Source organism: Mauremys reevesii, linkage group 11 (genome assembly GCF_016161935.1).
Source record: "Mauremys reevesii isolate NIE-2019 linkage group 11, ASM1616193v1, whole genome shotgun sequence".
Taxonomy (NCBI): domain Eukaryota; kingdom Metazoa; phylum Chordata; order Testudines; family Geoemydidae; genus Mauremys; species Mauremys reevesii.
In genome coordinates this window covers 31,194,114-31,329,156 of record NC_052633.1, presented here as the reverse complement: position 1 = coordinate 31,329,156, position 135,043 = coordinate 31,194,114, and the positions used below count along the sequence as shown (strand labels likewise).

The 135,043-nt window shown below is 39.8% G+C and overlaps 1 long non-coding RNA gene across 1 annotated transcript; it reads left to right on the top strand.

The window, feature by feature from the left end:
* The first annotated feature begins 67,874 nt into the window (after positions 1 to 67,874).
* On the top strand, positions 67,875 to 131,011 carry LOC120374339. The gene is made up of 5 exons (XR_005586016.1): positions 67,875 to 67,942; positions 68,754 to 68,835; positions 69,882 to 69,953; positions 70,555 to 70,933; positions 130,476 to 131,011. It is a non-coding gene; the product is annotated as an uncharacterized LOC120374339 (long non-coding RNA).
* Positions 131,012 to 135,043: the final 4,032 nt, after the last annotated feature.

The following is a 135,043-nucleotide window of genomic DNA, read 5'->3' as shown; positions in this document are numbered from 1 at the left end:
CCCAGCCAGGAGGATGGGGCAAGATTCTTCAGTGGCAGTGCTCCATCCAGGTCTGGAGGGGGACTGCAGCTCCTGCTTTTGGTATTCCCCACATTCTCACTGCTGTAGGATAGGGAGTGTGAATGGCAATGGTCAGTGAAAGAGGAGAGTGTGAGTGCAAGAGAGAAATGATTATGAAAAAGGGCCCAGTTCTCCCTATTCTCCTCGCTCTGAGTTCTCTCATTTATTTGTGTCCTGATTCAACTGCTACTTGTAGTATTATTTTCTTTGTAGGGAGACAGAGCCCTTAATTTTTAAATATTTTAATTTCTGATTTTAAATTGGCATTTTCAAATATACAAAGGAGGAAAAGCAGGGACATCAGTACATATGGACACTCAAAAACCACTAACAATATAATATTACCAGTGGGGTGAGTCCTGGAAGGTACCCAGAGAGGAGAACTTGTGTAGTTCTGTTGTGTAAAGAGGAGAGGCATGTTTTGGGGGTGTCAAATGAGATACATGCATACTGAATTGCTGGAGCTCTGCTCCATGAGGAGGCCCTGAAAGGCAGTAGACAGGGGAAAACTGGGACAGGCCACATTGGAGCCTTTGGAAGCTAAGAAACTGAACACACAAAGGCTGAAGTTCCCTCCTCAGAATGGTTACAGAGCCACTTGTGCATCTGCACAAAGAAGGATGCACTGACTAGTGAGCAACCCAGTTGCTCTGGTTGGGTATCGGCACAAGGATTTTTCCCAAAATGATTGACATGTCTATAATTAGTACACCATGGTCAGATACTGTGGTGACTGGATCCAGTACAAAACCCAAAGATAAATATGAGGTGACAAGTACTTCTTTTGCTGCTTGAAATCTTGCAGCTTCTGTCTAATCTTATCTACTGTAGTTATAGCTAATTTACCTATCGCCTCAGTCCATATGTGTTGAGTATATTAATTGCTAACTTCGTCCCGGGACATGCCCAACTTGTTGTTGCTGGTTTACACACACACAATTTTAAAATATTTTACAGGAAAGATTTGGTGGAAATTGCTGAAGGAAATAACTGCTGTTTTTGAAAACATGTTATGTATTGGTTCAGATTAAATATGGACTGGAAAACAAAAGCAAGTCAAGGGAGATTAATTTGAGACACAGCTCAATTTTGATTTATTACTTTATCTGGAAAAAAAAATTTATCCCAGATCTTCAGCAAAATATCTTGTTTACTGTCTTTGCAGTGATTAATTTCTTTTCCTGTGGCTCCTGCAGTTTTTTTAAGGCTCATTGCTATAACTGATTTCTGCCATAAGGAAGTTGCATATGTACATTCAGCAACAGTTAATACTTCCGATCTAATTCTTTCTATCATATACAACTTAAAGATGGGCCTTAAACAAAATGCTTTGTCCACACAACCCTAAACTATTGGAAGAATCCTCAGCCAGATCTAGATCTGAATTCATATCCGATTTTTAAATTATTTTTGCCAACCTCTGTAATATTTAGAGAGGACAAAGAGAGAAAGGCAAGGTTTCCAGAATGGGTGCTTAAAAATAGGATGCTATATCCCTTTATAGGATCTTAACTAAAAGTCCTGATCCTCTCCTGCACTCTCACTGGCCTCAGTGGATAAATGGTATACTGTAGTGGGGCAGTTGCCACTTTGACAGACCAAGGGTTAATAGCAGCCCTTGGAGCACCTGCGCAGAACCCAGCTAATCAGAGAAGGCTTAGAAGCAGCCAATCAGGGCCAGGCTGGGCCCCATATAAAGGCTGCAAAGCAGAAGAGACTGGGAGTCTCTCCGTGACAAGCAAGGGAGGAGGACTGGCTCCTAGGGATAGCACCTTAGCTAGAGCAGTGCTGGGCAGGCTCAGGGGAGCAGAGGAAAAGCTGCCTGATACCTGCCAGGCTGAGGCCCCTGAAAGAAAGGGCTGAGAATGTGCAAGGGCCAAAGGGAAGTGGTCCAGGAAGCATGAGCAGTAGAGGGCAGGACAGGACATGACTGCTGCCAGAGGGTCCCTGGGCCAGGACTCAGCGTAGTGGGCGGGCCTGGGTTCTCCCCCTTACACTGCACCTGGCTGTGGAAGAGCGTGGCCCGATACAGACTGTGGTTTGCCCCCAAGGCAAGGGGCTAGACTTTGGGCTGCAGTTGGCCACAAGGATAGGTACAGATGGAGGACTGCGGATACCCCCAGAAAGGGAGAGAACTGAGTGGGGCACAGCTGGAGGGCAGTGTCCAGAAGAGGATGCCACAAGCCAGAGAGCAACATGGGTCCCAGACACACAGAAGAGCAGACAATGGGTGAGACATCAGCCAGCAGGAGGCGTACTGAGGCTGGAATGAGCTAATACCTGGACTGACCAGCAGGAGGTGCCACAGTGGTGAGTGTGCAACCCATTACATATACCAATTAAAGAGGAAAAGGGAGACTCTCAAGGGTAGTAGCAGTGTCCTTTTGATAAGATACCGGAGTGGAAGTCAGGAGATCTGATTTCTATTTCTGGTACTTCCACTGACTTCTAGTGTGAGACATTGGGCTTGGACACTTGACCTCTTTGTGCCTCTGCATCTACACAGCAAAAAACCCTGTGGCAGTGAGTCTCAGAGCCTGGATCAACAGACTCAGACTCACAGGGTTCACACTAGGGGGCTAAAAATAGCAGTGTAAATGTTCCAGCTCAGTTGGAGCCCGGGCTCTGAAACCTGGCAAGGGAGGAGAGGCTCAGAGCACTGTCTCCACCCGAATGGCAACATCTACACTGCTATCTTTAGCCCTGCAGCCAAGCCCCACAAGCCCGAGTCAGTTGACCCAGGGTCTGAGATTTGCTACCATGTTTATTTATTTATTCTGCTATGTTGACGTACCCTCCATTTCCTCATCTGTAAAATGGGGGGAGGGGTATCAGTACTTCCTTACTCTTCTAAAATATTTTAAAATCTACAGCTGAAGAGTGCTATATAAAAGCTAGACAGACCGTTGTGACAGTCTGGTGAGGCTTGCAGTGATACAAACAACAAAACTGAGATGGGTAAAGCATACTAGTTTTTTGTTTTTTTTGAATTATGATGCTGTCAAATGCTGCTTTGAAGCTAGCACACTAGATTTAAGAGAAGGAGTTTTGGTCTCTGATGAAGGCAATAGTTTGGTTGATGTTAGCTTGTTAAGAATTATTTAATGCCAGCTGGAGAACAGCCCTAAATGATTTTTTTATATCATTGACTGGAGATCTATAAGAGCTTTCTCTAGCCTGTCTTCAGAGAGCATTTCATAACAGACTTGCTTTTTTAAACTGTGGAATTTTTTGATGTGCAGAGGTTGGTGGTGTTTTTTTGTTGATGTTGCTCTCTGTCCATTTGTGTTTTTCAGCAGCAGCTTTATAAAACTTGTCTCTTGTGTTTATAGATTTTTGAATTGTTTCTGGCCCCCTCCCAAAACAGTGTACTTCAAGGACATTCCAGGGGTATTCTATTTACAAGAATGTCTTTCCCCACCCCTATCCCCAAAATTGTTTAGCTATGTTTGTCGCTAGATGTAAATAGACTGTTCAACAATTAATTTCATTTTTGTGAGAAAGCTTGAAGTCAATAAAAATATACAGAGGTGATAATTTTATCTCTGATTTCAGTGGAATAGAAATATATGCCTCTAATTATAGAATCATACAAGTTAAGGATAGAAATTACCTACTAGTTCTCCTTCCATCCATCTCTCTGCCAATACAGGATTGTTCCCTATTGTATGGTATATTAAAGACAGCTCCCCCCCACCCCGGTCTAGTTTTAAATATCCCAAGTACTTCCAAAGCTCTGGTTGAGGTATATACCACCTCACAATATCAGCGTATCAACAGCACAATGAGAAAGATACCGAAAAAAAAATCTTTGTATGGGTCTTTTTGATATACAGTCTTTTTGTTACCATGGTAATTCTTGTACATTATATAGATGTCATTGGTGAAATACAGATCTTTCTTTGAAGAAAGAAATACTTCGAAGTGTATAATTTGCCAACTATAACTTTTATATATATTTCATGGCCAAATGTATTCTACTCAATAAACATTTTTACTCTTCCTCCCGCCCTCCTCCCAGTTTTCATTTAGTACTGGGACCAGTTTTATACCACTATTGTGCCAATGTCAGTAATTCTTAATGTTACAGTTTGAGAAGAAAAAGTGAAAGGATAGAGTAACCTATTGGGAGAAGGAGCCATAATGGACATATTTTAGTGGCTAAATCCCACATAGAATGTTTTAAAATGCATCTGTATAATGTTTTTATTTCTAATAATGAAGTTCACCTGAGGATTTAAAAAGTGTTATGACCATTAATGAATCAGAGGCATCATCAACCAACAATTATTTATTAGAATTATGTATAGATGTTAGCACCTACAGATCTGGACCTATTGTGCTAAATGCTGTGTAAACATATTACAGACAGTCCTTTCCCTAAACAGCTTACAATGTGTGTAATTGAAAAAAAAAATTAGAAGTAGCTTTAAAAAATAGAAACAATATAACTGTAAAACCACAAAGCTGGCAATTGGACAATAATGTACCTGAAACTACCGTTAATTGACTTTTTTTTTAAAATGCATTTGATTTCAAGTTGATGGGGGAAAAATCATGAATCTGTCACTTTGAAGTAAATGAATTTGAAATATATTCAGTACTAGAAATATCGATTCTGATTTCAGTGCATTAAAACTGAAGTGATGAGAACATCACGGTTTTGTTATGCTCATTAGAAAATCTAGAGAAAGACGGTTACTGGTGGGAATTGTGGATTGATTTAACTATCCTTGAATGTTGAAGATGTGAGTGAGCAGAGTTATGACTAGTTAGTGACACAGGTCAAAGTATGTGGTATGGGATGGGTTAGGAGCACAGCTCTCCCTTCTCAGCTAAAAGAAGGAGATCTTCCCCACTCTTTCCTGATGTGAGGATCAGTATTCTCTCCCAACTCTCCTGCCTCTGTAGCTGGTGCGTTGAGACTTTTTTTTTTCGGGGGGGAGGGGAGAGACTGGTTAAGAGGTTTGGTTTGCTTGAATCGAGAAATTTCTGGAGAGTGGGCAGGGTAACTGATAACATGGCTCCTCTAAATGTGATTTATTTTGTAATGTCCTTATTCTCTTTGAAACATAGCTCCGAGTTGGTCTTCAGCTCTTCATTAGGAACAGTCTGTTTGTTTTCAGCACTGAAAATATGTAAAAACATCAATTGATTATCATGGCACAGAATCAAAATATGATAAAGATGTGAACTTGAGAATGTAGCATAAAATGAGAAAGTATGATTTAAGCACTTTGCCCTAGATATAGTCTTCTAGACAAATTTCAACTCACAGGTCCACTACTCTATGCGAGAAGTGAAGAAAGACAATTAATCCTTTAGGTGTTCCTAAAAGAATTAACACTGATATTAGTGCAAGATGGTTGGCCAAACATGAGTATGACAATAGCTACAAACATCCATACAGGGAAAAATGTGTTTCTACTGAATGTTTTTCTACCCTGAAAAGCAAATAATAAGATGTTGTGTCCAAGTTGCTGAAGTTGTTGCATAAGATTATAGACAAAAATCTGACAAGGACATATGCAGAGTAAAGAAAAAGATGAAAGCTTCTTAAGTAAGCTTCTGCAGTATGAGTATTCCGCATGCTATTTAAACCTCAATGAGAGAGATGTGATCTGTAATGTAGTTGTAATGTAGTTCCACACTGTGGAAGTTTGAAAGTGTTTCTGCAACTGCCATTGATCTCATGCTATGTTGAAATTTTGCACTGAGTATCAACGGTCTTCGATTAAAACATAACATGAATTTTAGTCAACAAGGAGCTCCTCAGGGAGACCATGCAAGTACCTATAGCATGTGTGTGGTATTTTTCCTTTTATAAATCTTGAATGAGTGTTTTCATTACTTTTATGTAGTGGGCTTTTTTTCCTGGGTGTCTTTTTCCCAAATGGGGGAAGTTACAATTTCTTACTGATCAAGATTCTGCCCCTCTTCTTTGGTTAGTCAGGATTTTTTTCTACTTGCTTCCTCCAAGACAGTGAAGCTGTTTTCAAAACTTCCAGGCACCATAATCCAGCTTTACACATCTAAGTACGTGGCATGATTGCCAGACATAGCAGGCACCTATAAATGCCACTGATTGCAGTAGGAGTTGTGGGTGCTCAAGACCTCTGAAAATCAGGGTATTTATATAGGAACCTAAATATGGATTTACTTTCATAATTTTAGGCAACCAAGCTTGGAAATTTTTGCTTGAGTCACTTCCAGTAAATCCTCAATTTGGAAGCCTAGAAAGCTTGTATTTCATAAAAAGAAATACCAAACAGCTCCCAAATGTGTGTTTCAGAGCAAAAGTAAACATTTCAGCCAACTGGGAGATTGGGTGGGTGGAGGCAGCTTCAGGCACGCCTGAAATTGCAGCTTCTCTTCAGCTGTGACCTGAGTAGGTATTTTTTTAGGCAACAATACAGCAAACCAACCTTCATCATTTTCATCCTTTATTACATGCTTAACTTTAAGAATGGCACTTAAGTGTTTTGCTGAATAGTGATGGCCTTAAGTTTAAGAGGACATGCTTAATGCTTTGCTGAATCAGAGCCTAAGTACTGTTGGAAGATGTAGGATATAAAAGTATCAAAATGTCCAGAAAGTTGTAATATGCAGAAATCATATCTATGACAATCTAATGAAAATAAATTATTCTGATTTTTTTCTCAAGAAATAACAGCAGACAGTGGTTTGATCAGCATATTGTGATTGTGTAAGCAGGGGCGGCTCCAGGCCCCAGCACACCAAGTGCTGGTCCCGTGGCTTCGGAGGACCAGCAGATCCTCCGCAGGCAAACTGCTGGAGGCAGCCTGCCTTCCGTGCTTGGGGTGGCAAAATCCCTAGCGCCGCCCCTGTGTGTAAGAAATGTGTTCTATCTCTGTTTGTTTATCAACTTGTCATTTACATTTAGAATAAATGTGTTCATGTTTAATGTCTTTATTGACATTATATGCTATGATGGTGATAGTATACTGAGATTTAATAATAGGTTACATTAAAATATGCTATGATATTGTCATAACATATTTTACCTCTAAATATTGATGTGGCACCATTTTTGTAAATACACACTGCAGTACTTGGTAACATTTTAAACTGCTTAATAGAAAATAGAAAAATTATGAGGAAAAATGGATGATGTAGCTAAAATAAATGTCACCATAAGTTTTAATACCCAAAGATTCAATTTTCTGGTAATTTAGATACCAGTAATCCAGCCAAACCATGGGTCCATGAGTATCAGACATTTGTCGCATTCCTGCTGCGCTAGTTCATCACTTCATGTCAGTTCAGAAGCAGCAGTATCAATTGATGGCAGGCTGTCCCAGTTGAAAAACAAGTATGTATCACTTAAAATTCAAATTCATTTTTTCCATTTTGTTCATTGAGAGAGACTGCTGCATTTCAGAGCTTTAGAAAGGCTTTGATGTCACAGTGAAGGCTGCATATAATTTCATGAGATGTAAGTATGAATTGATTTTTGTGGCGTTTTAGCTGGTTGCTTCATGTTTTTCAGAAAAAAATAAATCACTGTTCTTTTCTCCAATGTTTACTAAATAATGGACTGTGATTCAGAAAATGGACTGCTAAACTACAGATCCTCATTGAGATACCTAATGCGACCACTACAGATGTGTAGTCCAAGATGGATTCACTTGTGCTTAAAACTCATTGTTGGCATCTGCAGAATGACTAAGGCTACAATTATGTCACGGAAGTCATGGAAAACCTCTGACACTTTTGCCCCACTGCTCCCAGCCCCCACCCTGGGGGGGTGACCCCTTGCAGCTGCCTAGCCCCAGCCAGTGGCTGGGGAACCCTGTAGCTACCAGTTGCCTGGGGTGAGGGGATGCACTGCAGTGGTGGAGGACCCGGGAGCCCCAGCAGTAGTGAGTGCTGAACCCATGTACCACTTTTGTCAGGGATATTTTTAGTGAAAGTCAGAGACAGGTCAAGGGCATCTGTGAATTTTTGTTTATTGCCCATAACCAGTCCATGACTTTTACTAAAAAATATGTGACAAAAACTTACCCTTAAGAATGACACACTGAAGAATTCAGATCTCCTTCCTTACCTGTGGTCACTGGGAAAGGACCACTGTGTTGTGTACTGAGCTGTGCCCAGTGTAAGCACGTGGAATGGGCATGGCTAGGTAGTCAATATGGCATCATGGGGGTTCAAATGAATTATTCTGAAATATCCCTCAACTGCAACAGTAGCAAGGAGGTCTGGTTCCATAGTGTCTGAGAGCAGCAGTGGTTAAAAGTACAGAGCACTGTTTATATCAATGACTCTCTGGCTTTGATATTTTGGCCCAGATCCACAAAGAGACTTAAGTGGTGCAATGCTCAACTTTTAGGCACCTAGAAAATAATGATCCACAAAGCCTGAGCTAGATGCTTAGACTCCCTATAAGGCACCTATCTTTCCCCATGCATCGTAGACTATGATCCACAAAAGCCAGTGTGCTAGGTGAGGATTTACCGAAACTGGTTAATGAGAAGGCTGTGGCCTAAGTCCCACCCCTTTCTTGGAGTTAGGTGCCTATCGCTGCTTGTCATTCACAACCAGGAGCTCCTCTCCTGGAGTGAGGTGACTTACATGTCTAAGTCATTTCTTGTGAGAATGAGTGAGGCAGGTATCTCATTTGGGGGAGGGATAGCTCAGTGGTTTGAGCATTGGCCTGCTAAACCCAGGGTTGTGAGTTCAATCCTTGAGGAGGCCACTTAGGGATCTGGGGCAAAAATTGGTCCTGCTAGTGAAGGCAGGGGGTTGGACTTGATGACCTTTCAAGGTCCCTTCCAGTTCTAGGAGATTGGTATATCTCCAATTATTACCTTTATTTGACACAATGGTCAGAGGGGGAGCTAACCTTATAACTTTTAGCCCTGTTGGAGAGGGGGGACAGGATTTGGACACTCTCTGAGTGCTCTAACCACTGAGCTATGGAATAGTCTGATGGAGGTGGGGGAATCCCTCAAACCATCCTGTTGACGCTGTTCCAGTTTGGATAAATTGTCATTGGAGCAGGCACACTGGTCCCTGAGTCTCGCAGCACCCACTTGGGAGGTGGGAGACTCATAGTCATTCTCTCACTCTGGCCCAATGACTCTAATTATAAACTGTGGAACAGCTTCACTTAGGACACTATTTCTCATAGGATGCCAGTCATTGTAATCTCATGACTAAGTTGTTGTTTCTTCCAACCCCTGACTTAAAAAGAGTTGAAATAATACCATCCAATATATTGAAAAAGGGTTGATTGTTGACTTGTAGATTTATTTAATCTTTCCACTTGCAGTACAATACTATATCTCAAATAAAACATGTCAAGTAAGAAGTACATTGCTACTGTTTGGGTACCAGTACCTGAGTGTTGTTTACATGTATGAATTCTGAAGATACCAAATAATAAGACAATATCAGCCTATATACTACCTTCAGCCGTACCATTTTTCACTGTCCTTCTCATCACTCTCCCAGCCATCTGTTTCTTTCCTATGGTGGTTGTGTTCCTCGCTAATTAGTCCTGTGTGTTTGCTGCCTAAATAAACAGTTAAAGACTCAGTTCCTAGGTTCCAGCCATCTGAGAGAAAAGAAAAGAAATACAACATTGCTGATTGGTATTTACACTCATTAGTAAAATGCTTTGTTAGATGCACTGTATGTTTGAACAGACAGAATAATGTAGGGTTTCATATCTGGCTGACTTGGCTCATTCAACTTATCCTTTTTACTTGAGACCTTTTGAATACTATTGTTACCTCTCATTATCATAGTCCTGTCTCTTAAACTTTGTAGTTTTGATAGAGTAATGTTAGCTGTATATAATCTTTCTCTTTTCTCCTTTCAAATTTATCAATGTGCCATTCTTTAAAATGATTTCACTGACACTTTTAGGCTCAGACTTTAATATTAGACCTCTCTCCCTGAATAAGAGCCCACGTTGCAGAACTCAAAACAAGGTAGGTGAGGTAATACCTTTTGTTGGACCAACTTATTTTGGTGAAAGGGACAAGCTTTTGAGTTGGTCTAATAAAAGATATTACCTCACCCACCATGTCTCGCTAATATCTCTGGGACCAACATGGCTAAACACTGAACACAAAGCAATCATTTACTTGAAAAGGAGTTGTGTAGGATTAGACTTCAGTCTGATATGGATTTTATTACAAAAAGGGCAGGCATCCAAGACATGGAGTATCACTTTCAAATTCTCCAAAGAGACTTAAGAGCCAGTCACATTTAGGCACTTAGGAGCCTGTCTCATTGAAAGTCAAATGGAATTATGCTCCTAAGTAACTTAAGGCCAGATTTTTATAGGTATTTAGATGCTCAAAGATGGGTGTCCGTTAGAGTTAGGCACTTAGGTACTACTGAGAATCCAATTAGGCACCAATCTCTATTTTTAGTCTCCTAAATACCTTTAAAAACTGGCCCTTAAGTTTTATTGCAAGTCAGTAGGACTTAAGTACATAATGGCTTGTTTAGAGTAAGCCAGGATGTAAATTTAGAGTACTCATTACTCCACAATAACTCCCTGTGAAGACACTTAGATCTTGTCTACACTACAGGTTACTTTGTTATAACTTGAGTCATTCAGGGGTGTGAATAATCCACACCCTTAAGTGACATAAATTATGCCAACCTAAGTGATAGTATAGACAGTGCTATATCAGTTGGAGAGCTTCTCTTGCTGATATAGCTACCGCCTTTTGAGGAGACAGGAGTTATTAAGCTAATGGGAGAGCTCTCTCCCATTGGCTTAGAGTGTCTCCACCACAAGAGCTACAGCGGTGCACCTGCATCAGTGCAGGTGTGCCTCTAAGTGCTGAAATGTAGATGTAGCCTTACTCTGCACTAGAAGTGCCCTTGAGTAGTTTATCTTAATGCACTTCTAATGCTCAGTAAGAGCATCCACACAGGGAGTTAGTGCGGAGTAACTACTGTTCTTTAAATTCACACCCTAACTTAGAGTAAAGTAACTCCCCATGTAGACAAGCCCTAGGTCACTTTTTGAAAATGGGATTTAGTCTCCTTTTTCACATAGGCACTAAACTGTTCATTTATCACATGGAAGTTGCTGCACCTTCCACAAATAGCCATAGGATCCTGTCCTCTTGGCTGAGAAGCTGCTATATTGGGCCTAACAAGTGACAGAAGTACACTTTCATCCACCGCAGTGCTCTCATGAAATGATAAGGCTTTTAGTAAAATTGCAGGGAGTGAAGGACATAGCCCTCGCATAGTAACATCAAAGATAGAGGCATGGCTCAAATCCTGGCTTCAGTGGAAGCTGAGGAGCCACAGCACTTGTCAGGATTTGCTCCATTCACAACAGCATCAATGTAAACCCTTCACCTTCCCTCACTAGGAGTGAAGCCTTTCACTTTAAAAGGAAATTGCACTGTTGCCAACTATTTTATTCTGAGTCTGATTTTTGTGTGTGATTTTTCTTGCGCCACAGAGCAGACCATTTGAGGACTTACTGTTTTACTTTCAGAAAAGACTGACAAAACCTTGCACTCTTTTTTCTTTTTTTTTTAAAGACTCCCGAGCTACTTTGAATGCTTTGAGAGTATATACTCTCTCTATAAAGAGATACCACTATAGTGGTCAGCAATTGCAACAGCAATACTACTCACAGCATTTTTTCAGACAATCCTCCCTTCCTGTACTGCATTGGGACTAATCCAGAAAGAGTCACAGGTTCTAAAGGAGAAGGTCTTCTGATTCTGGGTTTAACCAGCTCCTCTCCCCTCACCCCTCATCCCTGAGTGCCTAGCAAGCACTCATTTTAACCAATGCAGTGGTAACCTCTCCTTTTCCATCCTCCCATTCAAGGACTGCTGCCCTACTTTCACAGTGTTTGGGACTCCATTACAACAGACAACTGAGTCTGAAAAGGAATGATGTAGGGGGTGGGGAGGACAAATGGGAAGGATCTTATGACTTAACCTGATCTGATAATGCTTATGCCATACAGCCGTCCCCCCATCTCTTTCAGGGACCCCTCTCACAAGACACTGCTCCTTGAGCAGGTTCAGTCTTTACTGGCTTTGGGGGCCACAGAAGAGATTCCCTGAAGCATCAAGGGAGAGATGAGATCTATCCTTGACCTCCATGATCTCAACAAATGCGTCAGATACATGAGATCCTGTACGCTCACCCTAGCAACTTTCCTCCCAGTCTTCATTCACAGTGACTGGTTTGCTGCCCTGGACCTTCAGGATGCTTATTTCCATATCACAATCCTCCCAAACCACAGGAGGTTGCTCAGATTTGTCATGGCTGGCCAGCCCTGCCAGTACACCATGCTGCCTTTCAACTTGATCTCCGCTCCCTGGGTCTTTACCAAGTGTGATGGGGGTAACCACATACCCTCAGGAAGAAAGGAATTCCTAGTCCTCTCTCATGTTCCCTTCACACTATGCTTACTCAATCATCTAGGTCTCATCATGTATTCGACAACCCACCCTCCGTTCCCTCTGCATTGCTTTTACTTCTGAGGGTAAAGGTGAAGGAACAGAGGGGCTCAGTTAAGTGCTGCCCTTATATGGCCAGGGGAGGGTCTATAGTTGCAAAGCGTGAGTGCCATCCTTAGGGGTATTGCTGGACAAAGTTCTCTGGCTTCAATGCGCTTGGGAAGCAAACCCCCATATGGAATACATGTCTGCATCACATCCCAAAGAACAGTTACGAATAGGTAACTGTTTTTTTTCTTAATTTTTGTGACCAGTGCTGGTGGATCTGTGAGTAAGAGAGCTAGATTTTAAAAGTTCAAAATCACTTATGGAAAAGTGGCCAGTTTCTGCTTGTCAGCCTCATGTAAGCATTTGTGCCTCCCATGGCTCTAAGTCATTGCACTGAGGAGAGAGGGTGGGAGAAAGGAAACTGAATGCACATGACAGGTTGTTTATTAGAACACGAACTCAATAACAGATTCAAAATGCTTTGAACTAATGTCTACTCCCAAGTGAACAGAATTTGTTTGATCTAAGAGGCTATATTTTAAAATCTATTCATAACTTCTTTCCTATTATTCTCAATGGCAAAATGTTTCTGTCAAAGACTCCATATAAGGAGTATTTCTTCTAATACTTCAGATTTTAATTTGCATATTGACAATTAAATATACTTTTGCAAACTTCATCTTAAAATTTAAATCTTTCTTTTCATTCTAGCTTACATTGCCCTCCCTTAAAATTGGTATAAAACAATACCATCAGTTTTATTATATTATTAAAAGGTACTTAAATCTTTACATAGCTGTTGTAGGTGCAGAAGTGTAGGAATTTATACTCAGTTGTTCTGCACAAATGTTTTTCCAAACTTGAACATAACTCTTATTTAAAAGATTCTAATTGAAAAAATCTGCTGTCATTTCAGTACTACATAGTCTACTAATATACCTCTTTATAACCACAGTTCTTCCATTCACTTACAATAACTAGCTTTCAGTGACATAACCACCATCACGATTGTAATTAAATATTTATCACAGAGTTGCCTTTTGTCATTTGACTGCAACAATGCAGGCACAGCTATACTTTAAAGACTCAGTAGTAAGCTATATTATGATGGTATATCAGGCAAATGAGTGTTTGATGGGCTGTGCTAATGTGAGCTAAAAATAAATTCCCATCTGTTCACCTTTCAGACTGCATCAAGACATTTCATATTGGTTGCAGAATAACTTAATGGAACACAAATGAAAATATGTTTATTTCCAACTTGCTGCAAAAACTGAAAAAGGCAACTCGTTAATAAAGATGTTCTAACAAGGAATGAATTGTGTGCCTATGGCTCTTCTGGAACACAGTAAGACCATCCATTTAAGCACACAATTGAATACAAGAAGAGGAAAGATATCCACTTAATATATTGGCTCCAAAAATCCTATGTAGCTCAACATTCTGAATGTTGATGCCAAGCATTTGACTTATTGGAACAATTAATGGTGTGGCCCATTATCATCAATTCAGCAGAGTTTATTGTATATTATCTAGTGTAATTCTTTCTTTTTTTACTTTAATTTCTCATAATTTAATCTGTTCTTTTGATATATTTTTCATTTATTGGGAAATTATACAGAATTTCAATGGAGCATACTGCTTCACACCCACTGGGGATTTGGGCCATAGCAATCAAATACTTTGGTAAATCTATTGTTTGTTTTATAGGTTAACTACTGTATGTTGCACAATGACCTGTGTGTGCATTATATAGAAATGTATTTTTATATGTAAAAGTACATATTTGGCTTAGGACCAAATCCTCACCTGGTGTAAACTCTTTTGAAGTCAGTGGAGCTATACTAATTTACACCTAGAATTTTTCAATGGATTGAATCTTATTTCACTTTTTAGCTGCATTAGGCATTTTTTCCCTTTCAGGTTGATTACAAGGATTATGTCACTTTTAAAGATGTTCTTATCGGACTGCGCTGTTGTGCAAGCAATAACCCAAATTACTTCATCTATCATTTTTGGTAAGCATCTCCTATTGACTGTCATTCATGGAAAGCACCACCTCAGCTCTTTCTAATGAGCTGTTACCACAGATGCATTTTTAAAAAAACAGGTCCTCTAAAACCAGGTGTAGCAGCAACATAGTTTATATTCTGCTGTTCATAAATTTCAAGAGCAATTGGTGTCAGCTTGCGAGGTAACTGTGTGACAGATTTAACACCCTGATTAGACCTCAGAGATAGAGAAAATAGTTAAAAGGCAGGATCAGGGAACAAAAAAGCCAATCAGGTTCTCAGGGGAAAAGGAGGAACTTTGATGGAGAAGGAAAAGGCCTTAGGGAAGACAGAGAAATCCCCTCCCGCCTTCTTCCTCACCCATTTAGTAAGGGACTGAAATCAGTGGAGTCTTTAAAAATAAAAAAACACTAAATCTGGCTCACTTCAGAGGTGTGTATATACTATATTACTCACTTCAGTTAATATAGATTGACTTCCCTAAGGACTTTGAAGTGTTATGCCAGCTCTGTAGGTGAAAGCTATTTGTAAAAATCTTATGTGAGGACAAATTAAATATGAATTGTTCATATTCCACTCCAAACTCTAACTTTAGAGGGGATTAAAAATTTGTAACAGACAAACTTCAAGCAAAGATGCCTTTTTGTTGTCAACTAAATTTTGTGGCGGGAGGGGGGGGGAAATCATTTTCAAGGCATTTTTCTGTTTGTTGATGGAGTTCAAAAATTTGTCTGTAAAATATTTGTCCTTCAATACAAATCTTTACTGAATACAAAACTTCTACCAAAAATGGTTTTCAACAATTTTTTCTTAAATTTCAAAAGAAGTGTGTTTTTTAAATTCCCACCAAAAAAATTTGATATTTTGTCACCTTTATTCAGCTCTACTTTCTTATTTGCTGCAGCCAAATTGATAAGAGATCCCTCAAGGAACTTCTGTTCATTATAAGTCTTTCAAACAACCCCAGATAAGGTCATAGTACTGCATTTTGCTGTGCACTTGGCAGTGTCTAAGGCCTGGTCTACACTACGGGGGGGGGGAAGGGGGGTCGAACTAAGGTACGAATAGCGTAGCTGAAGTCGAACTACCTTAGTTCGAATTTCCTACCTGTCCAGACGCCGCGGGATCGAACTCCGCGGCTCCCCCGTCGAATCCACCACCGCCGTTCGTGGTGGTGGAGTTCCGGAGTCGACGGGAGCGCATTCGGAGTTCGAACTATCACGTCTAGATTAGACGCGATAGTTCGAACTCCGAGAAGTTGAACTCTCCGCGTCGACCCGGCGGGTAAGTATGGACCTACCCTAAGAGTATTAATAGATGCATCAGTAGAGGGAGTAGATTTAAGTGACATGCATCCAACGAAGTGGGTATTCACCCACGAAAGCTCATGCTCCAATACGTTTGTTAGTCTATAAGGTGCCACAGAACTCTTTGCCGCTTTTACTGATCCAGACTAACACGGCTACCCCTCTGATAGCTTATCAGTGTATACCACCTGTGGAAATGCATGTAACAATCAAAATACACATGCAAATGGAATCGGAGGTTATGTATTTTACTTCAGCTGCTTTGGTTACCAATTGTACTTTAAATGCTCAAGAAACAGGCATCTCATCTTACATTTCTCAACAGATCTTCAACCATTGTATATTTTGATTTTAAAACATTGATTTATGGTGGTTAATTTTACACATCTCTAATACAATCAAATTCTTCCTTGCCTTGTTTTTTGGAAGGCACAGAGTTTAGATGACAAATTGCACAAGTGTCCTAATAGTGGAAGCTGGCTTTTCAGTGGATTCCTCATACAGTTGTCCTGGTGACTTAAAAGATATTTAAGTTAAGCTACTTATGGAATATTTACACTGCTTTGTCATTTCAGTTGTTGCCACATTTCTAGGAATAATCTATTATTCTGAAGAATTTTTCTGTTTTCATCTCTTAGAAAATAAAATCCTCCACAGTACTTATAGTGATGGAGGATGCAAATTGAAATGTCAACATTTATGAGCCCTCTCTTGCAACCTTTGGATACCCCAAAACTCCCAGTGAAATGAATGGCAGTTTTGGGTGTACAAGAAAGGCAAGATTGGTCCCCAAAAAATAATCCACTGATGCATACTGAAAGATTAACACTGAATATATATATATATATATAGACATCTGATCATTGACAGTCAATTTTATCCTGGTGCAGAGGGCCAACACAAGAATTGTGCATTTAATCTCAATTTGAAAATTTAGATATAGGACAGTAAGGTACTTATAAACATAAGACAAATGCTTATAAACTGATCCACACAGGTGGAAAATATATATCATGGATCAAATCCTGCTCTCACACACAACTCCCACTGAAATCATTCTTGGCCTTTCATTTTTATGTTTTCCATACTCCCTCATGGTATTTGTTTTCTTGAGGGAAAATCTCCGTCCTCTTTCTTAAGCTTAGCCATCTCTAGGAAAGGTTCTATTCACAGATTCGTTCCTCACAAAACAGGAATTAATTTTTTTTGTTTCAAATACAAATCCCAGTGAAGTTCACAAAAAACTCTGCTTCTGTAACTCCCCCCCCCTCAGTAAACTTTTCCATTGGGATCTCTTGCCAATGTATCTCCCAAAGAGAAGCTACCTCAATGTGTGAAATGTGCCGCACATATACAGTTGCCAGCACTGAGTGTTCTAACAAAGATGTGTTCAGTGTTAATGGTAAAAAACACACTATATTCTCCAGTCTTGTGAAGAAAACCACTCTCTAATTTAGGCCTCAAATTCCTGTAACAGATTGTTAGCCATTTGAGATTCGTTAAAGGCTTTCGACACAGATCCAGATTGCTACCAGAAAATGCAGAGCATTTAGAATTTTCGAAAGTGAGCCTGCCAAAATTTAATTACACCCATAAGTAACTCTACCCCTGCTGCACAGACACTATGCCCACTATCCAATACATCAGATAATGACTGAGATACTAAGCACTTTGTGAAAAGCTAACTGGTCATGGTCTCTCCCTTATTCATGCTGAACTTGCTTGCCACTGTGCCATACAGTTTTTATTTGGGATGGGGTTGGTACACTAGGCATCTATGCCCTACTGCTGATACACCAGGCTGTATAAAAAGGCTAATGATTATTTTATTACTATTTTCTCAGGGCAAAGTATCAATTTCTACATGATTACAAACACTTAAAAACCTTAACCATGACTCAGTCTAGGTGCTGAATTTCTTAGACAAATACCTTGGGACTGTTCTAATCAAAGCCTCATAGAAAATGCTGCATGTTGAAAGCAGCAAGGGTGGTGAAGGATTAGTGCCCCCCACAATGTAAATATTGTGGGGATGGATCTGTTTCCATCCCTCCAAAAATGTTTTCTGTCCCTATATTAGCTTAAGGAAACAAGAGTGGGATCCAGCTATGTCCCACTTCTGCATATGCACAGTGGGCAGCAACAAGAGTGGGACCGAGAGAAGGGGCTGGAATGGCCACTGCAGTGCATCAGAGGGAAGCTGCTGGGGAGCAGGTAGGACTCCCTGGACCACACCAGACCAGTCCTGCCTTCCAGCCACCATGGAGACACCATGGAGGAGGAGCAGAAGCACAGGTATTAGCTGCCAGGTTGGAGGAAATGGCACCAGCAACGGGGGGGAGGGGTGTGTGTGTGAACTGGTGCCAACTGCAGGAGAGAGGCACAGGCACTGAAGAGCTGCCAAAGGAACAGCAATAGGAACTACTGGGGCATCCCTTCCTAACCTGGTGATGGCTGCCTGCTCTGAGTCTCAGAGCTTGCAGACACTTAGGTTGGTATAACTTACATTGCGCAGAGGTGTGAATAAGCCAACCCGCAGAGCAATGTTAAGTTACACAGACCAAATTGCCTATCAGCCTGAGAGCTTCTCCTGCCGACAATCACGGAGGTGGTTTTATTATGCTGACAAAAGAGCTCTCTCCCAGCATCATAGAGCGTCTTCACCAGACACACTACAGCAATGCAGTTGCATCTGTACAGCTGCGCTGCTGTAGCACCTCTGGTGTAGACTAGCCCTCAGTAACTCCCCTCCCTCCCCTTCCTGTCTCTCTGCACCCCTATTCAAAAGGAACTTCCACCTCCCTGTGGATGATCCTGAGAGATGTTGGGCATCCATAACTACCACTGAAATCAATGAGTTTGAGGATTCAGGATCAGGCTCTAAATTGGCATAGCAGGTTAGTCTGAGAGCTAGTGGTCAGGCAGTGTCTTCACAGTTCTTTCTGGCCTGATCATTCTAGAGGGGCCGCTAGCCAAGTTGTATGTGTCACGCCTCAATCCCTCCTGAGGTCACTGGTCACTCTAAGTTATAATACTCCCCCACTGGGTAGCTATCCTACCAGGCTATGGACCCTCTGTTTGGGGCGTGGTCACAGTCTCTGGAGTCTGTTTAATCTGTCAGTGGGACAGTGTCCTATTCTGTGCAGTTTCTTGTGAGTATTCCCCAGGGTGCTGGGGGAATAATATGGATCACTGTTTCCAGTGTAGTCTTAGGACTGATGCAGCTGCTCCTCTCACAGCTGATGCAATCTGGTACACTTTGACACTGTCTGGGCTACCAGGGTACTTTTTAAAAAAACCCTCTACCTGAAGCATGCCTAGCAGCTGCTGAAGGACATGGCCTCCCTAGCCTAACACTGCTCTGTGCCTTGCCCTGCTTTAGTGTTGGGTCTGTAAACCTCATCACAATTGAAATAACATGTAATAGCAGGGCTCTGTTTGGCAAGTGCGACCCAATAAAACCCCTATAGACATAATTTTGCAATTCATGGTTTCCATCACGGCCATGAATGTTGTATAATGCATATTATTTGTGTGATATTCTACACACTGATTATTCAGTATGCTCACTGCTAATGGAAATTCCCAGACTACTTATTGCATAATTTTTTGTTTTTCTCCTTCTGCTTTCCTCTCATTACCTGTGTCAACCTTTTTTTAAAAAACTCATGAGATAAGACTATCCAGCATTCACATTCCTGTCATCCTTTGTCCTAAAGATAACTTCCAATAATATATCAAGAATGCTTATCGTATAGAGTGCTGCCTGGTTTTCACAAACTTATGTGAAAGATTTTTCACTTCCAAGTTCAGGAAAGGGATTTACCAGAGATTTACTCCCCCTCCCCCTGCCCCTTAACCTCTAGGTTAGAAAGATAATTTTCCTAATGATTTTTCATTATCTAGTACAATTTTTTCCTTCATTTTACTTTTTGTTGCCTCTTGTTCTTCGCTGTATTTCTTGACCCCCTCAGGTGCCCTAAGCTGAACTTTCCTTGGAAGTACTGATGTTAATTAATGCAGTGGCTCAAATGTATGCAGAATAATACAAATGTTAAGCTATTTTAGTGTCCCAAAGGTCTTGCTTCTGTCAGGCTTTTCCTCTCCATTTGTGTTTGAAGGCATCCTTATCTAAAACATCTTTAATTTTACTTCCTTTTGCTGATGCAACTGGAGTGAAGAAGTAACATAGCAGTATGCAACTTTGAAGGGAGGAACATTCCTTAAAGTTCCTCCCCAGGTAGTACATAAACTATTAAAAACACATCTGGCTAAAAACAGTCACAATAGAAGGACGGTTTTCTCTGGAATGGAACCACATTATTTATTTTGAAATTATTCTAAAATATCTTGTAAGCACTTCTATCTCAGTGCAGACCCTCATAATGGGTGAGCTTTCTTTGTGGGAAAGACTCATGGGCAGCAGGTCCCAGTAAATCAGTGGACATCTTTTAATATCTGAGTAACCTGAACTAGCATCATATGCTTCATGCCTTCCCAGAAGTCCTTTCTTCACTAAATAATACTGCTGCATCAGCCAGACAACATGTTGTGAGCCCCGTGGTGTTATAATGGTAGTGTGCTATAAAAGGTTCAGTGGAAAGTTTAAACTTGTTACACATCCTGCAGGCTGCTTTGCAATGCCACACTTCCTGTTTACTCTAACACATTCTCTCCCATACATGTAATGCCAAATAGACCCCGGTTTTTGGCAGGCAGGATCAAACCTGGGACCTCTGGAGCTTAGTGCATGAGTTAAAGCCAACTGGCTCTTAGCTAAAGATATAGAGTAGAGTCATTAGTCTCTAAGTGGCCTCGGAGACACTAGAGGGGACAGAACACCACACTCAGGAGATGAGTGGGTTAGAGACAGATTAGGAGAATATGGAGTACACATAATTAAGAATTGGCTCTAAAAAGCCATTTGACACAAGAAAATCCTTACTGAGCACTACTCAGCACTACTGCAATGTTTAAAATGGCCAGCATAACTTACATGTGTTGTCAGTTACCAAACATGAGACATAGCCAAAGTAGGACTGTGACAGGGTGTAATAGGTCCAGAAGCCCCCTGCTGGAAGCCTTCTGGCCCTGCCTCACCCTGCCTAGAGTGACTGCAGGGGAGCAGCCAGTCAGGGGTCAAAAGGGCAATATAAAAGGAAGCAGTAGAGGCAGAGCAGTCAGTTGCTGCCTGGAACTTGAAGAGGGAGAACTGGGTGCCTGGCTGTCTGGAATAGCAGCAGGATAGTGGACAGCTCACTGGAGGCAGGACTGAGCCCAGGGAAGGCTGCCAAAGACTGGGTACCTAGTTGGCTGGAAGAGTAGCTGAACTGTGGACAGTCAGTGCAGGCAGGCTGAGCCCAGGGGACTGAGCCCAGAACCTAGACAAACTGGGTGAGGGTACCGTGATAGTCTCTGCAGGTCTTTTTGAAGACTCAGCCTAGGCAAGGGCTGCAGAAAGGACACCAGCTGAGGGTACTGAGATGGCCCCTGTTGGGCTGTCAAAGAAGGCAGTGCTTTTGGAGAGGAAGCCTTGGTGCTACAGCCTCACACCAGGGCCGTGAGCAAGAACTAGACTGTATACACTGGAATGGAGGACAGTGTGCGTGACTCAGCCAGCTGAGTTGCTGAAGGCCAGCTGAACTATTGACCAGGGGGTTCTCACAAGAGGCAGGTGCCACCCCATTGTAAGAACTGAAAGAAAAGCAGGCTCACACCCGACCAGAAAGGGGGTGGTTGTGAGAGATGGGTACCAACTCTGTTACAAGGATAAATAACTGTCATTTTGGTGACAACAAAACAAATGCAAAAAATAAAGACTCTTGTAGAATTTGGCAACATGGTCACTGGCCAGTGAAGAAATGTCACCTGGTTCATATTCATTAGTCACAGAAAGTGGAATCTTAATCAGCTGCTAAAGGTTCTTGAAGATATAACCAAAAACTTTCTCTGACTACTCTTTTTCTCAGTGAAAGCAGATACACTGGAAGAACAAAAACTCAAGTGATTGATAGAGACGGAAAATAACTTTAAATATATGGATGTGCCTAAAGATGCTTTGCTTTACAGTAGATCTCAAGGACTCTTGTCAGGTTACAGGGTTTTTTAAGCTTTTTTTGTATCTTTGACACATGTCAAGGGATCAGAGCCAAGAAATAATTTGTCTCCCTCTGTCACAATTTTATGACACTGCTGCCTGTTGTGTATTTGCTCACTGAGAGATGATGGCAGAGTTGGAGAGTCAGGTTATGTCTACACTGCAGTCACAAGGTGTGATTGCAGCTCACATAGACATACCCAAGCTTTAATATAACATCTTCAGTACATGAGTTAGTGAAGCTGCAGCAGCAAGGGCTTCAGGAGGGTGGGCTGTACAAACCTGTCTAGAACCCTAGGTAATTGTGTGGGCAGCTAGCTTGCCCTGAAGCCCATACTGCCCTGGCTTCACTGCTCCAGTACCTGAGCTAGCTCGATTAAACCTAGCTCAGATATATGTATTCAAGTTGCAGTTACACCCATGACTGCAGCGTAGACATACCCTCAGAATAAAACCAGGCTAGATTACAGTAGCATCAGTACCATGTTCACTCTATTTCTTGTTTTAAGCACATATATTATAATAAAACATGCATCAGTGAAATACTATGGGCTGAACCCTTTCTATCCATAGTTTTATAAACTTGTGGTTACACCGTATGTATATATGTGCCATATATCACACCTTCATTACACATCCAGTCAAATTAAATTTCAAGCTCAAAGCACATTATCTGTAGTTCCTGGGGTTCAAACCTACAATCAAGATGCTAATATGCAGTTACCCAGGGCTAGATAGAATTTCTTCATCTGTGTGTACCTTGCGCTATAAACCAGGTATACATTGCATTTTCCCCTTCCTCTGAAGTATTAGCCATATGTTATTTCTTGAGGCAAAAGACTGGCTGGATAGATCATTGTTCCCATCTGGTGTGGCAAATCCTATTTTTGTCTGTGTATACTAGACCCTAATCCTGTGCTAATTAACACCCTATGTGAATTTAACTTTGACTCTTGATGTGTTACATTATGTATTTTGTGGATTATGATACAGTATTTTAATACATAGTCACCTATTTTTCCTCCAGTCTTGCACCTCATTCAATGCAAGATTGGAAGGTGAGCACCAAATGTGGCAGCTGTTCAACATTTCTTATTAACATCACTGGTCCAGTGGACCCTTGCCTCATTCATTACCCTCCATCCAACTAATGAAGCAGGGGTCTTTGAGAAAATATTAGTCTAACAAAAAAGTCTTTGGAAACTGCATACAAAAAAGCTATTAACATTTGTCTTTTGGAATGTAACATTTCCCTTTGGTGCCAGCTATCCTACTGGATCATCAAAATTAAATAGTGCTTTGGAATTATTTATTCATGGAATTTGATACTGTGCTTTATTTATGATTATGATCACCTAGTCAAGAATAGCTTTTTTTTTAGAATAACGTTTTAGATTCTGAACGTCATAGAAAAATCAAATAAAGATTTGTGCTCACAGATATTACAGGAACATTTCCAAAAATGCCTAAATCTGTACTGACTGAGTTTCTTCTGAATTCTTCTATGAAGGCAAGATTTGCATCACCTCCTTCTTCTGTAATGGCTACATCTGCAGTAGGTGTCAAACCAAGAGGGAGGAGTTAAAAGGGCTGAATCCAGCTCATTTAGGAATTTACCAGCCTCTCCAGATCACTGGCTCTCACTAAGTGAGAGAAGCCTGGTGGGACTCAGGGTGCTGCATAGGACTGCTGGCAGTGACAGCCTCCCTGATGGAAGGTAGGCTTGCAATGGGGAGTATAAGGCTGTTGGGAAGAAGCAGACATAATTTCTGCCCAGGATTCTGTACAGGGATCAGGAAGACTCCTGCTGAGTCTGGGGATGGAGAAAAATGAGCTGCAGCAGAACCAGCTGGCTAGCAGAAAGGGTTGAGTCGTGAGAGGCAGAAAGGGTTGCAGTGAGGAAGAGGCTAAGAGAGCAGAGTTGATAAAACTGAGCCCAGGAAGAATCTGAGGCGAAGGCCTAAGACAGAGCACGGTAGGAAGCGGACAGGGCGTCAGAAAGGGATCTATGCAATCAGACCCTGACTACATATTCAGAGGTCCTTGGTCCAGAACCCACTAGGAAGGGAGAGCCTGGGTTCCCCTATCAGCCCATCCGGGAAATCCCATGACAAGGAGTAAAGACTACTGGAAACACCCTGATGTAAAGACTAGTAAAGACTAGTGAGTCCAGACTTGGACACAGGGTCCAACATGAAGCTTCATGTTGATTTGGTGGACTATTGGTTTAACCCAGAAGGGGTGAGATCTTATGCAACCCAGCCGGAGGGCCAAGTTAGAAGAAGTAGACTGCTGCAGGGCCTGCTACACTACATCCACCCACAAGGGGACACATCAAGCAGTGAATTGCATATTTATACAGCATGAGTTCAGAGGAGCCTTGCTGCTTCTTTAGGCTTCCCCAACTGCTGCTGCTGCAGAACCTATACTGTATCTTGTACTCTGTTCAATCTCTTTTATTCTGCATCTTGTACCATCTGCAAAGTGATTTAGTATACTGTAAATATTAAGTAATCTCTACCAGTATTCCAAGCCATATGTTCTGTGTAATAAGTGAGTCTGTGGTTGATATCATTTGGTACATCACTATGTCCTGCTACTACTGTTTTTGAATCAGTTCCAAATACCATACTATAAAGAAGGCAGGTACACTTCTATCTGTAGGATCAAATTTAGGGCCTTCTCCCAACCCCAGTACACACACATACTGGAGCCAGCCTTTCTATAGATGGCTGAGGCCCCAGCACCTGCTTGTACTCCATTTCCTCAGAGGAAGAGCTAGTCAGCCACTTGACCTGGCTTGATCATTTAACTAAAGGAATTTTTGTTGAATTAGGCTGTCTCCTCAAAACCAAAGTTTTGTGGATGCATCTTGGTTCTGACAGGTTTTTTAAAAAATATTTTTAGGGAAAAAAAGAGTGCACTTTTGTATGTAGGGGAGTTAAGCTGCTGTCCGGAGATGTGGAGACGAAGTTCATATTCAAGGCCCTGCTCTGTCTGATTTTAGAGCACAGTTTTTTATCCCAATATCCTTTTTTTAGGAAGAACAGCGACTTGAACATGAGTTTCTCATTTTTTGACACAATTCCATATTTGCAACAATATTTGTCTTTTTTTTAATGTGGAGTGAAATGAAATTTTGAAATCTTAAAAGTTGCCACAACAGAATTGTCATTTTCTTGTCAGCTCTACTTCTAAGTGTTCTCCCACAGTCTCTACGACATTACTCAGGGTATCACTCCTGGTCTGCTCACATACAGTCTCTAGCATGTAAATTACTTCCAGCTATGCTGCAAGGTTGCTACAGCCAGCCATCCTTGAATTACACTGGAGAGAGACACCAGCAAATTCCCAGCCCCTGACTTTCCCCAAGAAATATGCATCTGGTACTGCCCAGCACTTTCCTGGACAATATAAACTCATATGAAGTCTGTCATTTTATTAATAGAAAATGATATGCACAAATCCTGTTATCGCAAATGGAACCTCCTAAACACTTCAATCCAAACACCCTGGTCTAGATAAAACAAGTTTATTAACTTCAGAAAGATTTTAAGTGATTACAAGTAATCGAGCATAAAATTCAGAATTGGTTACAAGACAATAAAAGTAAATCACAACAACTTACATGTGTCTGAAGTGGATATTCACCCATAAAAGCTCATGCTCCAATACATTTGTTAATCTATAAGGTGCCACAGGACTTTGTTGCTTTTTACACAACTGCTACGTAACTTAACAAGCTAAGTGAATTCAAAGCAAAGGTCTATCTCACCACATGTTTCAACAGTCTTACTGGCTGAATCCTCCCTCAGTCCAAAGGGGTTTCCTTTGTTCTTCAGGTGTTGTGGCTGCTCTGGGTAGAGAGAAAGGAGGAGCAATTTGGGGAATCTCCTCTTTCCTTTTATAGGCCTTTCTCTTCTTTGAGAATCATCTCCAGTTGAGGCTCAAGAGACAGTCTGTGTCACCCCAGCTGTTTCTTTGTCAGGGTGTAGATTCCCGCCCCCCCCATCCTCTTTTCTGCCAAAGAATGGCCTCTTAATCAAGTGATAGTCCATTTGATTTTGTTGACACCTGGCTGAGGCATCTACTAACCTTAATCTTATAACTTTACACACAATGTTGCCTGACAAAGGCATACTTTGTGTGTGAAATTTCATAGTCCTGTAAAAGGGGTGAACATAGGGGTACAGACTATCAGTCTCCAGCCATGTAGACTTGTGTGTAAAGTTACCCTACCCTTGTGAATTTCTTACCTTTTTGTATGAACTGAAGGGATTTACTGGTGTTTTTTTTTTTTAACAAAGGAAAATAATAAGAAATGTACCTTGGGCACTTTAAGAAACCTGTCGTCACACAGCCAAATCAAAATTTATAATACTTAACAAGAAAATATATCTTGATCTTTTCTGTCAAAATAATAAATTATATTTTAATGCAAGATGGAAAGCAAACCTAAATCTTTACCCCTCCCCGCCCTTTACACTACTCATTGTGATGGTCTAGGCTGGCTTAATAAAGGATTTGATTCCAATGAATATTGTGGTAGAACCCTCCCTGTTGGAATAGAAGGACTTTACCTATCTAGCAACTTCTCAAAGATGGAAAGCTCTCAGGTCCAATTATGTTCAAATCAGTTCTGAGCTCAAGTGAAAGTTTGCCCTTGCCTTAGAAGCCCAGCCCCGCGCCCCCCCTCCACTCACTTGGCTTCATTGGAAAGCATGAAATAAGCAGATCAAAAATGACACACACAATGGAAAAAACATCTTTTATCCAAAGAGGATTACTGAGGTGGTGTTGAAGATACGCCAAGTATCAGAATACAAATGTTTGAGAGCATCTGCAGTGTGAAAGATGTATCTCACATCAGATATGTTTATCATTGTTTGGGGCTTTCCAACCTTCTGTTCAGCTAATCTGGTATAGTGATATAGCTGTCAGTTTGGAGAGGAAGATCTACAGGCCCTGTGTGATTCCCCAGTTCCCTCTTCTGTGGGTGGACATTTGCAATGGGTAGATCAGCATCCCACAACTAACTATTTTTGTCTCTGTATTTCTGTCTCGCTCATTCTCAATGCCCTTACTTCCTCCCCCAATTCTGCCTTCCCTCTTCCTACTCTTTTCTCCTTTTTTTCTACAGTTCTATTTAACATAGGTATATAAAATGACTAAACATAATATAATTCCATATGTAATAGCTACTGTAAAATTGGCCTAATTTCCCCCCAAATGATATGAAACTAGCTATTATATATAAAATAAAAATATACAAGATTTAAATGAAAGTATAAAATCTTAAAGTTTAAAATATTTTGGTATATATGAAGATAGGCCATTCTTTGTGTGGACAAATATAGTTTATTTGAAATGTGTGTTTGTTGGATAGTTTATAAGGTACTGCTACAAATACAACTGTTTAGTTTATTGAAGTGAGCTGTGTATGCACTAAAGATAATGGTCCTAGTACAGATTTTTCTTGAAGACGCTCTGTTTTGTTTTGTTTTATAAATGAGTTCCTGACTAACATTTTCCCCAAATTAAGATCTTTGTTTCTAAGCATAATCCGGTAAGCTTCAAGGGGTTTTTAAACATATACTGTGGCAAAAGAATGCCTAGTTAAGATTTAAAAATAGCTATATATTGCAAGTCCTTATCACTTTAACGCTATCAATCAAGGTGGCAAAGATATATTAATAGGACTAAAACAGAAATCTCATAAAAAATGCTTGTGGAAAATATGGTAACTCCATGGAGAAGCATAAATTACTTCGAAAGAGTTCACCTTTCTGCTCCCTTATTCTAGAGAACAAAGTATAAGATTACTTTTAGTTTTTAACAATAAACACTTTAGAGTTTGAGCCAAAGCCTTTCCATTGACTTCAATGAGATTTTGAATCAGACTCTTAATGAGGATACAGACGTATTTAAAGAATTCAGAGTTCAAAATTTGTACTGGTAGACAAACAATTTATTCAAAATAATTGAGAAAATATTTTCCCAAGTATTATAGTGCAGAGGAAGCCATTCTAGTTAGTCTGTCGGTTGCTAACTTACCTACTGCAAAAGTCCATCTCCATTCCAAGCAGCCTTCTGCAATTCTGCATCAGTGACCAACTAGTAAGGAATGGTCATACACAAGAAATCATTGCTTTGCACTTAACGATCTGTCTCATACACAAGGAAACAGGCTCTACTGTCCCAGGTTGTTCCTTGAGCCATGATATAAAATAAACTTTATATTAAAAGGGCTTTTAATCCCCCCTGCTCCCTTTACATGTATATTCCTTTAAACAGTTTTCCTCACCTTACCAGCCATTTTGGCGATCTTAACAACGGTAAAAACCATTTTTGATACATTGCGTGAATTCCTGCTAAGGGTACAAAAGGAGGCAAATACTATTTAATGCTCCTGTACCCATAAACATATACCACCCTGTGTAGTTTTTTTCTTCCTATTTTGAAAATTAAAGCTGGATTCAAAATAGCATATATTTGTTACTGTTTACACAGAAACCTGGAACAGCTAACCCACTTCCATATTTTATGGATAGTATTCCTGCCATTAATAATCACCTGTCATGAACATTGTTTTTCATTGTTGCGGAAAGCATGTTTTTCATTATCTAGATGGCCTCAAAATTATTAACTGTTTTGGCTGTTTTTGAACTGTATTATATTTTTAGCTAAGATTTTTTTTTTCACATAATGGAAGTCAAAGGATTGAAACCAAATTGTTTCTTTGCCTCTCATTAGCTGAGCCTGTCCCAAGTGCTCAGGATGTCCAACAAACTATTTAGTCCAACAAACTAATAGTCCAACAAACTATTTAGACTTACCTTTTCTGAGAGTTGCATTTTTTTTGTACTTTCTCTCCCTCAGCCTGTTGGGGGTGAGTAGAAATGTCTTATTTTCCTAACCTGAAAACTGGGATTTTCCTCAGAACTCCTCATAAGGGCTTATTAGACATGTCTCTGCTTCAAGTCCCTTTTCATCTCTACTATCCCCTCCATTTGCCTACCACGTACAAAAGAAATACTTCAAAGATGGCTGCTATCTCACTTCCTGGCTTCACTAAAAATGTGTGAGCTTAAAATTTCTAGCCATATTGTTTTGTTTTCTCCATGATTCTGCTAATTTTCAAGTGCAAAATAGCCATTACTCCACAATGTCACAGTAAAGTGAAACTGTAGGGGTGCAGAATGACCTGGTGAGAAATTTCTAGCAATATTTTGCAGAAAAACGTTCACTGCTTTCACAGATATAGTGGTAGGTAATGACTTGTTTAGATGTTCCCCCAGAATACCACAGTATGTTATGACCTACTCTAGATTATATGGTCTTTTGGGGGCAGGTACCATCCTTTTGTTCTGTATATGTGCAATGCCCAGCATAATGGGGATCTGATTGATGACTGAGGCTCTTATGCACTACCGCAATACAGATTGGTGTTTTTTTTATTAATCAGTCTCCTTTTTCTATGTCCATATTGTTGCATTGGCACCAGACTACTTTTTATATCAACTGTTAATATGTATGTGCCAAAATTTAACAGTAGAAAAAAATAAACAATTCAGTTTGTCATAAAGTTTGTCAAAGGATCCTAACAAACCTATCAAATCCACTTGAATATCAGTATATACGTAAAAAGAATTTACTGCCTTCAGGAATCTTGTGCAGGGCCAAATATAAATATAAAATATCTGTAGTGGGATCTGTATAAGATTAAAAACTGGCCCTGTGGACATGTGTCTGAAAATATACCTGCAAAAGTACAACACATGGTGCCAAAGAACAATCCTTTAAATATGCCTTATAAATCTACTCTGGTCTGAGACTGTAATGTATAACCTGAGAACAGATGTAAACTACCATATTTAGTATGCAGTGGGAACAAAGCAGGATAAATTGTCTGAACTTGTAAGAATAGTAATACCAGTAAGACTAATAATACCCATAAGAAGCAAATCTACATATACAAATCCATAGGGTCAAAGTCCTCCCTCAGATCCATCATTTCCATTGGAGTGGAAGTTGTCGTCGTGTGCAAAATCTAGGGTACAGTTTGGCGCAATGTCAGCCTTTTTTAAATACTCTTTTAGCTTCAAGAAATTGCTTCTAGTTATGCCATTGCTGATTAGAATACTTTTTAAATTAGAGGTGCACATTTGATAGAACTAAACTGAAGAAAGTTTTGAACAGTCATTGGTGAATATTTCTATCACACATCCTTGAAGCAAGCAAGTCAGTAATTAGATTATACAAGATTAAACATGTCTATAGATTTGGAGGCTAAATGTACAAAGACAGACACATGTAGAGGATACAGAATCTGAGACTGTGATATGTTCATTCAGTACTTCCAAGACTGACTTCCTGAACTGCAGCTACCTGTCCTTTGAATAATAATATATCCACTGCAGTCTGGTCCAGTTTGTGTCTGAAATCATATAGTTGTCTAGAATTCGAACTGTGTATTGTCAGCAAACATTAAAACTTTGTAGCTGGCCATATGCCTTACATAATTCAGGATGCACTTAAAGATTCAAGATGAGAGCTAGTGATGTGTAGTACATTAAAGAATAGAGAATTTTCTTCTCATTAGCAATATTTTGAGAATTATATGAGCAACTTACTTAGTATAATACTTTATGTATTTATTATTCCTTTAATTCCATTTCTTAATCTTTCAGAGCAGGTTCCCATAATGGGTGTTATGTGAGAGGCTGAATAAACAAATCACTGCAAACTGGCCACTGTTTCTGCTTCCATCTCCAGCAGCAATCCTGCCCCATTCCAAAGACTTGCTCTTCAGAATGAGGCCTGAAAGCCCACAAGGCTCTGCCACTGAGCTTACAAGCCCAGTTTATAAGGCTTCACAGCTGGAAGTCTCTGCTAGAGATTGCCTCCCAGGACCACCCCACAACCACTGCATCCTTTAAAGGCATATGTATTCCAAAACACTTGTCAATCTAGTCACTCACCCCACCTCCTAGCTAAAAGCCTGGAGAAACTGGTACACCTGAAAATGAACACATTCAGGCTGTGTTGGAGCGGCAGGATCAACTGAGTTCAAGGGCTTCTCGTTAAGAATGCCTTGTCTCCAGCCTCTTCATGTTTAACTATGAAGGCTGTTACCTTAAGCACTTCAGCTGATCATTGCTGCTGCTGTGTCCCTTGAGGAGAGAAGTGATTTCTGAAGTGAATATTTGAATAAAGAAGATGAATATTTACTTAGATGCCCATAAAGCTGCTCTGACTGAACAATACAAAAGTACTTCACGAATGGAAAAGCACATGGATGGCCCGCTGCAGAGTCTAATAGCTTTTCTGCATAATGAGTGCAGGTAGACTGGAAGAGGTAATGCATAGAGGATTCTGTTTTAAGTGTCATTTGTTATGCCAGTTTTCTGGCAACAGATGTTTGCTGCTTTAGGCACTAATTAAGACTTTACACCTTTGCTGTTTTTATATTTTTTTAAGTATTTCTCAGCACTCTTCTAGGTCCTTAAAAACCATATTCCAAGGGAAAATTAATACCCCTCTAGTGAGTTTAAAAAAAACCCCAAACACAATGAGCCTAATGCCATGATGCCAGCCGGGGCTCCTCTTTCCCTTATGTCTACCACCACTTCACCTCTGGGAGGTGAAATGATATTCACTGAGGACGAAGAGCAATTAAAACCAAAGTTGAGAACCCACCATAGCAGCCCTGTTCTCAGTGTGTGCCAAGGATACTCTCTTTAGGTCAATCTCAGCCCTGAACTTACAGGGAAACAAGACATTTCTTGTGGTAATCATGGTCCCAGTTCTGTGGGGTAAAAGCAGGGGAGAGAGGGGCAAGGGGTATAATGAGAGAAAAGGAGGAAGCAGGAGGAAAAGAGTATTGAGAGAGCGGAAAAGATGAAGAAAAGGAGTGTGATACTCTGTCTATGTAAGATTTAGTGAGGGAAATAGAAACACAGTTTGTACTTACAAGTGACTTATTTCAGGCCTTATTTCCTCAGCACCAGAAGTGAACACCTGATTGTGGGGTAAAAGGAAGCAATCTTCTGGTGGGAATGAGCAGAGGCAAAGGACAGGGATCAGGAAGGGATTTTAGGGTTCAAGAAGTATACCTCCGCAGTCTATTCTGAGTTTTTATTTCCTTCCTCTGACACATCAGGGATGGTTACAGCTTAAGATGGGACATTGGTAGGCAGGGTCAGGGCTCTGAGGTGGTGCCTAGAATTCTGTCTTTCAGGTGCTTTGCTGGCTGGTTCATGCTTACATGCGCTGCGTATAACTGATCACCATATGCGAAGTCGGGGGAATTTTCCCCCAAATCAGATTGGCAGTGCCCTTCAGGGATTTCCACCTTCCTCTGCAGTGTGTGGGTGCAGGTCACTTGCCAGGATTATCTGGGTATATCTTGTTTAATCATTTATCTGCCATTGTGGAGTCCTTGGGCATTGGTGCACCTCCTATTCTCTGCGTGTGAAAATAGTCTAGTCTTTTGTGGGCTGTAATAATTTGGTTTAGTTTGGGTTGTTGGGTTAAAGGGTGGTGGGTGGTGTTGGTGGCCTGTGATATACAAGGTGAGATTAGATGAAATGGTGGCCCCTTCTGGCCTTAAACTCTGATTCTGACAGCAAGTGAATAGGTGAGAGAATACTAAATGGACATGCTTGAAAATATTAGGGATGATAAGAGGATGGGGCAATTAGTTTCGGGGGGGAGGGAAGAAATCCAGCTCTAGAAATAAGGCAGGACTCAAGGCTGGAAACAGTAAATGGAAAAGAAGCTGGAGTTTTAGATATGGATTAGAATATTCAATAACTGGGCTGGGAATAATGCAAACATTTTCAAGCAGTTGTTCATGGTACTGTACTGGATTTAATTCAGAAAGTGAAGTGAGTAATGGGGAATGAGAGCATGGGAGATATTTGGCAGATGAGGGGGAAATGTCTCTGCTCCCCAGCTGTCAAAACTCTCCATTTCAAATATCCCTTATCCCCACCAAATCATCTATTCTGAGTGCAAACACTACCCCATGACAGTTGTTCTGTTGCTCCACTTTGAAAAATTGTGTGTACATGTGGAGGGGAGAGAGAGCAGATGTTCTTCCAGTCAAGCTGCAGAATCAATACCATGTGATATAGGTGACCAATCAAACACAAAAACAGCGAACAGTCAAAGATGCAGTTGAAGTGGTGGTGGTGGTGGGAACAGGCTGAAATACATTCTTATAAAATGTTAGAACAATTCTGGATAATGAATACATGAGAAATTGAAGTCTGAGCAATCTGTGGACAGAAAATGGGCTAAATTTGTCAAAAACATCATTGGCTATTAATAATTTGCCTGGCTTTACCACAAGTGAGGCAACCTCTGATGACAACAAGGGCTGAGCCTCCTACCTTTCAAATGCTTATTGCTAAGCCTTGATAAAAACTTTGCTGCAGAAATCAAGGCTTTTACTGAACAGACAGAAAGAAGGCTATATCCTTTGAGCTTGACATCAAAGGAAAATATTTTACTGTCTCTGTAATACATGAAGGAAGTTGGATTCCCTAAGCTAAACATTAAGCAGAGTATCTCCTTACTTCTATCAGATTAATCTCTCATGCATCAGACTGCCAAATCCAGGTCCTGTATCTCAGGGTCTGTATACCCTGTTTGATAGAGGTACAGAACCTGAACCAGGTCTTGGCTAGGGGTGTGTGCTGGGCTGGGGGTGGGATGCGGATGGGGATGGGGAAGGGAGAGGGGGACAGGGAGACATCTACCTATACCTTTTCTACCATGTGTAGTGGGATAACCTCAGGAAACAAGTGTTAAAGAGCTGGCCGAGGAGCTCCCTGGGACATTAATGTTGATTTTCAATAAGTCTTGTAAACCAGAGAAGTGCCAGGAGAATGGGACAAAGTTAAGGTAATGCCTTTATTTTAAAAGGGTAAACCGTATGACATCTATTCTGGTCAAGATAATGGAGGGACTGATATGGGACTCAGTTAGTATAGAATTGAAGGAAGGTAATTAATGTCAATCTACATGGGTGTATAGGAGATAGATCTTGTCAGACTAACTTGATATCTTTTATTTTTTTTATGAGATTACCAGTTTGGCTGATAAAGCTAATATTGTTGATGTAATAGACTTAAAATTTTGTAAGTCATTTGACTGGATAGCACATAACATTTTGATTACAAAACTATAACAATACAAAATTAACATGGCACACATAAAATGGATGAAAAGTTGGCTAATAGGTCTCAATGTGATTGTAAACAGGGAATCATCATCAAATGGGTGTATTTCTAGTGGGGTCCTGCAGGGATTAGTTTTTGTCCCTACACTGTTTAAAACTTTTATTAATGGCCTGGAAGAAAACATGCAATCACTGATAAAGTTTGCAGATGACACAGTGATTGTGGGAGTGGTGAATAATGAAGAGGACTGACCACTAATACAGAGTGATCTAGATCACTTGGTAAGCTGGGTGCAAGCAAACAATATTTTGTTTTAGTATGGCTAAATGTAAATGTATGCATCTAGGAACAAAATGTACAAGGGTTGTAGCAGATTCTCCATGACTGACAAATGAAAATTGGATGCTTTTCTAAAAGGTTTGCTAGAGGAATTATTTTGGGGAAGTTCTATGGCCTGTGTTATACAGGAGGTTGGACTAGATTATCACTATGGTCCTTCTGGCTTGGAATCTGTGAAAGTTGTTTCCATGCTTAACTACCCTAACTGTTAAAATTTTGCATCTTACTTACGATCTGAATTTGTCTAGCTTCAGTTCCAGCCATTGGCTCTTGCTTTACCTTTATTAAACTGAAGATTCTATTATCAAACTTTTATTCCCCATCTATGTACTTATAAACTGTAATCAAGTCAGTCCTTAACCTTCTCTTTAAGCTAAATAGATTGAGCTCCTCGAGTCTGTTGCTATAAACCATGTTTTCCAATCCTTTAATCATTCTTGTGGGTCTTCTCTGAACCCTTTCCAATTGATCAACATTATTCTTGGTCGGAGGACACCAGAATGGACACAGTATTCCAGCAGTGATCACACCAGTGCCAAATACAGAGGTAAAATAACCTTCCTACTCCTACTTGATAGTCCCCTGTTTATACATCCAAGGCTCACATTAGCCATTTTGATCACAGCATCATACTTGGAGCTCATGTTCGGCTGATTATCCACCATGATCCTCAGTCTTTTTCAGAGTCACTGCTTCCCCCATCCTGTAAGTATGGCCTATGTTCTTTGTTCCTAGATGTATGACTTTACATATTAAAATGCATACTGTTTGCTTGTGCCCAGTTTACCAAGTGAGCCAAATCACTCTGTATCAGTGACTGTCCTCTTCATAATTTGCCACGCCGCCAACTTTTTATCATCTGCAAATTTTATAGTAATGATTGTATGCTTCCTTCCTGGCTATTGATAAAAACTGCTGAATACTGTAGGGCCAAGAACTGATCCCCCAAAATTACATTTTGACACCCATCAGTTACTTAGTTTATTAATTCATTTAACATGTGCCATGTTGAATTTTGTATATTCTAGTTTTTTAATCAAAATGTCATGTGGTACCATGTCAAATGCCTTACATTTACTTTAATGTAAACCTGCAATTGACCCATGCTATAGAGAAAGTCGACCATCTCCCTGGATTTATATTTATATTACTGCAACTTGCTTCCATTTGTTATATATTGGTGGTTTTTTATAGCTTTGTTTTTATAGCTGCCTTCACTTCCATTCTAAGCTAGGTTGATTTTCTTAATCAGTGTGGCCATCTTTCTTGATTGTGGCTTTTTGGATATCTAGTAAAATGACCTTAAACAATTCCAAATTATAACTTAATTTTTTCTGTTAAATTCTCTCAACTGATTTATCTTAATTGTTTTCAGCATTATGAAATTGGCCCTTTTAAATCATGTATTACTGATCTGGACTTTATTCTGTTTGCATATAACAAATGTGATCAAGTCATAAAATCATAGAATATCAGGGTTGGAAGGGACCTCAGGAGGTCATCTAGTCCAATCTCCTGCTCAAAGCAGGACCAATCCCCAACTAAATCATCCCAGCCACGGCTTCGTCAAGCCTGACCTTAAAAACCTCTAAGGAAAGAGATTCCACCACATTCCTAGGTAACCCATTCCAGTGCTTCACCACCCTCCCAGTGAAAAAGTTTTTCCTAATATCCAACTTAAACTTCTCCCACTGCAACTTGAGACCATTACTCCTTGTTCTGTCATCAGGTACCACCGAGAACATCTAGATCCATCCTCTTTGGAATCCCCTTTCAGGTAGCTGAAAGCAGCTATCAAATTCCCCCCTCATTCTTCTCTTCTGCAGACTAAACAATCCCAGTTCCCTCAGCCTCTTCTCATAAGTCATGTGCTCCAGCCCCCTAATCATTTTTGTTGCCCTCTACTGGACTTTCAAATTTTTCCACATCCTTCTTGTAGTGTGGGGCCCAAAACTGGACACAGTACTCCAGCTGAGGCCTCACCAATGTCGAATAGAGGGGAATGATCATGTCCCTTGATCTGCTGGCAATGCCCCTGTTTATACAGCCCAGTCATAATCACTTGTACCTAAACTACCACTATTATTTAGTTCTGTGATTAAGTCCTCTTTCTCTGTCAAGATGATGATTAATATAGAATTCCCACATGATCAATGCAACATTTTTTGAGGTAGTAAATTTTCATTTATAATAAGAAATTCTGAGGCTGTGTTACATCGTTAATCACAAGACTCAGCTTTTTAAAGAGAACTTTGTTTTTTCTGAGAATCCAAAATTATTCTATAGGAGCTTCTTTCAGACCAAGGCATCCCCAGTGACTAACTACAGGCCAGCCTCATCTTGCAGCAGCAGCAGCACACCCACGGAACACTCCAGCCCCTGCAAGAGCTCACTCACCATCTCCCACCTATTCTTACAGAGACAGATCCTATTTCTCTTAGTAAGGAATTTATATTAGCAATAATTTTGAATATGATATAAACAATATGAACCTATTTCTAAAAGACCTTCAGCATATGTTACTCAGACTGCAGTTCCCCAAGATAAGACAGTTTTTTCCCTACACATTACAAATAGGTGCTTAAGAAGCCAGTCATCCTGTTCCCTGGTGTGATTTGGTGGTCTGTAGCAGACACCACCTAAGACCCCATCTTGCGCTTTATCTGCTAGGCCAATGAATCATAAATATTCAAGATCATTTTCTTCCAAGTTGTCAGTGACTCAGAAACAGGTAATGCCATTTTTGGCAGAGAGTACCTCTCCCTTTCCCCTCTTGCCCACTCAGTCCTTCCTAAATAGGTTATGATCAGTTATTTTAACATTCCGATCATGTGAATCATCCCGGCATAAATCTGAACAAATTCTATGCAAATGTGGCAAGATCTTCCCTAATTCCTCTTTTTTTTTCAGACAAACCAAGCTTAAAGGAGACGGAGCTTTAATTCAGCAAAGAATATACTATCTGTCTTGTTTTGTCCTTGCTGAGTCTTGTGAAAAGCTACTGTGGGCAATAGGAAGCAGTTTGAAAACTTCTGATAATGGAGTAAACTTTTTTCTATATAATGCCAGTTAATTGCAAAGAAAATCAAATGCTTTTGTTTGAAGAGCTCATTTGACTCCTATTAAGATACATATTATTCAATATAATATTCAGCTTTCTGCATTAGCTGAATCTTGGATCTCTGGTATGTCTAATTTGTGCCAGGCTCCACAGCATTAAGCAGATTTAAACCTGGAAGTTTAAGGTTAGTTAGGGATTTTTATAGTATGGGAGAAGTCACCAGGAGTGGCATAAAGCTGGCTCTTTGCTGTTCTTCTGTGTGCTCTGATGTAAGGGGTGTAAGCTGTAATGCTCCACTTCAGCAGTCCCCAACTGGTGTCCAGGACCCTGTGCCCATAGCCAGCTAGCAGGCTGCTCTAAATTATGCTGGCTCCTTTGCCTCCCTTCAAGCTGTGCCTATTGCTTTTTTGGCACAGCTGAGAATCTGGGTCTATTTTTAAAGATTTAGAAAACAACTGTAAATATATTCCATCAGAAATCCATAGTATTATATATTTGCTTAGTCATATAATTTTGTAATATTAATTATTGAAATTAGGTTTCAGATCCTCTTCTAGCTGCTGCTTGCACGTCAGGGGAAAACAAGGATTCCCCTGATGAAGGAAGGGATTGCAGTAGAGCGGTCTGGAGAACATGGCATGCGGGATGATCCTAGGTTTACCAGATGGGTATAGATGGCACAATTTAGAGTTATTTCATTCTCCAGACAGCCTCAGGAGGACTTGGGGAGTTTGGATTTCAGTACAAAGGGGGTCATTTTAGAACTTAGGTCTTTCTTTCTAGAAGATCTGGAAACTTATTATGCATTTCATAGTGCAGAAGCACATGATGGTTGAGATAGAAATTTCTTTCTTTACTTTTGTAGCTCTGTCATAAAGGTTACACTAACATCTTTTGACACAAGTTCAGGCACTTTGGATTTTTTACATTTATTTTTTATCAGCAAATATTGAAAGTATTGTTATAGCTATTTGTCTTAAATTTATAAAAGGCCTGATAAGTAATAGAAGGAAAAATTTATATAAAACTTTTAATGTACTTCGTATTTCTGATGTATTTAGAAACAGCTTTTACTTTACAATGATCTGTTCTTGCATAGAATAAATACTGAGCTGGATTAAAGAAAGAGATTAGATAATAAGTGAATTGCCATGGTTCATGGGTGTTATTTTGATGCTAGTTGCTAATATAGGGTCCTCTTTATGGTCGAAAGCTTAGGTTTTTAATAATTACACCATGATATAAAACCTTTCTGTTTATTGTCTTAAGGATATGGGAAAATTCAAGTTACACAACCAGATGTGTCTTACACCATTTTCTTAAATGGTAGAAATATTAACAAGGTTGAAAACAAACCATTTTCAACTTATTTCCAAAGCTGTGATGTTTGTTAATTTTCCCAACCAATGGCAGGACAGATCAAAAAACAGAGAGAGAGAGAAGACAAAAGAAGAGGGGAAAGAGGAGGTGAGGATGGAAGCTTTGTTACAGTCAGAAGTAGGTGGGTGTTTTGCTGTTAAATGAAGCAATCTGGCACCTTCCTTGAGCTTACAGGAAGCTTAGGCCACCCCAGGTGCTAGCACTAAAGTAACATCTCAACAATCCATAAACCATCACAACACAATCACTATGTAATCTGTCATTAGGAATTTTTAAGCAAATGTTCTTTGGTTGTATTCCTATCCCTTTCGAATTGGCTTTTGGCAATCTTTCTAGCAAATGATTTTCCTGCCAAGAATGTCCACCAAAAGGGAATTTTCAACAAATATTACCAAATATTCACAAAGTGTATTAAGTTTCTAGAGTTCTAGTCATCCAGTCAGGGAACAGAATTGTGACCTGTGAATTCCTTCAAACCTGTCTGAATTTAGAATATCAGTTGCTCCCCATTAACTGTTCATGCACAACCTATAATAGACTTTTTTTTGTATTTGTATTTTCTGTATTTGTATAGAAACTAGCACTACAGTGTTCTGGTCCATGACTAGAACTCCAAAGTGATGCGGAAATGCAAGCAGTAAATTATGATAATTCATTGAAATTATTCAGCAATTGTGAATCATGGCTAAATAGAAAAAAAATCATAATCTCTTTGTAGTACATTCATAAATAGAAAGAGGTAACATTTGTTGAGTACATTTGTTATAATTATTCTCCCTGCTCCACAGAATGCATTGCATTTGGAAATGTCCTGTGGAATCTCTTTGGAACTGGCCTCTGGAATCTCATTGCCATGAAGATTGAATCTAGACATGATGCTAAACAAAGCGTGATGGTGGTCAGCAACTCCCTTCTAAGGGGAGCATCTGTCTGTCAGTCTGATGTGGCATCCTGCCAGGGGCCCGTATCTGAGACATTACAGAAGGATTGAAGAGGATCATCCAGCCCTCAGACTACTATCCCATGCTGCTTATCTTTGTGGGCTACAGTAGTGTGAAATCATTGTTTCATTTACTATAGTACTACTTATTTATATTTAAACAGTATGAGGGGGAAATATTTAGTTATAAATCTCATTCTCACAGCAAAATGACTGACCAAGTGCTTTATTGACTACAGTTGGTTAATAACATAGTCAAAGCATCTTGATTGGTTAATAACTTAGATTGGTTAATTAAATCACACAAAAAGAACAGGAGTACTTGTGGCACCTTAGACTAACAAATCTATTTGAGCATAAGCTTTCGTGTGCTACAGCCCACTTCATTGGATGCATAGAATGGAACATATAAGAAAACTGTGTGTGTGTATAGAAGATGCCATACCAGCTCTAAGAGGCTAAGTAAGATGACTTGTTATCAGCAGGAAAAAAAAACTTTTGTAGTGATAATCAAGATGGTCAATTACAGACAGTTGACAAGAGGTGTAAGGATAGTTATCATAAGGAAATAGATTCAAGTAGTGCAATGACTCAGCCATTCCCATTCAAGCCAGAGTTAATGGTATCTAATTTACAAATCAATTCAAGCTTAGCAGTTTCTCATTGGAGTCTTTTTTTGAAGTCTTTCTGTTGCAAAATTGCCACCTTCAGGTCTGGCCAGAGAGGTTGAAGTGTTATCCTACTAGTTTTTTAGTGTTATGATTCTTGATGTAGATTTGTGTCCGTTTTATTCTTTTGCGTCGAGACTGTCCGGTTTGTCCAATGTACATGGCAGAGGGGCATTGCTGGCACATGATGGCATCTTTCACATTAGTACACGCGCAGGTGAACGAGCCCCTGATGGCGGGCTGATGTGATGGTGTCACTTGAATAGATATGTGGACAGAGTTGGCATTGGGCTTTGTTGCAAGGATAGGTTCCTGGCTTAGTGTTTTTGTTGTGTGGTGTGTGGTTGCTGGTGAGTATTTGCTTCAGGTTAGGGGGCTGTCTGTAAGCGAGAACTGGTCTGTCTCCCAAGATGGAAATTGTTGAAATCATGGTGGAATCTCTCACTCTCAGATCTTGTGGTGGACACACAATGGAGGAAAAGAATATTGAGGTGAATAAATTCTTTAATACTTATGCTCGAATTAGGAAAAGAGAGGGCACTGTAATGTGTGGGGCTTCCTCCTGCCAGAAGTAAAGAGTTTAACTCTTAAAGCTGGCAGGTAAGCACTGTTAGCACTAATGCAAAGTACGTTAGTGCATTGCGTCATTCGGCACTTCAGGATTAAAATTTAAAGGTAATGTTTTCATTTCATAGGTCTATATTTAACTTTATTACACAGTTCCCTCTGCCTAAAATTTGGCTTCCATGTGAAGATTTCTCCTGTTGGAATACATTAAAGCAGCAAGGCTTATTTTTAGCTGAATTTAAGGAACTTAATTTGACTGGATAGTATTCCTATGTTATCTACCACAAACTGCCTATAAAGCTTTTTACATTCCTAAATAGGGCTGGTCATATTCTTCATTAGGGGTGGGGATGGGTGGTTTTTTTTTTAAACATACTGAGTCCTCTTTCCTGTTTGCAGATGGTTCACAATCTGATCTAGATATGTGAAATTAACTGACTAAGGTGAAGAGGCAACAGCTTCCAGGAAACCTAGATCATGTTGATTCATTTGCTTATACAAACTTGAACAGAGAAATAGAGAATTCTGCGATGAGAGTTTTGAGCAAAAAAGTCTTGGGCACAAGTTAGTGTCTTCAATCCTTTGGGGAGCTGTAATATTCTTGTTTCATTATTTTCCTTTGTTCATTAGTATTTTTTTAAATCTTACAAGCAATGTGCCTAAGTTGATTTCACGAGCCAGGCCTTTGGTGCAATCAAACCACTGATCTCCAAAACTGTCTCTTTTCACTTGTTCTGCTTTGCTAGGATGAAGCCTTGTATTAACCTTTGCAAATGTGTTTTGTTTTTTTCTTTTAGTCTCACTTAAGTCATCCTAAAATCTGTGGAGATAACTTAACTTAATTAATGTGGGATATTTGACTGTACTGATTACCTCCAGAACTGGGGTTGAACTGGGGAAACGAAAGGTAGTGGTGCTTTTTTAATCTCCACCCACAACATTAGCTCCAACCCCTTGAGACAACAAAATGAGACCCAGCAATCAGAGATTATACATGATCTCTGGGCCCTGCTGGGATTCTGGGATTTGCCTGCCCCTCACAGGGCCTCAGATGCCTTGCGGAGTTCCTTGACCTTGGCTCTTTCTTCATGGGGTGTGTGTGTGTGTATGTAAATAAATGGTAATATTGTTCTAAATCTTGTGGTACAGAAATGAGCTGTCACTCACAGTGTAGATCTTCTTCTAATACAATACTTCCTTTCTTTTCTTTCATCCTTTGGTCAGCAGTGAAATAGTTGACATTTAAAATAAGCTGGCATCTGAGCTAACATCCATTGAAATGAATGGCCCAGTCACATCCCTCAGAATTATTGTTTCAGGCTCTCTGTAGATGCAGACAGGCATTGCTGTATCAGTTATACTCAATTCACATTTTCAAGCTGTCTCTCATAACCATAACATATAAGTATGCCATACCATTATGCACTGGCCAAATTCAAACTCTTCACCAGTATATGGGGGTGTTTCCCGGAATGACATTGGCTGCAAAAATCAAAAAGGGAAGGAGAGAAGGGCTGCCTACATGCATTAGGTCGCCTTGAAAAGGGAAGGGGAGCGGGAATAGTCACTCTGTCCAGAATTGTCACGATTTGGATTATTGTGTGAATTTCCCACCAGTACCACTTTGAATTAGAGTTGCTGTGCATGAATATAACAAGAAGACTGCAGCTTAAAGGCTTGAAAGAAGGCTGGGTAACCAAGTATCTAGTTGATACATGACTTCTGCCACCTCTTCCACACTACTTTGTTGAAATGGTTTGCCCTGCTTCTGAGCAACATAAAATATACGTACAATTTATGTAACTTCTGTCATTATGAGCAGTTCAATTGCCATAAATTTACTAGTGATTTGCAAGCTATAGATTAAGACATGGATCCTACCCTGCTGAATTTAAAATCTAGCAATGATATTAAATAGAAGGGATACTATAGTCTGAAAAGAACTATTGTTATAGAAATTCCTTTTAAAATACAAATTTCTTCTCCCAAGGTTAGACAGTTCTCCACTATCTTTTCTCTTTACCTTTCTTGCACTTCCTTCAATTTTCTCAACTACATATTACAGTGGATATAATGGTGTGAACTTTCAAAAGTGACCAGCGACTTTTGAGTACCTTATCTGAGTGTCCAACCTGAAATGCCATAAAAGGGCCTGATTTTCAGAAAATGCAGAAAAGACTGAAAATCAGATCATATTAAGTTGCCTCAAATGAGGCACCCAATATTGAAGCATATAGGTCAACATTCTATTCTCTCTATTTACTTTTTGGATCAATGAGAATCAGAGTATAAGTAAGCTCACAAGCTAGCCTGTTCTCCTAAGATTTTCAGCTGTATCTCCAGAGATTTTGCTACATTTAGAAGTGTATTTGAATTTTTGGATATTATTTGAACCAAACCCTTTGGAATTTCCCCATCGGCTACTGTAGAGTACTGTGTAAAACTAATCACAGAACCCAAAATATAATGTAAAACCAAGAAAAAGCCATGAAATAAATTCAAACTGATGTAAGCTGCCAAGGAAATGACAAAGAGGCAAAGGACAGATTAAATTTTTTTGACCAAAAAAAAAAAAGAGGAATGAAAGATATAGGGCTGTGCAAGAACCTTCTGCACTATGTCCTGGATCTGCTCTGTCCTTCTGTTTGTAATGAGATATCCTCTGGCAGAGTTTGTGAAGGAAACTGGATTTCACAAAAAATATAAGAAATGAAGTAGAAGAGAAAGTGGAATCACCATAAATTATTTCTCTCTCTCTTCAGAGCCTCTTCAGCTATGGAGCAAGATAAACTTCTTCATTTTTTTCTTCAGATATTATATATTTTTTTGTTTTAAATTTTAAATGTTAACAGGCTAGGTAATCATCATCTATAATGATTCCCCCATGGATAGTAATTGCAACTGTATAATATGTTTTCCCAAACTACCACCGCATCCTGTCTTCACCCACAAACCCCAAGGTCTGCATTATTTTCTCTCTAAAACAAATCTAATATGAAATAATTTTGCTGTCTTTGAATTCTCTTCTTATTGAGAGGTTGTACCCCTTTTTCTGGTTATTCTTTAATGAAGGAGGATGTTTTGGTTAAACCATATAATAGTTAACCTTCGGAAATAAATTACATGACATTCACTGGAGGGTCCAATAGCTGAGATGTATAAGAATAAATTATTCAGCACTGTTAACTATTGAATTAAAAAAAAACCTTTTGTAAGAGATGGATGTAAAGGAAAGGAAATAACACTAATTAAAAATACTGAAGCAGATTGAGTTCATGAGCTTGATTGCAAAACAGTAATTCCCTACCCCCTCTCTAAAGTACACCAACTGTCACAATGCTGATCTATAAATATTAGGCAGTCTGATTTTAGTTTCTGTATAGTATATGATTGAGTCCACATTTACTGGATTATTTCAACTCTACCAGCATTTCCATCTGTCTTTCATGTTCTCTTGAGTCAAAGTTAAAGCACTTCACAGTCCCAACAGTCTAATATGATTTTAGTTTGTAGTATGGTTTAAATAAACAGAGGACAAATTTTGATTTGGCAATTTCAACTGCTCATAACTTTAAAAGCACTGTAAGGATTTTCTTAAATTTGATCTGTTTTGTAGATTTCATTACTTCATAAAAATGAATCCAGTCTTTATCTCTTGGCTTTTCCTGGCTTTTGCATGTTTAATGGTGTAACCTTAACTTTCGCTAAATGTCATTTTTTGTTTGAATTTTCTTCCCACCCCTTCCTTTCAAAGAAGATCAATTTCCACAATCTAAAACTATTGGGCTAGATCAGAGATCGGCAACCTTTCAGAAGTGGTTTGCCGAGTCTTCATTTATTCACTCTAATTTAAGGTTTTGTGTGCCAGTAATACATTTTAATGTTGTTTTTTAGAAGGTCTCTCTATAAGTCTATATATTGTATAACTAAACCGCTCAGGGGTTCCATCTGCCAGCTCCTGCCAGCCGGGATCCTGGCTGCCAGATCCACTCAGTCCGCTGCTAGCCTGGGGTCCCGGCCCTGCCCACACAGAGTGGGTACCTACCTTCTCCCTGGTTCTGGCCCATTCTCTTCCTCTCCCTGCACTGAGCTGAGGGTGGGAGTGCACTAAGCACAGGGCTGAGGGTGAAGGGTTTGTCTAGGAGCTAGAATGAGGGAAGGGACTCAGGGTTGGGGCAGGAGGTTTGGGTGTGGGGCACTTACCTGAGCAGCTCCCATTTGATGCGAGGGGTGCAGGTGGGAATGTGGAGGGGGGGATTGCAGGAGTTCCCATTTGGTGCTCGGGTGGGGGTGGGGTGGGGATGTGGAGGGTGCATGGGGTGTGGGGGGGGGGCTGGGGATGTGGAGGGTGCATGGGGTGGGAGGGGGCTGGGGATGTGGCGGGAGGTGCAAGAGTCAGGGCAGAGGGCTGGGGGCATGTGAGGGGGTGCAGGTGTCAGGGCAGAGGGGAGCTGGGTATGTGTGCAGGTGCCAGAGTCAAGGCTGGGGTTGTGTTTGAAGGATTCAAGCAGAGGGCTGGGTGTGTGTGAGCGGGCAGGGTCAGGACTGAGGGCAGAGGGCTGGGTGACTGCCCCCCTCAGAACCTCCAACCACCCACTCCTTGTCCCCTGATTACTGCCTCCTGGGACCCCACCCCCTTATCTAAGCCTGCCTGCTCCATGTCCCCTACCTGTCCCCTGACTGCCCTGACCCTTATCCACACCCCCACTCACAGACAGACCCCCCGGGACTCCCAGGCCTATCCAACTGCTCCCACCCTCTGACAGGACCCTCAGAACTCCTGACCCATACACCCCCGCTCCCTGCCTGCCCCAACCCCTCTCCCCACCCCTGCCTCCTGACAGGACCCCCAGAACTTCCGACTCATCCAACCCCCCCAGCTCCTTGACCCTTGACCACCCCCTCCAGAGACCCCCACCCTAACTGCCCCCCCAGGACTCTCCTTGCTCCCTGTCCCCTGGCTGCCCTGACCTCTATCCACCCCCCACCCCCTGACAGACCCTGGGACTCCCATGCCCCATCCAACTGCCCCCTCCAGAGAGCTCCCGCCCCAACCACCCCACCCGGGATCCCACCCCATCCAACCCACCCTGACCTCTGTCCCCTGACTGCCCCCACCCCGTATCCAACCCCCCCCCCCCAGCCCTGGACCCTTTACCATGAGGCTCCAAGCAGAGCCAGATACACTGCCCCATGGGAGCGTGCAGCCCCGGCCCCCAGAGCACTGCATGCACGGCGGTAGGGCTCCAGAGGAGGGGGAAAAGTGGGGGAGGGGCAGGCGGCTTGCGCTCAGCCGGACGCTCTGGCCTGGGAGCGTCGACCCTGCTGTTTACCATGCTGGGAAAGTGGGGCCATTTGCCCACCCCGTGCGCATGCCTATGCTTCTGCTCCCTGCTCCTGTGTGGGGAGCGGAGGGCAGAGGAGAGCCAGGCTGGGCAGAATTTTTAATGGCACACTGGAGTCCCAGCAGGCAGCAGCATGCCATTAAAAATCGGCTCGTGTGCCGTCTTTGGCACGGGTGCCATGAGTTGCCAACCTCTGGGATAGATACTACTCTGGAGCACCTGATTTGGCAAAGCCCTTACACATAGTTTATCTTTACACATGTGACTTTACACACAATGGGACTACTCACATGCACAGAGTTAGACACGTATTTGTCTTTACAGGAATCAAAGCCTGAATCAGGCTTCTTTGAAGTGCACTTTGCTTCAGTGAAAACTTCATTTCCTGGGTATATGTAATACGCATAACATGTTCAACAGTACAAACTGGTGTTCACTGAATGAGATAGAACTGCTGTGGGATACCCCTAGATGCCCCAACTCATGTCAGTAGTGTCACAGTGCTACGGGTACCAGTACTGCCTCTTTCAGGGTCAGGAGGTCCTGTTCCATTAGCCTTGCCCTGCTACACCTGTGCAGTGTGGGACTTATAAGAAGAATGAGGAAGCAGGGAGGGTGGTCCTGGGAGGGAAGGTTCCCAGAACCCCCTAGAGTGGCAAAAAGAGACTAGAGCAACTGAGGAAAGGAGTGTAGGAGAAGAGGAGTCTCCTGTGGCGATTCCTGAGATGGGAGGTCATCCGCAGAGGAGAAAAAGACCTAAGGATTAACTGCTTAGGGGGAATTAATTTAAGCGGAGGAAAGCCTAGCAATTGAGGGATGGCTGGGAAGCAGAATGAGTTGGCTGCTCTGATGTGAGACAAACTGACCAGAGCAAGGCACTAACGCAAGGCAGTGCCCTGCCAGAGGCCCTTGCTAAGAGGACTGATCTGACCTATGTGGTTAGGCTGATTGGCACCCAGGAGCTGGTGGATAGACAATGAAACAGGCTGTTGCAGCTAGGAGACCTCCTGTAACAATGGGGTTGAAGGCTAAGCTCAGTGAGCTCTATTGCTGTTTTTGGACTTGGACTAAAGGACTTTCTTACTCTGGAAGGGGTTGAATGCTTTCTTCAGCCAAGTCACTTCTAAAGTGGGTGCTTGTTGTGGGGGAGCTGAGGCAGAGATGCTCCGGTGCTGGGTATTGCCATGAGGGAGCATTCCAGGATGATGAGTCTAGCCATTCTAATCTCCACAGGGACTGAGGAGGATTGCTACACTTGGCACAGGTACTTAGTTCCATATATGTAGTTCAGCATCTCTTTGCTTGGAATGTGTTGTCTTTTTGCTCTTTACACAAAAAGAAACATTGCGAAGAAATCACATGGGTACAGTACACATGGGGCACAAGTAACTCTGTTTCCTAAATATACACAAACGTGCAAGGTCTAGCTTTATACATCCTGCAGTTCTAGTTCTAAAACACAGAACAGGGTCAGAGCTGCTAGAGGGCTTGCAAATTATTTAAAAGGATATTCTCCTATTCTTATACACTACAGAATATTTGTAAAATCTTCTCTAAAACTGAACTCTAGCTATTGCATGTGGCTATTTTGTGGTTTTCAATAGATCACAGCTCTCATTCCCCACGTAGGCCCACTGTGATTTCCTGCCAAATTTCCTGTCTGTACCACTAACTGTGTTGGCTCTATAGTTCCTTTTTAAAAGTCACAAGTAAGTTTCTGAGTTGGAAGCGGGAAAGCAGAGTGTTGTGCCTCCATCACCAAATTACATGTAATCTATTTCTGGTAAAAAGCTGGTGTGTGACACGGGCAGAGGCTAGCTAGTAGGTCAAGGAGCTTGGCTTCTGCTGTCTTTCTCTTGTTCTGGGGGTGGTAATGTGGCCTTGGTGTGAGCAGTTCTGACACCTACTAGCTACAGTGATGACGCATATAAAGCAATAAAGAAATCAGAGGTCAAGAAAAAAGGAAGGGGGGAGCTGAGATTGAAGATGGGGAAACAAAATCAAAACAAAAAAATCCCCATGGTGTTTACAGTTGGAGTAAACTACACCTCTACCCCGATATAACGCTGTCCTTGGGAGCCAAAAAAATCTTACCATGTTATAGGTGAAACAGCGTTATATCGAACTTGATCTGCAGGAGCGCGCAGCTCTGCTCCCCCGGAGCACTGCTTTACTGCATTATATCCGAATTTGTGTTGTATCAAGTCGCGTTATATTGGGGTAGAGGTGTACTTAACAGAGTACTTGGGCAAGGAGAGCTTGATATGCCTGTACTAAGGTTGCAGCCCAATCAGGTTCAACATGAGGAAAAACAGCCCCATAAGCGGAGCCACTTGGGAGAAAGAAGGGCCAGATTGGGTGTGAGTTCTTCCTTGCCACAAAAATTCCATTTCAAAGCTGTTTGCTTCACAAGGCTTGAACCCATTTTTCATTTATTTCCAAATTTTAAAGGAATTTTAACTGAAACATTTATTGAGAATGATACTGAAACCGCTATCCTAGTAATCATGTAAAGGTGAGATCTGATGTGTGTATGTTGGATGGGAAACTGTGAAATACAGTGACTCCAAAAAATTGGACCATATCATACCAGGGTTTTCAGTTGGTTTTATTCTCTCATGATCCTCAGCCCTGGGGAGAGGTGGGCAAGAGGCAGCTACTGTAGCTTTATTACAAGAGCAGGCTGAACTTATCAAAACTTTTAGTCTACAAATGAGTAATCCACTTGCTGTCTGAGGAGAGGATACAAGGTCCTTATGTCCCCCAACCTTCATAGAATCTCAGGGTTGGAAGGGACCTCAGGAGGTCCAACCCCCTATTCTATTAGGTCTCTTAAGACATAGGTTATCTATATATACCAAATTGAATGCATAGGTCTTGAGAGACTTGTAGCCCTCATTAATGGAAATTATAGACCTGGAATAGCTAAATCTCTGAACATCAGTTTTGAGGTTAAGCTTGTAAAAATGCAGGCACAGTAAACTCCAGATGGTAGGCAACTTGCATACTATACATAACAATTTTTGATTTATATGCTGCATTGAGCCAAAACAAAGGGACCCAGAACGTATCACCCACATTACACCTACAACAATAATAGGTTCTTATCCATACAGCCAATAACAAAAAGGTAACGATACATGCTTTTTTTTATATATATATATATATATATATTTTTTTTGCTTTACATGAATCAGAAGAGAGGAAGAAAGCACCTAGACACAGAAAACTGTTAGTCTGTGGGCAGAATTCTGCTCTCAGCTGACACTGGTGTAAATTATCTCCACTGAGATCAAGAGAGTTAGTCTGAATTTGCAGTGATGAAAGAGCAGAATTGTGCTTTGTGTACTGTATGCTGCTATTTTCCTACATAATTTTTTGTTCATAATGCCTTACAGACTCCATTAAAAACAATTCCCAGGGTAGTCTCCGCTGCCTATTTCCATTATTCCACAGCTCCACTTATTCATCAAATGTATGTTTTGCTATACTTATGGGCAGGATACTTCTGGGAGGACAGATTTATACACCCCTCTCTCATCATGTAGAAGGGCCTTCTGCTCTACCTACAATAATAGCTACCCTTCAGACGACTCCTATAATAATAGCTCTTATTCACAAGCTTTTTAAAATCTAATCTATTTAAGATTTTAAATGTTTTAAAATCTTTGTGCTTTCTGTTCAGCCCATGCCCCTTAAGTATAGCTGAAAGCCACAATAAAAATATCAGAAGTAAAATATAAAGAGAAAAGAACGGTGGGAATTCTTTAAAAGAATGCTTTTAATACCACTTTTTTTTACAGAAGCCACAACATGATGCTTTCTTTCTCACAGCCAGGTGCAACCAAGATGGCTATTTTGATGAGACTGGTATAAAGGAAGTATTTTTCCAAAAGAAGTCAGAACTTTTAATTATAGCAGAGGAATGTGCACTGTTAAGGTTTTGTTAGAATTTCCCACGAGAACCATTATTTTTATAAATTTAGACACCTTTATAAAAACTGCATCTGGTAATTTGAAATTAAAAAAAAACCTACCGTAGAACAGAAAATGTTGACAAAAATATCACTTGAAATATTAAAGTTTGAGAAGTACAAAATAAATTGTTAGAAGTTTAAATCGCTTCTTTAATTAAATTAGAGAAATTAGAGAAACAGACCTATCATCCAGATCACTTTCAGGCCAGTTCTGGACTAGTCCATAAGTACAATTTCCAGTGTTTATGTCCCAACTGTAGTGGGGTGCCAGTATTTTGCTAACTCTAATTCTAAACATCTCAACTGAATAGGATACTAGCACTTTCTTTAAGAGATTATTCAAATACAGGTAAACCTAATTAAGAAATTTTTTTGATGTGCAGCCTAAATTTTTTTCTTTACTCTCATTACTCCTGTGGTATACACCCCTGAAATGAATAAATTCCTCTTCTTTGATGCTTATAGTCAAATATTAGTTCACTGTTATGTTCTCCCCCTTTTTTGGTCTCATTGAAACATCACAGTTTCAAGAAGATTCCTTCCTTCCTTCCTTCCTTCCTTCCTTCCTTCAATTTATGCCAAAATTAGTCATTCTTGAAGAAATACTGTGAAATATGTCACAATATGGGGCATAACCTTCAAAGTAATTGACACTTTAAAAGTAGTAAAGCAGTGGTGTAGGAGAGGCATGTATGTAAAAAAATAACAAAACAAAACCCTCAATGTTTTCATTCCTTTTTCACATGCAATGTTCCTCAAATTTAGTCAGTATTTTTCTTAACTTCATGCTTTCACCTTATTGAAACATAAAGTTATTATAAATATCCAATGTTTCTCCCCAACAACATGCAAAAAGATTGATTTCACTATATCATTTTTCTTCTCTGCCCCATGACTGCTAAATACAATTCAAACCTCTCTCTGAATATTTTCTAGTTCTCTGCATCACTTCTTGACAATTTCAGACTAGATGGAGGTTGTAACGCATCCATTGTTGGCTTTTTTTCCTCCTTCTTAAGCTAGTCAAGCTACTACTGTGCTCACCAAATACATGCAAAAGCCTCTGTGCCTGGTCCTCCACAGGCAGGGGCGGCTCTAGACATTTCGACGCCCCAAGCAGGGCAGCATGCCGCGGGAGGCGCTCTGCCGGTCGCCAGTCCCGTGGCTCCGGTGGACCTCCCGCATGTCCAGCAGAGCTGCCTGCCACCCTCCCGGCAACCAGCAGAGCACCCCGCCCCGCGGCATGCCGCCCCAAGCATGCACTTGGCGTGCTGGGGTCTGGAGCCGCCCCTGTCCACGTGCTTCTCTGGTGCCTCCCTTTGTCTTTGCTTTCAGTTGCAAACACAAGAGTTAACTTCAAAATAACTGCAGTTTCCTTCTCATTCAGCATGTCTGACACCATGTAATGATCTTGAGGTTCATTAAATAACAAACGAGTGAATAAGAAAAGAATAAATCTTTAATAAAACAAACTGGAGAGCATCTCTGGTGAACTGCTGCAAATAGCCATGAGGTGTTCCCAACCCCTTGCCTCCAGGGCATATCCTCATATGCCTATGTTCATAATACTATCCCTTATGAGGGAGTGTCTCTAAATTATAGTCTGCTACACACATCTCTGTACACTATATGTAGTCTGCCTGGAGTTCCCCTATGTTACATATTTCAAGTATGAGACTACACATAAAAATCAGACAATTCTTTCAGTGCAAGACAATAATAGGATCAGAATATTGTGGAAACTATTTCTTCACTGGAAGCATACTTCACCAGAAGTTTTTTTATGCTGTTTGTGCACAGTCTACTTATGTGCACCGGGGGAAAAAAAAACTGCCTACTCCCAGGCAGGAACCGTTGTTAAACCTGACTTCTAAATTGTAACATTTGTTTGGAAAATAAGGGAGATGATTGCAATATGCATAAATGTATAAATATTTGCATTTTATAATTGTTCAGACAGAGATTAGGAGGGTTGAATCACAACAGAGCCACTTCCCCCCTCCCCACCCCTTTTGAAATGTAGTAGAATTTTAACTAGTTTAATTTCCCCTACTTAGTGAATGATATATGAACCCTGATCACACTTCTGTTTTGTTTCATTTTTCCAACAGTGATACAGCCTTTGTAATGAAGTTTCTTAAAAAACATCAAATCTAATCTTGGACTCTGACTCAGATGGGATTAGAAGGTAATTTAATTTTCGACAACAACAACAAAAAGTATTCCAATCCTACCCTGAAATGAACTTGAATATAGGACCCTAAGGAGAAAATAGAAAGTGAATTTAAATGTAGTAATTGGAAACAAAGTTAATTTAGGTGTTTGTGTGATGGTCATTTTCTTGCTTATTGGGTTTTCAGAGTTAAACATATACAAAAGCTGCGAAGAGACTAGTGACATACATGATTATTCAAATATGCAAGAACATTGGGTCTTCAATAGTACTTTTCAGTGGTGGAACTACAAAGCAGTAATTTGGTAGTATATCCATAGTACAGAGGTACAAATAACTTTACTTGGAGGAGATTTTCAAAGGCACAAATACAGCTGGGCAGCCACCTTCCATCGAAAGGCAATGCTTAGCTGCCATTTGTGAAAGTCCTTGGCAGGTAGGTGTTTAACTTCCATTTGTGCTTTTGAAAATCACCCTCCTGCAGTTTAATCATCAGGTGGGACAGTGAGATAGAGGGATGAGTGAAGGTGAGAGGAGGCAACTGGGTCTTTATTGGATAAACTTTTAGAGTCAGGAAAAGCCCAATGGGCAAAGCAGAGCTCTGGTCAGAAAGGAAAGCTCTGCTCGTGGAGGTTCGGGCTGCATCTGGAGAAGTTACTGTGCGTGACTGTTCCAGTTTTATTGCAATATAGTTGGGTTCAGGTTCTCAGGTTAGAGTTTCTGGTCCTCAGTATTCCTAGTCCCAATCTTTCTTCGCATTCAGGGTCTGACACAGCCATCTTGAATTCAATGTTCCTTCATTTTAATGAGGACTAAAATGATCAGCCTTTTAAATAGTCATTTTAATTCGGTATAAATAATTTACAGCATGCCTGCTCTCAGCAGCTGCAAAATTTACTACCAAGAGGAACACAAACAAATCAAATATACTCTTGAAAAACATGGAGGAATCTATATATAAATGTGACCACACTAATGACAGCCTGTCTCTTGCTCTGTGTTGTTATCTGGAATATGTCCTAAGCATGTTTTCTTAGAAGCCATTCTGAAATATAGAGCAAAACCCTGAGAAGTAAGTTCTGTTTTTTCTCAGGGAGATTCTGTTGCTCAACTTTGGAAAATAGAACCCTGAAGCTATAAACTCCAGCAAGATATTTTCATGTGAATGCACTGTGCTAAAAGAAACATGTAATTTCATCCATTGGATAGACCCCTATTAACTGTTAGGGGTAAAAATATCCAAAAATCATAATAATTATCTATGGTATTCAACTTATTATAGCTAACCAAGGCACATACAAACTGATACTCTGATTCAGGAGAAAAAGCCGTCTGTAGGAATTGCACTTAAGTGCATGTTTAGCTTTAAGTGCATACTTAAGTGATTTTGTGAATCTGGACCTAAATTATTTGCTAACTTTGCAATATAACAGTAAACTCTGGCAAGACTGAACTTACAGTACGTTAGCTATATTTAGGTAGCATCAATAAGCAGTGTTTCCATTCCACACTGCTCATCATCAACATGGGGAAACCAAAGATTTATGTTCAGCCCATATTCCCTTCCTTATTATCCACTAAGCAAACTGTGAAAAGACCAAGAGTAAAAGCTGAATGACATCCATTAAACGCTAACTACAGTACTGAGCCTCCTACTGTTCATCTCATACTTGCCACATGACACATTAGGGTGTCACTTTGAGGAGTTAAAATCACATTTCATAAGAGTGAAGTTCTGGAACAGCCTTCCAAGGGGAGGGGTGGGGGCAAAAGACATATCTGGCTTCAAGACTAGGCTTGATAAGTTTATGGAGGAGATGGTATGATGGGATAGCCTAATTCTGGCAATTAATTGGGCTTTGACTGTTAGCGGTAAATATGCCCAATGGCCCGTGGTGGGATATGAGTTACTACAGAGAATTCTTTCCTGGGTGTCTGTCTGGCTGAGTCTTGCCCACATGCTCAGGGTTTAGCTGATCGCCATATTTGGGGTTGGGAAGGAATTTTTCTCCAGGGCAGACTGGCAGAGGCCCTGGGGTTTTTTGGCCTTCCTCTGCAGTGTGGGGCACAGGTCACTTGCTGGAAGATTCTCTGCACCTTGAAGTCTTTAAACCATTATTTGAGGACTTCAGTGGCTCAGACACAGGTTTGATACAGGAGTGGGTGGGTGAGATTCTGTGGCCTGCATTGTGCAGGTCAGACTAGATGATCATAAAGGTCCCTTCTGACCTTTAAGTCTCTGAATCTATGATTCCTTGTTTTGAATCTTCTTGCTCATATATCTCTCAGTCTAAATTTGGTTATGTTCTAAACACAACCCTCTAAGTTTACATAAAATGTACAGCCTCGGTAATCTGCAATCTTATCAATTTTTGATCATTAGTGTCAGCTTTTTAAGACATCATTAACATGTTACCAGTATCTGGTTATATTTATCTTAAAGGCCACATCACTGATCTAATTAGGGCTAATTGGTCCACTGTGTCATTTAAGAAGTGATGTTACTACTTGTCATGGCATTGATGGTACTCAAACTTCAGATTTTAAAAAGCAGGTTGGGAAAATGCAGTTCAATGGGATTTTAAAACCATTTTAAAAGTTGTATTTGACAGCTGTGATAAATGCAAATAAATTACCAGAACTTTAGTTACAATACCCAGTGATAAGACTAAGGGGGAGACGTCTAATCTCATTCCCATTCCAATCAAGGTGTAAAATGCTGCTGGTTTTAAGCAATTCGTTGGCGGGTCCTTCAGTCCCTCTCTTCCCCTTTGGCAGCACTTCGGCGGCAGCTCAATCGGATTTTTCTTTTCTTTTTTTCTTTGCTACGTGGGGCGGCAAAAAAGCTGGAGCCGACCCTGACCATCAATGGGCCAGATAATCAACTTGTGAAAAGTTCCATAGATCCTTGAAGGAAATAGATCAATGCCAATTCACATCATCTGAAGAGAGAGCCTTTATTATTCCAGTAGTTATTGGATTAAACTAGAAGTATATTGGGTGGATATAAAGACATTTTTCCCATTTTAAAAAAATAGCATTCATTCTGTGATTGCTTTGTCACTAGCACAAGTTTTCTATCTCATGTTAATGATCTAAATATTCTTTTAACCTCCATCTAACAATTGCACTGTCATAAGAGCATTGACATAGGACATTGTCATGAATTTAAACAACTATAATAAGGATAGTAAATTAAAAGGACTTGCATTACAAAACCCCACTACAGTTAGATGCATTATAAATACAATATATATTTGAGTTGTCAGTGTGAACTTGAGGACTAATGTGGTATCATCTCAAAGAAAAAAAAACCTGCTTGTTAAATTTGAGATTTAAGCACTTTATTTTCTTTGTGGGCAGACATTCACAGAATACTGTTGCTAGCCTTTTCTTTGTGTGTAGTGGTGATGAAGTGGCCTAGCTTTGGCAATATAAAAGTGGTGTATCATTATAAATGATAAAGAATTAGCTGATACTCAACAAAGCTTTTCGGACCCCTGACATCCTGTTCATTTAAATGATGGAAGATGGCAGTTCAGATATTTTCCTACCTAATCAACAGAATCAAAAGTTCTACAGAGAGGAGCTGAAAGTAGAAAAAGTAATTTCCTATCAACATGGAGGGGGGGAGAAGGACCCAATAGTTAAGTATTAAACCAGATAGACATTGAAGTATGAGATTAAATTGAATCTTTTATGGTGGCCTTAATCTCATCGCTGTTGACTAAGAATTGTTGGGCAGAGAGCCTTGATGTTATTGCTTGTGTCAATCTTTCCATATAGAGTGTATAAAATGGGTTGAGTTTTTTGGGTAGTTGTAATGTTAAACAGAAAATTATAATTTGGCCAAAAGATTACATGTCCTGCCAATTTGTTTGTGTCAATTCATGTTTTGTTTATATTTAACCTGCTCCAGAATTGCTGAGATGGGCTACTGGGAAAGGAACTCTAATCCTTTGAACCTTCTCCTTTAGAGAGTCTATTGTTCTAAATCAGGGAATGTAAGGGCTGATATACATGAGAAAATTTGTACGGGTTTCATTTAAAGAGTGATTTAAAAACAACAATTTGCTGTTAACCTGGTGCCAAAAGTTGTGTTGCACACTCCTAGTCTCTTAAGACAATCATACTTAGGATTAGTATAAACTGATTTCAAATTGGTTTGTGATTAACTGAAATATAGCACTCATAAATCAAAAAAAGAGAATTTAAACAGATTTTTTTTGCAATGATTTCACTAAATGTGTTTAAAAACTCTTAGTTAAACTGGTGCAACTTTTTCCTGTAGACAATGTCTAAGCACAGTAAAATATATGTTTCACAAATGGAATGTTAAAGTATTTAAAGAGGTATAATGATTGCAGATGTGATATGCCACATGGACTCTAGCAGGAGTAGTCTTTCAATCCGTACCCAGAAGTTTTCCTGTGCTGGCAAGTTCATCACACCCTTTGCTCCAAACAAAAACACACATGACTCTGAGTCACTCATTTATCCAGCTTGGCTTTTGAAGAGAGAATGAACAGGTAATGAGCCAGACAATGGGGCCTATCCTTGGGCAATGCTTCAAGTGGCTGAAAACTGTGGGAACTATATTAGCATACCCCTTCTTCTTAAGGATTTCCTGGGAAACCCACTTAATTTTAAAAGTTCACATTATTTCAAAAAGTCCTTGGACGTTTCTAATATTTCGCAAGGTTTACATTAACCACATCTCCTAAAACATACAATAACACAAACAATTACGATTTTAATACAATAGACCCTAAAGGCATTAAACTTAATTCAGTAAGATTTGTCCAGGATGTTACAGGACAATGTCATATCTCCCCCTTCAAGAAGTGGCACCCTTGGGCAACTCATTTATTTCCTGGACAAAGAATCCCTGAATAGTGTTTCTGCCTTTACTTTTCATAAGCTCATATTTCAGCTATGCACATGATAAACATTCTGGTAGCAAGCCAGCCTACATCCTTCCAAAATCCATACAGAGTCATTTGTCAATTATCATGTATAATTTCTCTCTTTACAACTTCTGGAGCTGAGCTCTCTCATGCCAACTTCTTACCCCCCAAATCTTTGGGTGTGATCTTGAGACCTAGTCCTTCCACATGTGGTTTCTAGGAAGTGTGTGGAGCGTTTCTTTGTTCTTCAAGGTTGTAGCTGCCTCAGTGTTGAGTTGGGGTTCCCCTCACCCTCTGGAAATACTATATACAGTGTATGACGTCTGGTGCAGGAGACTGCAGAGATAGGGAATGTTGACATTGGACAAAGACACTGGGGCAAATCCTTCCCCATATAAAAAATACTGTGGGATCTCTTATCCACAGAGACCAGTTAAAACTTCAGTTTCTAGGTTTTCACCAGAGAGACGGACTCACCTGATTTTTATCTGCTTTTGAAGAATGAAGTGGTGGGTTGACCTTGCTGGGATTTAAGTACGTGATCCAAGTGTATCAGGGTATTTAAAATTTGATACTTAGAACATTAAAATTTTGTCTCCAACATGCAAGAGAAGTTCACGTTTCCACTATTACCATTGTCATAAATACATGTGTTTAGCAGTCCTTGTGCATTGTTTTATGTGAAGGACCGAGACTTGGGTTTGAGTTTGACCATTCATGTCTAGACTGCCAAAGGCCTTGTGAGAGGACTATTGAGAAAATGCACTCTGCCCTTGTAGGGAAAAGAAATGCTTTGTGTCATTGTCTTTTGACCATTCCGATGAATTAGACTGAAAGTGGCTTTGAAAATAGCATGCCCAGCCTTTCTCAGATAGAAATGCAGTGACACTGAAGGATGTAAAGGGAGAGGGAGCTGGGGATCCTTCATCAAGGAGATGCACTTCCTTCAGTTACAGTGTTCATCCAGACAAACTCCACTGACGGTGTAACTGAGAGCAGAATTTAGCTTAAATACTCTGGCAAAATTACTGGATATTTTCAAGACGAGCATATAGAAATAAAGGGAAGTTTATAACAAAGCTGGGGTCAGGGCCGGCGCTTCCACTAGGCGAACTTAGGCGGTTGCCTAGGGCGGCAGGATTTGTGCGGGGGAGGGGGAGCGGCATTTTGCCACCTTCAGCGGAAATTCGACAGCGGGGGGTCCTTCCACTCCAGGTCTTCAGCGGAAATTTGGTGGCGGGTCCCGAAGCGAGTGAAGGACCCACTGCCGAATTGCCCCGAAGACACAAGTGGAAGGACCCCCGCTGCCAAATGCTCAGAGGAGGAGTGCAGCCACCTAGGGCAGCAAAAACCCTGGCACCACTCCTGGCAGGGGTAACAAAGTTCTGCCCTTAAAATCCTTAACATTTATTTTTTACTTTTTGTCATAAGATTTTACAAAACAGGTTTTTACAGACAAATTAATGATAACATTGATGGAATTATGTTGAAATACTGGACATCTTGTGACTTGAGAAGCCTTTAAAGTCATTTGGGTTTAGGAACACTGTAGTTTGTGATCTGTAATTTTCTTGTCTCCCATGATGACAGAGGATTAGAGCCCAATTAGGCTTCAGTCAGAGCACTAATCCAAGCTTTGGCCAGCTTTCCATTTTCAGATTTAAACTCAAGTCTGAGGATAGTACATTGTTCCAGCTAACTTTTTATTGCATGTGTCTTACTGTGTCTAAACACAGTAGATAAGAAGCCTACTCTACTTCTCATCTCCAAAATAAATGTTAAACTGCTTTTTATAGCCATGGGCCTACAACATCCTTTCAAGCTGAACCTTTAGAATTTAAAGACAAGTGTTTGCAAGAGATTTGAGTAGCAAAGAAAATTATTAAAAGCTGATTTTCAGCCTATCGGATTTATATTGGTTTTCTGAAGATCTAATAGCTTCTATTGTAGGTCACATAAGGTTGCATCACTTTTTTTGGCATGACATTATAGAACATTATTTCTTAGTGAAAATGATGAGTAAGACAAGATGACAATTATTTTTAATAAAACTGTAGGCTGAAATGGAGTGTGTGGGGAAGTGTGTACAGTGAACCCTGACTGAAGTGATTACCTAAACCACTGAGATATCTGGAGACAAATGAAGTATTTTCAAGCACTTGCATTTACTTACTTTCAGATTATGGATTCCTCCAGTGCCAGCCTTGTGGTGGGTGATTAGGACAGTTGCCAACTTCCAAGTTTGCCAAATCATCCCTGAACCCTTAACAGTCACTCACACTAATAGCCACAGTGATGTCCCTATGGATGTTCTAATGACTTTGTGCAGGATTCCAAGGTCAAATAGGGTTGCTGGGTCCTTCATATTGATACATGTGCTTAGTCTGTTTCCTGCATAGTTGGGCATAAATTTACCAATTGTGCTCGTCAGCACTAGGTGTGCTGGGAAGGTAAGGAGGGATTTCTCAGGAAGAGATAAAGGTGTCCAGTATTTCCGAAAGAAAGAAATAGTATGGCTTCACCTGAGCAAATGCCTCCTCCTGCTTATTCCTCCCTTTCTTACCCCCAGACTTAATGTAGTTTGGGATTTGTTGTTTACTGGGGCTAGACAGAAGCTGCTAATTGTATCTTTGACAAGGTTTTCAGGAAGGATGCAGGCTATCATATAAGGCCCTCAGAGTTTACATTATGAATAATACTGGACATGTCCTGCTGTTGTCACATAAGTTCAGCAAGAACTAATTGCTGGTCATAATGCTGACTGTTTTCTATCACTCCTTTTCCCACCCTCTAGGATTTCCCATTGGATTGTGGTCCCCAAAATCTCCCTAGTAGAATGTGCCATTTTTCTTTCCTCAGAGCTCAGTGATACTATTGACCCTGAGACTGGGCTGTGCACCTGGTGAAACCCATAGGAATGGTGCCCTGTTAGTGAAAAGTGATATTGAGTCTGTCTTTCACCTTTTTATTTACTGTGTTTTACCTTGGATGATACTTCTTACTATGATATGGCTATGTAATCACACTATTCTGCTTGTGCTGGCTTTGAGACGTAAATCAGGAATTACACCTTTGGTCGATCTTTTGGGACAAGGGCATGTCTTCAGATAGCCAGTAGTATACAGATGCCTTTGTGCCAGGGGCTTCCCATTCAATATTGGTGAGCTGGGCCTAAAGGTAGCCAAATTATGAAACTGAGGGAGAGGAGGAAGAGTTCTTACTCTTACTCTTTTGGGTGATGGCTGGTTGACAAGGGGAGGAGCTACAGTGACTACTCTGAAAAAGTGCCACTGGTTCTGATTGGTTCTAATGATACTTCAACAAGTTTTGTGTTCTGCTGGTGGCCAGACATTGAGTCACAAGAGAGTTACCTATGACTTCTTCCAGGGACTCTTTCATCTAGGTGGTGTGTGCTTTTCACTGATATTTCCAACGTGGATATAATATCCTGGATTAATCAGATTATATATTTGCTGGAAGGTAGTACCAGAATAACTCAAGTCTGAGTGGGATCTGAGGTGGCTTGTCCTGGCAAGATTTCCTTGGGTGGGATTAAGATAACTGGCAGATGGGGGAAGAGGCAAGATTATGTTCCCTTGTTTCAATTCATTCAGTTTTGAAACTACCATAGACTGGTCTATTTCTAATCAGTTCATTATCTGGTTCTCACGAACTTACACAATGATACAGTCTTTGCATTACAAATGTTGAAAAGAAATGCTTAGTCACTCTACAACCTGTTATTTTAATTTAAAAAATGACAATATTAGGTTCTAGTAATGAAAAAGAATTAACTTTTGTGCCTAAAATACCTGACAAGCCTAAAGTAAATGGGGAGATTTCTTGGTGCAGATTGTATATACAATTTTCATATGACATTTCTATATAAGTTCTAATTAGCCAAACACATTTCAGCTACTCCTTGAAATCTAAGTTCAACATGAATGCTGATTTACACCTGCGGATCTGGCCCATTATTTACTCTTAAAGGAATCTTTCTCATTGTGATCATTAATTATTTATTTATGATGCCTGCAGAATTAAAAAAGGGAAGATTTTTCTTTTAAATTCACATTTGTATCTTGAGGAGAATAGACTGCTGTAAACACAAAATAGCTAAAGGTGTCCATATGTAATAAAATAGCTAGGCAAAAAGCTTTCCTATGCTATTAATCACCAAAGTGCAGTATTTGGTTATTCATACTACAAGTTTGAGATTGGTAAAATTGGTCTGTGGCCCTAGCAGTCACAATGCCAAATCTTGAACATGCACAAAGAAATCCTACTGCCGTACAATACAATAATCAATTATTTTTGTAGCTGTTAAATTTGTTTCTACTGTTCAATAGAAACTAATATTAGTGTCAGTTTATACCTTCAAATTTTAAAGAAATTACACAAACCTTAATGGTCATAATGTCCTTGTGAAGTAGGTAAGAAAATTAACACTATTATTATTATTTATTACTACTGCTGTTTTGCAGATAAAGAAACTGAAACACAAATATATGAAGTGTCTTTCCCAAACCTGCACTGTATAATGAAGTCAGAGAAGGATTAGATACCCAACTACTCTTGGCTCCATGCTTATTCCATTAGAGCTCACAGACTAGCTGAATGTATACTGCGCACAATATATACGGCTAATGCTGTTTGCATACATCAAAGTTAAATTTTAAGATTTGTATTCTAGGTTTATTGGCAAGGTGAACTAAGAACTCTAGGCCTTCACACACTCCGCCAAGCTCATGAAAAGTAAGAGAAAAATCACATCATATCGTGATATTCACATAGTACAGTAAAATCACCCCTGTTCACTACATGGGCTTTGTCAGGGTTCCTTCCCCACTCTGAACTTTAGGGTACAGATGTGGGGGACCTGCATGAGAAGCTCTAAGCTCAATTACCAGCTTAGATCTGGTCTGGCTGCCACCATTCACAAGCACTCCCTTCCTTGGATAGCCTTGAGAAACTTCACCAATTTCCTGGTGAACACAGATCCAAACCCCTTGGATCTTAAAACAAGGAGAAATTAACCACCCCCCTTCCTTTCTCCCACCAACTCCTGGTGGATCCAGATCCAACCCACTTGGATCTAAAAACAAGGAAAAATCAATCAAGTATTAAGAAAAAAGGCTTTTAATTAAAGAAAAGAAAGGTAAAAGAAAACCCTCTGGGAGAGATTAGCATACCAGCTACTCTTACAGACGACAGAATCAAAACACAGAGGATGTTCCCCTGGGCAAAAACTTAGTACACCAATGAAAATACCCAAATACCCAATTTGATTCTACCGCTAATTGCACAAGACAGGTTACAAAGAAATAAACATAAACCTATTTATTCCTTTCTAAAACTTACTACTCTAAGAAGAGGCTGGTTCCTTGATCTTTTTCACTCCGGCTGAAACTGAAAACTAACAAAGGAAAAAACCCTCCTTCCTTTTGAAACATCTTGTTCCCCCATTGGTTCCTCTGGTCAGGTGTCAGCTAGGCTAGGTGAACTTCTTAACCCTTTACAGGTAAGAGGCATTAACCCTTAACTGTTTATGACAGGCTTCTAGACTGTTGGGGCTAAATTTTCAGAAGACAAACATCTAGGTTCCGTTTTAAAACTGTACACAAAATTGTGCTTGATGTTGCAAGGACTCTCCATTATGAAAAGTTTGACCTTTAAAAAATTCCCCCTGGCCTGTAGGAATGTAAGGCCTGTTTCTCCTCTCCACTGTGACCCCTTTGTGCTTTTCTAGGAGCTCTAGAAAGAACCCCCTCCCCCCCCAACCCCGGAAACTTCTCACTTTGTGTAAAACTGGTAAGGCAGCTTTATGTTCTGCTATGGCAGTCTCCGGTATAGAGGCACTCTAGGGACAGGTAAGATGGGTCAGTCATTGGAACACAGAGGTAGGAGGCATGGCGAGAATACATCATGCTCCATCTGTTCTTCACGGCCAATAGCTCTAGCAATATAAACTCAGTGATATTCGGTGGAATTCACCATACAGGTAAGCAAATGCCACCACAATAGAGGAGGAAATTTAAAAGGATAGGACTGTAAAAGGAAATATGAAGTTTATTTATAAAACACAGTTGCTGAATCATGGATTGTGAATACTGGCATGATATATTCAAGTCAACAGGCCAGATGAAATTCATCCTAGGGTAATTAAGTAACTAGCTGAAGCATCTCAAACTGTTAACAATTATCTTTGAGATCCCCTTCAGAAAGGGTGAGGTCCCAGAGGATGGAGGAGGGCAAACATAGTATCTATCTTTAAAAAGGGAAATAAAGAGGACCTGGGAATTATAGACCAGTGAGCCTAGTGTCTATACCTGAAACGATACTGGAACAAATTATTAAACAATTTGTAATCACCTAGAGGATAATAAGCATGGATTGGTCAAGAACAAATCACACCAAAAACAACACAATTCCATCTTGTCCTACTGGATAAGGGGAAAGCAGTAGATATGGTATGTCTTGATTTTAGTAAGGCTTTTGATACAGTACCACATGACATTCTCATAAGCAAATTAGGGAAATATGCTCTAGCTTAATTTAATATAAGGTGTGTGCACAACTGATTGAAAGATCATACTCAAAGACTAATTATCAGTGGTTTGCTGTCAAATTAGGATGATGTATCTAGTGGAGTCCCACAGGAGCCAATCTTGGGTTCAGTACTAGTTAATATTTTCATTAATGACTTGAATAATGGACAGGAGAGTATAACTCTAAAATTTGAAGATGACACTAAGCTGGGAGAGGTTGCCAGCACTTTGGAGGACAGGATTAGAATTCAAACCAATCTTGACAAATTGGAGAATTGGTCTGAAACCAACAAGATGAAATTCAATGAAGTCAAGTGCAAAGTATTTCCCTTAGGAAGGAAAAATCAAATGCAGAACAAGTTGAGGAAAAACTGGCTAGGTGGTAGTACTGCTGAAAAGGACCTGGAGGTTATAGTGAATCATGAATTGATATGAGTCATCAATGTGATGCAGCTGCAAAAAAGGCTAATATCATGCTGGTGTGTATTAATAGCTGTGTGGTATATAAGACATTGAAGGTAACTGTCCCACTCTACTCTACACTTTTGAGACCTCAGCTGGAGTGCTGTGTCCAGTTCTGGGAACCACACTTCAGGAAAGATGTGGACAAATTGCAGGGAGACCAGAAGAGAGCAACAAAAATGATGAAAGGTCTTGGAAACCTGAGCTATGGGGGAAGGTTAAGAAAAAGGACAAGGTTAGTCTTGAAAAAAAGACTGAAGGGGGAACCTGATAATTTATTTGAGGATTAAGGGCTGCTGTGAAGAGGATGGTGTTCAATTCTTCTCCAGGTCCACTGAAGATAGAACAAGAAGTAATGGGCCTAATCTGCAGCAAGGCAGACGTAAATTAGATATTAGGGAAAACTTTCCAGTTATAAGGATCATTAAGCTCTGGAATAGGTTACCAAGGGAGGTTGTGGTATCCCCATCATTGGAGGTTTTTAAGAACTGGTTGGAGAAAAACCTGTCATAGATGGTTCAGGGTTATTTGGTCCTGCCTCAGCACAGGGAGCCTTATTTGATTTCTCTGATCCCTTCCAATCCTATATTTCTGTGCTTCTATGATTTTAATTAAACAATTATTCACAATTTTTTTGTTCTAGTATTCAACCATCTCTATTGGTTCCCATATAGGGTAGAAAGGACACGTTAAAAATTATACATGCAGGAGTGCAATGAAAGTTTGGCTTTGCTGCCTACTACAGATTACTCTTGTTCATCATGGTATATATTTAATTCTTTGTTGGAATTGAAGCTGTGTGTTCATTAACAAGAATCTAAAATGCTATCTAAAGTGGATTGCTCACTGATGACTAGTTTAAGTCACTGCAGTATCACTTTATATCATGTTTGTTTGATCCAGAATAATTTAACATCAGAAACTGGCTTATTGAAGTTAAATATTGTATTGCTGACAGTAAAAGACTATGCCAGGTATCACCAGATGGCACTACTACGTGTCTTCAACGTTCTTTGTCTTAGCATGTGAACAAATGTTCAGTCTTGAGAAGACATGCTGCTCTGCATTGTTAGTTTTCTGTGCAAGAAGCAGGAGTTTGACCTCTGCCTTGGTGTATGATTGGAATACATTCTTGAGGCAGAATAGCACCCTAGGATCTAGGCATTGGTGTTGGGCTGAGATACCTGAAAGAAGGGAAGGCCTCAATGCTGCTTGACAACCTTTGTTCCAGGACTGATGTATATATGCAAATAAAACCTGGGAAGCGAATCTGGAAAAAACAGACATCTGTACCCACTCAGCAGAAGGGTGACAAAATATTAATCTTTTTCTTTTCTGTTTATATCAGTAACCACAACATATACCATGTTTCACTTAATTATATTGCATTTCTTATTTTCCATAATAACCCATGACTTTGTCTCTAGCACTATCACAGAAATGCTCATTGCATTTTCTCTGATTGGGGCAAGAAAGACAGCTGTCTTAGAGTTCAGAGATAAGGATTACTGTGAAAACATAAAATCCTTCTGTTTGTTCTAGCATTTAGACCAATAAAGACATACAGAGCCATGCAAGAATCTTAAAATTATTTTCCTTTTTCATGGCAGGAAAAAAAATTACTTTGGGAATTGAAGTTGGTATTCATCTATCGCTTAAGATAACCCATCTTATTTTAATAAAAGAAAATAAACTGTCAGGACAAAATAGCAAAAGGTTGATTTTGTCCAGAAAATTTAGCAAATGTGATATAAAATGTCAGACAATTTACACAGCTATAGCACAATGTTGTTTTTTACAAGGCATCTTGAGTGGGAACATATTGAAGATAAGTGTCTAGTAACAGACTAAAAAGACTATGACTGCACTATAGAGGCAAATCAAGAGAGCTTGTCTTTTGAGAGGAACATAAATAACCATTTTAAATAAAAAAAAACAGGTTTAATGAATGGCCTGATGCTACTCAGAGGCACAATGGAAACAAATGTCTTTATTGCTTGAGTACTTTAAAAAAAGTTTATATCATGGTAGAGGAAAAATAGCAATCACAATAAAGAAAACAAGATTAATGAGTTTATAAAATGAAAGTGTTTGTTAAAAACAGCTGATAAGGGATAAAAAAGGTAGAACACAAACAGAACAATTGGTTTAGAAAGAGAAATTAATGACTGAATTAATTTGTATTTCTGATTATTGCCATGGACACAGCTCCACAGCCCCCACAGCTAAACCCACGTGGTAGTTTCACCTCTGCCTCAACATAAATGCAATGAATTCCACAGAGCTAGACTGACTGACTAGTGCTTTGGGATGTTAATTAGCAGTAGATCCTGAAATAAATTCTAATCTACTGCCATGCAACTGTTCATTGTAATTGATTACATTATTGATAGTATACACATAATTTCCCCTGCTTTGTAGCCAGAGACTTAATTTTTGAGAAAATAATTGAGTAAAACTTCTTGTATCTTAGCATAACAACACACTTTTAGTCCATTGCTGTATTCTTGATGGTTACTCAAGAAGTATTTTTATATAAGCCTATATGTTGTATCCCATAGGACACTAAGCACCCTGTATTCACAGCCTACACACGATTCTAATAATCTTTATACAAAATGTGTCTTGTGAGGTAATAATTGAAAACTAATAACTTGCTGATCACTAATAATGTCTGATATGATGTATATTAAGAATTAGGAATATATGCTGGAAATATAACTAAAGTGTGTGTAAACCAGGTATGTCAGCGAGAGTTGTTAAATAGATCTATCCTAAACCAAGGAATCTGGCTTTACCTCAAATTACATAATAGCGGTAAACAGACCCATCAAGACAGCAGAGGGAAGGGATGGAAGGAAATAGACCAATTTGCATTTCAGCAAACACAAATGGGGGAAGAAAGAGCGTGGAGCTTCCTTCATCACCAGTTTCCATGTTACCTTCCACACATCTTGAATAAACTTTACTTTTTGAAACAGTGATTGAACTTTGGAAGATGTAAGCAGGGAAGTAAACCATCTTTGGCATCAATCACTAGAAAGACACAAGGTAACAAAGCTCTTAGAAGCTGACAAAAATGGGTCCTTGAACCAAGGGGTTGGGGAGTTGAAGTCTCTGGAAACAGAATATAGGTTTGCGAAACCATCTTGAACAAAGCCTGTATCTTGCTAGATTAAGTTTTAGATTTAGATGCATGTTTTCACTGACTGCTTTTAATACTAACTTTTTATTCCTTTCATTTGGCATCACTTAATCCTATGTATATTTTGTTAATAAATCTGTTTTACTTTTACTATACACCAACTTTGTGCTGTTTAAAATGAATACACATTTCACCCCAGTTAATAACCTGCAATGTGCTTTTGTGTCTTTAGAGGAACGAACAAATTACACTGTTTCTCTGAATTGACCAGTAGAGGACTGGATGCTGCAGAGCACAAGGTTTGAGTAAACTTTTGGGAGTGTGTTAGGGGCACCTTGCTGGTTGTCACCAAGGTTGATGGAAGCCACAGTACAGCTGTAGCCAGGCTGAGGTGGTCAGAGCTGCTGAACCAGGGCTGTCTGTCTAGCACACAGACACCAAGAGTATGACTTGCATGTTGGTAGGCTGGTTGTGAGCTTCTCATGTTGGGATTTACAGCAGCAAAGCATTGTAAGGCACATAAGGTTGCAGGGCAAGTGGTGATACAACCCCATACTTATCTAGATTACACCCCAAACCCTGTCATACACCAGCAGTAACATTAAAAAACATGTTTCAGAGTAGCAGCCGTGTTAGTCTGTATCCGCAAAAAAACCAGGAGTACTTGTGGCACCTTAAAGACTAACAAATTTATTTTAGCATGAGCTTTCGTGAGCTAAAGCTCACTTCTTCGGATGCATAGAATGGAACACACAGACAGGAGATATTTATACATACAGAGAACATGAAAAGGTGGAAGTATGCATACCAACAGGCAGAGTCTAATCAATTGAGATGAGCTATCGTTAGCAGGAGGAAAAAAAACTTTTTGAAGTGATAATTAAGATGGCCCATAGAAGGTGTGAGGAGAACTTAACATAGGGAAATAGATTCAATTGGTGTAATGACCCAACCATTCCCAGTCTTTGTTTAGACCACAGTTAATAGTATCTAGTTTGCATATTAATTCAAGTTCAGCAGTCTCTCTTTGGAGTCTGTTTTTGAAGTTTTTTTGTTGCCATCAAAAACATGATTGTGATGTATACCACCTCCAAATCCCATCTCCTCCAGGGTCTTTTGGCTTCTCCCCTTGTGTTTGCCCACAGAAGCCTGATGGCAACACAATTTCCTAGGAGTGGACACCTCTTGGTTGGTAAGTTCCAGAAACGCTTTATGCTTTAGGACATCTCCTTAGATATTGTGTTCTCTTCTCTTTGGGGACATCTGTAAGCAAATGTTCACCCAACAGTAATATTAATAAAATGAAGTTTATTACTCACACCATAGTTTTGTCAACAGTTGTGTGATACAAAACCTAGGCTCCAGATATTTGGAGATGCTATTCCAATATCGTGTAATCCTGCTGCCTACTTTCTCCAAGTTACATTAAAAGTGCCTTATTTTAGTAAGGAGGATGCAGCTAGAACAATATTTGGCATCTAATCAGAAGATCTTATATAGACAGATTAAGTATAGATCAAACCTGTTTCAATGGAAAATCAGGTTTTCAACTAAATTATTTTTTTAATTGTCTTTTTATGAAAATGTTTGACATGTTGTCAAAATACTGAATGTTCAAAAACAGATTTTATTTTTTTCCAAAAAACAAACTATTTAAATTGAAAATGGCACCAAGGTTTATCATGGGAGTTGTGGTTTGGTTGCCTTATACTCTCATTCTTCTCTAAGGCCTGGGTTTTCTGACTGGACTACATTTCCCATGACATACTGTGGTAAGCACCCCCTATGAGGAAGCTCCTTCCCTCATGAAGAGAATTCATTTTTTCTCAAAACTATACATGTAAAACAAACCTGTTTTCTGACCAGCTCCAAGTGGTATATCAGAAACAGTGTGTTCTATGAACTAGGGAGGTTGGAGAATTGGGATCTTGTTGGAACTGGTCAATTTTTTTTAAATGAACATTTTTTCTTTAATTTTTTTTGGTAAAATTTTGTCAAATCGGTGACATCTGTTTCATTTTTCATTAAATTATTATTTTTCTGACTTATTTTAAAATGTTGAAAATGTTATCAAATAGTTGTTGAAATTCAATAACTATTTCAAGAAGTTTTTTATTTTTTTAATTGCGAACATCTTTGAAAAAAGGGGTCTGATTTGAATCCTTGAAAACAAAAACTACTTTGAGTTTTTGACATTCTTTCCAAAATTATTTTTTTTTCTTTTTCAACTGTCTCTAGTTCAAGTTCTAATACTGACTTATGGTGTAGAAACTGGAGAAAAGCAACAGTACCCCGTGACTGAAAAGCCTGGTAATTCAAATTAACTCCTTTATTAACTCCCACAGGTGAACTGGTGTCTTCTAAATATGCAGCACAATGCTGCTGCTGCAGCAGAAAAGTTAATTCAGAGAAAGTTACTTGAGTTGTGTCAGGACTTTGGCAGGCCAAGCACAAATATTTGTTTAGTATACACTCAAAACATGAAAAGATTGGTGAACTTCTTTGAAAGAAATTGGCCTCAAAGGGGCTTGATTCAAGAGATGAGCGATGACTGGTGGGTTTTAGATACAACACTTAACATATGGTGAAGGCTCAAATTCACTCCAAAGCAACATTAGCATTGTATATTAAATAAGTCAGTGATGTCTGTTTTCCAGTGGGCAGATGTTCACATGACAATTACTGCAACTGGCATCACAGGTGCTACTGGTTACAGGTGAGGCATATTGGTGGAGGTCTAATCCACAGCAGCCATTACAGTATTTGCTCTGTACGAAGAGGACTTGGTTAGTGGTTTTCAATATGGCACTTTCACAAGCACTAATTGCATTCCCATCTCTTTTTTTTAAAGTGTGACAACAGCAAATACTCAATTATCTCTTTTTTACAAACTCTCTCTGCTTTACCTCAGATTATCTGTAAACTAACAGTCATCACAATAAAACAAGCATCAACAAAACTGGATAATGGATAAGACATTAAACCCACAGGAAAGAAAATGAGTATTTAAATTGAGGAGACATCAAAAATCTGAATATAGAGATGTTTAGCATCAAGTCTACAACAAGATGAGACAAGAAGGAATTCATCAACAGAGGTTCGCTCTGAGTGGAATGGCACAGTAAAAAAGACAAGGAGAACTGACTTCAACCTAAGTTGTTCTTTGAAGAAAGGAAATTGTCAAAATTAGCAACTGTCTCCTTCATGATTTACTGCAGTGTCATCAAGGCAACAGAAAAATGTGTTAGAATAAAACATCAAAGAAATGCTGTAAAGAGTATAAGGCTGAGGTAAGTAGAATTCTCCCTGTGAGATGCATCAAGCCTTAAACATTCATAAAACTATCTTTTGACTTGTTTAATTTTTAAGCTATTAGTCTGCACTCTTAGATATAGACATTTTTGTTGCCCTTTGGAGGGAGACAGACAGACACTTATGAATAGCCATTTCCTTAATAATGGTACAGTATTGGAGTAAATTACAATTCAGGCTGCAAAAGCTGGCCCTAAACAGCTATCTTAGCAACGAATGTCTGTCTGTCCCCAGTATACATGTTGCCCATCCTCCTAGTACCTGAGTGCCTAACTTTTTTAGGCACCTAGAAAATAACTGGAACAACAATGGGATCCACAAAGCCTGAGTTAGTTGTTAGGCTCCTTATAGAATTCATGGGGTGAGATAGGAGCCTAAGAGTGGGATCCACAAAAGCCAGCATGATAGGTAGGGAGCTGCCTAAACTAGCCAATAGGAGATTCTGAGGAGAGAGCTGTGTCCTAAGCTCTGCTCCTCTCACTGCCTTAGGCACCTAAGCCCCAGGGAGGCACCTATAGCTGCTTGTGATCCCCTCTTCTGGAGCCAGAAGGCTTAGGCACCTACGTTGTTTCTTGTGAAAATTCCATAGCCCAGTGGTTGGGGTATTCATTTGAAAGATGGAAAACTACTTCTCTTCAGACAGAGAGGGAAATTGAATGGGGTCTCCAGTGTCCTGTGAGTTTCTTAATCACTGGGCTAAAGCTCGTAAGGGAGGCATCCCCCGCTCCTGGCTGTTTTATGTGACATTTAGGGTATCTCTAAACATGCCTACTGGATTGGATGATAGACATACCTGTCTTTCCCTGGTTTGAAGATCCCATGGAATTTAGGCATGAGATAGGTAGCTGCCTAACTAGAGTGAGGAAGCAACATTTATGCCTAGAGGCAGAAACATAGGAACCAACCAAACAGAGGTTTTGTGGATTCCACCAGTGCCTAAAACTCCCCCAAAGGGTCTGAACCTAAGTGACTTGCCCACAATCACAAAGGAAGTCTATGATAGAACAGGGAATAGAACCTGAGTTTCCCAAATGCTACACTAATGCCCTAACCACTGGACCATGCACAGCACAGTTTGTATTTACTCTGAATGTTGGTAACGTGCTTAAAAATCATAGCAACTATGGTGTCAAATATCAGGTTAGACCCATGTCTTTCATTGTCAAGATAAATGACTGACACATTAGCCACAGATTCCCCAGCACCACCCCAGAAATGTCTCACCTATTCTGAGCCTGACTCTGCTTTCATGACCCCAGTGTGATTCCATTAACTCATTGGCAATGGAGGTTATCCTACTTTACATGAGTGTAAGTGAGAGAAGAATCAGTGCCTTAACTGAAAACAGGTAGCTAATAATGCTTTGCTCTTAGACCCTCTTCTGAAGCCAAATGAAATCATTGTAAAAACTCCCAGTGACTTCCTTGGCCTTTAGGCCCTTATTGAAGCATGCTTTTTCATCTGCCATTGGTGTCTCAATTTTACAAACATGGTGCTATTCCCAGTTCTGCAAGAAATTCTCTTTTGCCAATGTTGTTCTTTGGTCACTGCCTATGTAAACAGATGTATAACCCCCTACCCCCTTTCTGGACTAGGAAGTAGAGGTAACCATTTTTTCCAGGTCCTAGAATATCCTTTCATTTTGAAATGTGAGGTCAGGCCAATTCAGAGGTCAGTGATGAAAATATATCCTATTGCTATATTTTCCCCCTCCTTGGCTTCTTTGACAGAATTAAGTGTAATTTTCAAGTAATGCCCTTTCTTTTAGTTTCTTTTTATTTCTGATAAGAAATGCTGCTTCTTGAATCAATGTCAAGATCTCCCTATGTTTCAAATGTCACTCTGGTGTCTACCTTTGTTAATGGTAAGGGGAGACGCAGGAACACTGGAAGCTGAACACATTTTAAGACATAGCTTTTAATCTTGTATATATTCAGATTAATCAAAATGTTCCAAAAACATTCTAGTTGCTACTGAGACTTAACCCTGCAAATTTGAAAGCAGGAGGCTTTCCCAGAAAACCATGGGCACTGAAGGTCAAAGTTTACACAACCCTCTCAAGTATAAAGATCCCCATCATGTGATTGAGCCTCCATTATATGCAGTTTCAAACTGCAGGAAGGTCACTGAGGGTAAGTAGCAGCTTTCTAGTTCTTACTGCCCCTGATACTGACTGATCAAACAGCCCAGTTCCCAAACAGTAAGAAGGTGCTTAACTGATACATAAATCCATAAGTTAACACCAGCCTTTTCTGGGTGGAATAATATAACAATTTATAATCAAATGCCAGTAAGTTTTTTTTGTTTGTTGTTTTTTCAGAAAAATAAAAAAACCCCTTTTCTCCTAAACTAATACCTCCCTTTAAAGGTACGTGCTGCTTCAAAGCTTGCCAAGATACTGTGCAAGATGCTTGTGTGTTTTAGGATGACTCCAGAGCACCCAAAAAACAGGAGACTGCCTGCTGTAAAGACATGAACGAACAAACAAACAAATGCCACCATTCACATATCCTCCCCAGCCCCTAGTGGGGATTTGACTTTTCCTATCACATGCATGACTACCCCCTATTGTGGCACAACTGCATCACAATATTTAATAACAGACATTTAGATTACGAACAAATAATTTCAAGATAGGTAGCCAGAGGCTCTCATGCCTCGCAAATATATTTTCTCCTTTTATTTCTTAACAGCATGTGGCCAGCTAAAATAATTCTGCAGGCCCTGTTATCTTTGGTATTTATCTATACTAAAGTGTTTAACTATAGATGCGTATGGCAAGGATTTAGGGTTTTGTATTTCCCAGCATCTCTTAATTGAGCAACAAAACACATTGCTAAATACTTTGTTGCTCCTCCATTGAACAGCATTATCGACAGACTGACCAGTGAGATGTAGTTTAGATCCACACTAAACATTACAGAAAGATGATGACCCATAGCCCAGTTTACTGAAACCCAACAATGACACTTGTCTATAGTAGAATATGTGTTTCAGAGTTAATGTTTCATGAATAGACAGGTTAGCTGTTTGTTCTCGCCCTTACAGACTTCTAGGTTTGTGAGTCACCGTTGTGTAAAAGCTCCCTTAGCACTGGTGTACTGTAACTTTAGCATAAAGGAAGGAACATTACTGGTGAACTTTTAAACATAGTTAGCAAAAGGAGAGCGAGTGGGTGTAGTGGTTAGAGCATAGGCCTTGGCATCAGGACTCCTGGATTCTATTTAGTACAACCACTGACTGGCTATGTGGGAGTTACTTCAACTATTTTACCATTATTGGTACATATCAAATAAGGATGTTAACTTTAATTGAGTAAAAGCACAAAATACTGCAGCGTTGAAGTAGCTTCTTTGTGCTTAAAGATGAAGCTAGAAACCAGTTTTGCTGTTACAACCCTGATTTTTTTTCCTCCTGTTCCTGCTTGCCCCCCACCATGTCCAATTTCCTCAGAAACAAACTAATCTCACTGCACTTTCACATGACACATCTCCTCCAAACATAGAATTTTTCTGAGAAGTCTTGAGAAAAATCAGAAAATTTAGTTTAAAAAATATGGTTATTTAAGTGGGCTTTTTGTGGGCTTTTTCAACATTTTACTAACTTTGGCTCAGACCTCCAAAATGATTTTGCTGATAAACCTGATCTTTATTTTGTTTTTTAGTCTTGCTGAGGGGAGTTGACAAATAGTTTTTGGTTTTTTTTGTCCCCCCCCCGCCCTTAGGGAGTGGTGAGGGGTTATTGTGGGGAGTCCAAAGACAGATTGTCTAAAGAACTTGCCATGGACTGCATATACCCTACACTGAGTTAAGCAGGGACGAAACTAACTAGTACCCATTAGAGCAGGGGTAGAAAAAGAAGACAGTACCTCTAAGGAAAAGAGGAAATTCTCTGTCTCAGCCCGATCAGAAATTAGGCTCAGGATTCAACTATAAGGGTCAGGGTAAAGGGAGAGAGATGGGCTGGGGGTAGCAAACTTGGGTGCTCACTGGAGAGATGGTACAGAGCCATGAACTTTGGCCTCAGAAAGAGGGGTGGGTGTGTACAGAATCAGGACAAGGAAGTGTGATGCATGACTTGGGCCATGACAGCTCTATAGAACATAGAAGTCGAGCTGGAGAGGAAGGCAAGAGCATGGGGGCAGGGTCATTTGAGAAGGGGAGTGCAAGAGGGAAGGAGACATGGAAGGGAGGTACAGATGACAGTATTATTACTACTTGTATTACAGTAGTGCCCTGAATCTGGGGCTCCACTCTGCTGGGTGCTGACAAATCATATAACTGAAACAAACTTCCTTCAAAAGTTACAAGTGAAAGTGGAGCTAGTAAAAAAAGCTATATTTCCCATGAATAATTCATTTCAACCTTTTCCTAGACTTTTGATTTCTAATGAAAAATGTTCAGGTTTTGATTTATAGACTTTTTCTTCCCTCCTCATCTCCTCCCAACCCACACTGGAAAGGGTGTGTATGTGGGTGGGGGGGGGCGTCCTAAAAACAGCAGACCAAAATAATCTGGCTTTCAAAACTGAAAAATCAAATTGCTTGGCTTTTGGTTTTTCGTTGAAAAAACAGAAAACTTCAGCTAAAACAAAACATTTCATCAAAATGTAATTTAGTTCAAAAAGCCCTTTTTCATCAAAAATGTTTTGATGAAAAAAATCTCAATCAACTGCAGCTTAGAATGTGTCTCCATGACAGAGAGCAACCACCTCACAATGATAGTTTCTTTACAAATATTCTCTGTTTAGATCCCACCACTTCCATATCAAAATGCCTGAAACTGAACAGTACATGGCCTGATTGCCTTCTATGATGAGATAACTGGCTCTGTGGATATGGGGAAAGCAGTGGCCGTGCTCTACCTTGACTTTAGCAAAGCTTTTGATACGGTCTCCCACAGTATTCTCGCCAGCAAGTTAGAAAAGTATGGTTTGGATGAATGGACTATAAAGTGGATAGAAAGCTGGCTAGATCGTTGGGATCAATGGGTAGTGATCAATGGCTCGACGTCTAGCTGGCAGCCAGTATCAAGCGGAGTGCCCCAGGAGTTGGTCCTGGGCCAGTTTCGTTCAATATCTTCATTAATAATCTGGATGAGGAGATGGATTGCACCCTCAGCAAGTTCAGAGATGACACTAAACTGGAGAGTAGAGATAGAGTCCAGAGTGACCTAGACAAATTGGAGGATTGGGCCAAAAGAAATCTGAGGAGGTACAACAAGGAGAAGTACAGAGTCCTGTACTTAGGATGGAAGAATCCCATGCACTGCTACAGGCTGGGGACCAACTGGCTAAGCATCAGTTCCCCAGAGAAGGACATGGGGATTACAGTGGACGAGAAGCTGGATATGAGTCAGCAGTGTGCCCTTGTTGCCAAGAAGGCTAATGGCATATTGGGCTGCATTAGTAGGAGCACTGCCAGAAGATCCAGGGAAGAGATTATTCCCCTCTATTTGGCACTGGTGAGGCCACACCTGAGTATTACGTCCAATTTTGGGCCCCCCACTACAGACAGGCTGTGGACAAATTGGAGAGTGTCCAGCAAAGGGCAACGAAAATGATTAGGGGGCCAGGGCACATGACTTATGAGGAGAGGCTGAGGGAACTAGGCTTATTCATTCTGCAGAAAAGAAGAGTGAGGGGGGGATTTGATAGCAGCCTTCAACTGCCTGAAAGGGGGTTCCAAGAGGATGAAGGTCGGCGGTTCTCAGTGGAGGCAGATAACAGAACAAGAAGCAATGGTTTCAAGTTGCAGTGGGGGAGGTCTAGGTTGGATATTAGGAAACACTATTTCACTAGGAGGGTGGTGAAGCACTGGAATGGGTTACCTAGGGAGGGGTGGAATCTCCATCCTTAGAGGTTTTTAAGGCCTGGCTTGACAAAGCCCTGGCTGGGAGGATTTAGTTGGTGTTGGTCCTGCTTTGAGCAGGGGATTGGACTAGATGACCTCCTGAGGTTTCTTCCAACTCTAATCTTCTGTGATTCTTTGTCCTTAGCCATATCCCTTCCAACACTTTTTCTCTGCCTGACTCATGTTACTTATATTACCTTTGCCCTGAAAATTGAATAAAATATGCAAATATTAAAATAATAAGTTACCAAGAGATTATAAAATGCAATTCCCTATGCAAGGGATCCATTACCAATATGTTAAAAAAAAACAAAAAAAAAACCCGAGGAGTCCTTGTGGCACCTTAGAGACTAACCAGTTTATTTGGGCATAAGCTTTCATGGGCTAGAACCCACTTCATCAGATGCATGGAGTGGAAAATACAGTAGCAGGTAGAAATACACAGCACATGAAAAGATGGGAGTTGCCTTACCAAGTGGGAGGTCAGTCTAATGAGATAATTCAGTTAACAGTAGGATACCAAGGGAGGAAAAATCATTTTTGTAGGGGTAATGAGAGTGGCTCATTTCAAACAGATGACAAGAAGGTGTGAGTAACAGTAGGGGGAAATTAGTATGAGGCACATTACATTTTGTAATGACCCATCCACTCCCAGTCTTTATTCAAGCCTAATTTGATGGTATCCAGTTTGTAAATTAATTCCAGTTCTCCAGTTTTACATTGGAGTCTGTTTTTGAATTTTTTTTGTTTAAGAATTGCCACTTTTAGGGAGACTGAAGAGTTATCCTACTGGTTTTTGAATGTTATAATTCCTTATGTCAGATTTGTGTCCATTTATTCTTTTGCGTAGTATGCTGTAGTATGTTAATATAGTTGAAAGTACAAACTTGCATAGCCTACATATGCTTATATTAACTCAGAACATCATATCAACACACTTCATATCACCAATCTATAATTCCATTTCTATTAATAAATTACTATTTTGCTCCACCAAAACATCATACTACAGGAAAATGTATCAAATTGGCAAAAATCAGTGTAACCTGGGATTACATTCCTTTGGAAATCTTTACTACACATTTAGTAAAAGGTGTCAAAACTACTTTGGAGGCGTTCAGACGTTGCAATAATGAGGGGTAGAGGTATATAGGAATGTAGTAAAACAAACTGCTTATTTCCATTAAAGAACAAAGTCAGCAAAATTAAGGTTAGGTGGATAGTATATGTGAAAAATGAAGGGAGGAGGGTAGCTCCCTTTTATGGACCCAGCCAGCCAGTAGCTATAAAATCTCTTAGTAGCTGTTCTCTACTTGCTTTACTCACTGTGATGTGTAGGTAAAAGGAACTGAGTGGACACTTGGCCAAAAGAGCCAATGGAAAGGCTAGAACTTCTTAAAATTGAAACAAGACTCCCCTTTTGTCGGTCTGTGGTTGTTCTCCCAGAGTGAGGGGACAGGAAAAAACTATACTGTAAGAAGCTTGGGGCCAGGTATGAAAAAATCATCAGGATCATGCCTAGAAGCTTTTCATTTTAAACCCCAGATATGTAAGTAGATCAGGAAATGTCTAGGAAGACGCAATTAGGTTTATCCCTTTTATTTCTTTATGACTTCTGGACTCCTGTGTGCTAACCCCAAATGCTTTTCTTTTTCTTCTAACATTTAAGCTGGACCTCAGGAAATGATGATTAATCCTTGAAGGGTTTTGTTTTTACATCTAGCAATAGCCTGAGTTTCCAGATGTATTTTCTTTCTTTTTGGCTTTAATAAAATTTACCTTTTTTAAAAAACAGGATTGGGGTTTTGTGTCCTAAGAGGTTTGTGTACATGTTATTTAATTAGCTGGTGGCAACAGCTGATTTCCTTTTTCTTTCTCAGCTCTTCCCCGGAGGGGTGAGGGGCGGGGGGAACAGAAGCGAAAGGGCTTGAGGGTACCCCACAGGAAGGAATTCCCAAGTGCGCCTTCCTGGATTCTCAGAGGAGTTTTGCACTTGGGTGGTGGCAGCATTTACCAATCCAAGGTCAGAAAAAAGCTGTAACCTCTGGAGTTTAATACAAGCTTGGAGTGGCCAGTATTAATTGTTAGAGTCCTTGCAGGCCCCACCTTCTGCACTCGAAGTGCCAGAGTGGGGAATCAGCCTTGACAGTATATATCAAGTAAGATGATAGCAAGTAATGGAGGATTATACAGGAGGGGGAATTGTCTGTATCCCTTAATTGTTTGAGATAATATTGTCTAGTGCATGCAGTGTATTGGGTCTCAGCACTGACTGGTTCCTGCCACTGACTGGATATGTGGCCTTTGTGAAATCACTTATCTTCAGTGCCTCATCTTACTCACCTGTAAAATAGTATTGACCTACCTCACAACAGTTTGTGGAGATTAACTACTTAATGTTAGTAAGGCACCTCACAATTATTCAATGAAAAGTGCAATCTAAATGCAAAACATTAGTATTTCATTAACAAGGATAAAACACTTCATGGCTTTTTAACAGCTGTAGAATAAAAAAACCCAACAAAAACAACAGTAAGTGAAATCCCACCAAAGTCAATGCCAACACACCTATTGACTTTGGGTCCAGGATTTCACCCAGTGTAATTTGTGTGGTGTGTTAGAACTCCAGTAGATCACACTTTCAGCTTTAATTATGTTTAAGAAGGTTTAGCTTGAAAATTATTAATACAATTAATACAATTAATTATTAGTACTTTAAAAAAATAACTGTAATGTGATCTTGATGTAAATAAAGTCCCTTTTCATTAATCAAATCAAGTAAACAAACAAAAATGTTAAGAAAATATTAAGTCTTCCTATTAAAAACTCCTGGTAAAGAACTCCAGTAGTTACATACATACTGCACCTCTTGTCACACATATGCCAATCCATCTTCCTCAAAATGGTCTAGTTAGCATGTTCCACAGTTCTACCCAGCTAACTGATCAGCTCAGAGCTGATCATGTAACTCTAGGAATTTGCATTTAAGTGCAAATTCCTACACTTAAATTATGTTTTGTTGGGAAAGCCTCTACTTTTCTGTGAGATGTACCCCAGACTTGAATACAGCAGTGGCTCCAGACACCAGCGCTCCAAGCACATGCCTGGGGCGGCAAGCCATGGGGGGCGCCCTGCCGGTCTCTGCAAGGGCGGCAGTTGGGCAGCCTTCGGCTGCGCACCTGCGGGAGGTCCACCGACCCGTGGATTCGGCAGCAATTCGGCGGTGGGTACACCGAAGCTGCAGGACCGGCGGGCCTCCTGCAGGCAAGCCGCCAAAGGCAGCCTGCCTGCCGTGCTTGGGGTGGCAAAAAAGCTAGAGTCCCCCCTGCTTGAATACTCCTGGAACTGTGGATCTCTCTCAAAGTGGAATTCACTTTTAAAATACAATCAGTGGTTCTTGGGTCTGCCCATATGGAGCTCATTGCAGGATCAGAACTGAGAAGAAGAATGGTCTAATGGCTAAGATTCTTCCTGGATCTGGATGCAGTTCCTGGTTCTGCCACAGACTTTCTGTGTGACCTTGGGCATGTAAGTTAGTCTCTCTGTACCTCCGTTCCCCCTCTGTAAAATATGAATAATACTTTTAGGGGTGTTGTTGAGAGTACATTCATTACTGATGGTGAGACATTCAGATATGATAATGGGAGGCCATAAGTATCTAGAGAGAGAACTCAATTTTTAAAAGGTTCTCCATGCATCTGTTTATACCTGAATCCCACCCCTACTAAAATATATTCTTTAAAGGCCTTATTACTATAAATTCTTTGGCCACCATGGTATCCTCATCTTCCTCTATCCATTCACATTCTTCTTTTGTTGAAGAATGTTTTTATACGACTCCTTTTCCCCTCTGCACTAGTATTCTTTTTAAGACCAAAGCCCTTCAGACTTCAATCTTCTCTTTTTCTTCTGACACTTGAGCAGAAGATAATGCAAATGTCTTGGCAGGTCTTGTGATCTCCAAGTCAACAATCTCGTATGCTGTTGAGGTGCATTTTCTTATTATTATTATGCTTGGTATCACCAACTGATGCCTAGAGACAACCTGCTTTTTCCTTTCCTTTTTTTTTTGTTTTGTTTTGTTTGCCAGGTACTGACTTTGAGAAAACATGAGTGGCACAATACTGTATGTGATTTATGCAATTTTCCACTCGCTTTCTGTATGAGTTTTTTCTCTTCCAATAGCCCTTTAAAAAAAACAAAACCGAAAACTCCTTGGGTCAGTTCTTAATCGTATCTCTCTTCCCCCCTCCCTCCTTAGTGCTTATCCAGGGGTTTCAGCTGGCTTTTCCCTAACAGCCATCTAACTCCAGTACAATTGCTGTGTGTGTTCATTTCAAACAAGCGACAAGGTCAGAATGCAAGAACATGGTGTTATACTAAGTACAAAGGATTTGTTTTTCATTGTACTACAATGAATTAATCAAATGTAAAGCACATTTCTCTCCTGAAGTGTGATAAGGAAGGGCGGCTCAGTGGCTGGGTGCTAGTTGGGGACTTTGGAGACTCAGGTGTAGTTCCCTGCTCCATCACAGACTTCAGATGTGATTTTGGGCAAGTCACCTAGCCTCTCTGTGCCTCAGTGCCCCCATCTGTACAATGGGACAATACTCTTGCCATACCTCACAGGGCAGTTGTGAGGATAAATACATTAAAGATTTTGAGGTGCACAGATACTGTGGTAAAGCTATCTACGTCGATAAGAAAACACTCACTTACCCTAAAAAGAAGAGTTTGCTTATTTTTCTGTGCCCTGAAGACTGAAAGTTCACAAAGTAAGAATCCTTAATATGTAGAACATAGTTTAAAACAAAATGTTCAGCTGCAACTGCCATTTATTACTGTGTCTCTGTCACTGAAAAGTGACCTTACTAGAGATAGTGGCCCTGTGAGAAACGAATATTAAGGATTCTAAAATACTTGTACCCTACTTTAATACCAGATTTTAACACTCAACAAATAAGTGTTAATATTTGCAAAAGCATTCAGTATTTTAAACATTAAAGTTTTCTTCCTTTTGATGATTATGAAGCTAGTAACAAAACAGAATTTAAAACTGGTTTACATTAATCTCTCATTATGCCCATATCATAATACTGCTTTTCAGCAAGGTGGTTCAAATATTTCATAGCTTATACATGGAGAGAAGGTGCTCTGACTTTTTGAGATTTCAGACTGCTAGACTGTGAAAACAGAATGCAGTTTTCTTTTCAGCGTATGGGAAGGAGTCATACGATGAACTGGGAGGCTTACAGTGAATCTTATCCTTTAGCTGTTACAACAGCTTGGGGGGGGGGAATAGCTTAGTGGTTTGAGCATTGGCTTGCTAAATCCAAGGTTGTGAGCTCAATCCTTAAGGCAGCCACTTAGGGATCTGGGGCAAAAATCAGTATTTGGTCCTGCTAGTGAAGGCAGGGGGCTAGACTCACTGACCATTCCTTTCCAGTTCTGAGATATTTAATAGGCTATTTATAAATGAGTACACAATCATATCAATTTGCTTAGCATTAATATTTGAGCCAACCATTTTTTAAGTGGGAAAGTGAATAATGTTAAAAACTAAGGATTAACAGAGGAAATTGATAGTGAGTAGAAAAGGTAGAGTCAGTGTAACACTGAAAAAGAGGCTCAGTTTTAAGTTACACCAAGTTGTATGCTTGGTAGAATCCTGACTTTTAGAATGATTATGGGGTTGGCCAATGCCTTCATAAATTCTGGGGTTTGAATAATCACGAGTTTCAGTCCCTGCAGAGGTTAGTGCCTCTCAGAAGTGGTGCTTCAGTCAATGTAACCCCAAGAGGATGTAATAGACCAGGGGTAGGCAATCTATGGCACATGTGCCGAAGGCGGCACGCAAGCTGATTGCCTGGGTCTTGGCCACTGGTCCGGGGGGCTCTACATTTTAATTTAGTTTTAAATGAAGCTTCTTAAACATTTTAAAAACCTTATTTACTTTACATACAACAATACTTTAGTTATATATTATAGACTTATAGAAAGAGACCTTCTAAAAAGGTTAATATATTACTGGCATGCGAAAACTTAAATTAGAGTGAATAAATGAAGACTCGTCACACCACTTCTGAAAGGTTGCCGACCCCTGTAATAGACCTTTAGTTAGCCTGAGTTTTGGTTAACTGGAGTCCAAAGAACTGGGATTGCATTGCAGATATGCCTTTACGTAGTATACACGTGGCCTGATCCAACTCCCATTGAAGTCAATACATGTCTTCCTACTTACTTCGGTGGGAACCGAATCAGGCCCCTCTAGAATATGCTGTGAGAGATAAGGATGGTGAAACCCACCATCAACCTTCCCTACCATCCTGAAACATCTGTGGATTCTTTAAAGCTTCACTGTGAACTAACAGGAGTGTAAAAGTCTACTGAGACAAAATGGAAGGCCCAATGCAGGTTGACATGGCAAAACTAAATGAGAAATAATGAATAAGCAGGATTTTTTTTCCTGTTAGCGGCAGAGGAGGTAGAAGCAAAATCATTCTGGAACAGCTCTCAGTTAGTTCAAAATTGTATTTCTGTAATAAAATATTTTGCTCTTCTCCAACACCTTAATCTGAGGCTCCTTAAATAGTTGACGTAATTTCAAAACAGGGTTTAATAATTACCTCCTAATTCAGCTGCAAAACCAATGGGTATTTTAGTTATCCTAAAAGAATTTATGATGATAATTATGTTTATGTTGATCATTAAGAAAGAATATTTCACACTAGAGAGATGTAGTAATAAAGAGAACTAGAATTACTTATCTACACCAATTAGTGATTTCATTTCAGCTATATAAATCCCTTTCATCCTATTTACATGAGGATATAAAAATGATAAGGTGGGGGTATCCACCTTCCTACATTCTGTGCCCAATAAGGCCAATGCTTGTAGTGTTCTTAGTTGTCTCTTAATGTTTTACTCATCCCACATAACTCAGATTTTCTCCATCTGCTTGGAACCTAATTTAAATTAGAATTAAATTCAAAATTAAAAAACACATGCACTCACACAATGAACTATCTAAATGCTAGCAGCTTTACCATACTTGGTCCTCTCACAGCAATTACATTTATAAATAGTTGTGCATGGAGAAGTTGATAAAACAAAGAATATTTCTATTGCATTCCAAGGAGTTCTCTTTCCCATGTAGACACCAGCTTGAGGGGACCTGCAAATCTGTAGAATTTGGAGAAGAATCTTCTTCATTGTATGTAAGAGGCTGGAACCAATTGAATGCATTTAAAAAACTGAAACAAAACAAATCTCGCCTTCCCTGAATCTTTGCTAATTTCCAGAATTGAACAGTGTCCCTTTATGAATTATTTCTAATGGTGGGTTTTTGATTAATCATTGGCCAATTTGTCTACAGTGGGTTGGAACCTCAGCTGCTGTAAATTGTTGAAGCTCCATTGACTTCATTGGCTCCATACCTACTTTCACTAGCTAAAAATCTCTGCACTTCGAGATTCTGGCCAGAAGTGCCAAAATACTCAAGCGTAACTTTTGTGGTGGTTTTGTCCTGACCAGAATTGGGAAATACCAGAAATCTAATAAGACTTTGTTTCGCTGAAATTTCTGACCTAGTTTTGCAAGATCCAAGCTTAAAGACCTCAGATAAAGGTGAGTATGAGTCCTTGAGTGGTTATCCAAACCAGACCCAAACGCCAAACATCTTGAGGCTCAATCATTGTGGTGGGGTGGGGCCAATAATGACCTGAAATATAGATGATGAAACAAAAAAGTTTAACATACATGAAGAGGCTGAGAGAGGAAAATGATGATCATATCTTGATCTGTAAATGTATCTATTTTAACTGGGATCAGGCAAAGGGTACTTGTTTTACTTTTTTATAATTTTTGGATCCCATTCTTTAAAACATTTGTATCATTCCAAAAGATTTTCCCTATTCACCTGTTCTATAATATTTATCGTATGGCTTCATGTGAGTCTGTGTTCCATGAAGTAGCATTTTACCTCTTCCAAGATGATATTTTACTGCTTTTGAGATGGTGAACAATATTGTATGTTAATATTAAAATGCCTCTGGATATATTCAGAAAACTCCAAGTCTAATCAGTGTTTTTGTTGTGGGTCAAAGTTAGGTGCACCTTACCAATCTAAAAGATATATTTTTAAAGAGCTTTGAAATCACATTTTCCTGCCTACAAACAGAAGGATACTGCCAGCAGGACCCCTGTTTGCAGACAGGAATCCAGTCTCATAAATTATCACCAGCCTGCATAGTAATGAGTCCATTTATATGGAAATAGATGCACTACTATTCTTTTGCTGGCTCTCAAGCAATTCATGAACTGCTTTTCACATTATGAGAAGTGCTTCATGAATCAGATGAAAAACAAAACTGAGACACTGGTAATTTTCAACTTCCTTTGATAAATACCACTCTGAACATGAAAATGGCGAAAGAGTCAAGAGGTGTAAGACCGAAGGAAATGTAAGTGATAATAATGTCAATGGAATCAAATGCTGTCACAGGATAATGGTCTCCTCCTCCTAGGTTGAGTTATACAAATGCAAAGATGAGCCATTTATCAAAAAATAAACAATAAGCCAAAGCAGAGATGTTTTATTTTCGCAGCGGGAGATCCAGTTTATCCTGGGATGATGATGACCTATAAGTGATTTTAGGAATTAAAATCAGTGGTTACTAGGACATTGGCAGGGCAGGTACTTACTTAACTGCTATTCAAAATACAGTTTGATTTGCTTACAGAACCAACATATCTGTGTCTGTTGGTTATGTAACACACCTAATCATAAAAGGCCAGTTTAAGTTTAAACTGTTAACATGGCCAATTTTTCTTCCTAGCGCCTAAGCCTTTCCTTTCAAGCGGGTAGATGCCAATAACTACATGAGGCAGGAAAAAAGCAGCTGTTTTGTGTGTTACCCACAATTACATAGTAATAATGAGTTGTACTGTGATAGCCGAATGTGAGTTCATTTTATGAATTCTTTTTGACCATTGCACTTCAAAAAGTTAAGGGTGTATGTTCAGAGAGAGATTATGGCAGTGAAGTTTAAATTAATTCCATACTGGAATGCTCTTCATGTACTTCTAGGAGTTGGTAATTTGAAACTAATTTCAGATATTTGCTGAGCTGCTAGGAATCTGTCGTGCATAGTCTTCCACCTGCCAGGTTGGCTGGTTGCTCAATATCATGGTTAACTTTAGCAATTTGCATTATTCCACATTGGAAAATGACTATCAGAATATGTGATTAACATCATTTTAAAATATCACCATGCCAGTGTTACTAAGTCTTATGAGTTTACAGTATTGGGTGTTTATTCTTAAAGCCCCAGCTCTGCATACAAACCCCCGTTTTCATTTTAAAATAACAACAAAAAGAAGTCTCTAGCTCTCATGGTTGCACAGGAAAACTTGGACACACAAATCCTACAGGCATAAAAAACAGAAGGCAAATTGAAAGAACCAAACATACATTTATTTTGTTAAATCTCAATTTTAATGCATTCCCCTGACTTTTTTACTTTGGCCGGGCAAGACTGGCATGTACATATATGAATTCCTATTTGTGCCATTAAAATTCCCTCTTTTACATTTGGCATAAGGAGAAGTGAATGGATTCATTTTTTTTAAATCAGAGGATTTGTGGTGACATATAGAAGAACAAACTTGCCACAAGGGAGCTGGCCCTTGAAGATAGTCCAGGATTCAGCTCACTTCTGTAACACGGTCTCTGCAAAAAACTGTGGAATTCCAGAACTTGTTGAACAGCAACTATGGGAACTGTAAACTGTTAACCAACCATGTAGGGTATAGAAGGGCCTGTATTCTGTAGTCTGGGAGAGGTAGGGAGATGGCAGGATCTGCTGTAAGTCTCTCTGCCAAGGAGAAGATTAGGGAAGGGCAAGAATTCTGACATTTGCAAAGGAGCGAGTCTTGAGACAGAGGTCTGCAAACGGAGCTGGGCAAGATGCCTTGGGACGTGCTGGGCCAAGAATAACCTGGAAGCCTAATATACAAAAAGGGGTGGACCCCTGAGAAGTAAGGAGAAGGTTCACAAAGACACAGATAAGGAAGCTATAGCCCAGGAGGTTTGTTTTCTTTTGTTTGCCCTGGAAGAGGGAGTTCTTAGTTTGGCAGAAGGACTTAAGCTTCCTAGTGAGTGTGGAAACTGAATCACTGCCTGAAATTGTAAAGTGAGCTGCATGCTTCCAAAACCAACTAGTTTTTTCAGTCATTTTCTGAGCATCTAAGCTCTGATCCAGCACAGACCAGTAGGACCTTGTTGCATCAAAATGTACATTAATAAGTGTCATTGACAACTATTTCCCCTTTTAAAAGGAATAGAGAGGATGTATAAGGCAGGAAAGAAAATGGCATGAAAGTGGAGTTTTTTCTCACTATGTCAACTTTACCTTTTCTTGCCATCTGCTGTTTCTCCTTAAGGAAACACAATTCAGTGTGGAATGTACAGAAAGGCACTTTTAAAAAAAAAAAAAAAAGCCCTTGCAAATTGACAGTACATTTATTTATACACGTTTCACCCTGACTCACTGCACATCATCATGATACTCCCCAGGCTACACATAAAAAAACCAAAAGCTGACATAAATCAAACCAGATTTACTCCCTTCCATTTTTTTAAACGGATCCTCAGATTCCTGTGCTTGAGTGCCATATACACAGAACTTGCTTCTCCCCTCATTATTTCTTTAAGGGAATATTATTCCTAATATTATTCTCACTCTCTCTAGCTAACAATGTCTCATTCCATATATATTACAAAGTGTGATATAATTCTTTGTTTGGCTTCTCTGTTAGGGACTTGATTATTTTTTCTTTTGCAAGTAGTTTAGCATTTCATTTTTCTTTTCAAACTTTCCTGTCAATTCTTTAAGATACCAGCACCTATTAAACACTTGCGCGGATGTTTAAAAAAAATCCAGGTTATTAGAAGTTTCTAATCTGCAAAATATGTAGCCTAAACTTTTTTCTTATACACAGACATTGACAATGAAAAAATCCTCTCTGAATATTTTAATGGAAGAAGAGATTTTATGCAACATTTTCCAAAATAGTTTTTAGTAAACTGCGTCTTTGGGAATTTCCAGAATTTCACACATCAAAATACTTAAAAGATTTTCTATACTTGTACACTTCTTTTTGTAGGGAAACCTGGGGTTGGGCCAGCAGCTCTTTGCATCTTGCATGATCACACTATGCGTTTCAGAATGCATCTGACCTGGGGAAGCCAGGGAGCATATGAAATTAGGATTGAGCAGCCAGCTCAAGAAAATATATCAGATGATCTTGACAAATTATCAGATCTATGATTATCTAGAAGGGGGTGGGAGTGGAGGGTGACAGGAGGGTGGATGTATGTGGGGAGCAGCAGTTCTTGGGAAGCAGAGTGGGTCTTAGATTAGGTTAGCTAGAGTGGTAGGGAAAGTCAGTAGTGGGGAGGAATGGGAGGGAGTACAGAAAATGGAAAGCAGAAGGTCCAGGCATGATGAATGAGCTAGTGAAATGATCATACTGATCCTGATCCAAAATCCTTTGAAGTCAATTGAAAGTCTTTACTTCCAATTCTTGGGATCAGGCCCACTGAGAGGTGGAGAGCCAAAGCATAAATTGAGGGAATCTGACAGGCAGGTGCTGAAATCCCAGCCTGGTAAATGCTAAGATTAATGTTTGTCCAACACTTTGAAGATTAATTGGGCCAGATCCTCAGCCCTATTGAAGCCAATGAAGGTGTGCTGATTTACACCATCTGAGAATCTGGCCCCAAATGTGCTAAGTATTAAGTCAAGAGAATGACTCATAAACCTGTTTAGACTTGGAAAGAAGATATGTGGCTATAATTCCAATCAATGTTTTGTACTGTTGGATAGCACACGAATTCTGAGGTTATCGATATGATTCACTTAACACCCCTTTAAGTTGTTGTTGTTCCCTTTTTCCTAGCTCTCTGGTATGTTGAACATTGCCTAGATAGTCTTCTGGAAAGAATGAATCCAGGCCAAAAAAATAAAATAAAAATCCTTCTTTATACATACTGCCATGGACCAAAATGCTGACTTTGGTAGGAGCAAGATGGTACCATATAATTAAACTTGGTTTGTTTATAGCCAAAAACTTGAAACTGCACCGAAGCATTCTGTAGATTCATACACTAGTACTTCTAGTAAGCCAAACAAAATGCTTAATTGCTAATGTATAATTTTCAACTAGAGCTGAGTGACCATTTCAAAACTGGTCAAAAAGATGAAACATCAACATTTTCCATGGAATGGAAAATCTGTTTTTTGCTTTTTTAATTTAGAAATGTAGAAACATCTTGTTTAGAAATGTTAAGTTGAAACAAAACAACATTCTTAAAATACAAAAGTGTTTTTGATATTGTTGAACTGCATTCCTCTACTGACTTACAGGAGTTGTTGTTCTGCCCCTCCCCTTTACTCCTATGTGCAAAGCTCCAGGGCCAGACTACATCTCTGGTATTGCGTCCAGACTGCCATGATGCACCACACAGAGGAAATGCATGATAGCAAATGAAGTCCTCCGGGAAGCCTGGCCCATAGTAGAGAATGGGCCATGCTCGTAAGGCAATACACCATCGATAAATGCGGTTTTATTTTATTTTTCACTGATTTGAAAATAAAAGTTTTGGTTTAGTCACAAAAATGAAATATTCCAATCTGGGTTAAACTGATTCAATTAAATAGTTCATCTTGATTTTCTCAACTCTACTTTCAACAGTGTGCTTTTAGATTAGTGAGATTGAAGCTCTTTGTGTCGTTTATATAGTATCTGGCACAATGGGAATGATCTTGTAGAAGCTACTGCAATGCAAATAATAATTATAACAATATGAGATAGGCCCTATACTATTGTGATGGAATGTACCAGCCCCGCACTGGTCAGGCAGGTTAACCAATCATTGTGGGCCCAAAAGGCCATGCCCCCTCACCCTTGGTGGGCATGATCCCTGTGGAGAGAGCATATAAAAGGAAGCAGCTCTGTCTGGTCTAGCTGAGGAGCATGTGCTGCAGACTCCTGCAGAAGCACCGTTGATATTACAGGCTGCAGAGGCTGAGGACCCTGACTATGCTGCAGAGAACCAGCTGACCGCGGGAACCCAAGGGGATGCTGAGCTGCAGTCAGCTGAGAAGATGAGCGAGGCAGGCCTAAGGGTAGGAAGCAACCCAGGAGATGTATTGGGCATTGCAGCCATGAGCAGTAGACACTACTGCTTGGGACTGTGGGTACTAGGCACTACTGCCCTGAGAGAAAGGGTGGCCTGGTGGACACTTGCCACTAGATGTAACAACTGACGCAGAGGGGGCAGACCCGTATGGTACCCTCTTGACAACTACTAAAAGCTGAAGATATTTTAGCTGATGTGGTAAGGGCCCTTGTCTTTAGAGGAAGACTTGAGTTCTGTTGTGCAGCTGTGATTAATGACATGCCTGCGGATGCTCCACCGAAGCCGCGGGACCAGCGGACCCTCCACAGGCACGCCTGCAGGAGGTCCACCGGAGCCGCCTGCCACCCTCCCGGTGACAGGCAGAGCACCCCCCGCGCCAAGCACGCACTTGGCGTGCTGGGGTCTGGAGCCGGCCCTGCAGAAGGTAGATGTAAAATGGGAAACTTTGATTAAGGTGGGTGATGTTACAGGTAGTATGGCAACAGAAATAGCAAAAAGGAGGTTTAGGACCACACAAGTTTAATTTTGTTGGTGACATAATGCTACAACACCTTTGGGAGCAAATGAGGATAAACTATTTAGCTTCACACACAGCCATGATAGAAGTGATAAGACAGTTATTACTCTTATCTGTTCCACAACACAAAATTAATAAACCCTGATCTTTTTCGAGAATGAACAAGTTATTAGGTTTCCAATTCTTGTATTTGTTAATAACAGCATAAAATATATCTAGTTATTTTACAGATCACACATGAGGCAAATCATAGGATGCAGTAAACTAGTGTGACGTGTTCGTTCATGGAGAGGGGCAAGTAGAGGATAACTTGAAAGCTAATGCTCAGTGTGATGATGGGCTGACAACAAAACACACATCTTAGTTCTGCTAACTTTACTCATTATAAAACAGGATATAACTTAGGTGCAGAATAACTTATGTGTTTCAGAGATGTAGTGTGTTGCATGTGTCTCATACAAAAATGCCCTGAAACACTATTTTGATGGTGGGTGGACTTTTGTTTTTCTTGACCCTATGCAAGCTCAGATTCCTCCATGAAAGACCAAATATCCTGTTTAATATAAGCACTCTCTCGTACCAATTACCAGGGAGTAGGTTTTTGGCCCAGAACCCCTGTCCCAGCTGTGTCTGACAGTGCTGTTTCAAAGCTGTCAATCAGAGTTTTCATACACCTTACTCAGTGAAATAAACTCTTCCATCAGGAAGCAGACATATTAGAATAGCATAAAAGATGCTGAACCCAGAAATGTACTGGAAATTTGCAAGCGTGTTTTCTTTTCATAGAGTTTAAGGCCAGAATGGACAATCAGATCATCTAATCTGATCTCTTATATATCGCAGGGCATCACATTTCACACACACACACACACACACACACACACACACACACACACACACACACACACACACACACACACACACACACACACACACACCCCTCTGTTAAACCCAAGGACCTGAGTCAGATGAAAACATTTCAGTTTTCAGCAAAATCAACTGTCCAACAACAGAGACCAAGGCATCATCAATGCCAGAGGCCCCTATCATAGCAGGGAAATGATTAGGTAAGATAAGCTCAGATCACCCCAGGAGGTAAAGTATCCATGTTACAGAGGAAGGCAAAACCCCAAAGATCCCTGCCTTTCTGACATGGCTGAAAAGTTCTTCCTGATCCCAAATGTGGTGATCAGTATGACCATGCATGTGAGCAAGACACACACCTTGCAACAATGCCAATTCAACTTCCAGGATAATAAGAATCGTCTAAGTTTAGATAAGTGCCTCTTGAGGCTTGCCTGCTGCATTTTCAAAAGATGCATACCTTGTGTCTGTGTTCCATCACTTGCACAGGATGAAACCCAAACATATAATACATGCATACAATTGGGGAAAAATACAGCTTTTACTTATGAGAAAGGGTTATATTATTCTCTACAACTGAATACATTTGATTCTGTTAAAAGAATCCAGACATAGTGGAATAGTATATTTTGGTACCATAATTTAAAAATAATATGCATTCTGCCTAAGATATTGGAAAAATATCTACACCCCATATACTTAAATTTGGAGTTGCTTGTGAACTTTCAGTTCTTCTCAGTGATGTCTGATACTCAACCAAGGACAGTTTAAAGTTGGTGTTTTATTTACCTATGTATGTAAATGTTAGAGGTGAGTTTAGATCCCCAGATCTAAACATTGTGACTTAAACTTGTACTTCCCTGTCTATTTATAGCTATATATTGTCTCTTGATTTATACTGATATTGTAAGTGCTTTATGGCCAGGACCATCCTCTTGTTCAATGTCTGTATAGCATGTAATGCAATAGAGCTCCAGTCCCAGACTGGGGCTCCTAGCGCTGTAGATGAGAATGCAAACAAATAATAATTAACCCAATTTCTGCTTTTCATCTGCTATAAGTAAAAATATAAATTGGGTGAAAGGTAGCAAAATTGAGTAAATTCTGCTGAAAGTATGAATGAAGGAATTCCAGCTTCAGACATGCTGGAATTTCAGCATGTCCATTGCAAGTGAAAGCCAATCTGGGGCTGCTCCCCAGAGATCAGAATCTATGAATAGTGAGTGGCCAGACAGATGCCGTCTGTGTCATTGTGCCACCTCAATTCTGCAGGTATTTGGGAGTTGCATTCTGGTGGGAGACACAATATAAGCCCACCCCTCTTGCCATAGAGGTTTGGAGGCAGTGGCCATGAGGGAACATAGTATGTCACAATCTCCATATGGATCTTGTAGGTAGTGTTTTTTTTTTTTTTTGGTATTGAATTGATTATCTGTTCATGTTTGGGGCTCTCTGCTAGGGCTTTGACATTCTCTAATGCATTTGTTCTTAAAAGCAATATGAATTATCACCCTCTCTAGTGAATTGTACTTGTCTTGCTGGAATTCAGGCTGGTGTTTTTCTGAGAGCTGTCACAACGGCTCCCTTGTTATACTAATTTGCAGTTATTTGTTACAATATCCATTTCTCTGCTAATGTGGAATCAGGTCCTATTAGATATAGTTGTCTTTACAATAATTTCATTATGTAGCCCACCTTGGCCCCAGCTGAGTGTGCTAGATGAGTCAGAAATCTATTCAGTCCCTGAGGTTCAATTAAACAAAAGGTATGTGTGGGGAGAGGAGTGGGGGGAGAATGGAATCATAATATTCTTCTGCACACTCTAAAGCTGATTTGACACAGGTGGAATTTTCAAGAATATTAACATCCTTTTGCATGATAAAAATAGTAGAATTATTTTCTTCATAAAAATTGCCCTGTCTTTGAAGATCAACATTCACGTGAAGGATAATTAGGGAGTTTTTAAATCAGTAACAAGGATGTGTACATTTGGTAGAGACTAGGAGTACTGGATTCTAATAATTTGTTCCTTTCTTACTAAACAAACAAACTTGGAGTTTAATTTCTAAATCAAAAATACTATGTGAAATTACCCAGTCTGTGTTATATCTTAAGCTCTATATATGGTATTCATGAGTTCTTTTAAAGAAACCAATAACACAATGTGGATCAGTTGCATATGGTTCTTTTATACTTTTAACCATTTATACTAAATGGTTATTTAGTAAACTTATCCTAGAAAAAATTGTCTCCTTTTTTTAGTGTGGTCTTCCAGTAATAGCAAATGTACTTTATCTGTGGGAGGCCAAATCCTGCCTTCAGATGAGTAACTCACATTGACCAGATTGTAAACTTTCTGGGGCAGAGACCATCTGTCCATTCCATGTTTTTACAGCGCCTAGCACAGTGGGGTCCTGATACATGATTAGGCAGAATGTGTGCTGCAGTGTTTTAAAACAGCCACATAGTTACTGTATCCATTGTGCATAATGTTTACAATATCTCCAGGTGTAGGACATGATTAAAGGAATACTTTTTTTTTTAAGTTAAGGAGTTGGGGGAAACTGTGTAAAGAAGAACAAAACAAACTATGCAGGTCTAACTTTCAGCTGGTATAATTTTTAATTTGAAACACAAGGTACCAATCCTGCAATTGACGAGACTACTCGCAAACAGGTAAGTTAACGTGCCACTCTTTATAAGATGAGGGCCCAAGTTAAATCCTTTTCTACTGTCTGTAATGTGGCTTCTAAGAGAACCCCACCATTTTGTTCCTGGCTCATCAAATTGCATTTAGTCTACCCACAGATGCTGGCATGAATGTAAACTTCTAAAATGATTTCCCACTGATGTTCCAAAGCTGTAAGCTTGTTAATGTCCTCACATTACACGGCATGCTGTGGTGCAGTGGGCCAGAACTGGCTGTGCTGTTTAAGTGCCAATTTAATGGCAGACTAAGTCTTAGCTTTAAAGACCAATTTCATGTTGGTCACTGTGGCTGCCAGTTCAATGGTCTGCTTCTTCCCTCCTTTGTTCCTGGTGTAAGCATTTAGAACTGTGCAAAGTGAGTGCACAAGGCTGCTAAATCAGCATGGTAGCACTGTTTATAAACTTTGCCCTTGCTTAATAGAGCAAAGTGTGATAGCGATAGGTGTAAATGATTACACAAGGCAGTGGAGAATCAGGTCCTAAATGGTCACCTCTGAACGTGCTGCAGAAATGTTTTTGGTTACAGTTTCCCAAAGTGTTTCTGCACTACTTTGATAAACAGTTGGTTTGCAGAGTCTTTCAAGACAATTATGCATACTGAAGTATGGCTGAACTGTAGAGAGACCTGGTCAAAAGGGTGGCATGAAAAACTCATCTCTGCACTCCTGGTTGCAATGATCCTGGTGCAGCTCTGTGCAAAGCCAGGGTTAGAGCAGCTTCAGGGTTAGTTTATGTCATGCTGCAAACATCTACAAAAGGTTGAAATTGCTGGATCAGTGAGATGCTGGACATCCTGGCCACCCTTCCTTTCCACTGCTACAACCATAGTAGGAAAGGAGATTGATAAAACCTTCTATAGCTACTCTTCACCACTTTAATCCTTGGCTCAGTTAAAGTGATTTCAGTGCCAATTTATGATGGCAGTTTGATGCAGTTCAAAGTGGCCAGACTGCACCAAAGAATCTAGCTCACTGTCTATGCAAATCAATGGGAAAGTGGTAGTGGAGTGTTAAGGAAAAAAGAAGATTCTTCCACCTTCCCTTTCATTTAAATCTGTGGTCTTCAAGGTTCAGTGATACCAATCCTGTATTCAGTACCCCTTCCTCCACTAAGCAGTAGTTCAAGTAAAGGCTTTATACATTTAGTATCTCTGCAGAACTTGGTCAGCATTGCTTTCTCTGAAAGTGACTGAATGCTACACAAACAATGTTTATGAATGTTGGTTCAAACTCCAAGCAGCTCCTTCCTTATTCATGAACAGGTTTTGTTCAAATGAATGACTGGAAATGGCAGTTCAGATAAGTGATGCAGACCAAAGCACTGGCTCAATTCAGAAGTTTTCTTTTAGCCAGTACTTAAGAAATATTACCACTTTGAATCGGTCTTCTTTATACTTTTAATAGAGAATATTGCTAGGACCAGGAATATCTTACCTGCCAGTAACAGACTCTAAACTGTGTTGACTCTATTTGCATGTGAACATGCATATTCACTAACCATGATCCTTAACTTCTAAAAGTTTGTCATCCAGTCAGGGGAGCAGAACCAGGACCCCATGACTATGCTGAGCACAAATAATGAAACAGTTTGTGAACAAACCCACAAGCTGAAAAGATGTTCATCCAAACTATTTGGGAAATATTTGGGAATTACGAACATATGAATAATTTGACTAACTCTAGTTGTTAGCCTAGCAATTTGTTTAGCTTAGACATACATTCAGTAATGGCCGTGAGCACCTACAAAAGAGGAAAACAGATAAAGAGCAAGGGATGCCAGAAAAATCTGTTTTAGGAGCTTTTACTAGAATGAAGCCCCAAAAGAAACATGATTTTTTTTCTTTAATTGAATTCCACTTCCAGTCTGGTTGGTGTTTTCAACTGTGATTTAAAAGACTTGTCTCCAGGGAAACGAAATCTATGTGGGACTGAGCAACTCTGACTGATGAATTAAAGTGGGTTATAGTCAGAAAAATGACTCTGTTAAAAGGATATTGAGGGGTTTCATATTTTCTTAGTGATTTCCAGATCAAATTTTCTCAGTTGACAAGTCAATAGATGATTTTTCTAATTGCCAACCTTAGAAGCTCACTATGCAAGCTGAAAATCAAGCTGTGATTCTTTCTTCCTCTTATTTCCTTGCCAGTCATAAAGATTCATCTATCAAAACTTAGATGACACTATTACTCATGAGGCAAAACAGAATCCAGGCCCTCTTTCCTAGCTCTGCAGAGCTCACAGAATGGATTAGTAGTCTGGGTATCTGAAGGCCTGATCTCAAAACCTTGGTTTTTGGCACTGACTTGCTGTGTGTCACTGGGAAAGTCACTTATCCTCTCTGGGCCTTGAGAAATATTTCCATCTGTTAAACGGGGAAATATTTCCTTGTTTCTGGGGCCTAACTAGTTGTAAAGTGGTGTATCTGCTAAGGCCAGTCAAATGTAAGAGGTGGGAATTGAACTGAGAAGCTCTGGCACCTGTGCTGATTGCTTACAGCTATGTAGCAAAGCTTTCTTTTTCCCAATTTGTACTACTGCTCCTTGACTGAAACCTTGCATGCCTCTTTCATTTCCAGCAAAATGTTTATAATTCCATAGAAGTTTCAAATTTGAAAACAAGCAAATATTGTGTGTTTAAACAACAAACTTTCCTCAAATATTTTAGCTGCCTCTACATACTTTTTTTTTTTTTTTTTTTTTTTGCTGTTAGTATATGCCCTGATCTCCTGATGATCTCCTGAGAATGCAGGTGTGATGCTAGTTGGACAGAGAGATGCAAGATCAAGGGCTTCAATATGGGGGGATACCAGCAATTTTTTTGCATGTTGAGGAGAAGGAGATAGAGAAAAGGGAGAAGGTGAGAGACAGAGGTAATATGATGTGGCTGGAATAACAGTAAGAAGAAAGTAGAGTAAAGACTTCCAAGTCTGTGAGTCAGACAGAAGAACAAAACAAGAAGGGAAAGGATGGTGAGGGAGGTAGTGTCAGATCTTGTCAGTTTTTTCCCTGAAGATAGGTAGATCCTGGAGAAAGAGAAGGAGGTGAGGGCTTGAAGAAGGAATTCAGGGTGGCACAGGATTTAGGTAAAGAATTTAACAAGGCAGCAAAGAAGTAAAGCTACTTAGCAAGGAAGATGGCGCTATTGAAAAAAAGATGAGCTTGTAGTGGAAGAAGTCTTTTATGGTCCATAAATGTTTTCTTTAATAGTCAGAGATGTGGGAAGAGGAATGGAACAGGATTAGATTCAGAGGAACCTGAAATGGTTGATGTGAGAGGGAGGGAAAAAGGAGTTAAAGGTGAAAAAAAAGAATCAAGTTGAAGAATTTAATCAAAATAGATTCAGTGGATGAAAGAGAGATAGTAGAGAGTAGGCAACTGAGAACTGTAGAGGAATCTGAGATATTGGTGGACTTGAGATCACAGAAGAGTCATCTGAAAGGATGATAGACAAGGAAGTATGAACAGTGTTCAAAGACATAATAGGGTAATTGGAAAGAGAAAATTGGTTGGAGAGGGAGCCGGGATGCTGGAACAATTTGCATAGTGGGGATGCTGAGAGTCATTGAACCAAACTATAAACCTTGTATATGATGGAAACCACTTCAAGGCAGGGGGAGGGAGCAGTGTTTGGTAAAGCTCCAGGAACTGGCTCTGCTGTGGAAGGCTGATTCATGGTTGAAGGTCAAACAAAGGGTTGAGGAAAGGAGGCAGAAGGTTAACAATCATGGAAGATGAAATCACTTAGGATGAGGGTGAGAGTGTGAAGAGAGAAAAAGGAAGACTCTTGAAAATTAGAATGGAAGGAGTCTCCTGTGGGGGAATGTCAAGTGACTGGGAGTGGAGCCGGATGGAGTGCATGGAGGAGGAGGGCCAAGGGTCACTAACATTAATTTAATTAATACAGTAAAAGCAAGGCAGCCTATGGAACACAGAGGGGTAATTCGAGGTAAATAAAGGGGGGATCTAGATGCTCTGATTTATTGACCAGACAATATCATTCCAATGTGATATCATTCTGAAGAGTGGCATTGATACGCCTGCTACCTTCTCAGAAAGATATGTCTGGAAATATTTGTTGCAGCATTACAGCTAGCTGTGTTATTTCCATTGCAGTACACTACTAGAGTACCTGAGTGAGTCAGCAAGTGTAATGGGGCTGGCATTCAGTGCCAAAAGCGGTGCAGTGCTGATCCTCCTATTCAAAATCTTATACTACTCTCATTGTCATACTCTGAGCACCTTTTAGTACAGCGTTAAGTGATGTGACGCTCATCCTCTCCCCAGGGGAAGAATTGTGTGTTCAGTGAGGTGATTTTTTTTAGTAGGTTTTTTCTGTTCTTTTAAATGTACATGCTCCTCTATGTTTGTAAGAGAAAGTAAGGTCAAAGAAGAGCATCTTGAACTTGAAACGGAAGATGGTGAAGTTTGTGATTGCCCTTTGTTCCTGTGGAAGATCGTTCCAAGCTCTCGAGCCAGCCCCTGAGAAAGCTCTGTCTCCTACACAGATGACCTTTATCTCTTATGGTAGAAAGTTGCATTGTACTGAGGGAATGTAGCTGTTTTCCATGGTGTTAATCCTGGAGCTTTAGGGGAAACTCTTAGATATGACAGGACCAGTCCATTGAGCACATTGGAGATGAAGACAGTGACCTTGAACTTCACTCCATATTTTATGAGAAGCCAGTATAGAGAGCGGAGGACAGGTTTGATGTGCTCACAGTAATCTCTGTTGCTGAAGATATTCACGGTACTAGTTTGAGTTTCCCTCAGGTCTTGACTTCAATCGGAGATGAGCGTGCTCAACATTTCACAGAACCCAACCTATTTACATTGCAGCCCATCTCTACATAGAATAGCAGAGCCTTTTTGTTGAAAATGTAGTATGAATTTAACATGAGAATCATAGTTACTGCTTGAGATGAGTGAAATGTAATTGTACTTTACAGCTTTAAACTGTGCATTGTCAGGAAGAATATTTTTGTCATTTACAGCTTTGTCAAATTCAATAGCCTTTGTTTATTACCTCCAAATAAGTAGTGTCATTTTAATGATTCCAGTGTAATCTGATTTTAACTCCTGCAATGTAATCTATGCATTCAAATAAGACTGTATTTTTATAATTACTCAATTATTTTAAAAAAACTGCATAAATTGTCAACCATTTGATATTTTAAATTTCTTTACCCATACTTGTATATTATCATTCCATAATAAGAATCCTTTCACTTATAAGTGTTTCACTACATTTTTCTCTAATTATTACTTTTGGCATCAATACTTTACTGAATTAGCTGTTTCTAATCTAATTATATTTGCCTTATTGTCTAGGTGACCTTTTAAACAAAAATCCTTCTAGTATGAAATTATTTTTACTGAATTAGATCATGATGGTTTCATTTTCACTAAAACATTTCCCTCTTTTACTCACATTTGAAGGGAGCTGGCTTGAAACTAACTTATTGCAAGAGTTTAGCAAAATGGGTTTATGAACTTTTGGACTTATTACTATTGATAGTTAAAATGAACATGAGTAATGGTGGTTTAGCTTACCAAAACACATGAGATGCATTATATTAATTAAATGCTTTTACATTTAATTTAGTGTGCATTCTGGAAATGAATAAACAAAATGATTATTTTAATTTTTGAGTGCCCAAAAGTGGCAGTGCTTCACAGAAACAGGTAAAGATGCTGTCCCTGCCTGAAAAACATGTCCTGCCAACACTTAAGCACACAAGTAATCTTACTGAATTCAATTGTCCGACTGTAATGAAAGGACATGAGACAATGATATGGTTTTAGTCAGGCAGCAACTTTATTATTAGCTGTCTGGGACTACGCAGCAGATAAAAGTGTACAGTGCAGGTAACCTTGTGTTCATTCAATTACCCAAGGGCTTCCACCAGTTCCCCCTCTTTTTCCATCCAGGTCCCCCAGCCAACCATTGCTGGGACCTTACCTTCCACCCACCGTGTAGGAGGGCTAAGGTGAGCTATAAGAAATTGAGGGTTGGCTCCCTGCCATATCATTCCTAGGAGCCCTGAACCTCCCCTGTTGCATTCCTTTAACCAACATCCCCTTTTAAAGTCCTTTTCCAAGTCATTTATCCAGTCACTGTATCCCTTCCCTATGGAGTATCTGCACTGAACATCCAACCCAAACTTACATAATGAGTTGAGCTGTGACATAGTCTTCATGCCATAAATCAACAAAGCCCTCCCCAAACCCACTGTGGGAAAGGCAACCCCTGCCCCCACCCCCAATCTGGTGGTGAGGGAAAAATTCCTTCCCAGTCCCCCTGAAAACAGGCAGCTAGCACACTGCCCACAGCAGGTCTTAACCAAATCTGGCATTTCACCACTTAAAGGGCAGGAAGGGTGGGGGCTGCCTCAGCATGCTCCATGTAAAAGGGTCTTCAATGTCCGAGGCTGCACCTTTTAAACCCTTCCTGTTCCCAGGAGATGAGTCAATGATCATGCTGACCCTCCTCCCCTTTTGCAACAGTTTCTGATCTCTCTCTCTCTCCCCCACCCCAGCAGTAAAGCACTGTTCCCTTCAGCTGACCAGACAAAATCCACCCTGCTTGAAGGTGTGGTCAGTGTCAATGGAACTACTTGGAACGTGAGTGTTTTCAGGACCGGGTTCTAAAATCAGCCATGGCACAACAACTGAGTCATAAGCAAACACACACAGTGGAGGAACTATGTTGGAGGTAGGACAAGCATAACAGTAATAAGACCACGCTGTTAATTCAGAAGCTTTGTAAACAGCTATGTGGTCCCATGAAACTAGGAGCTTCTCTCTGATATTGTAAATATTCTTTTCCAACTGATGTAATGCACCTGAGACTTCTTTTTAATAAGAATGTATCAAAGGTAAGATTAATTGGTACTGTATTAAACCAAATACAGATTTTGCACCTCCTGGGGTCCTTCTACTAAATGTCTTTTTACTCTGAGCATTCTGTAGTACCAGAGGTTATGATGTAGGCAAAATATATAATTGCATTAAAATCTGTTAAATAGCTTTTGTAAAGCTTAACTAACATTAATTACTGAAAAAAATGGACATTTATTCAGAAGATCTGACTGTTTGTTCTTTGAACAATAATCTTTGTTGCATTTCTCCTATACTATGGTCAGATGTTAAAAATCAGAGGGATTTTTTTTAAAGAGCCTAAACTGGGGTTTGAAATAATACATTTTATATCTTTCTATCTAGATATAAATAAAATCAGCTTCCACAATAAAAAAGTCATGAAAATTGGCTTTATGCCTAGCTGGATAATTTAGTAAGAAGTCAGCCAGCAAGCTAAAACCACTTTAATAAAATCTTTCTAATATCCTGGGACCGGCATTGTTACAACTAGACAGCATTAAAAAAAATCTTATACCGTGCCAAGCTGTGGAAGGTAGCTAAGCCAATCAGTAGGTGGAAAGCTCATGCAAATGAGTTTCCATTGCAAATTTATTCCGACTCAGCAGATTTTTTTTTAAACCCCATCTGCAGCCATACACTGGATTGTGAAGTCTAAAATCTACTCATCCCAAGAAATCACTCCAGCTTTATGCAGCTGCAGATATGGGATGGAGATCATTAGATTTACAAAATGCCAGAACTGTTAACAAGAAAAAATGTGGCCAGATTACTACCCTATTCAGAAAAATCTAACCAAAAAAAAAAAATGCTGTCAGGTGGGTTCAACATAGTTCAAAGGGCTAGTAATGGAATACACAGCCTTTCACCCTCAGGTAGACAATTGGAATCCACCTCTCTTAGAAATGATAGGCAGTTGTCTGTCTGTCTGGCCTTTGTGATATAAGTCATTTCACCCCTGTCTGCAGTCACAACTGACACTTTCTAAAGTATGCAGTGTTGTTGTAGTCATGTTGGTCCCAGGATATTAGGGAGAAAAGGTGGGTGAGGTGATATATTTTATTGGGCCAACTTCTGTTGGCAAGAGAGACAAACTTTTGAGCTTAAACAGAGCTCTTCAGTGGTAGGGGCAGTGTCAGGGGAAAGTCTAATGATTCATGATAACTAAACTAATTTTTCTTTAGAATAGCTCTGTCCAGGGAGGGGGAGGGGAGAGCTGACACACTGTGGCACTTGTGGACAGGAGTTTGCAGTGCTGCTACCCATGCAATAACTATTTTGTGAATAAATAGTAAATGCAGGTCTCAAGCACAATCAATCTGGCACTGTTCATGAGCACTAAATTGACTTAGAAAAGTAAGGGGGGGGATGTTGAATACATTGGACTCATAATGGCATTTATGTATTTGGACTGGAGTTTCAGCATTAAAAGGACATTTTACTTGGACACAAATATCAAGAGAAACTGCTGTCGACATGCTTATCCACAGGAAGCTACAGTGCTGACTGGTTGGAAAATGCAGCATGCCCACAAAGCTGGGCGCAAGTTTCCTATTTAATTAAGTGGGAAGCCTACATGAAAGTTACACCAGCCCTGCAGGAACTCTGCACTTTTCAGCATTTGGCACTCTGCACTACAAATGGGGAAATGACTAATAGCAGTGACCATAACAAATTAGACTGTACATGACAGATACCAGCAAAATGGATTTCTTTCTATTAGGGTTCATTTAAAAGAGGGCTGAATTCAGTGAAACTAATAAAATGTGCTTTAATTTGCTTCCTTTGAACTTCATGTCTTTTCCCCACAGTGGTTTCTGGCAGAAGTAAGAAAGTGCATGTGAAACAGACATTAAAGAATTAATAGAGTATAAGAATTGACAAGTTCCTGTCTGAAGCTCTATTGGAACCTTACTCACGTTTACTGTTTACAACACTACTGGATAAAATGCAAATTGACACCAATTCTTAAAATAGTAGTGTTTAAAAAACGCTCAAGGGAAAGATGTGGCTACCATAATAAGTACAGAAAGAATGCTTTTTGTAGAGTGGTCTCTGAGAGAAACCATTCATGGCCTCACTAATGGACTGAAATCATGCAGTTGTACGTAGGAGAGGTTAAAAATACATTTTAATATATAGAATTGAGTGGTGCTGTTCTGGACTTACACTAGAATAAATGAGAAAATATCTTGGTTCTTCTAGCCCAGTCTTAGAATAATGTCTGTCTCACCTCAAGGAGGATAGAACTCTGCATCACATGGAAAAATCTCTTTCCTATAGTGTTTAGTCAGTATGCTACTGAAACCAAGCTATACCAGTGTCACAGCACCTCCTCAAGCTCTGTGTTTGGGTCCAAACCATGGATCCCACATGCTTAAGTCCACTGAGTGTGAGCAGCATTTGGAAACAGGCTCTGGCTTCTCAAGCTCACTCTCAGGGTGCAGACTCCTTGTCTGGTATCCCTGCTCAGAACTGGGACCCTGCAGTCCCACTCTTCTAGGCCCCAAGGCTACTGCTGAATCCCCTGCTCTCCTGAGTAGTTTGAGCACACCCTTTCTCAGAGCGCCACCCTCATGGGCACTCCTGCTTACAGTTTAATCCTTCGGGGACATGTGACAGTTACTGAAAGGCACACAGAGGCTTTGTAAATGTAAAATAGCTTCTATCTCTCTCATGCACACGCACACACACACACGCACACGCACGCACACACTTTATTCATAGAGAAAGCATAAAGACATACAGATCCACACAGATCCTTTGTCCTCACCACTCAGAGCCCTTTGGGTTTTTTGTTCCGTCATTTCAGGGACCTGAGACCCTCCTTTCTTCGTGCTCAGCATTCAGGTTCTCTGCCTGCTTTTGCAACAAGCTCTGCTTAGCTAGTTCTGTTCTGGTGCTCAACAGGTTTCCCCTGGCTCAAAGAACACATGCCTTTTTTCAGCTTCTACCACCTCTTTCTTTGTTCTCCTGGGGGTTTGCTATTATTCCAACGCTCTTCTCTGCAGACAAGCTGGGCAAGGGGAGAGGGAGATCTTCTTTTGGTGGGCCAATCACTTTAGCACACTCATTGTTCTACAAGGGTAGAGTCATTCAATGCCAAATAGTCTTATAGATTCTCCCCTGAGGTGTGTGGCTCAAGCTTCCTCACTGGTGCTTGTACAAGGAGTGGCTTCGCTCCTATCCCCACATAGCTTGGGTCTGGGTTCTTTATTATGATGCCTGGTGCCTTTGCCCAAAAAGACTCCTCACTGTACCAGGCCTGACCCCCAGCACATGTGTGGGTCATGAGTGATGAGCGAACGGATGCCAAGGACAACTGGTGAATGTGGCACATGAATTAGGTGCAATTAGAAGACTTTTCAGTAGCCTCAAAGGGTAGTTACCTCTAAGGGGTCTGTGGGTGACTGTTCAAGACTAAAGGAGTGGCCATCTATGCACTCCACTAACTCAAGGGGAGTCCTTGCACTAGGTGGGGATAGTGTGTGCTCAGGCAAACTTCAGATCCATGAAATTGCCTGAGGCATCCAAGCCCACCAGCACCTCTAGGTTGGTGTCAGGCATCCCAGGGTGCCATAGCCAGAAAGGGAGTTGGGGATGTGTAGGAAGGACGCTGAACAGATATTATTGGGGTATCAGTAGACAAGCATTGGAGTGGCCTGTGGGGGAGAGGGGAAAGGTGCCAACCCAGCCCAGACCCCCTCTATCAGGAGAGGGGCTTGGCGTACCCAGCATAGATTCTTCTCCATGTCAGAGAGATTGGGTGCCAGACCTGACTGACTTCCATGGGTTCAGGTAACAGAGAAACAACCAGTGACCAGGGACTGGAGATGGCAGAGCTATAAGGAGCTGAAAGGACCATCTTTTTTTTTCCTGGTGGCATTCAGTCAGGCAGTCATCAATCTTGATGTATAGGTTGACTAAGGGTCCACCCATCCTGTTCATCTTTAATAGCATCATTGAGGCTGAGCAAGAAATGATAATGCTGGGTGACCTCATTCCATTGTGTGCCTACTACCAAGCACTGGAACTCCACCACATATTTTGCAACCGGCCAGTTTCCCTGGCCTGTCCCATGGCTTCATCTGTACACATGACTTGAGTCATCGAAGATCATTGCCATAGCTAGAATTAAGTCCTCAAATTGTCCCAGCAGCAGGCTGTGATCTTCCAGAAGTAGAGATGCCCAAACCAGGGCCTGCTCAGTAAGCAGGCTGATAATCAATTCAACTTGAGCTTGATCAGTGGGATATGACTGGGGACATAGTAGAAATAGGAGCCAACACTGATTTAGGAACCCACAAAAATTTGTTGCTGTCACCATTGAACCTGTCAGATGGGGAGCTTGGGCTCGTGGGGAGCAGGGGTTGGAGCTGAAGCTTGAGCTGTCAGCCTGCACCTGCAGAGCTGCAACCTGGGTCTGCAAGGTCTGTAAAGCTCACATTGTTTGTCAGAGAGATATTGGCCTTTGTAGAATCCACAATCACTGTATCAATTCTAGTTCCCTTAATATTTGTGTTTTGGGCTGCTCAAAATATAAGTGACTGAGATGTGGATGTCATGTGTAATGGTTGGTACAGGAGTCATGCCTAATAGTTAGTGGATTATTGCATCACTTTGCACTGGATTTTCCTTGAAAACTATTTGGTATAGTCATCTAAGACAGGATACAGCTGCCTGCCTTTTTTGTGGTGCTTGTTCCATGGGTGACTTCCAGTTTTTTTTTATTGTAATGCAAAGTGTTGATTTCCTTACAGAGTTTGGGTTCTGGTTGATTTATACTCTGCCTTTTTCTTTGTTCCATTCCAGCAGCTGGGAGTAACTGGGATGTTCCCTATAGCTGCACACTGTTGGTGTGGGAGCTAGGTGGTATATTTTTGACTCTTGATTGGGTAGTGTCTGAGTTTGTTGTCATAAAAAAGAAAACACTTGCTAATAATTATCACAAAGTGATATCTGCAATACCTCAATTATTCCCTATACAGCGGAAATGCAATTACTGAGGTAACTATTGGAGGTCTGATTCTTATCTCACAATGGTTTTACACAAGGCAAGCTCTATTGACTTCAGTGGATTTACTCCTGATTTACATCAGTATACATTGGGTTCTTTTTTTTTTTCATTTAAGGATGATATCTGTAGTAGTTAAGGTGAGTTGAAAATCACCTAAGCAAAGAAGAGACAGGGAAATTGAATCAAAGCACCCAATATTTCAGTTTTATTCCTCTTGAATGTGAGTATTTTTTAAAAAGTCATGATTATGAAAGAGAAGTACTACTGTACACTAGTAGAAATGGAGGAAGCGAACAACATCTCTATATCATGAACACAAATGTGGTATTGGAATCCTTATTCACTCAAAATGACACAAACATTAAGAACACAAAAGAAAAGAGCTAAAATGGAACTTTCTAAGCATTAAATAACAAGAACTATTACTTGTAATGTCGCTATGCAATTGTTTACTTGTAAAAATAAAAAAGAATCAAACCCATTCTAGAACAGTAATAGCCCAAAACTACCAGAAGACTATGATTGGGAGGGATAGCTCAGTGGTTTGAGCATTGGCCTGCTAAAGCTAGAGTTGTGAGTTCAATCCTTGAGGGAGCCACTTAGGGATCTGGGGCAAAAATCAGTACTTGGTCCTGCTAGTGAAGGCAGGGGGCTAGACTCAATGACCTTTCAAGGTCCCTTCCAGTTCTAGGAGATTGGTATAGCTCCTATTATTATGAATATATCAGAAAGGTGGCATTGGAGGTTACTTAAAGTGAGAAGTCAAAACAAAATGTCAATCCAACAATGTCATGAGAAATATCTGAGGAATGATGTAACAATATTTTTAAATGGTTCATAAAAATGGATAAATGAAGGATAAAGATGGACAATGAATGTTATAGAATAGCTACACTATCAGACTTCAGTGATAGTAAAGTCTGATAGTAACTCCTCAAGTCATGTCTTGCAGTCAATAAATCAGAACTTTGCTGGGTGATGAGTCATAAGGGCTAGGTGTCAGTACAGACCAGTTAGGTCCAGACAGTCCCTTGTAGGTGTGGGAAGGAAACTTCATCTAGCATCTATTCTGCTTGGAGAAATTCCCACACAATCTGAGGAGTGAAGGTTATCAAAGTTAAAAACCTGTGGGCAAACAACAGCTTGTTTTTTGCAGTATGGCCTTGTGGACAGCGCATTAGATTGTGAGTCAAAAGAAGTGGTGACCTTGTCCAAGTCACTTCCCTTCTCTGACTCTCAGCTTTCCCATTTTTAAAAATGAGATCATGATATGTTTGTAAGGGGATCTGATATCTGGAGATGAAGACTATGCAAAAGCTATGTGGTGGTATTATTATGTAGATATCCTACAAACTGTCCATCTGCCCCTTGCTCCCTTTATTGCAAGAACTGGGCATTTTACCAAGTGAAGAAGAAATAGAAGCAATCACAGTCTAATTTCAGCTGAAAACAAAAGGGTGAAACTGTTCTAAAGTGCTAAAAAACCACTACAAGTTAAAATTACACCTATTAACAAATATACCACTGGAGACTTAAACCAATTAGACATTATAGAAGAGTTGGAACAGATATCAATAGAAATTAAACAAATGTCCAAAGAGCCGTATGTCCCACAGCTCCAAATCAATAGCAAATTAACAAAAGTAGTCCAAAGGCATGCACAATGAATACTCACTAATGCACAAAAATGATCTTAAAGGTCACACTAAGTGTTCAGAATAGAAAGTAAGGGGGAGGAGAACCCATCACTTGAAGATTTTGTCAACTGGCCTGTTATGTACAATGCATCACATATGTTTTAACACTAAAAATGAAAGCATTATTCAATATGTTTTTAAAAGAAAATGGGTTGAATTTTAAGCATTTCAACCACTTGAAAGTACTTTTCAATTGTAACAATGTTTCCCAAATATAAGCCCTTTTGGTCTCTCTGTATGACTGAGTTTGGAATAGATGATAAAATTTCAATAGACTTGTGCTCTTGAGATTTATTTAGCCAATTAGTTAATTTTACTAATTAACCTTTTATGTGACAGATGATGCTTTAAGTAAATGAAAGCACAGGCATAGAAGCTGGGAAATAAGTTGTTTAAGAGTCTGCCAATATTGCTTTTAGGGTTTGCAGAGATTAGCAATTGCTTGATTAATATGTACATTTGCATTCAAAGTGCTAACCTATAGTATGCTTGATGCTGGCTTGGTTAAATGATGGTCTTTAGAACTGGAAAACTGCCTAACAAGTACATAACTTAGCACATTGTCAATAATGCAAGCACAATATTTTATATATTACCTAAAATATTGTATTTATCATATAATGTCAATAGTTAAGGGAAGTAGAAAGGACCATACCATTTATCCTGACTGAATATATTGTAAGTGTGACCAGACTTACTCTAAGACACAGGTCAAACATTCAATGTAACTTTAGTTTTTCTTTGCATGCCAAAAATACTGTTTAAAAACAAAAAATTTCTAGACATGGAAAATGAAAAAGAGCTAGACAACACTATTCAGATAGATAGTTCATTAGCCAAAAAATGAACTTGGTGAACAGGGTCCGTCAAGTAAACACCAATAATGAATCCGACACAAATTTGCTGAATAGTTTTAGCAAAAAAATTGGGGGGCGGGGAGGATTGAGGGGGAAGATGATTTAGGCACCATTCACAAAAAGACTTTAACCCTGGGATGTGGGAAACCACATTTCAATTCTCTCCTCTGCCTGATGTGAGAAGGGATTTGAACTCTCCCTTATTGAAGAAGAGGGTGCTAAGCAGTGGGCTATGAGTATTCTGGGCCAGGGTGCTCTAACTCTCTCCTATTGAAGCTGTTCCCCTGTAGAATATATGAATAACCACTGGACCAGAGAGAGAGTGAGTGAAACTGAGGCTATGTCTACACTACCACTTATGTTGGCAAAACGTATGTCACTCAGGAGTGTGAATATTCCACACCCCCCCTCCCCTGAGCGACATAAGTTACGCTGGCACAAGTGGTGGTGTGCGCAGTGCTATGTTGATGGGAGAGCTTCTCCCACCGACATAGCTACCACCTCTTGTGGGGGTAGATTAATTGTGTCAACAGGAGTGCTCTCTCTTGTCAGCATAGAGTGGTCTCATTGCTAGCAACATGGGGCTCATGACATGTAGCTGAGTTTGTATGCTTTCATGTGATAGAGGGCAAAGGCAAAGACACATTAGCCAGTACTTTAGAGTATTGATAAAGTCATTAAAATATCATCATGCAAGCCTCTAATGAGGGGATGGGAGGGGTTTCTTTCTCTGATTTCTGGTGCAGGGGACAGGGAGGTAAAGATGTCAAGGAGAAAGTTTGTAAGTCATTTGAATGGCCTTGTCTTCCTGTGGGAAATAGGGGTATGTTTTCAGAGACCTGGGTGGCATGAAGTAGCTGGGAAGATAAGGGTGTGGCTAGAAGAATCCAGATGAGTGCAACAATGGCTAGGGAAATCAATGGCTACTGATCTCTGCCATGTGTCGAGGGGGTAATCCTGACCCACGTCAGGTGACTAGGGCCTGAAAACAAAGTTCAGTCTCTTACGAGCCCTCCTTTGTATTACACCTGACATACACAAGATTTCCTCACAGTGCCACCATTGTACCAACCCCCTGATTTACAGGGACCAGATACTATCGTTTTAGTGGTGAGGGGTTATTTCAGCCTGCATGCCTATTGAATGGTTGGCCTCTCAGGTGATTGCTAATTAGTGCAAACATACAAATGACCTGACTTGGATTTAAGCTGGTGCCCTAAAAGTAAAGTGTTCCATGCTTTTAAAAAGGTGAATCAAAACTGGACTGTGTAAAACACGGACTCTCTCCTCAAATGTGGAATATGAAAATTTTACTAAACAGTGGTTAATAGCTTGGTCAATATCACATTTCTCCTGAGTCACAAAGAGAAACTGTGGTTAGAAGATGAGCATTAAACCTGAACCTTCATGAATTCAGTGCAGAAGGGAGAGTGCAGGATCAGACCCAATATTGGAAAGATTATTATTTATACAGCAAGTTCACTCCCAGAATTATTCCACTTCTTGAATGCTACCGCTCCTAGTTTCAAAAAGGGCATTTGACAGGGAAGAATGGGGATTATCTATATTATGTTTATAAGACGAATATTAGAATTTGGGATAAATATAATGAGATTCTTTAAACTGCAATTCCCCACTTGCTGTAGTGAACTTAGTGTTAACAATTCCTCCATTTGAGCCTCCTTTTCTAACCTTTCGATATAACCATTTAGCAGTATTTATTTTAAGTGCTAACAGACTGAGGGGCAGTAAATATGGAAAGATAATTATAAACTTAACATATATGCTGATGTCTATTATTAGTCAAAAATCGTTTGAGCTCCTTACTGCTACCATTGGAATGAACAGATTATTTTGGTCATGGGTCCAGATGAAAGTTTTAAGAGGATGAAATTAAATGTCACTGACACATCTCTAAAATGCCAGATGTCCTCTTCATATTTTCCCTTTAAGATATGCACTGAAATTGTAAGCAGATCAGGAGACACTTCTTACATAAATTATGACTCTATCAATAAAGAGATTCTGAGGATTTGAATAAATGACAATAATAGCCTTTGTAGGGCAGAACTGAAAAAACCCTCTAAGATATGTATATTTACTACGTAAGGGGCAGCACCTCTGATTATTTTCAAAAGAAAAAATAACAGTAATGAGCCTTTTTATAGGAAAGGCAACAACCACAAATTGCAAAGAGCATATTAAAAAGATCATAACTGTATGTTATTGTGGGATTGACAGTTACATTTATTCCATCTTGCTTTTCTTTTTAAACCATTATATGATGTGCTCTTTGCACAATTTAGCAAGAAATTTCCATTTTGAGTACAAAATACATGGCAACCTGTCTGTCACACTACAAGCCAACCTTCCAAATAAGATTTTGCTTCCTTCATTTCAAGTATTTCATCAATGCCTTGTAAATTATAATAATAATGGATATTGACAATGTGACCCTACGTGTCACCCACGAAAGCTCATGCTGCAGAACGTCTGTTAGTCTGTTAGTCTGTTAGTCTATAAGGTGCCACAGGATTCTTTGTTGCTTTTACAATGTGACCCTAAGCACTCTTGTATTCACACCCTACACAGTAGTGTAATAATCTTTATACAAAATATGCCTTCTGAGGTATCATTTGAAAACTAATAACTCACTGATCATTAGTATTCTTACATGATGTATGTATGTGGTATATAGTAAGAGTTATGGATATATGCTGGAATTATGATTATAGTGTATTTAAACCAGACTTGCCAAGGGGAGTTGGTAAATAGGTCTGCCTTAGACAAAGAAATCTGCATTTGATTCTCTAACAAGCCTGATCTTCAGGAAGAGACAATTTTTACATGTTAGGTACACAACACTATTTAGCTAACAAATGAGAGAAGAAACACCATGGTGCTTCCTTCACTGCCAGTCTTCGTGTCTCCTTCCTCACAGATTGAATAAACTTTATTTTACCATTTGAAATATTTACTGGTCTATTAAAACAGGGGGTCTGAACCTCAAGCGATAAGCAATCGAATCAACAAATGCTATACACTATTACTATACTATAAAGGCATATAGCGTGAGGTGTTTTCTGAAAGCTAATGACACAGTGGTGGTTGATATAAGAGTGAAATGTATTATTAACACTATATGAGGAAATATGGATGCTTAATGATATTACGCTTTAAAGTCTGTGGCCAGATAGAGAAAAAGACCTTCTTAGGCAAAGATCTTTCACTTAGAAAGACAAGGGAAACCAGCCTCTTGTATTCCTGTGGAAGGGCCTGCCTGAGGGAGAGTCAGCCATGTCTGGGCAGAAGGAATATTGGTGAGAGTAACCATCCTGTACAAAGCTTGTACTTTGATAGATTAAGTTTTAGATTTAGATGTGTGTTTTCAGCTACATTATTGCCTGTAATGCTTTCTATCATTCCTTTTATTTGGCATCACTTAACCTATGTCCTATTGAAAATAAATTTGTTTCATTTTTACCATTAACTAACTCAGTGCAGTGTTTATAAGGGAGGGTATATTTACCCCAGTTAAATGAATACACTTTGATGTGCTTTTGTGCCTTTAAAGGAACAAATGGACCTTACTATTTGTCTCAACTGTCCGGTAGAGTGCTGGATATTACAGAACGCATGGTTTTGAGAAAATTCGGGACTGGGAGTGTGTTGGGGTCACCCTGCAAGTAGTAACCCAGGCTGGTGGAAGTGGTAGCCATGCTTCTGGAGTCAAAGCCACTGAACCAGGCTGTCTAGCACACAGACACTCAGGGTGCGATCTCCTGATACGCGGGCTAGGAGCATCCCAGACTGTGAGCTGCAGCAGCAAAACATTGTGGGACTACAGGGCAAGTGGTGACACAACCCCTCACTAGTCTGGATTGCACCCTAAACCCATAGCAGACAGTCTTTTGTACAATTATGTATTGATACTCCTATGATGAAACTCTAACATAAAGATATGGGTAACCAAATTCCATAAAGAAAACTGATCTATTATACTGTATCACAAAGATGGGAGTAGGGGATTGGAAACAAAAATGTTAAAACTAATGGATTTTCAGAAGATGTTTGGAAAATTCCTGTTACTATTAATATGTTTTCTTCTTATTCTCGTCTATATTAAATTGATAATAACATCTTGCATTTACATGGTATTGCCTAAGATCTCTCATCACTTTACAAAGATTAGTCACTTAAACCTCAGCTTTCATTCCATGGAACTACTAGTGACAGTTTTTGCAGTTTACTCTTATACAATATTGCAACATTCCCCCATTCAATAAAATTTCTCTTTGTGAATTAAAATCTTTTAAATGTAAAAATGTCTGTTTGTTCTGAATGTGAAAGCCATCTTTGCTTGAAACATGGGTCTCTTTTCACTCATTTAACTCAGAAACAGGCCAGTCTGAAGCCTGATTTTCCTCAGATAAATAACAGGAAAACAGTCTCTATACCCCAGGCTCCTTGAGCTACTAGAGAGAGATGCTTATTGGGCTGATATCTGTATCAACATGAAAAAATCTGTAAAGAAGAATCTCTCAGATATGCCAAACCTGTCTGTTAGGACTTCTAGAAGAAAAAAAACTATGCATATATTGAAATGGATTCTGAAATGTATTAATGAAGTGACATATAGAGTACTCATGGAACAACTTACTTTTGGGACAGCAAACAACGAAATAATATTTGCCCAAATTAGCAAATATATGACATCATCACTCTCAAACTCAGTAATACAGTACTGTGGGAGTTCATTTATATTATCCTCTTTTATTTTTCTGATAGGCGTCTCTCATCTGTGCTGATTGGCTGCATGCTCCAAACTCATCCCAACCCCTGCTCGCAGTCTCTTCACCACAATCTCACTCCACACCTGCCACTCACACCTTTCTTCTTCTTCTTCCTTTCCCTGACCACCTTGCCTCCTCCTTTCAGTGTCTTCTCTCCCTACCTTTGTCTCCCTCCATCCAAAGAAATTTTAAAAACAAAATGGGGAAATTAACATTTGCCACCACCACTCTTTCTCTCTCGTTTATGTTGTATCTCTTTCCCCTACTCTATGCCTAGCTTGTCTATGTAGATTACTGTCTGTGCCCTGAAAAGACTATCTGCCACTCTGTGTTTCTACTATGTCTAGCACCATGGGCCCTGTTCTTGGCTGCTCGGTAAGCACTATTTTAATAAAAATGTTTAATAATGTTACATGCATGCAATCCAAAATATCAGTGGAATTGCAGGGATGTATCTGATGGCAGTATTTGATCTTCTATACCATACTAATATATCCATTATATTATATTATAACTGAGTTTAAATCTTACTTGCTAAAGAGAAAAGAACAATATCCTATCTAAATCTTTTTTTTAAAATAACACCAAAACTATAGAAAACACAATTCTAGAAATAAGTCAATAAATGATTTTTACAATGTAAGCAAATCTTCGACTTGTTTAAGCAATCTGAATCTTTTAATGTGTACTGAGACCTAGTAAAAAAGTGGCAGTGATGCTGTAAATAGCAGCCCCTGCTCTCCACCCGTTAGTTTCCCAAGGAACGTGTTTCACAGTGTGACACATCACTTTGGGCTGCACTGCGTCACCCAGGGTTTGGTAAGCTGACATGACATGACAGATCACAACATCAAAGCATCCTATGTAAAATAAGAACAAAATGTGTCTGACAATTCTAGTTCACAAAACAGCATGTTTTCACCAGTGTAAAAGAGTCTAAAAACTTCTTGTGTTTTTTTTTTAAATTAAAGTTTGATAGCATCAAAATTGTTTTGTATAAATTAATTAAACATAGATTTTGGTGCATGCTACACAATTGCACTTTTCATGGAAATATAGTTGCTGGCCTTGTGCTAGCTTCCAGAGTCCTAACATCAAGAAAAATGTACTTCTGTATGTGCAACATAGTTTTGAAATCTACACCCCTGGCATGAGATACTTTGGGGGATCTCTTCTGCACCCAGATTGCATCATTATTATGATTTATTTCATGTTTGTTATCATCAGAGGTTGCTAGTTGTCATTGGTTCACTGTCAAGCTCTGAGGATGTATCTAGGCTGCAAGAGATTGTCCTGGGTCTGATGCCATTCAACAGTTTCATTAATGATGTGGATAAAGGAATGGCGAGCATGCTTAAAAATATTGCCGATAACACGAAGCTGGGAGGGGTTGCGAGCACTTTGGAGGACAGAGTTAGAATTCAAACCAACCTTGATAAATTGGAGAATTGTTCTGAAATCAAGAAGATGAAATTCAATAAAGAAAAGTTTATTTAACTTAGGAAGGAAAAATCCAATGCACAATTACTAAACGAGGAATAAATGGGTAGGTGGTAGTACTGATGAAAAGAATGTTGTGTTATAATGGATCACAAACAAATGAGTCACCAATGTGACACAGTTGTGAAAAAGGCTAATAGCATTCTGGAGTACACAAACATGTGTTGTATGTAGACACTGGAAGTAACTGTCCCACTGTACTTGGCATATAGATTTCAGTTCTGGATGCCAAACTTTAGGAGAGATGTGGAAAAACTGAAAAGAGTCCAGAGGAAGGCAACACAAATGATAAAAGATTTAGAAAACCTGACCTATGAGAAAGGTTAAAAAAAAAAAAACCTCAACGTGTAGTGTTGAGAAAAGAAGTCTGAATGGGGCCCAGGTAACAGTCGTCAAATATATTAAGGCCTGTTATAAAAAGGATTGTGATCAATTATTCTTCATGTTCCCTGAAGGTTGAATAAGAAGTAATGGGCTTAATTTGCAGCAAAGGAGACCTAGGTTAATGTTAGGAAAAGATCTTTCTAATTAAAGGAGAATTAAGTACTAGAATAGGTTACTAATGGAGATTGTTGAATCCCTGTCATTAGAGATATGTAAGAACCAGTTAGACAAACACCTGTCAGGGATGCTGTAGGTTTACTTGGTCCTGCCTCAGCACAGAGGGTTGGACTTGATCTCCTGAGATAACTTCGACACTCGCCTTTCTATGATTCTATGTTGCTACATATATGCATATGTACTGTTTGCATATACCTGAGACAGTGAGTGCCCATTGTTATTTAAATGACTTTTTACTCAGTTTTTGCCCCCGATTAAACTGCTGCAAGGAAAATTCCATGGAACTAACACAAAGGTAGAAAGAGACAGGGTGGAAATGGAAGAGTACGGAGTGGGGCAAATAAGTGATCTCTTTTTATTTTCCTATCCAAAGACAAAGCTAGGTTCCAAATTGTGCCGTGATAAAATGTATGGCTTAATGATAGATTTTTTTTTTAAATTTTGCTTTTTCCCTTGTTCCAAATAAACCCATCTTCCCATGGAAGTAAACCGGATAAGCTTGAAAATGGAGGGAAACTCCTTAAATTTGTCCTTATCCAGTGAGACCCATAATTCCAATTTCTATTTCCTGTACTTGCTTAATTAAACCCTGGGAAAGTTATATTATTATAAACATTTATTGAGGATTATGGGCCAAATTCTGTTCTGATTTATATACTCTGTATTGTGTTCATTGGAGTATGGAAAATCAGCACACACTTTGACTGCATGTTTTCATGGTGATTTTCTAACATTGTACACAGGTATTCATAAACTCACTAATAGAACCTATAACCAGAAAAAATGAAGTTTATTAATCATTGAAGACAAATCCTGCCGTCACTAGGAGTTTTGCATGATAATTTATAGCATATGGCTCTTAAAAATTAGCTTTATAGTAAAATAAAGGGCCAACTCTATTACACTTTCAGTCCTCGTATGTGCAAGTGAGATCACATCTAGTCCCATACTTCTAAATTTTCTTTAAAAAGTTGAACTGAAAAAAATCCCTAGACAATCTCAGTATTTAACTAGGTTTCTGCCGGGTTTTTTTCCAAACATTGACTTTGAGTCTTATTTTCCATCTGCCTGCGGCAGAGTAAGAAACTACATAAAGTACACACCTATAGTGCTATGTAGAAATGTTACAACAAAACATTATCCCCCCCAAGCCTCCCCATCACCCCAAACACTGAGGTATTCTCTTGTTTGTGCATTCATATAGTTCTCATGGCGGATCCTCAAAATGCCTGGCACCCAAGTTGTTTTGGCACAGAGATATTTGAAATCATGTGAGTAGATGATATCGTTAACAATGTAAAAGGGAAGGAACAGGGAATGGATTGGTAAAAAGGAATTCTCCAAGGCCAGTAACTTTCTACCAATGTGTTTCATGGGCTGAGGGCAGAGGTTGAGACAATGGAATGGTATTTCAATGAGTTGGAAAATTAATGCAAGGTTGAAGATCAGACTGGAGGGTATGGGTGAGGACTTGGGATCAGACAACAACATGGGAATTGTAGAGGGTGAGAGGGACAATAAGGAGAATCAAGTGCTGAAGTCAGAGAGGAAGGAGAAAAGGGAGGACTCACAGGGATGGTAAGTAGCTAACTCCATGAAGGGCAAAAGGAGAAAAATGTAATAGGCTCTATCTGAAGGAGGGAAAAATTATTTAGAGGAAGGTTTGGAAACAGCAGGAGCAGAAGGGAAGCCCAAGAGGGAGACACAAGTTGTTCTTGGTGGATTATCCTTGGCCATGAGATTTGCATTCTTTGGTTTACCGGAGTTATTTTCTTGATCTTCTAGACTTGGTATAAAGCCCACCTTGTTTGTTCAGGTTATTCATTGATATAAATTGAATGTAAAAGGTAATTAAAGGATGATTTGGGGGCAGTTGACGCTAGAGCAGTGCTTGTGCTTGTGCTTCTTGATATTATTATGGCAGTTGAGAAATTGATCTTCGGGATTTTTTTTATGCTACCAGTTGTTGGCAGCAAGTTAAATTAGTTATAAATAGTTTCTTTATTTATGTGAATGTACCCTGAGGCATTGGTAATGTGTGCATGTTTTCATAAAGATAGTCATAATAATCACGTTCTTAATCTGTACACGCTGCCACCACCCCAGGATGTAAATTAGAAAGTACGCATGGATCAAGGGCACTGTGTCGCCCCAAAGGTGAGCACTGTTTACTGTGCACTGCAATGTACCTAGGCACAGCATTTACAAAAAAATTCTGACTCATTTTTGTATTGATTGAAAAAAATATTTAAATAATGATGAAGTTTTCATACAAATTTATAAAAGCTGTTGTGAAAAATAAAGTATAACAGTATGAGTTATGCGGTTAGTCTTGCCAGCTTTTATCAGAGCCTAAATGTTTAAATGTAGAAGGTTATTTTTAACTTTTTTTTAAAGGAAAACCTACCTCCCCACCATCCAAAAAAATCAAAACAAAAAACCCCACATAGACCTAAATAGCCCGAGAAGGAAATTGTGATGGGGCATCTGTCCCACATTGGGCCATAAGGTGTTAATAGTGCTCTAGGGACGCTGCACAGCAGGCAGCCAATTAGAGAGGGGCTGCTAGGAGCAGCTAATCAGGGCCAGGCAGGCCCATATGAGAAGAACTGCAGGGCAGAGTAGTTTCAGTAGCTGTTTGGAGCTCAAGGAGGGAAAACCAGGCTCCCAGTCGGAGGAAGGAGCACCAGCACTCTGGATAGAGCAGTGCTGCTAGCACTGACTGGGGGGAGCTAAAGATGGCTCCAGTTGGCTGCAGGGATTTGCAGGTTGAGGCCCTGAGGCAAGGGTAAAGAGGGTACTGGGACCATGGGGAAGTGGACCGGGGAAATGAACTGATTAATCACGTTCTTAATGGTGGCCATCTACAGGGTCCCTGGGCTGGGACCCCAAGTAATGGGCAGGCATGGGTCCTTCCCCCTCCTCACTGAGGAAGCGGCCAGACAATTGGCTGCAGTTGCCACTGAGGGAAGTGGCTGGACAGCAAACTGCAATTCCCCCAGAAGTGGGGAGAACAAAGCATGACATGGCTGGAAGGCCATGTCATGAAGAGGGTGCTGTGGTCCTGGGAGTGAGTGGGCCTGGAGCAGAAGTGATGGCAGTGAGACCCCACCAGAAAAGGGTGCACTGGCTAGCAGAGCTAATCTCTGGGTCAGCCAGAAGGAGGCACTGCAATTGCGAGTGAACCCCATCACAGAAATACATACTTAGCATTTTGACTCTTATGCTGAATACTGCACTTCCATGAACCAAAAAGCTCTAGTGAATATTGTTAACTCAGTTTGTAACAGTTCCAAAAGAGCCATTGCAGTTTATCAAACCGTACAGACTCTCATGTCAAAATGGATACACATGTTAGATAAAACCATGAAAAAATTACTGTACATGAGCTCTTGCCAGCTTCCAAACATTAAGAATTTGGCCATCATAATATAAAAATGCTACATTAAATAAGTTTGTAAAAATTAAAAAAAAAAAAACAAAACAGCATTTTACTTATGATTCAAATGAGTAAATCTAGTAAACATCTTTTTTGGGTTTTTTTTATAGCATTATAATAATTGGATAGATATTTATTTCAAAGTTTTGTGGGCCAAAATATATTGCTTGGTCTGAAATGTTTGGTTCCAAAACTCTGTCAAGACTGAATTTCTATAGATTAGCTATTACTCTTGAAGTAGAAATGTATAATGGGATGCTGACACAAGCCAAACTGTAATGTAGTAAAAGCATTGCTTTAATACAATTTGTAATCCTATTTAAAAATAGCAGTTGAGGTCTGAAAAGATGAGAGCGCCATTTTGGACTGACTTGCAGCCCTAGCAATTTGTTATATATGTTTTAATTTTCAGGAATCCTGAATATCCAGTGCAGGATATTCTTGCACTGCATGTTCTTTTTGGGGATGATTCTGTACCATTAAAGTCAATGTGAGTTTTTCCATTTACTTCAGCGGGAGCTGGACTGTGGCCACAAAAAAAGTCTGTGCAGGAGAAGGTATAGGCTGAGAATGTTTACTCTTATTTAAGAATTGTATGTATGAACTATGGTGAGTTTCTCTGGCATGTGTATATTTATAATTAGACAAACACTTTTCAATTGTAAAGTTTTCAGGAGAACTCTATCAAATCTCAAATTCATATCTTCATAGGCTATTTGTACAGACAATAATTTGTTGATTATGTCTTTGAATCTACAAGTTATTCCACGGAAGCTCAGGTTCCACCTATAGGGAGTAACTCAGTAATTTGCGGAATCAAGACCCAAGTAATAGGTCTTTGTCTATTTATTTATTTTTCAAATTAGTTTCCGTTTGTGTCTCTTTGTAGGAAGATAAGGAAAAAAATGGATTTGTAGATCTGCACAAGAATCATTCAAATCTGGGGCCAAATTCTCATATCTTTGCCCCACTGACTTCATTTTCAGGTGCTACTTATGTACAATATGAGTGTTAGAATGAGGCCCATAGTGTCTGACAGTAGCAATATTCCTCTATTCAGAGAAGACTGGAGATCAGCTATTCCAGATGAGCAATGCCACCCATATACAAAAAGTATATTTTGCCTGGGCCGCTCAAAAATTAAGAATCCATAAGCAAATGCCTAAAGTTATTTTACTACTATTTAAAAGAGAGTAGTCTTTACCTAAGTAGTAATGAAATCCTGTACAATATGTAGATACCTGATATTTACATGTTAATATTTTGTCTGCAAATGTACAGCATAGGATAATTGTTTTAATGCTTCATCTACTTTCCTGTAGTATATAAACTAAACATATCACATAGTTGTAAACAATCATTGCTTTAATGATTTGCAAACTGTCTCTTTGCATAGAGTAATTATAACACAGTATAATTTGGAAACTGATTTAAATATAAATTTCAGAGCTCCTTCTCCTGGAGCATATTCACTGAAAACAAGCAGCATGTCATCTACTATTCTGTGATGTAATTATCATATCTATATACCTGTAAGCATTTCATTCAAAATCAATCTTTAAACTTTGTGGCTATTATTTCCCCTGTTGCTTCAGAAAGCAATAAAAACATATAATAGTCTATTTTATTGACCTTTTTCTTACCATCTGATCTGGATGCTCCCTGAAGCAGTAATAAAGGTCAAAGGGGTTTTACAGAGAAATGGAATCTCTTCAGCAGGAATACAGTATCTAGCAGTAAAGTAATAGCTGAGAATACTAGCTTAGAGTTTCCTCATTGTGAATACTAGATGGCTCCATAACTGAGGGTAAGGAGGATGGCCTTTCAAAGGATATAAATGCTTCTTAGTGTGGATTGCAGTGCAGGAAATTGCAGGAGTTAGTTCATACTTGGGCAAAATTCCCATTGTGTTTTACCTGAGTAAAGACTGCAGGATTGGGGCCATAGTTAGTGGTTTTCTAACAATCAAAGGTAAAACTATTTTAATTCTTTTGCATATGCTTAATTAAATACTTTGGTGCCATATGACAATCTGTTTACATGATCTGGTCCTGCAGTTTTTTCTCATGCAAAATGTCCATTGAAGTCTGTAGTAACTTACTCCTGAATAAGGATTGTAGGACTGGACTCATGTTGGTGCTTTAAAGTTTTCTGTGTTTAAGAAAACTTCATTATAACAGATTTCTATCAGATATAATACTTTAAAAACATCCATACTGGGTCAGACCAATGGTCCATCTAGCTCAATATGCTGTATTCTGACAATGGCCAATGCCAGGTGCTTCAGAGGGAATGAACAGAACAGGCAATCATCGCGTGATCCATCCAGTCCCAGCATCTAGCAGTCAGAGGCTTAGGGACACCCAAAGCATGGGGTTGCATCCCTAACTATCCTGGGTAATAGCCATTGATGGGCCTATCTTCCATGAATGTATCCCATTCTTTTTTAATCCATTCATACTTTTGGCCTTCACAATAATGAGTTCTGCAGGGTGACTTTGCATTGTGTGAAGAGGTACTACCATTTGTTTGTTTTAAACACTCTGCCTGTTAATTTCATTGGGTGACCCCTGGTTCGTGTGTTATGTGAACGGGTACATAATACTTCCTTATTCACTTTCTCCACACCATTTATGATTTTACAGACCTCTATCATATCTCCCCACCCCTCTTAGTTGTCTCTTTTTCAAGTGGAATAGTCCCAGTCTTTTTAATCTCTCCTCATATGGAAGCTGTTACACACCCCTAATTTTGTTGCCCTTCTCTGTACCTTTTCCAAATGTAATATATCTTTTTTGAGATGGTGTGACCAGCACTGCATGCAGTATTCAAGGAGTGGGCTTACTGTGGATTTATATAGTGGCATTATAATATTTACTTTCTTATTATCTATCCCTTTCCTAATGGTTCCTAATATTCTGTTAGCCTTTTTGCTATCCACAATGACTCCAACATCTCTTTCTAGGGTGATAACAGCTAATTTAGACCTCCACATTTATATTAATAAAAGTAATTTTACATTTTTTTTGTCTCTGGAAATCAAGGCCATGTCATCTTAAGCATGTGCCTAACTTTAACCATGTAAGTAGTCCCATTGAAGTCAAGGGGACTATTGACATGCCTACATTTAAGCATGTGATTAAGAACTTTGTTAAATCAGGGTCTAAATTCTTTCCTTGAATGGCTCCTAATAGCTCACAACAAGCCTCCAATCACTGGGAGGTGCACATGTATAGCCAAAAAAAAATGAGTAATTTCAGCCAAAAAGGTTTGTTTGTGAGAAAACTAAGGGAGAAAAATGGAGCCTTAGAATAGAATGGCTTCTTCAACTCGTGTATCTGGCAAAAGAAAATAGGAAGCTTGCAGTTAATGACTGTCTCACATGTTAAAATAGTGTTAATTATATTTTTAAGCAACAGCTATTTACTCATTCCCACTTTGAGGACCTTGAAAACAAGCTTTGGGGATCTTTAAAACAAGCTTTTCATTTTCAACAAAACCTTTGCAGGTCACTTAAAAAATGGGAAGATTCACACTTTAAAATAATACTTTGTAAGACTGGTTGGAGGACATAATTGTTTTATTTATATGCTGTTCTATGATCAGCACCATAGTGGCTGAGCAATTCACATACTTTGTAATATGAATGTTTCTTCTCAAAACCATGTGAAATTGAGGTAATTGTATTTACATTGTACAGATGAGTTGATTTAGGCCCAGAGAAGAAATTTGCCTCAGTGTAAAAGCCAACCAAAAACACTGCTTAAACTCACCATGGGATGGGTATGAAGGGTCTGATTTTCAGTCCCTATGTGTAGACATGCCTTTGCATGTATCCAAGTGAAAGCATACTTTGTTCGCTTGTTACCACTAAAAATCTTACACAGTAGACATGATTCCAAGATCTCTTAGAATAAGTCTTCAGGGACTAGACCCAGGTCTCCCACTCACATGCCAGTGCCCCTAATCACCAGTGGATTCTGGAGTAGGTCTCTTCTGTTGAAGCTGTTAAAATTTTTAATAAAAAACTTAAATATTTATTGAGCTAGAGAGAGTGAAATTGATTCTATAGCCTGGTGGTTAGGGCACTCACCAGGGAAGGAGGAATACCGAGGTTCCAGTCCCTGCTCCAATTAATATTTAATTTATGCAAGTTAACCAAGAGAGATTGAGACTTACACCTAAATACCCTATAGTCTGGTGTTTAGGGGACTCACTGGTGGAGGGAAAGCTGGGTACAAGTTTCTGCTCCACAGCAGAAATTAAAACATGGATCTTCCTCCACTTTTCAAGTGAGTATCCGAACCACTAGGCTAGGGAACCATTTCCTCCTCAGTTTTGTGAATGCCAGTGACACCTAAGTCCCCATCTGACTTTTGCCCTTCATTTCCAATTTAGAACATTGTGAGTTGGATTGGGTCACATGTGACATGATTATTTTGCATGGATCAAATGCCTACACCGTGAACTGGCATCTTTCACACTGTCTGTCTGTGCACATGTTTGTTGCTCCACAGGCTGTCCTTGGAACCTGAAACTCATCTCTCTAGCAAGCAGTTTATCTTCTTTTCCTTCAGATACAAATCACTAAAAATATTCTAATATACAACTAAAATTGATTATTTTTTCCAGAGGGAGGAGGATAAAGTTAATCACATTGTAAAAATGCAGCACATGCACTTGGCTACACAGTGTTTTTCCACAGCATCCTCCTACATTTTGTCCTCTCCCCCTACTTCCCTCTCTTCCCACATCCTTTACTTCCTTTTCTCTCTTCATATTTATACTTCTCATCTTTCTATTTTCCTTATTTTCCTTGACATTGGTACAGTATTTTAGGACGTTGTTCATTCACAAAGTTTGAGTCACTATTATTTGAAAACAAAGAGGGTCAGGAGAAGGAGCTGTGAAAAACGAGGCTTTTCTCCCAACAATGTGTTGATATAAGGGGCTTGCTGTGGAGGCTTCATAACTCCTAAGTACTGACTACCTCTCAACTAGCCACTTTTCTACTTGAAAACTGTTGCCAAGAAAGATATTTCTGATTTACTATATCTAACAGGGAACAAGTAATGAGAAATTTTCAGAGAGAGAACAGTAGTTCCAAACAGTTACTGCTCAGAGGTTTGGATGTTTATCCAAACCAATCTGGTTTGGAAATAGAGCTGTACATCTCAAGAGATCAGGGTTTCCAGTACCGTATTACCTATTTCTATCCATCCCAGAAATTTCAAGAGTACATCTTTCTTGTAATTTTTCTGGTCCAAACACCTCTCATAAATATAATAAATTCTAGATCAGAAAAACTTCTACTGGCAATAAGATGTTATCCTAACAACCTGGGTAAAATACCTTTGCCTTAAACACATCACCTTTGCTTTATAAATGGCTAAGTACACATACTTGTGCTTGTCTCAGCAGAAAATGACTAAAAATGTTCATCCATTTTTAAAAACACTACATCATAAAAACTATTTATCTTTTTAATGTAATTGGTATAAAAAAGCATGACCATTAAACTAGCTATCTGTATATAACCATTGGGGTTTCTGTGGCAAATAAAACATATTTTTGAATTGTTAAGGAAAGTTCAGATTTAGTCCATACTCTTATGTCCAAACTTACAGTCACTGAGCTTCATCTGCTCTCATTCTGGTAGAATTAAGATTGAAATTGTTTTTAGGACTTTGTTTACTCTATCAAATGCAAATAGAGGAACTAAACTGCCTTTAAAATTTAGGAGACTAAATTCAGAATAAAATGTTATGGGGAAAATTCTGGTACCATGAAAGGCAATGGAAGTTTTCAATGCCATTGAATGGGACCAGGATTCACCTTGTACATCTTAACCAGACTGTTATGGTTGTACATTTGTTTTGACAGTCTCCAAAGGGACTCAAAGCAGTCTGTGAAAGTTACCCTACAGATTTAACCGATGATAGTCTGATTTCCAAAAGTTATGAGATTTGAGGATCTGTTTCTCAAGAGATTTTATATAATTTATAATGTATTTACTGTATTGCCTTGTTGTATTGGCAGTATTTTCCTCTTGGGGGGCGGGGAGTGGAAATAATGAAGATGATGACAGTTGACTCCAATAGTGATTTATGCGGGAACAGCTGGTCACTGGGAGCTAATGGAACTAAGGCCCATCGATAATGCCACAGCTGCCAATCGTTCTATTGACACGCTGTACCATGGTTGATGTTCAGCAGGATGCAATGTTCCTGGATGCCACCCATGTGACTGCTGGAAGGTCTGAAATCGGAGCACATAAACAGAGGGAGAACATGCAGAGCAGGGAATACAGACCTTTGTGGGGCCCATTCAGCTCAGCCCCACAAAGGCAGATGTTTTCTGTATATACTTCCTGCTGTCCCTCCCTGCTGCCTCTGCTCCATCTTTGCCAAACCCTGCTTCAAGGGAGGATGTTTTCTGAGCTGGAGGGGAATGGGGCTGCTGCAGTCAGTAGGAGGTGTCAGGCAGAAGAAGTAAGATCTGCAAGCAAAATAGGTGTGGATTTCCTTGAGGCTTCCCCACCCCTTTCCTTTTCCTTTTTCCACTACTCCCTTAAAGGCGGGGATTAAGTGCAAGGAACTCTTCAATCAGAACAGTGCTAAAGTTGACATATGAAGCTCTTAACTTTAGATTTTTGTGTGTATTTAAAAGAGCAGCCTCAAAGACCAAAAAGTTCCAAAAGGTAAGGTTGCTCCTGTAACATTAACTTGGCCATTTTGTGAACATATTCTTCAGTTTTCCTTTTAAATTTAAATGTTAATCTATTAATGTTTGTCTTTTGTTAATACGTACTATGCAAAGGACAGGATGTTGACCAATATTGCAGAATATTCTTATGTGAAGAATTGGCCTGAGAGGTTTTTCATGTTCCTTCTATATTCATGTTATATTTCAACTACAGGTGGTTGAAAAATGTTTATTTTTTCCACAGGTAAAATTTCAATTGTTTTGGTAGAAATTCAAATCTCAAAATATTTTGGCCAAATACTGAAATATTTCAATTTGGAAAGGTTGCCACGGTGCCTCATGGGAGTTGTAGGTCAGGTGCTTCTTGCTCCCATTCTCCGTACAAGCCAGGCTCCTTGGTTGGTCTGCATTTTCCATGATGCACCTGGTTTTCCCTCTTGTCGAAGGGAAGTGGTACATCATGTAAGTCGTTACCCTTAGTGCACCATGGGAAATGTAGTTTAGCCGTGGGCCAGGCTCAGAAAGGAGAATGGGGACATGAGGCAACTGAACTAAAACTCCCATGAGGCACCAGTTACAAATGGAAATATTTCAGTTTGAGGGCATTTTCAGTGGAAAGCAGAATTTTTTTTCACAAAAACTTCATGTAGTCTAAAACCCAGCTACCTATTGGAATACAGTTTGGATGGGAAAACTTCAGTAAATGAAAGCAGCCCCATTATGGATGATAGGATTAATGACCAAATCCTGTTCTCCTCAGCGAACAGGTACTCCCATGGGCTTCAGTAAGACAACACTACTCACCCGAGTATGACAAGGAGGATTTGGCCTAGGATGTGTTAGATGAGGGATGTGTTGTGAACTTTGATATTCTCAAAATTAACCAAAGATTTACCCAGGGTTTGTCATATGTTGTTTTTAGCTCTGCTATGAAGTATGTTAGTTACTCACAGTTAAGGGTCTATAGGAAACTGTTTTGTGTATATATCAGTAATTTGTATTGAAATGATTATTAAGTTGTGATAGTTTAAAAATGATGCTTCTGAGAAGCTGAGCAGGAAGTAACAACTGCTGAAAGCTCTTCAATCAGACCTACTTACCTGTTCCTAGGGAATTTTATATTCTGCTTTGGGGAGTGGTTCCAATCAATTCTCTGAGCTTTCTCCCCTTAGCTCCAAAAGGAAATAACCAGGGTATTGGCATTACTCGGCAAGAGCATAATATGGTTCAGCAGCTCTTAGAAATACAGCAAATCTAAAAGCAATTACAAAAGCAATTACTGAATTCAGGAAGCATTTCCAAATATTCTTTCCAAACAAAAATCAAGCTGTAAAAAGAAATGATATAAATAAATGACTAGTATAATATTGTGAAGATGGTGATTCCTGAGATATTCCTGGTTCTTGTATTGTTTCACTTCAGATGGCCACTGTATCCCATCTTTGACCATTCTGTAAATGTCAAAAGCTAAAAATAGCCAATGAGGGGAAAAGGGTCACATGAACCTCATCTCAGCACATATTCAGCTGTTTCTGCTGAAAAATGAAGGGATCTGCAGCAGATACCATTTCTGACAAATAAAAAAAGTCATCCTTTTTTATGATACCCTTTTGTAGGAAAAAAGATGCATATAAAGCAGTGTGTATATTCTGGATATTGAGTCCATGCAGGATAGATGAAATAAGATGCTTAAGGAGGATATAAAATGGCACTGAGCATTATGCAAAATAAACTAAATAGTAATAAGTCCGAGACACACTGCATCAAACAGTCAGCTTTGAGTCAGCTTTTTCCAATCCACGATTGCAAACTTCAGTGTGCCCCCAGCATGAAAAGTTGCCCTGAAGTCAGTATATCGGCCAAGTAAAGAATCCCTCAGTGCATGGGAATCCTCAGCTGGTTAACAGCTGCCTTACCGACTCCATAAAACAGACCTCTCCTGGCTGCCAGCATAGTGGCTGTTGGGTCCCTTACACTGCTCTGTCCTCAACAACCAAAACAGCCCCTTGCAGTTATTGGCAGTTTATATAAATTGGAGCTGCCTTGTGTCTGCTCTAATTTACACCACAGACCGGAGTAGGATGTGGGGAAGATGCTTCAAAACTGATGCAAAAATGATATTAATACAATTAGCTATGTGTCTCAATGAAAAAGCAGGTTGCATCCACAGTGCAGTATGTAGCTATGCTTCCAGCCAGGAGCTGCTAGGGCGTTTCCCTGCTGCCTCCCCCTGCCAGAGCCTTTTCTCACTGCTGGAGTCTTTCACTCTGCAGGGAAAGGCTCCTGCAGCAAGGAACAGCCAGTCAGCAGAGCATCAGCTCCTTACTGCAGGAGCCTTTCCCTGTGACAGGATTACACACTTGAGAGAGAACCACTTCTGGGGGCTCTTTTCTTTTCCCTTCTTTCTTTTCTTTTTTTGGTAAGTTAAGACCAAAATATATTATTTTCCAAAATTATTGAATCCATTCTTTAGTATATCCTTAGATAGCTAAGAATATTTATAGATGGATGGACAAATTTTGTTTCAAGGCAGGTGGACCTGTTGGTTATTAATAAATAACCAGTACCATTTCCCACCATAAATGTTCTCCAGGTTTAAAAAATTAAGATGTTAGTGTGTTTATAAAATAAAGCAGTTTCAATAAGGATATTTCTTGAATTCTTTGTCTGGGTTTAAACTCAGGTTATTCTTTGAAAAGAAAAGAGGGAGTACAGGACAGGCCCACTTTGTAACCTAGATCTAGGGCTCTGATAATACAACCTACATTCCTTTTTACAATTAGGCCTCTAGTTAAAATATGAATGGCTTACATGGTCGGTCTGTCTTGATGTTTGCTTGTCCTTGGGAGATAGAAGCAGGGCAGGTCTACACTGCACACTCCTTTCAGCAGTGTGTAGAGTACAAACACTTCACACACCCCTAGCACCAGTATAAATAGCAGTGTGGATGGTGAGACACTGCATAGGTGAGTAAAGACACTCCTGAACCCTGTGGATACTACCCAGGTATGTATAATACAGGGCTCTCAACTCATCCAAGCAGTGCCTCCCTATCTACACTGCTATTTTTAGCAATGTCATGTCCCACTACCTCCCCACTGATGGAGCCTTTCCCAGTCACAGGAATAGGCTCCTGTTAAAGAGAGACACACAGAAGAGATTGTAATGGAAGTCACCCATTTATCACTTGTATTCTGTCATTTGTGTTTTAGTTAATGAAAAATATCTGCATACATTCCAGTGGTGTACAGAGAAAGGATTGACCAGTGGTTAGGACACTAGCCTGGGACTTCCTTTGTGATGTTGGGCCAGTCACTGTCTCTGCACCTCAGTTCCCCATCTGTAAAATGGGGATAAAGTGACTTCCCTATCTGATAGGAATATTGTGAAGATCAATAGCTGTGAAGTGCTCAGCTAATATGTAATAAGGACCAAATAAGGCCCTAAGACAAATACAAGGCTAGATAATTCCTTCATAGGATGAGCTGCTACACTAATACAAATAATAAATAATACAATTTTCTTGATACTGTGATTTAGATTACTAATGTTAAAGCACTTTTTATTTTAAAGTGTAGACTTTTTTTTCCCTTTCCATTGTGATTAAGGCACAGATCCAAATTAATTATAGTATAAAACATTCCACTCTCTGTGCTGTATGATGATGGGACATACTGTAGTAAAAAAAAAAAAAACAGAAAGTGAGAGACAGAAAACATGTATTTCAGTAACAAAAGAACTGCATTAAAAGAAAGCTATTAAGGCTACAATGTCAAGCACTCAGAAGCTAGAAAATGCCAGAACGCCAGCTACCCGTGCAATCTTAACTCTGTTCCTTGTGTGTGTGCACTATGACAGTCTTCAGTATTATAATCTCACACCGTTCTCCACAGGAGTCCAAATTCATTCATTTCACAGGATGGACCTTGCTCAGGGAATGAGGCAACTGTTCAATAATTCTTTTTAATCCTTTTCTTCAATATGTGCCCCATACTTTATTTACTGTATTTACTTTATTTACTATACACCATCCAAACCCTGCACTAAAGCAGGTGATAGAGTGGAAAATGTTTTAAATATTTAAACCTCTAAATATTAATGGTCAACACCACTCTTCTATAAACATTGCAAAAGAGAGATGAGTCAAAGTTAAGGCTTCCACTGGGAACTTAACTCTTCCCTTTTGTATATGTAGCATCTCCCCTGAGATATGGCTCCTCCCTGCTGCTTGGTACTTGGAATAGCTTCTCCCTTCTCGTTGCATGGGTTGAGTCCTGGGTTCTTTTTTGTGACACCTGCTGCCTTCACCCAAGGTGACTCCTCACTGTGCCCAACAAAGAAGGGGTGCTGTCCCTTTGGAAAATGAATAATGCTGTGACTGTTGGCAAGGAATATAAAACCCACTACACAAGAAACAATAAAGTACATCAATTCAAAGCCCAGAAAAGAAATATAGATTTTTAGACCACTTCTTTGTCCTTTATCTGGAAACAGGGTTCCCTCTTACTCTTCACCTGTTCCCTTTCCTGCTCTTCACCATTGGTGAGTCTATATCTAGACACCAGAAGAGGGGCTTTTTAGTAAGCCAGTTAGTGAATGTGATTTAAATACTCCTTAATGACCTAGCGTAGACAGAGTTCACAATCTCTAAAAATCTTGGTAACAAAAAGACCAAGGAATGTTTTAAATCCTATTAGCTAAATCAGTTAAAACAACAACAAAAATGAACAACAAAAAAACCTCCTTTTGTCATATAGATAGCCCCAATGAGTAACCTGAATGTACATTGTTACAGATGCAACTCAGCTTTTCCCACCTGTTTTGCTATTGCCATTACACTTAAACTAAGTGTAAAAATCTAGCAATATAGGTTTGGACTTAGTGTGGCTTGTGTGCGGTAATACATTTCCACCATCTTTCCCTTTTCTGCAGGGCCTAACTGCAAGTATGAATAAGACGACTGATGAACATCCATATTCAGTCCCATGTTATTGAGAATTACTTCTAGAGTGCCCCTACTCCATTAGCCAAAAAGGGAAGAAGTAAAAAGGACCACAACCATGTTCCAGATGCCTGAAGAAAAAAGTTAACATCATGTGACCTGGTATGCCTTGGGTAGCCCCCCTGAAAATGCTAAGGTCAAAAAGGAGAACAGATTCTCCCCAAACTGGTGGCTAACACTGAAGTTAGACTCACCAACCAGTCACAAACCGTGCTTCTGGTCCCCCACAATGGTTATCAAGAAGCTAAAAAAGAAATCTCACAACACCCTTTATTGCATTCCAGTTCCCTGGCTCCCAATCAGCACATAGGTCCAGTAGAGTGAGAAGTTATTTAAAAACTCTGTTCACTATACAAAATGTTCTTCTGAGCCAAAGGGCCAGCCACATTACCAGGTCAATATTAGTTTTGATCTGACCCAGAATACAACGCTGACAGCCCATCCTTTAGTGTCTAAAACGAAAGGCTTATTATAAAAGAAAAGAACAAGAAGAGAGTTGTTAAATGGTAAAGCAATCAGCTACATACAGAGACTTCAAAGTCCATATATCAGGTTCTTAGCAGTACTGGTGAGTTTGCTGGCTTGAAAGTCCCTCTGGAACACATCCAAAGCTTGGATGAGTCATTCAGTCCTTTGTTCAGAACTTTGTTTGTAGAAAAGTTGTTCCAGAGATAAGAAACAGGAATGAAGACCAAATGGAAAAGATGCAGCTGCCTTTTTATACCCATTTGCCATGTGGGTTGTACTTCCTGTGTCCCAAACACAAGCTTCACAGCACATGGTATGGAAAAGCCTTAGAGTTCTCCATCCACCAGCATGCCCCTACATGCCTTGCTGACTGATAAGGTGTATCCCCTGGCCCCTTTCAGTGGGTTCATTGTACAGCTGATGGGCCATCAAACAGGCTAGGCACTGCTAATGCCAATCTGTCTGGGGGTGTCATCCAGAAACAGCACCCGTTTTGAAATACAGCTATATCATACATATCTATAACTCACAATACAAAGGTGATACTAACATGATAAATCATAACATTTTCACTGACCACTTACACAGCATATCTGGCACAACTCATTGCAATTTTATAATATTGGTATTAATAATAACACAAAGTGTTCCATATAGTTTATACAGCATCACGCATGAGTCACTAAAAACAGAAGTAAGTGGGGAAAAGAGACCAGTGTAAAATAAAGGCATAAAAAGCAGTTTGTTTAGGAAAAAAATATGGGCAAAGAGGTCAAATTGATGCACATTTTTGATTAATGGTCTTTTTTTTCAATAGAGAAGTTCAAATATTTGCCCCTTGTTCAGATGTATAAAAACTGCTGTGGCTGAACAAAGAGATGCCCTCTCCTTCCACTGGTATAACTTATAGCTAGTAGTGAGTGATTTAAAACAATGTGCATGGTGCAGAATAAATAAGCTGTTGCAAAGGCCTGAGTCACCAAATCCTGATTCAATGTCCTAGAAATTCAGGGCATTTTGATGTGGAGATTTAGTGTGCCCCACTACAGAGATGGTGGCAAACTGCAGATTTGCAAATCTGAACTTGGGTCCAGAACCGAAAACAGGATGGAGATGTTCAGAGTCTGATTCAGACGCATGTCTAGATTTCAATTTAACACCAAAATTCAAGTGAATAACATTTATTTGAAAAGAAAAGTGAGAATAAAGTTATATTAAACTGCATAAATGACCAGCAAATACAAACTGATGTTGTCTAGGTCAGGATTTCTCAACCCAGGGGTTGGGACCCAAAATTTGGTCACCAGAATGTTTCATAGAGTCGTGTGTCAACTTGTCTCCCTATTCCAGGCACTGCAAACTCTGGGATTCCAGCATCGCTCAGGTTTGGCCTAGCTGTCATGATGACAGGAGTCCAGGTAGGCCAAATTTGAGTGAGTGGGACTGCAACCCCATGAGCCAGGTCACAACTCCACTCAGACAAACTTGGTCCAGTCAAGGAGGGTGAGGCCAAACGTGAGCAGCACTGCCACCCCAGAGGTTGAAACACCTAGCGATGAGAGCCAAGCCCAGCCAGTTGCACATTACAGGAGCTGCAGGAGATGCCACCATGAGGTGAGCGCAGGGCAGGACTCAATCACCCACCCTGGGGTGGGCTGGGGGACAGAACCTGACTGAAACCACCCCATGGCCTCTACCCCCAGACTATTTACAGGGTCGTGACAGGCCATAAGCATTTACCCACGTGTCCTGAGCCCAAAAAGGTTGAGAACTGCTGCTCTGGGTAACAAATACAAATTACTATTCCCATGTTGTCGACAAAAATCCTAACATTAAATATCCTACCATCAATAAGAAAGCTTTGAAAGGTTTGGACAGAGGCATTCTTGAGACTATTGGATCCCAAATGATCTCATTCACCCAAAGGATGTTCAGAAACTATCTGTTATTTAACTAATAAGTGAAATTTTGTCAGTAGGTGCCTATATATAGTCACAATCCAATGTGTCAGAACACTAAATCTTCAGGGCCCATACTATTTTGAGATCTCCATTTTCTCCTACTTCCTTTTTGGTAATGCGTGTGGTCCTGAAAAGGCACAATCAAGAGTCTTGACAGTGGTTATAAACTGTATAGTTACAGGAGTATATATGTACATGCTTGCTTCCGTTTTCAGCCTACAGCTAGTCATCAATGACAGGCAGTAACAGAACCTTATCAACCATTTCACAATCCTTTATGGAAGCTCACCCCCACACCCATGTCCCTTGGCACAGTATTGCTTATAAAGGACTTAGGTATTATCCTAATGCATCCAGCATTGGTTAGTCTTGCACCAAAGAGGCCAATAAAATAGACCACTAGCCTGTTCCATTATGGAAATCTCTATGCAATACTAAACAATGATTTTGTTTTCTTTTGTGAAGACATCAAATACTTTTATAATCCATCAGCTGATGTTGTTTTAGGATAAACCTTCTTTGACGTGTTCAGAAACCATTATACCCTTTAAAAACATAAAGTGAAAGATAAATTCTGTATTTTCAGTTATTACAGATTGTGCTGATTGTAAAATATGATTTGATGCTAATCCTTCCTTTGGCGTGTTTATGAACAGTTATGCTGTTGTTGGTTTTTCCTCCCTAAAAGAAAGAAAAAGGCAAAAATTTGTAATGGAATGTTAATTTTTTGGATTAAAAACATCAAGGTGAGGAAATTTGGATGTTCTTTCAGGCACTCTTAATTTTTTTCTCTTATTGTATGCATTAAGATAAACAGCTTGTTAGGGAAATTTACATATATAATTTTTACATGTATAATCTGACAATCTGCTGTTATTACAGTATAATATATTTTAAACTTTAAGTGATGCACTGTGGGTGAATTGGTTTTACAACTGTGGTCAACTATATGATATACAATAGTTGTAAAACCAATTTGCCCAACAATACATCATTCTTCTGCATTAACTGATCACATAATGAAAGACCTGATCTCCTAATTTTACATATATATTACCACCACCTTGAGTTTGCCGGCTCCTGGAACTCTGGACTAAGCCTCTAGGGCAGGGATCCTACCCAAAGGACTACAACAATAATGACTACCAGAGCCCTCTGACACCATTTCCAGTATGCTTGGAGTCGGGGATGGGACAGAATGGACTAGAAACTCTTACTGAGGCTAATAGGAAGATGTTTGCATTGGGTATTATGACAAGCACTTTGCTGGGCTTGTGGTGAACCAGGGCTTCTCAACCCTTCATTGGAAGGGACAGCCTGACTCAGAAACAAAGAGACTAGTTGTAGTTTCGGTTTTGATCTTTGGAGCTGTAAGAGCTGCAGAACAGCTCAGGGAGTCTCTGATTAACTTTCCTTCCCCACCAATGGAGTTTTTGGACTGCTGTGGGATCTAGTGCGTGAGTCAGACTGTCCAGCCCTGCAGAGACCAGTGTCCAGATTGGCAGAGCTCCAACCTGGTGCTGGCTACTGAAAGTCATCTGAAACCCCCATGGCACACCAGCCAGGAGAGGATCCTGCCCCACCAAGTTTAGACACTGTAAGAAGACCCCCTTTTCTTGTTTAAGCCAGCCCCCTTCTACTGGACTCCCATTGGTACATACTGGGGGCAACTAGCCAGTATGCAGCTCACTGCTGCCTATACCACTGTAGCTATATTACTATTTTTAGCATGCTAGCTCTATGAGAGCTAGCACAAGTATGTCTGTGTGAGCTGGGGATCACTCCCATAGCTCCAAGTGTAGACCTGGCAGAGTTATGTGCTAATAAAGTGCCTGTAACAAGCTTATTGCTGAGAAAGCAGAGTTCCTACAAATATGGCAAAAACACTTGGATTCCTTGCTTCATTTGCCATCCAGTATCATGAATAATGCCCTCAGCAAAATAATGCAGTGACTTTTGCAGACATGTCACTTGTTTTGGAAGGCAGTGATAATCCAAAGTATCTGAATCTCTTTGTTCTGCAAAATTTGATTAGAAAACTCACAAGAAACGGGTTTTGAATGAGATTT